Here is a 144,179-nt window from a genome sequence, read left to right as displayed (position 1 = left end):
CTGACAGCGGGTGGGTGGACTCTGGGAGAAGACAGTGGACCCCCAGCAGCAGGAGGCCCTTCCTGCTCTCACTCCCTCATCACGCCTCAATTTCCTCCCTTGATGATTACTCCGCTCTCTCAAAACCAGAGTGTCACTCTTAACTGTGGGCAAAGCCGCAGACTTCTACATGATGGAGAGAAAGGATGACAAAGAACAGCAAGCTTTGGAAACAAATGGATTTCATTCAATTCCAGCTACAGTTATTTGTAGCTCTAAGGTCTTGGGTAAACTACTGGAGTATTTCTTGTTCTTATGACCCACAAGCCTTTATGTCTTTCAAAGACTAAACCCAGCTACTTCCAGCCAACTTTGTATTCTCACACTACGGAGTATAACGGGAGGATGGAGGGTCCGTTTGGAGTCCCTTTTCACCGTGCTGCCGGGTGTGTGGCATCCTTATGCACAGAGGGTCAGGGTAGGTGGTCCTGAGCACGTCCTGTGTGTCCACTAGGAGCCAAGCAGTTCCCAGAGCTTCAGAGGCAGGCTTCTACTTTGGTGTGGAAGAAAGTCACTGTTTTCAGAGTTGGGTTTTCAGGGCAGTGCTAGATGAAAAAATCAAGCACCAGGGCTAGTTGCTGGGGACCCTGGGGGAGAGCGGTGACAGAAAGACCTGCAGACCCCACCGTCATCCAGGAGAAGGGTGTCACCTTTGACTGCATTTAATTAAACCTCACTCCACATTCAGCTTCAAAACTGTGACATTTAAATTTTTAAGCAAATGTAAAAAAAATCTTCATTTTGTCATAAAAATGCGTCAAGCTTTATAAGAAATAGAAACATGTCCCCCACCGCCAACCCTACCCCCCCAACACACAAAGAAATCTGTAACTGTCCCTTTAATTAGGCGCTCATTAATAAATCTATCTTGTTCTCAAATCCCCACGCACTTGGTACAGGAGTTCATTAGCACAGGAAGAGGCAATTCAGATTTCCTCAGATAAGAGCATCTGTCACTAATCAAATTAAGGCAGGATGTGCAAGCGGCTCTAATGCTGGACAAGGCCGTGTGGGCTGAGGTGAGGGGAGGCTCATGGCGGCAAAGATCATCTTCAAAACCACAGCCTCCCCTCCTCCACGTATGAGGCAGTCCCCATGTCAAGGACCTGGCCTCGTTTTCCCTACGAAAACATTTTTATTGATCAGAACATCCATGTTGATTGATACAGGGCTTGTCAGATCTTGTCACTATACCTAAAAGCAATGGAAAGTCACTACCAACAGAGTCTCTGGGATCCACATATCCATTTATTTATACAGTTAATACTGATGGAGCTCCCATTCTGTTACCTTGTGTCTTGGGGATGTGGAGGGAGAAGAGAGACACAGGGAAGGCATTGTGAATCCTGGGTCCCTCAACGTGAAGGCAGGTGGGACCATACACAGGCCCACCCCTGAATGCCACCACAGCCAACACACCACACACATGCTCGTTGACTCATTCATTCATTCACTGAGCAAGTGCTGTTCATCAGGACCATTGTGGTCGCTGGAGATACAGCCGTGAGCAAACCAAGGTCCCGCCCTCAGGGAACTTACATTCTAGGCGAGGGGGGAGACCTGCTACACACTGTAAGGTAGTAAAGATGCTATGAAGGCAATAAGGCAGAGTGATGAGACAGATACAGATAGTTGTGGAGCAGGGAGGGTGCTGATCTCTTGAGGGTGATCAGGAAAGGTCTGAGAAAGTCACTTTTGAGCAGAGACCGTAATCAAGTGAAAGAATGAGCCACAAGATCTGAGAGCCATGCAAAGATCTGCAGAAAGATCCTCAAACCTCTAAGTAAGAGGCAGAGCAAAGGTGGCCTGGCTTTAGTAAGACTACCCTTGCCATTTGCACGTGTGGACTTGGAGGGTATTACACTAAGTGAAATGAGTCAGACAGAGAAAGACAAATACCATATGATCTCACTTATATGTGGAATCTAAAAATATATATATCTCATAGATACAGAGTAAGTGATGAGTAGCAACAGTCTGGTGGTTGCCAGAGATGGGAGCTGGGGCGGGGTAGGCAAATGGATGAAGGGGGTCAAAAGGTAACACTTCCAATTATAAAATAAGTAAATCATGGGGATGTAATGTACAGCATGATGACTATCATTAATAATACTGCATTTTATATTTGAAAGTTGCTAAGAGAGTCATCTTAAAAGATCTTAGAAGTCCTCAACACAAGAAAAAAAATGTGTAACCATGTCGAGACATATTGTGCTGATTATTTCACAAAATTCACAAATACTGAATCACTGCGTTGTACTCCTGAACCTGATACCATGTTACCTGTCAATTACATCTCAACGGAAAAAGAAGCGATGCCAAGTGGCGTTATTCCCGCGACCCCTAGGCAGCTTCCAGGAAACCAAAGTCTTTGGGTTCTGGGGGGCGCATGGTTGCAAAGCTGAAACTTAAAGAACCCAGGAGCCATGCTGAGGTCAGAGGGAAACCAGGCGAACGCAGTGACTTAGAGCCCCCGGGAAGACAGTCATTCCAGACAGAAGGGGTGAGGAAATGTGTCACGTGCTGCCGAATCTTCAGTCACATGAACAGAGAGAAGGATCTGTTGCTGACTCTGGCAAGAGTGTTTCCATGGGTAGTGAAGACAAAAATCTGATTGTTGTGAATTGGAGAGAAACCGTGAGACAAAGAAGTGGGGACAGCAGATACAGACAATGTCATTGAGGAGTTGGGCTATGGAAGGGAGCAGGGATATGGGGCAGTAGCTGAAGGAGAAGGCAGGACCTAGGGAGAGTGTTTTTTAAGAGCTTTGGCAGTATCTTTAAAGGTGATGGTAATGGCTTTGGAAAGGGAGAAAATCAGTGCTGAAGAGGACGTGATCATTGCAGGAGGGGAGTGTGTTTAGGTGGTCATATGCTTGTCATTTCTAAGCAGCTCCCAGGTGGTGAAGATGCTGCTAAGCCTGGACCACACTTTGAGTAGCACTGGTTCAGGAGGGATGATGGGAAGAAAAAGACGAATCAGAAACACAGGTGATGAGAGGACACCTAAAGAAGAGAGATAGGCTGAACATAACTGTCAGGGGCTTCACAGTTTGCGAAGCTGTTCTTTGTGGGAAGGTAGCCATCCATTCAGAACTCAAGGTAACGTTGGACTGTGAAGGCCTGCTATACCATGGTGTTTAGTTTGGACTGCTTCCTCTAGGCAGTAATTTTTGAGAGTGGAAATGATGGCAGAATGATAATAATGTCGTAGCAATGTTATTTTGGCAGGAAAGGCTTTTGGAGTTATCACAAGGGATATTAGAAGGTTATTCCTCACTAAGAAATGGGAGGATTATAAAAAGACATGGAGCAGAGAGAGGACAAGGGAAACAGGAAAGTAAGTTTGCATGTGGGAAATGATTAAAAAAAAAAAAGATCAATAGAACCAAGTGACAAATTTCCTGTAAAGAAAGAAGTGATGGACAAGCTTACGATGACTCTGAGGCTTTCTGACCTAATTTTTTTTTTTAATCTTTGGGACAGTCTTAGAGAAAAACCACCAGGAATATTTCTTTTTCTATTTGGATATGGACTCAGAGACAAGCATGAATAAGTTAATTTGCAAAGAACATCTGGATTCTCAGATAAACATAACAGTTATTTAGAGTTAAACTCCACAAAATTACTAATTTTACCATTAGTCCATTCACAGTGGAAAAGGGTTTTCAGATACGATCAGTCATAACCACAAACATGACATATCCTTAGACCTCTGAAATGTAAAAGTCAGAAATAAGCTTGTTTCATTGTGAGTCTGGAACATACAGGAAACACTCAAGGACGACCTTGATAATTTTGGTTCTCTTGTGTTGCAAAGGGTGCTGGTTGGATTTTCATTGCTTTGGTTTTGTTTTCTAATGCGGGGACTTGAAGTGCATGACGATACCTCGCACCAGGGCAGGAGGTGTCTGCCTTGCTTGTTCCTTTCCTACGTTCTTGTTCTGAGGAAAGAGTGAAGTTGAGTGGGAAGAGTGCTGGGCTGGGAGTCAGGAGACCTCATTTGGGGACGTGGTGAGTCACTAACTATGTAGCTCAGGTCCCTCTTGACAAGGGAATTGGCTTCACAGGCTCCCAGGTAGCGTCCAGAGCTGACAATAAACCCTGTCTGTAGCGCTGGGATTCTAGCACCGTCAATGATATCTTGGTAGGTCTTCCCTTCCAAACACATCCTCTTTCTCCAGAGCATGTCAACCTCACCATGAACTATTTTACCCTCTTCCCTTCCCCTCCCTTCATTTCTCTCCATCTCTGTGCTGTTCTCTTTCTCTCTTTCCTCTACTAGAGATACACTCTAAGGCTCTCTCTCTTGCTCTCCCCTTCTGCACAGGAATAACAGAAATTACCCATGTGTTCCCCCCTCCCATTTTCCTATATCTAAAATTTTCCTCGATACATCTGCTACCAGTAGGTGAAATGCCAACGTTTGAGATCTGCTCTTTTGCATAGAGACACTCTCTACAGAAGCCCTTTATGAAAATGTGAGTCATTCCCCAAACAGTTATGGCACCCCAGCATTTGCTGATTCATCAGATGTCCATCAGTCATTTCAGGGCGCACTAAAGCATTGGAAAGCAGGTGAGAGAAGAGGTGTTTCTGAACTGAGCTGGGTTCAGTGGGGCAGGTGGTGCAGGACCATGGCTAGTCCCAGCCATGAAGAGATCCCACCCCGTCTTCTGGGGAAAGGAGACAAGCTCTAAGCCCATCTCCATCTTATTGTGGAACCAAAAGTCACCGTCTTCTGAGTTCTTAGCTCCCTTAATTATAAAACCAGACATGGGAGACGGTTTCCATCAAGCTCCAGAGTGATGGCTTTCTGAGCACGAGGCAGAGGGGAACGGAAGCAAAAGGAAAGGGAAAAATGGAAGAAAATCTCCTTCATAGTTTTGCTCACAGCCAGTCAAGTGGGAGTGCAAGTTGCTCACTGTTAGAAAGTAAACTGAGACAGTCCAGGCTTATGCCTGAGACTCCAACTTAATTATTAGTAATGTCCCCTTCAGTTTCAAAAGTGTCATACACAGATCAAAAATTATATGCTCATCATTCATAGTGCATGTTTCCCAAGGACTCAGAAGACCAGCACACACCTGCCTCTACCATGCAGGCTTTCACAATCTTTAATTTTTGTTTTTCTGTCTTAGCTGAAGCCAGTCAAATCCAGCCCACTTCATCTGACTAAGATATACACATACAAAGCATCTAGGCAGCTACATAGGGCTGTAGCAGCCATTACCCCAAATCAAATACCCCAATGCAAATATTCTTGCATTCAGATCCTCATATTTAGAGAGCTGACCCTGACCTCTCGCTTTTGGCCTCGGGGTACCACCTATGCTAAAACATTTAAAGCAAAAAACCTTTATGCTTTGAGACCAAAATGGATGACATCAGCTTAGGACAGAAATGCTTAAAACAGAAAGTGACATAAAGGTTTCAACGTCAGGTATTGCTGCGGAAAAGCCTTATGAATGTTTGGGGATTTCTTAACCCAGGCACTTGTGACCAATCTGCAATAATGGCTGTCACACGTAAGCTTGCAAGTGGGAGGCACCGATTCCCTCCCCTGCAGTAGCAGCCGTGACATTCAGTCCTGTCATTGGTCAGTGAGTAGGCTTCCTCCCTCCTCTTTCTCACTCTGAAGAATTCTTTTCCCCAACAGGACAATAATTTTCTCATCTCGGCTCTGCAAGACCTCCATTTTATGAGATCCTGGAGGCTCAAAGCAGCTATCTACCATCCAAAACAGCCTCCGCTTCCATCTTCAGCAGAGGGTCTCCAGCTCCTTTGCAAACAAGCATTATTACAACCATTTTATAAAACCCAGACAGAGAGAGCTCCCTGGTGCCTCTTTGGAGTGGTCTAGTGTGGCAGTTTTCTCAGCAGTCCACACACAGGAACCTCTCCTTTCCCCCTCCCCCCTCCACTCCCGCTCATGGAAGGAGCCAAGAGGGCAAGAAACCTAGATCCTGAAAGACACAAGACAAAGGAAGGGTAGTCAGAAGACAGCCCAAAAGTGCAAGGTGCCAGGCGAAAACATGGCCCCCAAAGATAGGTCCATGTCCTAATCCTCAGGACCCACAGGTGTCTTCTTATATGGCAAAAGAATCTTTGAAGATGTGAGTATGCTAAGGATCCTGAAATGGAGAAACTATCTTGGATTATCTGGGTGGGCTGAAAATGCAGTCGTATGTATCCTTGTAAGAGGGAAGCAGAGGGAGATTTCACACACATACACACACACACACACACACACACACACACACACACACACACACACACACATGAGGAGAAGGCAAAGTGACCACAAAGACAGAAACTGGAATGATGAGGCCACAAGCCAAGGAATTCTGGCAGCCAGAAGTGGGAGTGGGCAAGGAATGGACCCTTCTTCTAGAGCCTCCGCTGGGAGCATGGCTCTGATGATACCTTGATTCAGATATCTCTTGGGGAATAGAGTGTGTGTTGCCTATTTCCTGCTTCTGAGCAGAGGGAAGAAAATTCCCACTGCACAGAGACAGCAAGTTGGGACAGGAATTTGGGACAAGAAGAGGCCATAAGACACAGATGTGAAGCACCTCCTGAATCCCAGAGATTTTTTGCAAGAGGATTGTTGTGATTTTCCTTCTAAAGAGCAAAGTGGTAAGTCGTGGCCAGAAGACTTAAGGACGCCACCCGTTGTAGGAAAGAAGGGGCTACATTCTTTCTAACATCATAGCTCCAAACCACAGAGCACAGGACAGTGAGCTGAGTGGTGCCGACTCCACCACACCCCTCCTGGGCTGCCCCTCGGTGATTTAAAAGCCACAGTGCTGCCAGCTTGGCTTTGCCCAGATCCCCGCCAGCTTTCCTCCCTCAGGGGTAATGCCTTGCTCACAAAGGGGCGTGTGCCACCCCGTGACCTTCCTGGAAATCCTCCCACAAGGCTCGTGTGCCCGGTACCTGACCTTGGCCGTGCCTGGGAGAACCTGACATCAAAGGAAGGAAAAGTGCTCCTTTCTGGTACTTCAATCAGGAAGAGAAGCAATTAAAATATGAATTAATCTAAGTGAGATGAAAATGCAGATGTAGAACAAGAGCATCTCCATCACCTTGAACCTGTGCTGCACACCGTTTAGCTCCTGTGATTAAAGGCATTTTCACGCCATTAAAAAACCTTCTCTTCTAATGTTACAAATGCTATGTCAGTCAAAGGCCCGGAGCAGCCTTGGTGAGGACTGCCCTCTCCTCAGCTGCTTCCCTTGATCCTTTCAGAGGGCTGTTTCAGGGAGGGGGTGGGGAGGGACGTGGAGGGCTTGGGGAATGATGGGAGGGCAGGAGTGTGAGCTGAATGGAAAGAGCTGTCGCAGGCGTCTTCTCTCAAATAGATCCTTTCTAGTTCCTTGACTCTATTGTGCAGCCTGAGTCCTGGCTGCCAGACGGCACGAGGAAGACAGAACTGGGAAACCACAGAAGGGGCACCTTCCCACCACTCCACAATCCTGTCTTCCCATCTAGTTTGCTGCCTGGTTCTTTGAAATGAGTGGTAACAGTAGTATTCACTTTCACTTGCTTCTGCTTCTCTAAAGACTTAAGGATACTCTGTTGACCCTCCGAAGGGCAGAGGTAAGGCTGAGATCCCAGAGGAAGGGATGTATGCAAACAAGTGTCTATTGATAATTCTTTAAGCCATTGGACCTTCCAAGCCAGCCATTCACACTCCCGTCTTGGATTTGCTTCCTCCTATGCGTACCCTAGATCTGACCTGGGCTTTTCCTCCTCTTTCTGGCTGCACATGCTCACCTTGCTGTGGTCAACAGCAGCTGTCAGTCTCAGGATCTGAGGCTCGGAACTTGAGAGAACTTACCCCGAGCCTCCCTTTGTCACTCTCCAAAGCGAGTGCTCCATCCAGCCCTGGGGAACAGCTGACCCATCCTGGGCTGGATCTGAGATGGTTTCTCTCTCTTTCCTTCTTGGACTCTCCTTAAAGAACTACCAACTGGATTGGTCCTGGTGGAAATCAGAACGTGTAGTATGCCCTGCTCTAAGCCTGCTCTAAGAATAAGTCAGGGAAGAGCACTATGGAGGCTGTGTGGTGCGCTCTGGGCTGGGTGGTGGCCCTCTGGCAGTTGGCATCCTGGGTTTGACAGCTAACTCCACCTCTGCTCTGCTCTTTGTGTCTCCAGAAGCTCCTGTGTAGGCCATGCAAGAACCAGGTCCCAAGGACACCTAAGATTTAGTGAATAAGTGTCTCTTATCCTAGGGCCTTTCAAGAGACGTCCAGAAGCTTCACATTCATGCACACCTAAAAAATGATGGGCTGCACTTAAACTACAAGATTTGTCATGCAAACAGTGTGAAGAGCTCCAGCGTTCTGAAAAGTCACGGTGAATTTTTCACAGCATTCTGACTTAGACAAATGCAAGGCAAGGTGCTCTCCACGTTTCATCTCCACCTCCCATACCTTCCGAGAAACAGACAGTGCCCTGCTGTGCTATGACACCACTCTTCTTTGGGCCTGTCTGCTGGCTGCTGCACCCCATAGACTCTCACTCAAATTCATCCTCCTCGTGGGTCTCCGGGGAGAAAGAAGTCTTCTGGGCAGAAGGTACTACCGGCCCCTGAAAGGGGTCTACAAGAGAGCCTCCTCTTTAATCTGAAGTCTCAAGTAGAGCCTCCCAAACTCCTGAGTTGTTCCAACCTGAGGAGGGAGGAGGGAGGAGGGCTTGTGGGCTTTCTTTCTCACCATTGTGCACCCTCTTCTTCTTCCACTCCTCAGTTCGGCAATACCTTAGCAGGTGGGAGGAGGAGAGGACCTCAGCTTAGTCCTCTGCTTCCTGCCACCGGGTCATATGTCCTTCCAATCCTCCCAAGCTTGGCTGTTATTTTTCATGTGGTGTCTTTGAAGACTACCATGTATAATAATGATTAAGAAAACAAGCATCAATTGACTGGATAAAGAAGTTGTGGTATAGGCATACAGTGAAATACTACTCAGCCATAAAAGAGAATAAAGTAATGCCATTTGCATCAACATGGATGGACATAGAGATTATCATACTACATGAAGTAAGTCAGACAGAGAAAGACAAATATCATATGATATCACTTATATGTAGAATCAAAAAAAAATGACACAATGAACTTATTTACAAAAGAGAAAGAGACTCACAGACACAGAAAACAAACTCATTGTTACCAGGAGGGAAAGGAGGGGGCAGGGATAAATTAAGAGTTTGGGGCAGCAGATACAAATTATTATGTAAAAAATAGATAAACAACAAGTCCTACTCTATAGCACAGGGAACTACCTTCAATAGCTTGTAATAAACTATAATACAAAATATAAAAAAGAATATATATGGTATAACTGAATCTCTGTGCTGTACACCAGAAACTAACACAGCATTGTGAATCAACTATATTTCAATTAAAAACAAACCAACTTCATTAGTTGCATGTGGCCTTGGCTTGAGGATTATAATTGTGCCTACCTCAAAGGATGTTTTGTGAAAATTAAATGAGATAATACATCTATAAAGTGCTTAGAAAACTCCTGACACATAGTAGGTATTTGATAAATGTCAGTTGTTGTTATTGTCATTGTATTATCACTATCATTATTACAACTTCTGCCATGGCCAGGTCCCCCTCTTTGGAACTGATGTCTCATATTAGTGTGGGGCCCTATGTCTTTGTGTTTGGGCTTCCATGCAAAGTGCCCCCTGATACTTCACCCTCTGCCAATAGCTCTGTCCACCTTGGCTGTTAGGTCTTCAGGTCAGTCGCTGGTCTCCCTCTCCCAGACCCGCCCACTGCTGATCACAAACACCTTGGGATCTGTACTGCAGGACTCACTTGGCTGGAGTCAGGCAGTCTTGCAAGAGTTTCCTCATCCATTTGCTTTGTGTTCTGATCCTCTCAACCCCTCATCATAATTAGGTACCAGGTGGACACAGCAAATCACTACATGAGGAGACTTGCTTCTCTCTTCAGCACATGGGGCGATAGGTGAGTTAGTAGTTTGCCTTTGATACTGGGACCAGAGCTTTATTACACCCACTTGGCCTCCTACCCATGTAGCTGGAGGGTAATAGAAACAGAGGGACCTGGAATGGAGAGCAGTTTTCTCTCTTTCCACTTACTGCAAATAGCAAGCTGAAACCTGGGCAGTGGCTGGCAGGTAAGAACACAGCATTCTAGAAACATTGTACAATGTGCTAAAATTACTGCAATTGATAACTTGCTTATCATTAGTCAATAAGCCATATTTAATCTGCATCGAATTTCTGCAACATGAGACTCCAGCCACTTCACCCCTAAATGTGTGTGTGTGTGTGTGTGTGTGTGTGTGTGTGTGTGTGTGTGTGTGCACACCTGTGCCCATGCTCCATCCACAACTGAGAACACCCCTGTCATCGGTGAGATGGATTGGGCCGTAATTGATTTTCCATAGACAAATGCTTTAAATTTTGGTAAACCCTTTGTAACATCTTAGTCAAATTAAACAGCCCTTTCAAGTCAGATTTATAGTCCATAGGATTCCACTTAACTGAGACAAGCAATGCAATTTCAGGGCAATTTAAAGGGTATTTCATTTAGAGACAGAACCAATCCTTGTCAAGGCCCTGAAGGTAACAAGAAATCTTCCTCCTTTCATTCGCTTGGAAGCAGCAGCAGCCCAGTCCATCAGGGCAAGCGGCCCGTGGAGAGCCGAGAGTGGCTCAGAGCAGTTTTATTTCCTGACCCAGGTTCATTGATGAGGAGGTGACCAACGGGAGAGGATGGAAAAGAAGGCAGGACATACCTACAGTATTGAGAGCCTTTCTCAGACTTAGGAAAAGGTGTCCAGTCTGGGAGCACATAGACTATGAGGCTCAGCCCGGCTGCAGCCTCTGTCAGGGTACAAGGCTCAGGATCTGAGTCCTGGCTGGAATTCTGCCCTCATCTGCCCCCTGGACTGGCACCCTTGAGCAAGAAACAACCTGCGCAACTGTCCCCAGCGGCCCTGGGGGGAGGACCTCAGGAATTTCACACACACACATTACCTTCCTTCACGTTCATCACACTAGGAGGTTTTGATTACTGTCCTGATTTTACAAATATGGATGGCGGGGGTAGATTCAACACTGGGTTCATGTAAATGTAGGTTCAGCTGGGGTTCTAGCCCAAGTCTGTCTGATTCTAAAATCCAAGCTCTCTCTTAACTCACCGTGAACTCAGTGAGTTCAGCTGGAGGCCTGGTAGGAGGAAGACCTGGCAGGTCTGAGACTCACCTCCTTGAAGGTGCTGCCAGAAAGGGGAGCAGATCTTTTCAGGTGGCCATCCAGCTTCTGCCACGAGGCCCCTGTGGTGGGGAGACAAACAATTTTTGTCTGTTGACAAAGTTCTGTCTTACATCAAGCTGAAACTTCTCTCCCATTGCCCCAGAAGAATGACAGGACCAGTGTCTGAGCCAATGATTGCAGGTCCCTGTTCTACAGGACCTGACGGCCACTTTACCCTCGAGTCTGTGCTCCAGAGAAATGCAACTAAAGGTCCTGCCCATCCTGTTACAGGGTTCTGATAATCAAGAGATGAAGCAAAAAAAAAAAAAAAAAAAAAAAAGAATCTCCACATACTGGAATTTGACACAACATTGTAAAATGATTATAAATCAATAAAAAATGTTAAAAAAAATGATTTTTAAGCATTCTACTTAAAAAAAAAGAGATTAAGCAAATGGACTACAACAACTTTGCAAGTGAGATGAGGAAATAAAGAAAACATACTGAGTTTTTAATTTTATAAATTTATATTCTTACATATTGTTATATATTCTGTAATATATTGTTACCTATTTATATATGTTTGAATTTTAATGCATTGAGTTTTTACTGTATTAGTTTTTAAGCAAAATTTATATCATTTAAAAGGCTGTCTTTTATGCTGATTAAACCTCTTTTACTGTTTTTTTAAAATACACTTTATTAAATCTAAGAAGGTAATCCATAGTTGTGTGTGTGTATGTTTGTGCACAGCTTTACTGAGGCTTATTTGTGTTTCATAAATCCTTTGCCTTGGACAAAATTTAAAATTTGGCAAGTCTGTCATTATCATGAACATGTGCAGGTGTTTTTATGTGTGTGTAAACGTATGTGTGTGTAAACACGTGTATGTGCATGTATGTGTGTCTGGTTTACATTTACAGGTCCAGGGTCTCAACATTATAAGAATCACTGCCTTAGCTGCAGAGAACGAACATTTACTGAGGGCCAGTTCTTTCTTTTAACACTCATGACAATCCTGCACAGTAAATTCAAGATAGTGCTGTTTCTCAAAGAATTTCTGTATCCCATCCAATCTTTCACAGTTCGATACCTGAAGATTCAAACCCAAGTCCCTCTGATGCCAAAATACCAGGAATTTGTATTGGTTTTAGTAATTTTTTATTTTTAACTTCACCACATTATTCAATAGCTTCCTTTCATTCCTGTATTTCCACAGTGGGGTCCTTAGAGGAAATTTGCTGGCTTCCAATATAATCAGTAAATTTCATTAGTTCTTTCCCTTGGTGTCCACACTGTCAAATGCACATGGCTGCGGAAAACATGTTCGACCCAATAGGATAGATGTTTGGAGTCTATAATTCAACGCAACCAAAAGAGAGCTATTGGCAAATTTAAACACAGTCCATTTGCTTCTTGGTTTCCTTGGATCAGTGATTCTTAGGAGTTTTTAGGTCCACTAGAAATTAAATTCCATAAAGGCAGGGCATTTTGTCCTGTTTTATTCATTGCAGTATTTTCTACACATAGAACATCATGAACACTCCAAAAATGTTTGCTGAATGAGTGAATGAATGAAAGAAAAGAGACTCGTTTGAGCATCTGATAAGACCCATGGACTATCTTCCCAGAAAACGCAGAGAGGCACGGGGACTGCGCTGTGGATGACATTTTCAGGTTCAATGACCCCTGGAAGATTATCCACAATGCACAAAAGCTTCGCTCATTTTCTCATGAAGAAAGAGCCTTTGGCAGTTTCCTTGATGGGAGGAACAGGCTCTCGGGCTCAGGCCTCTGTCTTCCACCTGCCTGGGCACCTGGATAATGTGAGGTCATCAACACGTTGGATCCTCCATTGTTTCACCTATCTGATTTGAATGTCTGGGGGCTTTCTGGAACTGAGAGGTAAAGAGAGCAATAACAGCCACCATTCAGTGAGGTTCTAGAGTCTGTCAGGCCCGATGTGAAGCATTCTATGTGTAATTACTCTAATCCTCATGTTAACCTTACCAAGTATGGACTGTTATGCCTAGTTTTCATTTTTTTTAATTTTATTTTTCAATTGAAAAAATATTTATTTTTGAATTTTAATTTGCATATAACATATTAGTTTCCAGGGTACAATATGATGATTCTATATTTATATACATTGAGAAATGATCACCAAAATAAGTCTAGTTAACAGCTGTCACTACACAGTTACATTTTTTCCCCTTTTCTTGCAATGAGGACTTTTAAGGTCTAATCTCTTAGCAACTTACAAATATATAGTATAGAATTATTAACAATAGTCACCATTACATCCTCATGACTTATTTTATAACTGGAAGTTTGTACCTTTTGACCCCTGTTACCCATGTTGTCCCCTGCTCTCTGCAGCCGCCAATCACCAATTTGATAGCCAGACTTTGAAAATCCAGAACCAGTTGTTTCCATGGCTTGACAAAATAATGAAAGCTTAAGAACACCAGGATCTTGCACACTTTGTGAAATGGGCGCTCCTAACTGCCATTCTTTCATTAAAAACCCAACGAACAAACAATAGAGACACAAAGCAAGTGCCCAGATCTGAGTTCAAATCTGCGTTGATGTGACTGCAGACTTAAAGAGTCTTCATTTTTATTATGGAAAATTTCAAACGCAACACACAAGCAGAGAAACTAGTACAATGGAGCACCATGTTGCCTTAGCAACCATCCGTTTCTGCCAATCTTATTTTATCTACCCCGCTGTACTTTTATCATAATTTTTTAAACCAGCTTTTTCTTGATGCCCTCATTTGCATCCCAAGGAAGACATCCCACTAGAGACCACCTGACTCACGTTTAAGTTAGCCATCATTTTGTAGAGTTTAAAGAGCAAGGAATTTGCGGACCATGCAATCTGCTTACTAAATCTAAACCAGAATGCAGTTTTAAGTTACGCATAGGTGTAAGTAAAGGAGAGAAGAACCGGCACCAGCACACCAAGTACACTGAAACAGGTTTCCTTTCAATCTGGCGATGCAGATTCCCAGGGGTCTGCTGAGTCAAGCGCTATTCCCCGAAGAACTTGGGTCTTCTGTATTAGTTTCACTAGGGTAGTTCTGGGTCTTTACTGGTAGCAGAGCTTGGTAAATGAGAGGCCACCTGAGAAGCAATTAAACTAAACCAGAAAATCCTTCCTGTTCATTTCATCTTGTCCTTAAATAGTTTACACATCAATTGAACTGGGAAGAGCTCATGGTGGTTTATGATGATTGCTCCAGTAGGGGTCAGCGCCTAATGAGTTGGGTACTTATCTGTGACCCCAACAAGCTGACTGTAAATGAACGGATAAGAGGGCCAATGGGACGAGTTCTCAAAGCTGCCCAGAGAAATCAAGATAACAGAAGTCAGTGGAGTGAGCTCTTCAGTATTCTACTGAGCAGTAGAAGCTGGTGGAGTCAGGTAGATTGAAACACCTAGGGTTTATCAATTAGAAAAATAAGGTGCTTATCTTAGCTCTTGACAAATTACAAGATGCCTATTCAACCCACTATTTCTGGGGGGTTCCATGCTTCCTCTTTTTTCTTCACGACATCTGGTGAGCTTGTGGTTCCCATCCTACGATGCCACTGAGGTGGGTATCTTCACTTATTACAGAAGATGTGTGACAGCATCGGTCTAGCGGAGTGGCACAATGAAGCTTACTTGCGTGCACCACCACAGAAACATACTGAAAATGGCAAAACAAAACTAACTTACTAAAAGCTTCTGTGGATGCTAATGACCTTTTTGGCCCTGTTTTTCCAGAGCACAGCTCTCCAACTGGAACTGCATGAGAGCAGGACCCTTGGAGGCTTGGGGCATGCAGACCCTGCGGAGGAGATGATGGGCTGGTGGGGTAAGGCAGACAGTCAAGGAAAGAGACGTGCTAAAAAGAAAGAAAATAGGCTCCATAATTTTGCTTTAGCCTCACTTTTCACGCTGTAAACTTACACTCTTTGGGAAGGTTTAAAATTGAGAAAAGCAGGTGGGCTGGATTTTTTGCATCATCAGCCAGGTGTTTCTGAAGAAGGAGCTTAATTTATTCAGTCCTCAGTTTCTCCATTTACAAACAATAACATTTAATTGTCTGAGAGGTACTCAGAGATCCTTGGAAGAAAGGCATTCCATAAAAACAAACAGTTCTCAGGATCCTTTGGGGTCTTTGGTCCCAGCACTCAGGCAGCCTGTGCTGTCGATATGAGAGATGGATGTGGCCTGAGAGGGCAGTTAAAAGAAGGACATGGGGAAACAATCTGAGCTGCTGGGGAGCAGAGAGAGAGCAGAATGGCAATGTTTGGCTGGTTGCTCAGAGAGCCCCTCTCTCCAAAGGAAAAGTTGGCAGAAAGCTGTGTGTCCTATGCGCAGAGTCCCCAGACAATGAGAGATGAGAAATTGGTCTAAGTGGGGCTTCACTTGGGGGAAGCTTCAGCGGAGAAGCAGGGGTACCATCTGCTACCTCCCGCCCAGTACCTGGCTGAGAGGGCTCCCCACAGCACACGGCCTGTTCTGGAACTCAAATCGTGAAAAGCAGCTGTGCTACACCTCCTTAGGCAACCAGTCAGCAACTGTCCCCTGCCCCTGGAAATTGTGTCACTGGCCTTGTGCAGTGATAGCCTCCAGTGTGTTGAGGGGGGTGAGGGTGCTGAGCTGCTAAGGGCTTGGAAAGTCTACCTCCAAAAAGTATCTGGGTCCGTGGGCATAAAGCAAACATCAATGAAGAGCTGGAGTCCAAAGACTGGCACACACATGCACGCACATTCTGGCACGAGTGCCTAACCAAACACAAACACACGTATATACACGGACCAAGAATGCATTCCCGGACAGAGCTGCAGAAGGTTGTCTACTCCAGAAAAGGAGAGTGAAATTACAGAGCTGTTTCATTATTTGCAAGGTATAGTGTTATTCAGCCTAAGAAGTTGAGAAATGGAAAATATATTTAAACAGACCTTTTCAAATCAATGCCCCATACAATGCACTCTGCACATAGTTGAAAGTCAATATTGATTGTATGGGATAAATGGGGGCAAGGAAGGAAGAGTGGGGGCTGGGGAGATGGTGGAAGCCTGGCTAATTTCAAAGCAGAAAAGATTCAAGATGAAGTGAGGATGCCCAATCTCTCTTCTTTTATCCTGATTAACCACGAAGAAGTAAGTCTCCTTCTAAAGAAATACTGAAGAGGGAGACGGGTGATTCAGGGTCCAGGGTAGCTTGCACCCGATATTTTCCCCATATCCTATTCTATTCTAGGATGTTTTCCTTCTCGTTGGGAGGGGAGGGGCAGATAGCAGAGTTAAAAATCTTTCTTCTATGCCTTTGCTTCAAGAGGTGGCCGAGTACCCAGCTCCTTTGTGATGGAATCAGGGCAGGTTCAGAGACGGAGGAAAACTGACCCCAGGAGGTAAAAAGAGCCCGGGGAAGGGAAGGACCCTGCACAGCAGGACCAGAACTTGGGGACCGAGTGTCACCCTCTGGCTAGGGGTTCTGGACTGTTTTTATGCCTCTGTTACTTTGCTGTTGTTGCTACTGTTTTTTATTTTATTTTATTTTATTTTCCTTGCTATTTGGGTAGGTTCTTTGTTTATTTTTAACATTTCAGCATCTCTCAGCTGTGCTAAGGAAAATAAGAGAACGTTATTTCTGTCCACACTAATACACACACAACAGATAAAAGGGGATGCAACTCTGTCAAGGAGGAAGTGTGGTGACAGCAGTGGGAATCCAACTAGAACCCCTTGACCTGAAGGGAAGGCAAACCTCCAGGGAACAGAGCTATTCTGTGAGCTACTGTTCCCTTCCCTGAGTGCTGGAGCCTTGAAGAGTCTGGCCTTCTTTTAAATAACGGCGGTAGTGCTCCTATGAGAAGTCCCAGAAAATAATGGGATGTTTTCAAGGAGCTGCAAGAAAACACAAGGCTAGATAAAGAAAATCAATCTCGAAGAGTCAGCAGCATTCCTAACCTGGCCCACCAGCACCACTGCAAAGACACAGATCCAAGCCAGAAGGTACCCTCCTGCCCACCGCCACAAAGCAGAGGTGAGAATCAGGGTGGGGGCCCAGCAACATGTGCTCTTTTGATAAACGTTACTTGGGAATAACAAGCACAGGGGAAAGTGAACAATTATTTTCCGGGAGCTGAGAAGCCAAGTCCCTGCCAGCATTTTTCTGGTCCTGAGGGACACCTGTTTCCACAGCAACCACGACTTGGGGAGAAGGCTGCCTTCCAGTTATCCATCCCAGAAAGACGTTCAGTCAGGGCTGTCAATTCTGGATGGGCAGAGAGAGCAGAGAATATGAGTCACGAACCTCACTGGGGCTTAGCGGGTCTGAAGAAATCGGTCTGAGGTTCATCCATCCAGGCAGCTGTCAGAACCAATCCTGAACTCCACCCTCCTGATGTCTTGCTGAGTTCCTGCAGCTCCTGTCCCCCCCATGAGCCTGGGTCCTCATGCTGACAACCTCCACCTGATGATGACAATGACAATGACGATATGATGACAATAACAAGGATGACAAATGATGGTGGTGATAATGCCACTGATGACAGCATGATGACATCATGATGACCATGCTGATGATAACAGGGGGTTGACAATATTGAATGATGATAAAAATAACAGTCATAATTACAGAAATGGACACTGATGGCTGAGTGCTTCACATGCACTTTCCTATGCTGTCTCACAAAAGCCCAGTGACATAAATGCTATTCCTGACCTGCTTCACTAGTGAGGCAACAGCAGCTCAGAGAGGTTAGATAACCTGTCCAGAGGCACACAGCCAGCAAGAAGGACCTGCTGTATGAACCCAGCTCTGTGTAACACCAGAGTCATTTCTCTCAGGAGCAGGATAGCTTGAGAGCCCACATTCCACAACAGACGACCTCAGCACCATCCTGGTTAGACATCTATCAGCTGTGGGATTTGATGAGTCACTTCCTCCCTCTGTGCCTAAATGTTGTTGTCTGCGAAACACGAATAACAATAGTGGCTCCCTCCTTGTTTTTTCACAATTGAAAGAGCTAACACGTATAAAGCAGTACTTTTCAAACTTTGACCTGCAGGTAAATGACCTGGTGATCCTGTCAAACTACAGCTTCCATTTGGTAGGTCTGGGATGAGACCTGAGAATGTGTATTTCTGATGGTCTTCCAGGCGCTGCAGGTCTGCAAACCTCACCTTAGTTAGCAAAGCAGTAAAACACTTGCAATTACATATGAGAAGCAATAAAGAATTGCTGGCTGTCACTATTATTACTTTAGCTCCCCCTGGCTACAGCCCCCTCTCAGACCTCATGACGTGTTTTGAGGGTTTTATCCTGATAGCCAGTTCACCCCACCAAGAACAGTTAGCTTATTTTTAGTACGCAGACATAAAGATAGACAAGCCTCCAATCTGGAGTAGGCATGAATGGTTTACCCCTGTGAAAAGCCTCCTTCTTCTGCTGTCCATGTGAATAAATTAACTGAACGCATGGAGGCTTAACCTCTGCTGGAAACTTCACAAAAATGTCTTTGTCCTCAAGAGCAAAGCAAGGGGACATACCCAGATTCTCCACCCTCTGACCCAAGCAAGAAGTCAAGGAGGAACAGAGTGATTGTGCTACTGACCAGGGCTCCTTAATCAACAGAAATTGATGGACCAGATAAGAAATTCAGGCAAGGCTTTATTGGGACTTCTGCTGCAGTGGGAGGGAGCGAAAACAAATAACAGGTTCCCTTGCTTGCTCCCTGAGTGGGGGCGAGCTGGTCCTTTAAATAGGGGAGGGCATGGGCGGGTCCAGAGGCCACAGGGTGGCTTAGGTGGTGGCCCATCCCCTTGGTGGTGCTGTGTGCAGGGATCATGCGCAGTACCCTGCGTTTTCTCCCCAGAAGTGGTAGTCGGGTTTTTGGTCTTTTTGTATTGTCGTTTATAATTTACCCCAACTACACATGTATGCAGTTATTTTTTAATCCCTTACAGTTTCTTTGTATTCTGATGCTTAACCAGATGTTTGTCGAGGAACAGGCACTGCCACAAAGGGTCCCGGGTCCCCAGGTCCCAGCCTGTCTCAAATGTGTCCACAAGCTGACTTGTGTGAATACCAGGATACAATGCCCAAATCCCCTATAAGGAAGTGAGACAGGAGGGAAGGGGGCAGGACACAGCCATTAAAAGAATGACACAGCAATCAGTACCAAGATGGTGGAAAAGTCAATTCCCAGTAGACCCTAAGGCCCAAGATAGCAGGAGATTCGACCTCCAGGGGACCTTGAGCTACATTATACAGACTGTAATGTCCTAGCATGGTGACCACATTGTAATGTCCTAGCATAGACCTGCAGGCACCATGACAGCTCCAAAGCTAAGCATGAAAGTTCAAAGAAAGGGCGGTGGCTCAATTCCTAGGAACCCCCACACCTTCCCCAAAGTAGTTGGAATAATCTTCTCACTTGTTAGCATATAAAAACTAGCAACACTGCACCTTGTGGTCTAGCTCTCTCTCTTGCCTTCCAAGATGGCCTGCACTCTGTCTATGGAGTGTGTGTCCACTTTTACTTTAACCTTTACTGTAACCACCACCCTCTACCCCGTGTGCATGTCTCTAAATAAATCTACTTTTACTCAACTACGGCTCCCTCTTGAATTCTTTCCTGTGTGAAGCCAAGGACCCTCACTTGGCAGGGCGCATGCCAGGGACTCAACCGAGACCTGGGACACAGCCATCCTCTCGCGCTCCCCCGCTCTTTTTCTTACATCAGAAGAATCTGTATCCCCAGAAGCTGGGGGCTGTTAACAAGTAACTCTCGGTGGTCAGCCACTTCCTGGTTGCCTCTGCAGCAGCAATGATGGGTAGAGACGGTGAAACCAAGCAGGACCCTGCGGGACCCTCCCAAGTACACAAGCTTTTCTGTGTCCCCCATTACTTGTTTGTAGTATAAAGGTTTCAGCCTCCTAGGCCTTCCCAGAGTTCTAAAGGGCAGACTCAAACAGTCACTATTAGGGGAGTGAAGGGAATGCAGAAAGAAACAATAGTGCAGCCTGGGGCCTGGGCCCGGTTCCACCTCGGGGAATGAGCATCACACTCTGATACAGATCTCTAAGTTCTTCTACAGGAAATAAGCCCCCCACCCAGGTGGAGGATGGTAACTTCAGACTGAGCACAAGCACGTGGACCCCAGACTGGTTGGAACCAGAAGGCTGATGACTGAGTTTTCTGGAACACCACCCTGTTACCTCACCACCAACCAGTAAGAGGAGAGTCACACACCCTGCTGTCCTCCCGAACTTCATCCATAAAATCTTCCCTGAAACCCATCAGGGAGTTTGAGTCTTTTGAGCATGAGCCGCTCCATTCTCCTTGCATGGTCCCTGCAGTAAGTAAGGCTTTCTCTGCTCCAAATTCCCATGTCTTGGTTTGTTTGGCCTCACTGCATTGGGCACGTGAACTTGGCTTTGACAACAGCAGGGGCGTGAAGGCCTGGCCATCTCAGCCCAACCACAGGCACCTCTGCAGGGCTCCCTGTCTCTCGAGCTCCCTGGGCCATTGGTCAGGAATGCTCTTGAGCCTTTAGCATCACTGCTGGCCTTGTCTCTCTCCCCACGCCTGCTTCCTCTCACTCCCAAAGGTGCTGTGTTGGCTGCAACCAATTACCACAAACTCAGTGGCTTCATACAACAAAATGTATTCTCTCACAGGTCTGGAGGTCATAAGTTCCACTGGGCTAAACTAGCATGTTGGCAAGTCTGTGTTCTTTCTGAAGGCTCGAAGGAAGAATTTATTTCTTTGCTTTTTCCAGTTTCTTGAGACTGGCTTCTTCTTTGGCTCACAGCCCCTTCCTGCATCTTCAAAGCCAGCAGTGCAAGCATCTTCAAACCTCCTCTAAACCCTATGCTTCTGTTGTCACATCTTTACCCAGACCCTCCTGACTTCTGATCCTCCCCACAGTCCAAACTCTTGAGATTGTGTTGGACTCATCCAGATAATCCAGGATAATCTCCCCATCTCAAGATCCTTAACTTATTCACATCTTCAAGTCCCTTTTACCATGTAAGGTAACATAGTCACAGGTTCCAGGGATTAAGAGATGGACATTTGGGGGCATAATCTTCTGCCTCCCACAGGTATTTCTTAATAAATGTGGTGCACACATGACTCCATCTCAGAGACTGTTTTCCAGGGAACCCAACCTGCAACACTACTACCTAGAAACACTGTTTCCAGTCTGTCTTATTTCAGCTGTAGATTCTTGCTAACAAGGGGCGAGAAAGAGGAATAGTCGTGTAGAATACCTAAAGCATGTAAGAATCCAAATGAGCAATCTTCATACACTATGACATCCTGCAAAGTTGGCTTTAGAAAATCCAAGTATGTCTGTTTGTGTATTAAGGAAATACCTTTACCCTAAGACAGGTCAGGTCTTTGACCTTGACTCTTAGGAGGTGATCTCTAAGCTCTTGGAATGACCTGCCTGATCAGAAATGTCTTTGTTTACCTGGGGACCTTGGGCCATGGCTTACAGTTTAGGTGATTTGTGGTGGGGGCCTTGGGCCAGGTGGTATAAGCTAAAACTTCGGAGGAGCTCAAGACAGAGGTCAGCCACGTGGGTGGTCAAGTATGTCTACATGATGAAACCCCAATGAACACTCTGGACACCAAGGCCTGGATGAGCTTCCCTGGTTGGCAGCACTCCTTGAGCACCGTCACACATTCTTGCCAAGGAAGACAGTGCTGTCCATGACTCCAGTGGGAGGGGACCACAGAAGCTCTACATGTGAAACCCTCCTGGCTTCTGCCCCATCTGTCTTTCCCCTTGGCTAATTTTAATTGGTATTGTTCTGCCATAATAAACTGTAACATTACATCTAATGTCTTTCAGTAAGTCCATGAGTCCTTCTAGTAAGTGACCAAACCTGAGGGTGGTCTTGAGGACCCTGAGCTTACAGTCAGTGTCATAAGTGGTCTTGGGGACTTCCAAACCCTGCTTTAGCTTATGCACAGTATTTAGAGGGAATTTCCTCCCCCAAACTTTTCCCAGCAGGAACCCATTTCTTCTGCATTTTTTTTTTTCATTCGGATTGTCTCATCAGTGATTCTCTGTACCCACCTTCAAACTAGAGATGGGTCTTTTCCTCTATGGCTACTGTAAAGCTCCAACCCAGGGCAATGCTGGGTCACTTTGGAATCTTCTTGGCACCTACGAGGGCAGAGAAATGTCTTGCCTCAACAGCTGAGACTCAAAGTACATTAAATGCCAGAAACTGCTCAGTTGAACCCTTTTTACCATGCCATTCTCATAAATGGGAAATATAAAGATGAGTGGGGCACACTCTAGAGAGGCAGTGCACCAAGAAGACACAGACCAAGACCGCAATGTGATAAATCATGTGCCCCCTCCAGGTGCTGATTACAAACAGAGACAGGTGAGGTGTCAACAGGGGTCTTCCTGTGCTCTACCTGCCAGTAAGTTCGGGGGAAGAAACTCACATCACTGCCAACGATGTTTACCTATGTAGTCAGCAAAGCTTTGTTTTCCCTTTTCTTTTTGACCCTGCATTTCCATTTATATCTTTATTTTAATAAATTTAGCATGAGTTTGCTGTTTATCTTTATATCTGGACCTCAGTTGTACAGAACTCATCACAATTCTGACTCACGACACACCTCGATCATTACTCCCTGCAGGATACAGTGCTTGTTTGTTTGCTTGTGTCCTGATCTATGTACTGTTAACAATGTAATAAGCAACCAAGAACCCACTCCCAAAGCAAAAACCAGATCCACAACAATAACTTCTATTGTGTACTTATTCCTTATTTCAAAACACCTAAAAGAATTTGTACTTTCTTTTTTTTTTTTTTGAGAGTAAACTTAATAACCTGCTATATAGAAAATTTTCCAAATAATGGCTAACATAAAGAGAGAAATATTAGCTAGAATCCACTCCCTCTTGCCCACTCACCTCATCAATAGTAGTTAATATTCTATTCTGGCACATTTATGTTTAAATATTTTCCAATGGACAGAAAGTTTCACATCCTGTTTTTTTTTTTTCCCAACCACTTGCCATTATGTATTAAACACTTCATTTAACATCATGTATTACATCATTTCTTATTATTTTTGACACTGAACATTACAAGCCATGTTTGGAAAGCACCATAACTGATTTAGTCATTGGCTTATTGTTGGACATTAGGCTGTGGTTTTTTGAGGGGGATATGATAGATAATATTACCAAATAATATTGTATATGTAAGTATTCTTTCACTTTTTTGTTGAGTTTTTTGTATAGAGCTCTAATTCTCAGAGACTGGATGCCTGGGGCTTAGTTTCTAGGAAACAAAGACACACTGTCCAATTGTTTCTCAGGAAGAGAATACCTGTTATTACTGACCTTGGTGAGAAGCATCCCTAGTCTGGTCCCACACTGTCCTGGGCCCCTCTCTGGCCCTCCTTGGGCCATGGCACTTCCTATGGGTCTAGCAGATAACCCACTGGGAGCCCATGATCCCTGACTTTCTAGATCTTGCTCCAAGTGCCTGGGATCCTGGAATTGCCTGCCTCACCTGACTCCAGGGCTTCAGAGTCTCTTCCCTGGAGCTGTCTTCTCAAGAGCAGACCTTAACTGCAGTGTGCACGCCCTGGCCTGGGTGGGGTGGGTGGGCACTTGGAAAGATCTCGGATGTGCAGAGGGGTGTTCACACGCACGTGTACAAAGTCTCTCACAGTACAGATGGAGCTGGGGGAGGGAAGAGGAGTGGGACAGGCCAGGGGCCAAGAGCCACCAAGTCCTACCAAAGAACTCCTGAGAATCCAAGAATTATAAACTCATCCAAGTCAGTAGGAAGGTGTATCTGTCAAGGTAGAGAGACTGAAAATACTTAAGAGTTTGTTATCCTTGTAACTTTTAAATATGTAGACACATGGTGTGTGGGCCTCCAGGCATACTCCTGTCCTGGGCCCCGAGCATGTTGGGTGGGTTGGGGGGATTTGATACCCATTTCTGCTCCTACCAGCACCTTCAAAAGTGCCTGCTCACCAACGTTACAAATTATGATCCTCCTTTGTTAATTTGGTAGATGAAAAACAGTATCTCGTGCTTGTTTTAAAAGGTATTTTAAACATACTTGGCCATTCATACTTTTATTTTGTGAATGATTTATGTCCTTATTTATCTACTGTAGCCTCAAGGTTTTCTTATAAGTTTGTAAAGACTCTCTTTACATTAAGGATAGTAAACTCTGTATGTGTAACCGCCAACCTAGAGTTGGTAGGTGGTGTCTGTCCAATCCCTACCTCGCCTCCAAAAAAAAAACAAAAACTGCCTGTGATTAGTAGGATTCTGAGGCGGGAAGCCCCATAAAAGGACCAGCAGGACCCCCAGGCAGGGCCACTACTCTTGTGCCAGCACCATCCGGTTCCCTGGCCCAGAGGCTCTATCTCATTTTGCCTCCAAAACAGCTTACTTACCCCTAAAATTCTGTTGGTTCCCTGAGCTCACTCCTGATTGGTTATTTCCCTCACTCCTGGTTGGTTATTTCTCTCCCTCCTGATTGGTCCATTTCCCTCACTCCTGATTGGTTATTTCTCTCCCTCCTGATTGGTCTGTTTCTGCAAAGCTTGTTCCTAATTAGTCAACTTTTGTTATGCCTTATTTGCATATGATGTTGCAAAGTGTAAACTGGCAGCCTATAAAAGCCTGTGTAAACCTATAGACTAGGTCCAGAGCTTGGAGTGTTAACTCCTTTGGGCCTGCTGGCGTAATAAACCTGAATTCTCCAGCTCTCCAAGTGATGCTTGGTCTCTCTCCTGGATCCAGGTTGTTGTCACAGCTGAGCTATAACACCGAGCTGTAACACATTTTTCCGCAACAATACTAAGTGGGACCAGTGAGTAAGGAGCAAGTAAAATCTGAGAGAGCTGGAGTGAGGAATCACTAAACCAGCCAACCAGGAAGATGAGGGCAAGGAAAAGACCAAAGGAGGGCACTCTAAGGCAATTCTGAGCGTGCGGACTGTCTCCTGTGACTGGTTCACCACTTGTCAATTCCTGACTGGTGAGCAGGAGATTTCATGTAAAGGTTCTGCCACTGGGAATGCAGCGTGGTATTTAATGAATGCCCGAAGAGTCGAATTCTTGAACTTAGCTGTAATCGACCTAAACTGAATGTCCAAAAGCAGAGTCAGTTCTTCCTCTTAAATGATCTCTAATCAACAGGGGGCTGATCTTGTTGAACCACAAACAACCAAGTCACCACCTCAGGGGCCTTCATCCCATTTTCTTCTTCAAACAGCTAAGCAGAGCCTCTTCCCTTCTTTCGGCTAGTTGGCCAGTGAACGCTTTAATTACAAGTTGAAAGGAATAGAACAGAATCATCTGGTGGAATGGTTTTAATTAGAATTTAGAGAGCCGGGTGAGCAATTAGCGCATCTAAGGACGGGGACTGTACACATATTTGTCTCTGTTGGGCCTCACTGACTTCAACGAACACATGACTCAGATTCCTCAAAGTTAAATAAAGGCCATCTAATAATAATGCAGCCAGAGCCAACAGAAGATGATCAAAGCCATCACTTACTCCATGACTTCCAGGTCCCACGGCAGGATTTCACGGCAGTGCCACCACAGACTTAGTTTTAGGACAAGCCGTGACATTCTTAAGATTCTAGCTTCATTGTAAATCCAAGCACAGGGAGTAGAGGGCACAGTGAAGGAAGAGAAAGGGAACGATCGTGTTTCAGCACCTGCTATATGCCAACTGAACACCATCTCCTTTCCCCCCTGCACCAGCCTGTGCAGAGGGTGTTAGTAGAGATGCAGTTAAAAAGCAAAAAACAAGCAAAAAACCCCTGAAGCCCAGAGGGATGAAGTCATTCTCAAGTGTGGGCGGCAGTAAGGGCAGAACCCTGGATGGTCCAAAACCACAGTCTTTGCTCCTTCTAAGGGACTGAGACTCCCTTAGAGAGAAGGGGGTTATTTTAACACCAAGAAGAGTTCTTCTTGGAACAGGCTGACTGCTACATCTCAGGTGTGATCTCACGCTCCAGAGGGGAGGTGAGAGGTACAGGCATGAAGAGCAAGGCTGATGCTTCCTGCAGGTCCAGCGGGGGCCACACCACTGGTTCTCAGTCTTGAAATCACTGGGGAGCTTCCCAAAATAGTGATGGAGGGCTCCCACCCCTGGCGGCCTTGAGTCCACTGGGATGGCGCACAGCCTGGATGGGAGCACTCTGTGAATCTCCTCCAGTGACGCTCACAGGCAGCCAAGGTTGAGGACCACGGGGCTCTATGCACAGTGTGCACTGAGGGGAGGGTGTGGAGGTCTCATTTAAGAGTGGAGGTGACGCTCCCCGGAGCTTCATGAGCGTGGGCCCGTGATGCTGCCCTCAGCTCTAGTCTAGTCCCTGCAGGAGACCTGGCAGACAGGCACCAAGTGACAGAGAGCAAGACCCCAGGTGGGAGCCAGGTTCAGTGTCTAACGGGTCCTGCGATTTTGGCTGAGCAAGTTCACCTGCATCTTAGCTATCTACAAAATGAAGATGAGAATTACTGGACTGGACTAGAGTAAAGATGTAAAAAATCGCATTCCTGCCATGCCTAGCAGATGACAACTGCCAGTAACTCATGACTCTTTGTTTCAATCGTGCGGTCCTTGAAGGAGGACGTGGACCATACTTGTATGGTTTTCTATCCACAGCACCTGCAGTAATACAGGCCCTTTGTGTGGTAATTGATGCTCCTGCCCCTGAACTTTCCCACTCCAGAGCCACTGCATGAAAGGCGTTTACGCGGTGTACCTCTTAAAATGCAATAAGCAACATTATCACTCATTTAACATCTCGGTCCAGTGTTTCCTTGTTAATAGGTGTTCCTGAAAATGGAAGCAAATAGGTTTGGGATACATCACATGCTAGAGTCTCCCTTTTGGAGAATCACAAGGCATATCAGCAACTTCAATCCTTTAAAAAAAAACAATTTTTCAGTGACACAATCTGTCTAACATTGAGTATACCAATTCCAAAACATTTTTTTCCTAAGTAAATTTAATGGACCACTTTTTAGTATCTAATGGAACTAACATTCTATGGGACTCTGTCTGGGGAACCTCATCCTAGTTTAAATTATTTTAAATGGTGTTCACAGGAAAGAGGCCAGGGAAATGGCCAGTCACCTGGGCAAGACTTAGGAAGCTGCCTGCCTTTTGGGAGAGTTTGGCAACAAGCTTTCAGGCTGTGACAGTTGATTTTATCAAGTCCACCACACGTTTGCTTTTACTAGGAAAAAAAGGTTCACAAATACAGAAAGCAAAAGAAATTGAATTAAGGCATAAAAACACATTGGATTTTGATGAAGTCAATCAAGTCCTCCTAGCTTTAGAAACCTCATTTGTAAAATGAGAAAAATATGGCAACCCTGTGGGCTAGGCATTAAGAAACTGTGAAAGCCTCTGTTGCTTTTTGGCAAGTATCTCCCACTCTCTGCCTTCTGGGCACAAGGCAGGATTCTGCCCTGGCTCCCTTGGAGCAGGGTGGGGCCGTGTGACTACCCTGTAATGAGTCGTGAATGGAACTGAGCATATGTCACTGGGGGCAGGAGACCTTTACTGCTGGTGTGTGTTCTCCAGAGCTACCTTTCTATGGAGAATGGCCACCAGTGCCACTGAGATGAAGGCTCTTCCCCCAGCCTGGGTCCCACAAGAAGCAGAGCCCACCTGCAACGGACATGTAATGTGAGCAAGAAATAAACACAACGTTCAAGCCCCTGAGGTTTAAAAGTTGCTACTGCAGCACAACTTAGCTTAACCTGTGTGATTCAAGAGTCTGATGAGAGAATACACAGCAAATATCTATCACAGTTCTGGTACGTACTAGGTGTTCCATAGATGTTAATTCTTCCTTTTCTAAAATTGGGAGTAGGGATACACTGTCGACTCACAGCACACATCTGAACACCGGTCACTCCATCCTGACGAGTAGGTGCAGCCAGGAAAACAAATTACACATCAGAAAGTATGTGCAGAGCATTTTATGCAAACTTGTTAGAAAGATTTTTGTTTTGGGGTTTCCTCGTTTGACTGTTCCTCCCTCCCTCCATCCCTTCCTTCCTTCCTCTCTTCTTTCTTTCTCTTTCTTTGCATAATAAGCTCCTAGAAAATGGTGGATAAACTGAATTGAATTCCATAACTTGGACATCAGCTAATCCTGCTGTTTCTCAGAACGATGTGAAAAGGGAGCACACACCAGATTTCAAAGGCTCCAAGCAGCAGAGAGGACCCTGACTCCCGATGCTCCCCCCTCCTCACGCCTTCCTCTCTTCCTTTCTTCCCTCTCAAGTGGTTCTGGATTTAGCACTTCACCCCCTTTTACATAATTAGCTGCATTTTTACCTCTGCCTTGGGATAACAGCCCAGTCCTCATTCGCACATGCTTATGAACACAAACTAGAGATGTTTCTCATTCGTGTCCCCTAGGGAGGCTGAGCAAGGTGAGCTGGAGGGGGCTCAGGAGCGCGGTGGGCTCACTTGTGCAGACACCTGACCCGTATTCTTTTCCCACCAGGGAGTGAAAGTGAGCCTCTGTTATCCTAACATGAAGGCCAGGCAGCTTCCCCAGGAGCCGGGCTGCTTCCCTGCCTCCCAGCCCTCCTCTCCCTGCAGCTGGAGCCTCAGACATCCACCTGCAGATCCCGTCCACCTGCAGTTACCCCCTGCATTCAGGAAGGCCCGGGAACAGGGAGACTGTGGGAACTCTGGCTCCAAAGTCAAGTCCTGCCCTCAAGCCCCTGACATGTGGGCTTTGGCAGAGAGTTCCATCCTCATTTCCTGCCTTGGCTTCAGTTCTAGAAACAGAGCTCAACCCTCTTTCTGTGCTACCCCACCCTCCCCGACCTGGCGCGTGTCCCAGCGCCCAGTCATTGTGCCCGTGCTCTGCTCTGGTCAGCGCCTCCCAGGGACCAAAACCCCACATTCAAGGTCACCACTGAGGGTGTCAATTGATGCAGGTTACTTCCTTTTCCCTGTGGGCTCCCCACAGAATCCAAGCTTTGTCAAAGCTTTGTCCCTCCTTCATTTATCCTTCAGTGCTGTCTGCTGCCTTCTCCGTGCTTCATCTCGGATTATGAGACACTGCAGCCTGTCCAGACCACGATTCAGGGCTTTTCTTGATGAACTCTACTTCCTACCTGGGTCAGCATAACTCAGGTGGGATGGGACCTGGTCCAGGGCCCAGCTACTCTCAGGCTGCATGGCTCTGCTGTGTTTAACTAAACAAAACCTGGGCAAGATGAACAAATTGATTCAAAGATAAGTAAACAATAAAAAAATATATACAGTGCGTGGGTAGGAATCATAAAGATGATTCTCAAAGAACCAAATTTTAGGAAAGAGTATTTGATGGGACGATGTAATCCACATTTCTTGTGCACTAAGGCAATGAACTTCTCTCTCTTCTCTATAATGGGGCTAAGATCACCTACCTGGAGAGGTTATTGGAAGGGTCAGAAAAAAGGTATGTGCAACACTCGCTCAGTACCTGGTATAGACATTTTATCTGGCATTACGGTGTTGTTATCTTTGTGGTTGTGGTTGCATAGGCCCAAATCAGGGCTGCACCCCTGCCTTTCTATTTCCTGCACAGCCTGGAGCCTTCACAGCTGCACACAAGGAACGCAGGAAAGATGCTCTTGACTGGCATCCCTGCTCAGGCCATCCTTTGGTTCAATGATCCCACAAAGGGGCAAGAGGCAGAGTCTGCAGAGGCTGCTTCTGGGAGATTAGTATCTCCTCCCAGGCCTGACCCACCACTCCACCTTTTTCCGAACACTGTTTAGCGTCTGTGCTCCACAAGGGCTCAGGATGAAATCCTCTCCAATAGGATAAAGGATTCCTAAGGCAGGTAATTCTGTAGACTTTCCCTGTGAGGTCAAAGCTCCCAGCAGCCAGGTGTACCCTCTGCTTCAAGTGAGATTATGCCTGGGCTTCACCGGACGAGGATGCAAAGTGCAGGAACCTGTGTGGTGCTTTATAATCCTGGTCGCTTCTGCAGCAATCATTGTCTGAGTTAGCTAATGGCAGGGTACGAGGACCTCCCACAGAGATTCCATTACCTTGTAATTTCCAGCTTGTTCACTGTTGCAATAAAGCCCCACTTTCTTATAATTCCCCAGCATTCGCATCTCATCTTCTCAAGAACTGAAGTATATAAGATGCTTTCTGCTGAGGATTCATTGAGATAAGTTACTGAAGTCAAGCAGAGAGGCAGGCTTCCAGCACTTGGCTGTTCATCTCAAAATTTATGGTCATGCTTCCTTTGGAAGGTCTAATGTAATCACAAAACAATGTGCTTTCTATATATTTAAAAATTCATGAGTTTCCTGTACAACAGTGGTAGAGGGGTGAGGACCCCCACACTTGGGGCTCATTAGCAAAAGGAGGCTGGGAAGAGCTGACTCATTTTTGATGTGATTTCTAGGGGGCTGAGATGCTGCAGCTTCTTCCTTCGAAGCCGTTCAGTGAGGAGGAGTAAGGATGTGTATACGTACTCATTAACCTTGCCCAGGAGTCCGGCCGTGGGACTGATCTACCCAATGATCGTTCTTGAAAACAGCCACCCACTCCTGTATTTTGCTCTTTGTATTTGGAGATACGATCCTTCTCCACTCTCTGTACATAGGCCCCACCTCAGTCCTGAGCCTTTGTGTGGTCTTCTCATCAGTCTCCCTGCCCGAGGTGGCCCCTCTCCATCCCACCCAGCTGGCTGCCATCCTTCCAGTCCTCCCAGAACAGTGTTCTTCTCAAAGCTGCCACTGCAGAAGCCTAATCACCAAGGAAGGAATCAAATAGAAATGTCTCAGGGTGGAATTGGAGGCCCAAACACTGTGTCTTTCCTTGAAACCCAGCAGCACAGGCTGTGAAAGCTGCAGAGAGGTCTCAAGGGGGCTCCGAGAAGGGAAAAGAGAGAGTCACAAGGGGCCTCGGGCTGATGCTTGTCAATCCACTGCTTTCTCCACCAGCCAGCTTTCTGACAAAAGACTTGTGGAGTGTGACTTAAGGGAGTGGAAGTTCTAAAGCACAAATTATTCTAACACACGGATTATCTGACACTCCTCCTATTGAGAGGTGGGGTCCATGCCCTCACACACTGAACGTAGGACACCTCCATGACTGCTTTGACTGAGTGTTGGCAAAAGTGACCTTATGTGTCTTTGGAGGCCTTGACTTTCTCTTGGAACTCCTAGACCCCACGCGAGAAGTCCGACCACCATGAGGCTATCATGTTGTAAGGAAGCCTAAGCCACAAGGAAAGGCCACATGCAGGTGCTCTGGTCTCAGCTGAGCTCAGCCTCTGAGACATCATCCTATCCCAGGCACCAGACTTGTGAGTCCAGAAACCTCCAGGTAAGTCCAGCCTTCAGCCATGGACTCACCCTCAGGCATTTAAACATTCCTCAGCCAAGGTCCTGGATGTCATGGAGCAGAAACAAACCATCCTCACTGTATCTGTCCAGATTTCTGCCCCATGGAACCTGTAAGCATCGTTAAAGCTTGTGATTTTAGGCCGCTGAATTTGGGGTGGTCAGCTGCACAGCAGTAGCTAGCAGGAATAGAGGGAGATGGTGAAATTCATCCCCCATCCTTCTCCAAACAGATCTTCTATCCATCTTGTGGGTGCCTGAAAACATTCTGCCTGCCTCCCCCAAGGATTCAACAGGAGAAAAGCCCTAGGATCTTACTGGTCAGCCTGTTTTCTCGTTTGGCAGGGGAGGAGAAGTCGTGGGACTCAGGGCAGGTACATTTCAATGAGGGGCAGGGCAGAGAGGAGGCTTGCAGCCCAGGGCAGCCCCCAGGTGTGGAGACAGTGTGGAGCGTCGCAGTGGAGGGCCCTGACAGCTGATGTTGTAGCACAAGGCCTGGGCACGAGCTGTGGGTGCAGAGGGACAAGGCTGGGCTGGTGATCGGAGGTTCATGCCATACTACCAAGGTCAAGATCATCACCCAAGTACATCTGGCTCCAATCCGCTTCTGGGTATAAAATATCCAAATCTTCTAGAGATCCTGATTTCCCCTCAGCTCAATTCACCTAACAAGTACCCAGCATCTATTAAACAGGAGCCAGGTGTGGGAGGGAAGTAGACAGATGGAAAAGATGCTGCAATTTTAAGTCCAAGGGAAATCTTTCTCCGTCCTGGGTACATGGTCTCCCTGGAAAATTACTAAGCTACTTAGGATTTTATATATATATATAAATTTATATATATAATCTTATACATATAAAATTTTATACATATATATATAATATATATAAGCCCTTCCAGAAAATACAGCCACAGGAAGGCCAAGGCACCTCCTGCTTTACATTTCTGCCAACGGCAAAGGAATCTTGTTACTTTGGAGGGGAGGGTAAGGCTGTCCCCTCCCTGTGCATCAGCTCAGAGGAGAGAGGAAGGGCTCAAGCATGAATGTGGTCCTCAGAAAAGGAGCTCGGCAACACCCTCCGGCTGGTCCCACTGCTCTGCCAGCTGGCTGCAGAGGAGAGCCTGCAAAAGCCTCCTTAAACCGCACAAAGCCAGCCTAAGAAGCGACAAAGTGGGTTGCAGCTGCCTGGTGAGCTGGCTGCGCCTGATTGCCTGTGATCCCCACTCAGCCTGCGGCCCACACGCCTGCTGACACAGCCTGTTGTGTTGGAGACCTTGTTATTGCAAACTCCCTCCCCACCCCACAGATTCCGTGGAAACTGCAAACATGTCTGTCTTAGGCCAGCCTGCCTGGAAAGCCTTCCACAGCCTCTGAGGCCCCACTGCCATTTCACTCCTTTGCACACATACAAATCTCACAAGCACGAAGTCAAAACAGTCACTTGCTGCTGCTTAATACTGTCCAGACCAGGGCCAGACCCTATGCAGAGGCAGGCAAGGCTTGGTCACCACAAAGCAGCAGTTCTCAAATATCCCCAGGGATTCTAATTTCATTGATCTGGCGTGAACCCCTGGAAGCTGGATTTTTAAAAGCTCCCCAGTTGAGACAATGTTCAGAACTACGGCTGTGAGTAGCAGGGCTAAGATTTATTGGGCACTAATTATATGCCAGGCCCTATGGGCTACAAACTTTCTCTTTTCATTTGTAAAACAGCTATTAGTGAGAGCTTTCCTTTTCGGAGGGGTGAAGAAATTAAGATTTTGGGAAATTAGAAGTAATTTGTTCATGCCACTCCAAACCCACTAGGATGGCTTAAAAGGAAAGACAGTCATAATATTAAGTATTGGAGAGAAGGCAAAGCAAATGGAACTTTTCACTCACTGCTGGTGAAAATGCAAAATGGTCAGCCACTCTGGAAAACATTTTGGTTGTTTCTTATAGAGTGAAACATAGACTTTTATGTGACCCAGAATTCCACTCCTGGATATCCACCCAAAAGAAATAAAATAATATCCACGCAAAGATTTCTACTCAAATATTCATAGCAGCTTTATAGCCATAAATCAATTTACATAGCCATTACAAGTGAATAAATAAACCAATTGTGGTTTATCGGTCCAATAGAATGCTACTCAGTAATAATAAAAACAGTATGGTGGGGAGGGTATAGCTCAGTGGTAGAGTGCATGCTCAGCATGCACAAGGTCCTGGGTTCAATCCCCAGTACCTCCTCTAAAAATAAATAAGTAAACCTAATTACCTCCCCCCATCAAAACAAAAACAAAAAGAAAGAACAAGAGTACTGATGCATGCAAAATGTAGATGAATTTTAAAAACGTATGTTGGGAAAAAAAAAGAGGGAAAAAGCCAGAAACAAAATAATCTATACTGAGTGATTCCATTTGTATCAAGCTCTAGAACAGAAAACTCAAATATAGTGACAGAGGTGGATCAGTACTGGCCTGGGGTCTGGTGATGAGGAGTATGGGTGACTGTGAAGATCATGAGAATATTTTTGGGGTCACGTGGAAACATTCTCCAAGACTGTGGTGGTGGTTACCCATGTTCAAAACTCATGGAACTAGCCTTCATATGGCTGCATTTTGTTCTTTATAAATTGCACCTTAATAAATTTGATCCAAAAAATAATTTGGGAGGATGAAGCTGACATGGGATTTCAGTAAAAGTCGGTCTGATTCCAAAGCTACCTCCCCTAGAAGGGCCTGATCTGGGGATAGCATCTCCCAGAAGGGCGGTCCATGAACTACTTAGTCAGGTTGGAATTAGAAGCAAACAGGGGCTGGGCTCTGGGGAGAAGGGAGAAGGGCCACCAGACAGCTGAGAGGGCACTCAGGAAAAGTGTTCCTGACCTCTCAACCCTGACGAGCACTCTGAATGTGTCCACTTGTCATTGTGTCTCTGAGCATCCCTTTCCTCTCACAGGGAAGAGAAAAAGGGTTTCCACCCCGGAAGCTGAAATAGTTTCCAAATTGGATCCCCCAGGGGAGCTTGTTAAAAATAATGATTCCCTGACCTCACTTCCAATCCACCAAAACAGATCCACAGAAACGAGGTTTAGCCATCTGCATCCTGGCAAAGCTTCCAGGAAATTCTGATAGTGTGGGGACCACTCTAATACCAAGTTTCCTCCCAGCTCAGCTGAATTTCCCACAGAGATGCGTTGCCTTAAAGATATTCTCAATTTTCTCAACTGCAGTAACATTTGAGCCTGGGGAGTTTTCTATGACCAGCTTCTAAACAGGTCCCAGGATTGAGCCATCCCTCAAGTCTTTCTCTGAGCCATCACCCCACTCCCCATCGTATGAAAACTAGCCCCTGTGGTCAAAAAGACTGGAGATCAAGACTCAGCACAGTTTGTTTCCAGACAGAAGGAATATTTCTCCCAGGGAGACAGCCAAGGTAACAGTCTCTGCTATGTCTCTCTTTCCTTTTAAGAAAGAAAACAAAAATTACAAGTAGATTATATCAGGAAAAGTACTTGAAATATAAATCATAGATTGTAATACCTTTTAAGTATTACGAGGAAGAAGTTGTATGTTCTTTGAGCCTTCACCGATTTCTGGGAGAATCCGATTAGCACACGTGAAATGACAGAGCTGGAGGATCACTGTTGAAGTTCCAAGTTCAGGTTCATGAAGTCGTTTTATGAAGGGTACAGTGTGATAATTCTTGGATTGTGCAAGGCTGTATTTCCCCAAGGTTTCCTGCACATGAAGCAGCAGGAGGAATGTAGCAACCAGCAAAGGGAGGGGCATGAACATCTCAGCCCTGCTGTTGTCGCCCGCCCGTGACCTGGTACTCACCAGCAGACTTACAAACCGCCCTTGGATTCTATATCCTTAAGAAAGCATTGCAAGCAAAACCACTCAGATGTCTCTAAAGACCTGGGAAAAGAAAGGGAGACACCAAGACTAAAGGGATCTAACCTCCATCTAGCAAGGCAACTTTCAAAGGAAACATGATTTAAGTATATGCTCACGTATATTGTTATGACTCTTAGGGTAAAAAAACAGATTCCTTTCCATATGTCTCCAGCCTCATCTCATAGTCTCATTTTCTCCCTCTCCTCCTCATGCAGGTGGCCCTGTTAACCTCTCCTGCCACAGGGCCTTTGCCTAAGCTCTTTCTGGCTCCTGGGCTATTCCTCTTTTCCTTCTTCACTTAGTTAATTTCAACTGCTCCTTGAGATATCCATTTAAGCATCCCTTCATCTAGAGCTGCTCCCCCTGACCTCTCTGTGCCCAAACCACTATTATAATGGTCCACACACTATGTCATCCCCTTTGTAGCAATAATCGTAATTGTGACATTATAATGGTTTGGGTGGTTATTTGATGAAGCTCCCTAAGGGTAGAAACTTCTGTCATATCCTGCTTACCTCTAGAACCTCAGTATCTAGCACAACCCCATACATACACAAAAATATTTCTTAAAGGAAAAAAAATGAATAAATGAATGAATGATCATCTAGTGCAAATTCTTCATCTTGAAGACAAAGTGACATAAGTGACATGCTTTGGGGAGCCTGCTGCAAGTTAGTGACTGAGCTGAGACCAGGACTAAGGGTCTTGCAACTCTAATCCTGAAACTCTTTCTCTGATGCCACTATTTCTACCAAAGAAAATGATGACTCAGTGGGGAAAAAAAAAGAAAAGAAGCCAAAAGAAAATCAGAGAAAGAGTTTTCCACTCAATGGATGATTTTTTTGTGCTCAAAAGAGAAAGGATGGTACACAAAAGAAATCATGAAAAGAGGCAGGGGATATTATAAGCAAAGTACTTGATATGAATAATAATGAACAAAAACATTCCTGCTTATTGTTTATCTAATTTTGAATTTTAATGAATAGCAGGGATGGTAATTACTCAATTCGTATGTTTATAGAAAACCAACACATGAAACCTCACAGTTCGATATTTAAGAAGTGTCAGGTTCCTTTAAATCCTCAGCTTGGCAATTAGAAGGGGAGCTATTCATTAACATTTTAAACTAGATAAATAAAGAATAGGGTTGTTATTTATTCATTAAAATTTTAAAAACTGGAAATTACACACTAATCTTTTGGGTGTATCCATATCATTTAATTAACCGTGAGTCAAAATGTTACCAAGAAGCATGTGTCTACATACCTAGAAATAGATGTAGTGCCTATTAACAAATGGAATGATTTAATCAGATTAACAATTCAGATTCATCTTTCATTTGTACCAAGAACCCAACATCAGATGCCTGATGATTTATAAAGAGCACTGGCTTTAGAGTCAGGTGGAGCTGGGTGTAAATTACTCTTCTTCGGAGTGACCTTCGGCCACTTGCCCATTCTGCAATCAATCCTTTATCCATAAAATGGGATTATAATCTTATTTTACAGAATTGTTGGGAGGCATTAAAGGGTGTGAAGTATGGTGATTGGTTCAGGGAAGGTAGCTTATGAGTCATGATATATAGAATATTGCTCTGGCCCCAGCTCTGGCCCAGCTGTTTTTATAAGCAACTGGCTTTCTACAGGTGATGGTCCTAGGACATTAAGAGTAGTCACCTGCAAGTTGGTGGTATCTGAGGATGCTAGGAGGCTCTCTGCCTGAGGGTTAAAGCCCAGGGCTCTGTAGTGAAAGCGTTCTAAGCACCAGATGGGGACCGTGTGTGTCTGCCTCATTACTATATAGATGTTTATGAATGAAGAGTGAACAACTGCATGACCACCACTATGGCATCAACACCTCCAGATGCTTCCTGTGATGCTCAGGCTGCCTCTTTTGCACAGGCCACATGTGTTCCCCAGCTCTCTCCATCGTCCCAGGTTATTGGCACCCAGAGGAATCCTGCCTCAGGACATTATCAGCAGAGGCCTTTCCCTGACAGCTCCATGCCCCAGGGGTGAGGGACTCTATCTTGCTCCATACTTCCTTTGTCTAATTTTCAGTTGGGTTTGAGAGCTGACAGTGTCAAACAGTTCATGCACTGCTCCTGCTTTGCCCTTATCGGGAAGTGCAGTCCTCTTAAATCTCAACACAGTGTCTGGGTCCTGGGAGTTCAGTATTTGCCATGCCTACACCAAGACTGGGGGTGGGATTGCTCCAACCCCTTGTCATGCTTGCTATCTGCCCATTTCCTTGCCCTCTGTCCAGCTTTAACTCTGATTTCATTGCTCCATGTCTCTGCTAGCTTCAGAGCTTCTCAAAGGGAAGCTTTGTCCCTCTTCCCTTCCAGCCAGTACATACGACCATGTGGCAGTGTCCAGAAACCAAATGTGGGGCTCCCCAGAAATGGGAATTGAGCAAGGGTAGACAGTCCTCCTTCTGAAGAGTGACCTGACCTCCTCCCAGACCTTTGACAGAATCTAATATTTCCTACTTGGCGAACAAAGTAGGACAGATCAATCACAGGTTAACTGCCTGCCGCCCCTGCTCTCTGGACACAGGGTCTCCATCTACTGGGGAGAAAGTGGGTAGAGGTATCTCAGTCCAGTCTAGGGCGCCAACCAATAGTTCTTGGAATGGGACAACCATGGGTGCTATCATAGTATACATGCCTTTTCATTCTGATATTTAGTCTCTGGAGCCTTATCAACCCTGGGAAGACTGCCACTCCCAGGACTAGGCAATTCTTGGAGTGATGACTGTCCTACAAGTGCATGTTTTACAAGCAAACCAACCAATCCAAAGCCCACACCCAGCCTCTCCTCTACTGAGCTCTTAAGTTACAAGCCAATATTCCCCTCCTCTGATCAACCAGGACCAGGCACCAGACAACTTAGGACAGTCCCTACACCCCAAACCCTGCTGAAAATTATTAAAACCAGCCAATCCTAAGCCTCTTCACCCATCTATTCCTACTCACAGAAACCACAATAAAGGCTCTTGCCCAGATTTTCCCCTTGTTCCCTCTCCCCCCCGACTGACCCTGTGCCTCCCCATTTGGCCCTACATACTGTGGCATGACCCCTTCTCTTGGGAACTGTGAGTAACAAGATATCTTTCCACTGGCAGCTGTCTCCTGACCTCTTGGCCTCACCATACCTGAATTATAATGAAACTTACATTTTTTAAAAGCCACTCATATTGTCCTCTGATCCAAGCCCTAGTAAATCTATTCTGACCTTCCTGAAAACAGTGAACTCTGAGAGATGAGTTGGATAATGAGCTAGAGCATTAGATGCTCTACAAGGAAACAGAGTGAGAAAACATTTTCTGGGTGCACGTGGGAGGCTTCTATGGCTGGGGGACAGCAATCTCCCTCCAAAGCAACATGTAAAAGGGACATTATGATAAAGAATAGGAGTGAAATGAGGGGAATGCTATGGGATACCCAGTGGCACTAAGATCACCCCATATGGGCACCTTCATGGTGGAGCCTGGGTGTGGTTGTAGCAACTGCAAGCAGAAGCCCCCTCCTCCCCAAGGTGTGATGAAGAAATAAACCAAAGCTGAAGAATGCTATTGGCCACCATGAAGCATGTGGAGCCTTGCTGAATGTTTTTGATTGATTGCACTCTTGTTTCTAACAGAGGTGCTGGAATGGGCTGAATAGTAAAATTCATACGTTGAAGTCCTCCAGTGCCTCAGAATGTGACTATATCTGAGACAGTCTTTAATGAATTATGTTAGAATGAGGTCACTGGGGTGCATTTTAATCCAATATGACTGGCGTCCTTATAAGAAGAGAAAATTTGGACATGGACACACACAGAGGGAAGACCATGTGAAGACACAGGGGAAGACAGCTGTCTACAAGTCCAAGAGACAAGCCTCAGAAGAAACAAGAAACCAGCCCCTCCAGCAGCCTGATTCTGAACTTCTAGCCTCCAGAACTGTGAGAAAACAAATATCTGTTGTTCACGCCACCTGGTCCATGGAACTTTGTTATGTTAGCGCTAACAGACTCATTCAGGCTCTGTTCTCTACCACCTAGGTATGACTGAGAAAGGGAAGAAAGAGCTCTTTAGCACCATAGAATGTATTTTCTTCTTCTTCTTCTTTTTTTTTTCACCCAGGCTGCCAGTACACTCTCTTGGAGCCCAAAATTAGATGTAGATGGCAGCGGCAGTGAAGTTACCACATCAAAACATGGGAATGGACTTGGCTGTTTGAGCTCCAGCCCACAGAAACTCTTATCTCTCCCAGTGCCCACATCCCTTGCCCACAATGCTGCCATCATCAAAGATGCTTTTGAAACTTGGAAACCCTGAATCATCCATAAATTCAAAACTTGAATCAACTGTGTCATGCTGTGGCTGTGTTGGGTGATCAAGAAGAGTCTAAAGGGTGAGCCACAGCTTTTTAGGTACATGCAAATAAGGCTGTCAGACTTGCAGAACTTTGGGATTTCTTTAAAATGTGGTATCAGAATAAGAAAAAGCTGATACTCTCACCCTTTCTGAAGACTGCAAAGTTATTAGGGAAAGAAGCTCTGTAGGTGAGTCTGGTTGGAAGTGTGGCATACCTAGCCCAGGTTAAAGACAGATGCTTTGGTATCTACTTAGAGAATAAAGAGTAATAGCCAGCTTTCAAATCCAAGATGGTAATTCTTTAATGGCTACAAAGCACAGATGAATAGGAATACTGGCAAGCTGCCTAGTGAAGGAAGAGCACTGGTCTTGAAATCAGAAAACCTGATTATTAATCCAAGTCATTTACTCCCCACAGACATCTGTTTCTTGATCTAAAAAAATTACCATCACTCCATATCCATCACTCACATAATTAAAAGGGTCAAACAGGAAAGTCATCGTGAAAACACAAGGAAAGTGCCAGACAAAGGTAGGGACTCCTTACTCTTTAAAAGGAGATCATGACTTCACCCTCAGGACAGAAGCAACTTAAGCACTTAGAATCATGCAGAAAAATTGCCAGCATGACCTTCCTGCTGTAATTTAGCTTTGACTTTTTATTCTAAGATAACGTTAGACTTAGGGAACAGTTCCAGGATAGCCTTCTTGCAGTGACCCCCAAGGTTAACATTTTGCATAACCATAGTAAAATGGTCAAAACTAAGAAATTAACATTAGTGCAATATACTAACTACAGATTTTATTCAGAGTTCCCCAGTTGTTGCACTAACGTCCTTTTTCTGGTCCAGGATCTAGTCCAGGATCCCACATGGCATTTAGTTGTCATGTGACCTTTCCTGACCTTGAGACTCTTACTTTGTAGACTGTTCCTCATTTTGAATTTGTCTGATCTTTCCCATGATTGTTTCAGGAAGGATATTAGCTGACCTTGATCACTTGTTTAAGGTGGTATCTGAGTTACTTCTCCACTGTAAAGTTACTATTTTTCCTTTTTAATTCATAAGTATTACTTTTGGGGGAGATACTTAGAGTCTTTGCAAATATCATGTTTCTCCTTAAACTTTTACCTGCTGATTCATCCTGAAGGAATTTTTTTTTAATTGAGGTAAAATTGACAAATAACATTATATTAGTTTTAGGTGTACAGTATAATGACTTGATATCTATATGTGCTAAGAAATAACTACAACAATAAGTTTAGTTAATATCCATCACCACACATAGGTCACAGGGTTTTTTGTGTTTTGTTTTGCTTATGAGAGAACATTTAAAATCTACTGTCTTAGCAGCTTTCAAATATACAACCCAGTATTGTTAACTAAAGTCATCATGTTGTTTATTACATCCCCAGAACTTATTTATCTTGTAACTTGAAGTTTGTACTTTTTGACTACCTTCACCCATTTTGTCCACCCCTCATCCTCCACCTCTGGCAACTGCCAATCTATTCTCTGTATCTATGAGCTTACATTTTTTTTTGGTGTGGGGGGGTTGTTTGTATTTTCAGATTCCACATGTAAGTGAAATCATACAGTATTTGTCTTTCTCTGTCTGACTTATTTCACTTTGCATAATCCCTTCTCCCTTCAAAGCTGTTGTGGATGGCAGGATTCCCTTCTTTATGACTGAATACTCTTCCACTGTATATGTATATCACTTTTTCTTTATCCATTCATCCACTGATGGGCACTTACATTGTTTCCATGTCTTGACTATTGTAAATAATGTTGCTACGAATATGGGGTATTTTTGTTATTGCTGTTATATTGGTATATTGCATATGTATTGATATAAGTATATTGCATATGTATTGATATAATCAGATGAAAAATAGTGCAAATACAACGACTACAATTCTTCATGACCTTGCCTGCAGCAGCTATCACTGTGATGTTCTTATCATTTTTTATTTCTCTCATTCTATTTCCTTCTACATTCTACATTTATTATTTGGAATTATTCTGCAGTGAAGAATCCTCTCTCTTTCTCTGTCTGTCTCTCTCTCTCTCTCTCCTTCCCCTTCCTCCCTCCTTTCCTGTCTCCTTTATTTCCTTCTTGCTTCCACTATGCATTTATATCAGCACAAAATGATAGATACTTATTTTATACTTTGGCTTTTAATTCAAAACTAGCTTTGGCCACTAAGAACTCCTTCCACACTGGTCTCTATGCCTTTCAACATGCCCCAACTTTGTTTCTTGGTTGGCTGGTTGACTGGCCAATTGACTGATTTGGTTGGGGTCATCTTGCATTTTGCCTGCCCTAGACCTATAATCAGCTACTTCCCCACATGCTCTACATTTTATCAAGGAACACTAAAACGTCAAAACCACATAGCAAAAAAATTTTAAAAAGTAATTCATGTTGTGAAAGATGGAATGTGAGTTTATTTTCTAGTTTTCTACCAGGTTCCCTCACCATCATCACCTCCTCCCATATAAAAAGGACCAGGTGTTCTCAGGAAGCAGTTGCTGGATGCCCAGTATGTGGTAGGCACTGGGTCTACCAAGATGAGTGTCCTCTAATGCCATTCCCTGCACTCAGGGAGTTCTCAGTCTATCAAGGAGATGACTTTAGCACCTATGCTGCCGATAAGCGGTTTGTAATACCCAGTAATAAAAAATAAACCAAACATTTATACTTAACTCTATTCAGCCCATGGAGAACATCAGCTTGATTTTAGATTCTGTGCTCTGAGACAATGACTTGACATATGTGATAGACTGAATAATTGTCCCTAAAATGTCCCTAGCCATTGAGTAGGACCATTGTAGTTTGTAGTGGGGGTGGGGAGGGTGGGTTATATATCTGTACACACATGCATCATGTTAACTGCCAGGCCCCTGTAGGGGTCCCATAAATGATCATCCCTGGAACCCATAAATATGTTACCTCACATTGTAAAAGGAACTTTGCAGATGTGATTAAGTTAAGGATCTTGAGATGGGGAGTTTTTCTTGGATTATCTCAGTAGTGAGCCCAATATAATCACAAGGATCCTTGTAAGAGGAAGGCAGGAGGGTCAGAGTCAGAGAAGGAGATAGGACAATGGAGACAGTGATGCAAGGCCACAGCCAAGAACATGGGTCCCTTATAGAAGCTGGGAAAAGTAAGGAAACAGATTCTCCCCTAGAGCCCTGCTGACCCATTCTAAGTATCTGACCTTCAGAAAGGTAAGAGAAGAAATCTTTATGGCAGTAAGCCATGAAGTTTGTGATAATTTGTTTACAGCAGCAGTAGGAACCAAATGCAGCTGATGAGCGCCATGAGTGCTGATGGCCACAATTTTATGGTTTCCTGTCATTATCTGTGAGTCATCAGACAGATTTAGAATTGTGATTTTGGTGATTTTGTGTGAGTGGGAGACAACTACTGTGATGTTAGCATGAGGAAGGCAGCTCCGTTCACAATGTTGTCCAGAGGAAAGGGGCCAGGAAATTTCAAAGTAGGGTGGGGTCACATCCAGGAGAATATCTAAGTGTTTGAATGGAGGATGCCTTGTGCTGCTCATGACACATCGTTCCCAGTAACTTGCCCAGCCACAGCACACCCAGGGCCCGTATACAGCCTCCAAAGAGGGACTTGTTGTTAAATGCCAGCCAAGAATGGAAAGTGAAATATCTATTCTATTTCTTCCTTATTACCACAGCGGCTTCTTTTAACCCTTTGCAGATGTGGCTAAGCAAACAGAGGTAGGCTTTAGAGGGTTCCAATCCTTTCACCCATCCTCCTAACAGGCATTCAATGATTTGGCAGGAAGGGAAAAGGAAAAAGACCTTTCGACACCCTTCTGATGTCCAGACTTCTATGAAATGCCAGCTCGCCTCATTGGATGCCTGCTGCCTCTTGAGCTCTGTGGGTTTCTTTGGTTAAAGATCTGTTTTTCTGTAGAGGGATATATAAATTCCCAAAGGTTCAAGCCTACCTCATCAAAAAATATGTAAGTAAACCTAAGGAGACGGCTCATCGAGGATCCCTCTGCCGAATCTACAGGCAAGAAATTCTTCAAAGAATGGAACCGGCTTGCCTTCATTTTTGTCTTCATGTTACAGAATTTCTTCTGCCTTGAAAAAGACTGGGGGCTGCTCACTGTTAAAGATCAGATTATCGGTTTGATGTGGTTCAACAGTGCGCATGTCATCCAGGCTGATACTCTTTGCCTGTTTCAAAGACAGACTGTGAGTAGCTCTAATTCCCATTCGCACACCGAGAGATCAAATATGAATACTTTCCGAGGAAATGAGAATAAAATAGGCAGCCCAGAGATGCTTCTGTGCCCCAATTATATTCCATTTTCAGGTTGTGTTCTACTTCTTAAAATGATAGAAAATTGTAGAGTGTTTCTAATCTTTGCAGCTTGGATTGAATTTATCTTCCCTGAATTGTTTCAAAGTGGGCTTGCATTAAAAAGGGCTTTCAAAATAGACAAGCAGCTGATCTAGATGGTTTGAGACTTGGTCAACTGGAAAATGTTTTGTTTCACCAAAAATGTCACCAAATCAAGTCAAAAGCTAAATGTATCAATTTCGAGTTCTACAGATTTATTTGTTTTTTCCTTTCAAATGAGGCAGGGAAGAGGCATTTATTAAACATCTAAAGCATTCCATGCACTGTGTTGATATTTTACATATTTTATCTCACAAGTGCAAGACAGGTCTGCTCTTTTAAGAGAACAGAGATGCACTTTTTTTTTTTTTAAAGAAACTATTAGTGTTCTGGATAACTAGGACGTAAGTTCAGGTGTGACTAAGAAGCAGTGTGTTGTGATGAAAACAACAGGTGTTTTGGAACTGGATTAGAATGTTTACACAACCATTAGCTCTGTGGCTTGGGCAAATGCCTTTCTGAACTGTTCGTTTATAAAACGGAGATAACAATATATAACTTGCAGAGCCATCATATTGTGTGTGCATGTGTATATCCATACACAGGTGTATATTAAGTACAAGGCCCTAGAGGTGTTTCATAAATGACAATATTAATCAGTCAATGAGAACTTATTGGCCACCTCTTAATTGGCAGGATCTACGTCAGGCACCGGTACTCCACGGCACAGGATGGCTGCCGTTTCTAACTGTGTTTTCTTACCTAAAGCAATACAATGGGTTCTCGTACAACAGTATTTGCAGAGAAACTCCCAGGAGCAAAGTCACTGTTTCAGGCATCACAGGAGACTTAAGGGTAGCATTGCTAAAGCATAAACAAAACAGTCATGATCCCATAATCATCCTGTTCTATTGGTGCATCAGACACTCCCAGGAAAACAGTCTGCAGATCGCTGGTGAGCCTTTGAAGTGCAGGGGATGCTGAAGACACCACAGGTATTCAGCATACGTAGCTCCAGAAAACCAGTTTCCAAATTCTCATCTTGCAACTGTATTCTTTGCTTAAACTATTGAAAACTCACCTCCGGTTGAAGTGACTTGGATTCTCAGTCCCCATTTTCCTTTAAATAATCACCATTCTCACATTTTACAAAAGACAGACAAATTTCTTGTCCATCCCCACTCACACTATTAAAGAAACAAGAACAAAACAAAATAGAAAAACTGCTGAGGTGTTGAACTAAGGAGAATTTTAAGTGTTGGTCTTGGGGTTAGGGAAATATATCTCTAATAGCTGCAAAACAGGTCCTTTTGCAAGTCAAGGAATATCTGATTCTTTGCTTTCAACTTGAGGACTCAATTACAATATAAACTGACAGATGATTAAAATTAGGCTTTGTTCATATATCAAAACGAGCGTTTTGTAGATAACCTGAAAAACTGTCATTTTTTAAAAATTATTTTTCCATCTACTCATTTTAAAATGTTTCTTAGCAGTTAAATAAAAATTCACAGTGGGAATAAAATTGATACCAACTATTTTCACTTAGAGAATAAGTAACATTTATTCATAGATGAACGACCTAAAGGAAAACTGTCCTTCTACCTCATCGAGAGATGTGGTTTCTAATAAATTATTATGTTTAGTAATAATCACACTGTGTTATATACTTCTCTTGTTCTGGTAAATTGGATATAATAATGGTTATGCTGTTTGTAGCTCATTCCACATTTAAAAAAATAAATCTCAGACCATAAAAAATTAAAGTTAATTTCAATTTATATAACAAGAAAGAGACAAGCAGCTTCTGACACCTAGGAGCTGGCCTGAGGCTCACTGCCAGGCCAGAGTGCTCTCATGCCGGGTACCTACAATCTCACCAACACCAGCATCAAACTCGGGGGTGATGCTCTGCTCTCTGTGACTACAATACATAGAGTCTGTGACCATGGTATGTTGTGAGACAAAACAAAAATAAGGAAAGAAAACAATTTCAGAATCTTTTATAAGCACAGACAAAAACAAAAACTGTCTGAGCTCAGGCTGCTATAACAAAAATACCACAGTCCAGGTGGCTTTACACAGCCAGCATTTACTTCTCACAGTTCTGGGGTCGGGGATGTCCAACATCAGTTTGCTGGGAGATCCAGTGTCTGATGAGGACCCACTTCCTGGTTCCTAGACGGCATTTTCTGGTTGTGTCCTCATCTGGCAGAGGGGCCAGGGAGGCCCCTTGGGTCTCTTTCATAAAGGCACACATCTCATTAATGAGGGGTCCACCCTCATGACCTAATCACCCCCGAAGGCCCACCTTCTAATACCAACACATTGGGTTTTCAGAATTTCGGGGGACACAGTTATTGTGGAAACCACAACAGTGCCAAACGTCACCATCTCCCAGTTAACATGAGTGACTGTTCTTTACCAATTACAGCTTTAACCATACTCTCCTCTTCTCTCCTTCCAGATAAGATTTATTAAGACATCCAATCATAGACTTGCTGCCACTTCCTGACGGCATTCAATCCACAGTAAGTTCTACTTAGTGTAGCCGTCCCCAGTTACCTAACCAAAGTCCAAATCCTATGATCTGTCCTTTCCGGCATCCTTTTCCTGAAATGTCCAGCACTTCCCCATGGTGTACCTCCTCCCGTGCTGCAGAGAGCAGTAAGGCCAACTGGTTCTGTTACAGCTGTGCTTCTATGGTGTTCAGCTGGAAGGCACTGGCGGGAAGAGATGTGCCACCAAGAGTCAGCTGATGACTTCATGGCCCTGGACAGACACCCTGGACCCAGTGCTCATGCTCACACCTGAGACCCTCTGTGTTTCTACCTGTATGAGGTGCTCTCTGCTCATGGCTGAAAAGATAAATCTGTGCTACACTGAGCTCCAATATTTTGTTAAATACTTCAGTACTGGGCTTGTTTCCCCGGGAATATGTTCCCTTCTAACATTTTTGTTTCTCTGATCAGATCTACAGTGTTCTTTGGTGAAATTGCTTTCTAATCTTCTAACACCTGCTCCTGTGATCTGTCTGCTTGTCTAGGGTCTTGAGTGTTCTTTGTCTATAATAGGAAACGTCGAAAAGGGAGATGTATCCATGAGGATGCAACCAGAGAAACAGAACCAGTAGGCGCTATCTATATTAAGAGGTGTCTTTCAATGAATTGGCTTATGCAATTATGGGGCTGGCTCCACAAAATCCAGAGTGCAAGCCATCAGGAAGGCTGGAACTCTCGTGCTAAAGCTATCCACAGGCAGAATTTCTTCCTCAGGCAAGCCTCATCTCTGCTTTTGAGATCTTTCAGCTGCCTGAATCAAGCCCACATAGATTATTTAGGATAATCACTTTTATTTAAAACAACTGACTGTGGACTTAACCATGTCTACAAAACATCCTCACAACAATATCTAGCGTGGCGTTTGAATAACTGGGGGGACTGGATTATAGCCTAGCCAAGCTGATACGCAACATGGACCAGGCAGGCAGAATATGGGGCTAGGTCTGATAAACGTGTCCTCAAGCCAAGCCCGGGGGCTGAAAAGTTCAGTGTCTCCTGAAACTGGTCTCTTTCTCTTGGACAAACTTTGACTTGGGTCAGCACTTTGAAACCTTATAAGGATGTTTCCTGAGTCTTGTCTTGGTGTTCCCGAGAAATTTGTTTATCTTTGTCTGCCCAGAATCAGTTAGTTTTGTCTGCTCCCTGATGATGGCTGGGTGATGACTGGTGTTTGGCTGGGACCCAGAGCCATGAAGGGACACAAGCACTTCCTGAAGAGCTCTCCCAGGCTCTCCGTCTACACTGCAGCTCTCCTCCGTCTACACTAGGGCTCTCCCAGGCCAAACTCTCCTGCCCTCTTGCTTTCTCACCATCATGCTTACTCACCATCATGCTTACTTGTGTGCTGATCTCATTAACTGGCACAATTTCACCAAGAACAATTCAAAAATGCAGTGGCCACTTTGGGAAGCTTTCAACAGGAATGAGAGTAAATCATCTGAAAGTTAGCTTTGAATAAAAAGGCGAAGACATCCTCAAGAGGAGATTACCTATCTTGTTTGTCTATGAGTGAGAGCACTTTGTTTAACCCTGGAGTTGTCCCCTCCTTCGTTTCAGTATTTGGGAGTTAATCACTGCCAACTGACTTTTCAATTGTTTGGGCTGATAAAACTGTCAAGTGCATACAAGTTCTATCAAAACCAGCTGCATGGCACACTCTTGTAAGCATATATGTCAAAATCTGCTCTCCTACATTGAAACTTTCCATCCTCTCTTTGTAAAGAAAACATAATTAGCCTTTTAGAGTGATGAGTTCATATTTGCCTAGAGCCAGCTGCCTCTCATCTCATTCTTTCTCCCTCTCCTGGGGAAAGAAAGGTTAAAGAGTTAAAGATTTTTAAAAAATCGTTTAGTTTTTAATGTGAGAACTCTATGAACATCTAGCCCAAACAGGCACTCAACAATGTCTGGAAAAAAAAAAAAGACAAAATTTAAAGTAGCGCTTCTTTTTGTGGACCCCGCAAAGTATATTTATGTGGCAGACTTTGCTACTACAGCTATGAGGTAAGAAAAAAAACAGCTTTAGCACCAAGATAAAACAAGCATTTGGGGCATGAGTCAGTCTTTAGAGCTTAGAACACAATTTTCTTTGTGCAAGTACAGGATAAAATGTCTCATATGTAAACTTCCTAAACTTCCTCCACTGGTGATGAAGTACCTAAGTTACCGCTGTCTCCATAGCTTGTTTAAAATTAAAAATTTATACGTATAAAATTATATTCACCTAAATGAAATGACAATAATGGACACATCTTTAAAGGATTTAGTTTTATGAAATTCTTACAATGCTACAAATCATAGAGATTTAATGTGTTAGCCAAATTGTAATTTTCAGAACCATAACCAACTTTTAAGACCTTAGCAAATGTTTTAATTAATGAATAAATGATCTTGGATGCCTGGACAGTTTCTAAATAGAAAGATACAAAAAAAAAAAAAAAACAACTGATTGCTAAACATAATTTATCCTTACTTCTTAAAACGACAACAGATTAACAAATTGTGCAACTGTTTTTAGATATTATATATTTACCTTTGTTGATTGATTTATCCTCATCAAAGTTATTTAAATGATTATGATATGAGTGTTCATAGAAAAAAAGTGCTAAGCAATTCTTGGTTTTCTATAATCTAGTTTTCTCTTTTGTCTGGAGAAAATAAACCTCTTTAGGGAACTATCTGTGCCATTTTCACACTTTCTATGGACCTCTTTTGATATCCCTGATTTAATTCTATTTATTGATGGCTCATTAAAAAAAATTTTTTTTAATGGAGGTACTGGGGATTGAATCCGGGACCTTGTACATGCTAAGCACACACTCTACCACTGAGCTATTACCTTCCCCATCTTGAGGGTTCATATGTCAAAAAGAAAAACTAAAATTGACAAAAGTCTCTGCTATACAGAGCTGAATTTATTCTCAAAATTTAGGCTTCAGAAATTAAATCAGTTTAGTAGCCGAAATGGATTGCTCTTTGCCAAAATCTATGAATTCATGAGTGACAAAAGAACAAACATGTATACTGTAAGAGTTAAAGGGTTGGATGTTAATCCATGACTTTTAAATGATTTTAAAACAAAAAAGAAAACTGTAATGTGAAAAGACACATGCACCCCAATGTTCACAGCAGAACTATTTACAATAGGCAAGACATGAAAACAACCTAAATGTCTATCAACAGATGACTGGATAAAGATGTGGTGTGTGTGTGTGTGTGTGTGTGTGTGTGTGTGTGTGTGTGTGTGTGTGTGTGTGTAATGGAATATTACTCAGCCATAAAAAAGAATGAAATAATACCATTTGCAGCAATATGGATGCACCTAGAGATTATCATATTAAGTGAAGTCAGACAAAGACAAATATCTTATGATGTCACTTATATGTGGAATCTAAAAAAAAAGATACAAATTTTATTTACCAACCAGAAATAGACTCATGGACATAGAAAACAAACTGTGGTTACCAGTGGCAAAGTCGGAGAGGAATAGATTAGGAGTTTGGATTTTGCAGATACTAACTACTATATATAAAATAGATAAACAAAAAGGACCTACTGTATAGCTCAGGAAACTATACTCAGTTTCTTGTAATGAACTGTAATGGAAAAGAATCCAAAAAAAATATATGTATGTATATGTATAACTGAATCACTTTGCTGTACCCCTGAAACTAACACTGTAAATCAACTACACTTCAATAAAAAATAAAAATTAAAAAAAAGATTTTCTAAGCACTACAAGAACCCCTATAAAATGGACAGAAAACTGGCTCACTCCTGTTATGACAAAAGACACTTATATTCCCCGTAGAGCCCATGCTTCACCAAGATTCTACTTCTTACGTGATTATCAGGCTTATACCTGCCTGCGTCACACTAACTGATCCTGTGTGTTTGGGAGTAATTATTAGAGACTACACTAGATATTTTAAACTACCTCACCTCCCAGGAAGCTCTGGAATGAGTCAAGCTCAGGGTCCTCCAGGAGGGTTTACTGACATCCTCCTCATTCAAACTCTCAGTTTCAGTTCCCACAGGGATCCAAACCTTGTCATGGACCCTAGCAGATGTCATAAATAATACAACACCTTGCTCCAGAAGCCCAGTAAACGAGTCTAAATTCATTAGCCAGAGTTGCCATGGACAATCATATAGTGCTTGATTTCCTCTAAGCTTGCGGCCCCTAGGTAAATACTACAGGGCATGTAAAAAAAAAAGATCCCAAGACTCCTGGGTCTGTAAAACAAGTCCTGCTGGATGCTGGGGTATGTTTTCATTGCCTGGGTTTTATAATTTAGGTCTCTCGCTTTGAGACCTGTTACAAGGACCGAAAATCATGTGGTTTCTGGTAACTGCCTGTGTTACAGTTGGCGGAGGTATTCAGTCCAGAGTCTTAAATACTTCTGTGCAGCCATTGTCAAGTCAGATGATTCAACAACTCATTCTGTAACAGAAGTCGAAGGAAGGACTGACCCTAGCCTGACTACAGTCTGTGTTCTGGGGACACCCTCCTGATCTTAATCAGCCAAATCTCAGCAATCTAGACATTATGAATTAATATCCTGGGGTCTGACTTTATCTTGCCTAAAAGGGGGGCCAAGAAAGAGAAAAGCACCCCCTGATGTTCAAGGACAAGCCTGCCACTTACACCCAAGCCTTGGAGTTGTTAGGTACTGACTCATGCTTACATCTAGACCGTGGTGTTCCCCTCTGGCTATCAACAATCTCACAAAGCATCAATATCAGACAGTGCTATCTGCAATCCTGATCAAGATCACATCATAATCTGTCCAAGCATAAAAAAAATCACTGTGCAAACCACAAAAGTACAACCACCCCTCCAGCTAATATGAGTGACTGCTGGTGCCCTACCGTCACAGCTTTCACCTTGCTCTTGTCTTTAATCCTTCCACATAAGAGTGACTATGGTAACCCATTATAAAATTGCCCCCACTTCCTGACAGCATCCAACCCAGAGTAAAGCCAAGCTTCCATAAACTTTCCTCCAAATTATTTAATCAAAGCCCTCATCATATAATACCCCCTTTCTAACACCCTCTTGCTCAGATGCCCAGTGGCTCCCCAGTGGTGCGTGTTCTGCCTTGTTTCAATAAGCAATACACCCAACTTGTTTCACTACAGGTCTGTTTTGTTTGGGCTTTAGCTGGAGGGCCAAGAGTTACAGTACAATTTTTTGCTGCAGAGAAAAAATAGTAAGAGAATTAATAAAAGTCTTCCTGTGTATATGTGGGTTATTTTCCCCCTTAGAGGAAAACCTACCTGAAATTGAATCAACATATAACAAAGTCCAGCTGAGATTTGCAGTGAGGGAAATACTTGTGAGCATGTGATTCCAGGTCTCAAACCAAGTCTAGCCCTAGACTTTTCTACTCTGAGAACCACAGATGCTTTTTTACTCAGATCACTTTGAGTTGGTTTTTGTCCGTTTCAACAGAACAAAATCCTGGCCGCACTGCCCATTAGGGACGATGTAGAATGACACGATGCCATACCTATAAAGCAAGCCGCATGTGCTAGCTACAGTGATAGAACTCCTTTGCACATCAGCACAAATATGCGGAAATTAAGTCAAAACTATTCTCACTGGATACAATCAGGAGGCAGCAGGAACAGAACCTTCCTTGAATTTTAACTAACCATCTCCACATACTGCCAGCCCCACTGTTTCACAGGATGACAAGGGAGACCTTAATTACCTTCAATACTGAGCAAAGAATTTGGGGTGTAAATACCACAAAATAGAGAGAGGGCCTCTTTTACTGCAGTGAGCTTCCCAGAAGATAGTGCAGAAGAGCAACTCCTAAGTGGGTCTATGTTTAAGAAAGGCTAAAACATACCTGCAAATGTGAGCGAAATGCTTTAAAATATATGCCTTGGGGATTAATTTATATCTTGAAGGTAATAGTTTACTCATTGGACCTAGCAAAGGGGACGAGATTAAACATTTTATCCATACAATTATTTATCAACCCACCTTGTAAGAGTTAGACCATCTTGGCAGACAGCAGCTAAGGCAGGGAATTCATGCAGGACATACAGGAACTACAGTTATACTTGGAATGCTCTTGCTAAAGTTATTCGTTAAGACAGTCCTTAAATCTTAACACAAGTACTTAGTTAATTAAAATATGTCCAGCTATCACAAGAATTGATATTTCTCAGAATTACTCCCCGCAAACAGAAGTCCATGTTCCAACCACTTTCATCAAGAAAGTTGCGTTTAAGTAGCTGGCATCAAAAGACGACAAAAAAACACAACTTAAATATTTACCCCATTCTTTATTCAGTAGAACCACACCATCAGGTTCACCGTAGGCAAAAATGGATGTCAGTCTTCTCTATTCCCCTCTACCAGGGCTTATTGAGCTGTACTGACCCCCAAGCCATGCAGTTAACATGATGCATATACATAGACCGGGTAACCAATGATCACAGACCAATCATAGACTTGTTAATAGAGGGGGCATGGAGACATTTTTGGATTTTGGATTTTGAAGAATCCAGTCATGACTCTTATCTGGAAGATAAAGAGCTGTAAAAGGAATACATGGAGGTGGGGCAGAGGCAGTAGGGGCTATGAAAATGTGGAGAATTGATGAAGTCGTTGTTAGGAGCTGCCCTGCTAACATGGATGAAAAACTGCTCAGAAAAAGATACCACCGGAAGCCTGGGAAGCTCAAAGTTTCTCCCAAGTGTAATTATAAACATGTTAATAGGCAAGGTTAGGTGCCAGGGAGCTAGGGCATCATGCCTCCTCACAAAGTGAAATGAATTTTGCCACGTTTAAAGCCCAGCCAAGGACGGCTGCGGTGGCACCTTCCCTGGCCCGTGTAGACCCCCATAATTAAAAGGTTGAATTAGTCATGTAAACAAATTATCCTCAACAAAGGGGTTTACAAATGCTGGCTAATTAGTTTAAATTCCCTAAAGCTCTCCACTGTTTTTAATTCAATAACACAGTGTAAATTCTCCAGTTAGGAAAAGTCTAATAGGAATTGGCAGAAAACTAAATAATTGATATTGTCAGCAATTGCAGAAGTGAGCACCCCAGTGTTATTGTTTGCTGGTGAGCAGGATGGCAGTGATTTCCAGAGAGGATGAAGCACGAAGTTTAATGAATTAACAATAGAAACCGTTGACAGCTGGTGCTCAACAGCCTCTCCATCAGCCCAGCCTCTAGCTGAGAAGAACTTTAAAGTGCATATAAATAGACATACCTGGCTTGGATTATAATAAAGCACCATAGCGACCAGTGCTGTGATGACCAGTTTGGAAACAATCATGAACTAGCTGGGAGACATAGCCAATCACTGACCATTCACAAGCCTCGTTTTCATGATCAGTACAAACAATGGCAATGGAATCAACGCTGGGGTCTTACTGGCCACACATGGAATCATTAATAGAGGGGACGTGAAGATATCTTAGCACTGGAGAAGGGTCTGAGAGGGCACGAGTGGTGTTCTCTAGCTATTGCCAGGGTTTCAAAAATTCTAATGGAAACTGAATACTTACCCATCATGAGAGAGCCTTAGCCAAAGCTTCTTAAACTGGGATACGTAGACACCAAGCCTATCTGGTCATGTGCCTGGGAGGAGGAGGAAGGTGCAGAATGAATATGGCAAGTGCTCCTGGAGCAGCAGTTTTACCTGAAAATCTAGACACACACTCATTTACTACTATTCATTGTAAGTTTTTTTTTTTTTTAATGTTCTAAAGTATTAAGTAAAACGTGGTCTTAAAAGTCAGACAAAACTAGAAGTGTTAAAAACAGCAGAGCCCTACCCCCAAGTTCCCCTCTCCCATTCCATGGAAGCAACTACTTTCTAGCACTTTAAGCAATTTTTTTGTTGTTGTTGTTAATTTCATTTTGTTTTCTAAATGAGGTATAGCTACTACTCTCTGGTAATTTATTTTAAAACTTAATGTAGTAAGTTCTGATTATGACAGATGAGGGTTTGGTTCTCCTCCCCCTCATTTTATCTTTCTAATACACTTACGTTACAAGTTTTATTAAACCCACATTCTGTTTTTATTATTATGGCTATAATCATCACTGCTGAGCTGACAAGACCTCTTTTTTTTCCCCCTTGTAACAACCTCCTGCCCTCTGTATTTAATAATTGTTTTTCCATTGGCTTGGTTTTCCTTCAGGCTAAAGCCCAGTCTTTCCACACTCTACCATGACTCTGAGATATGTCTCTCAAGACAAGTTTTTACAACCTTCTGATACTCGCGGTTTCATTTGTTTTCTGGGATACCCTCTCTGGAGCCGCCCCTAGCTCCAGTCTGAAATGATTTCTCTTTGGACCTTCTCTGTACCACTGTCATTGTGGACTTAACCTTGTCTGTCCTCCTGGAAGTCCTTTATTGCTCTCTTGTGTTGAATACTCTGTTACCCGCAGTTGAATAATAATAATAATTTGGCTACATATAAAATTCCAGGTTAGATATAATTTTCTCTCCAGTTTCTTAAGGCATACTTCCACTGTCTTTTAATTTCCAAAGTTCCATTTGATAAGTCTGATGCATTATTAGTATTAGTAGTAGTAGTTCTTTGATTTGCTTTCTGAAAACTTTAAAAAATATTTCTCTTAATCCTTTTTTTCTGAATTTTCATGATGATTGTCTTACATGTCCTCTCATTCTGGAGATTTTTTCTGCATGTTTTCTTTGATCATTTCCTCTGGTTTCTTTGTTCTAATGGATTCTCTCACTTTCTTTAACTTTGTTTCCTATTCTCCATTACCTTATCTGTCTTTTCTCCTTTCTGGAATTCTCTAGATTGTATTGTCCAACTTTTTTTCTGCATTGTCAAGTGTTTATATTTTTAGTTTCCAAGACCTCATTCTTGGTTCTCTAATTATTCCTTTTTAGATCATCTTTGTATTTCAAGGATACCATATCTTATCTCATTGATGATATTAAGTCCTCTTAAAGATAGTTTCTACTCCCTGCATTTTTTTCTAATTTTTCTTTTCCCTCAGTATGGTCTTTTGCATATAGGAAATCTTCCCTAAAAGCCTATTGATCCTTGACCATCTGTTCTAATATAAGGCCTAGACATTGAAAAGCAGATTGGAAGTTCTGCAAGCATGGATGAAGCTTTTCAACTGACTGACTTCACTACTGAGAGGCCAGCTGATACTTCTGTTGGAAACCTCCCCCACCCTCATACTGGTGTTTGTATAGCTCTTCTCTGAGGAAATTCAATTTCTCTGGTGAAAGAGCTTCTCTTCTTCTGTTTGGGGGCTATATGCCTGACTGCTAGCATCCTGAAGTTTGCTGAGAGGTGATGACTGGATTTACTTAGAGAGGTTTACTTAATTCTCCAGATGCTCTCCTTTGTAACAGATGCTTCCAATCCTGCAGCATCTGTAGTTCTGTTTCTCCGGAGAATATGGTTCTCCTGTCCTGTGGGGGCGGGGAGCTGATTCAGCACAGCGGGTGGGTGGAGCTCTTGAGGCATCTGTGACTTCAAATTCCAAATCTTGGTGGGGTTCATCAGAAAGAACTGGCTCGCTTTCACAAGCCTCGCGTCTTGATCCTCACAGGTGTTCCCTTCTGCAAGAACATGGTTTAACGTTCCTCCATGCTGCTAGTCACCATTCCTCCCTCTGTTTTCACATCTTTATGTCTTATGATCAAAGAACCATGTAACTTTATGCCCTCTCTAGCATTTTTTTCCCCATCCATAGACACAGTTACTTGTGTAGAGACAAATAATTTAAGTATTTGGCTGAGAGATTAGCTAAACTGATTAAACAAAACTGAGATTTGAGATAAGAAAAGGAATGTAAGTTTGTAGACATCTTGCAAAGATGCATGTCTGCACATTTTAATAAATTTGGGTACATTAATCATTTATCATTAAACCCTATCTGAAATATTGAGAAAATAAATCTAAGTTTGGAATTTCTCCCAATGTTTGTGCCACTCTTTTTTCTATCGGAGAAAAGTTAAAAGAAGCAATGGCTTGCTACTAAACTTATAAGTATTATGATATAAGATATCCACGGAATGTATGAAAGGATAGGTGGGTTATGCAGTCCTCTGGGTCTATTTTCCTTGTCTTTAGGACAACACCTGGACCATCTTTAAGGGCACCTTCATCAGTGTACTGTGTCTACAGAACCAGATAGAAAAGGGCTGTGGTCAGTTGATGGGTCAACAGAATGGAAACCTTCCCCTGATGAACAAGCTGATGATCAGTTTGTCTGAATTCAATCAGTGGTTTTTCAGAGAGTGGGCAGGTTGATAGTTAAATTACCTCACCTTCAGTTCTCTCTCTCCAAAGACTCAGGCAAGAAATGGCACATCTGTGTTTTACAGGGGGGAAAATTAAGAAGAAAGAGTTAAAGGAAGCCTCAGTGTTGAAACACTCATTTCAGCTGAAATGTCTAATTAAGATTGTGGCGTCTTGATGATTTAACAGATCCAAAAGCAATGTTTTCTTACTGCAACTGATCATAGTTCAAGGCCTGCTAGCCAAGCATGAAGTTTTGTTAATGAGAAATATAAGCACAGAGTCAGGCCTCTGGATACTGCTATTAAAATGTACCTAATCACATTCTTTAAGCAGAATTGGATAATCATGATGAACTGACTTTTTCACTCGGATGATGAACCCTTCCATTTGATAGATTGGCTCATAAGTAATTTAACTCAGAGCTAATTGATACAAAACATCATTGTCGCTAAAATTTACAATAAAAAATAAACTGTAAGCATTAAATATTTTTCTTTGGAATTGACTCTGCAAGAATGGAAGGGTTTTCCCATTCCGTAGTAGACTTTTATAGCCTCTGAAGCATTAAATGTATAATCTTCCTGTGAAACGTTGCCGAGGCTGGTCTGGCTTACAGAGTTGACCTGATTATCTGACACCTTGTTCCTCCTTCCAGGCTACCCCAGTTTCCATAGGAGAGGCCACGTGGCTCCTACTTTACCGGCATAGACTCCCAACCCTTCAGCAGGATGAGAGCCTACAGGGATCTGAAAGAATGACCCCACCTATAAATGAGAGTCAAGACACAGGGACACAGTAGAGTGGGGAGGATAGTCTTTTGGGTTTTGCCCTCAGAATCGCTAGCTGGGATTCTATTCAGAATGCTCTGTAATTTACAGGGTGTTTGCTGACGCGTAATAAGCAAAGTGGGATCATATATGATGTCTAATGAGATAGAGGTTAGGAATATAGGTATGAGCAATACTGATTATCGATCAGAACTGTGTCATGATTGGGGGCGGCGGATAAGTATACAAAACTTACTAATAGAGTATATTTCACTCTATTGGGAAAGAGTAAAATTTTGTTTAAGGCCCCTTTCCTAAATGATCTGTGGTTTCACTGACCCATTTCGCAAGCATTTACCGAAAATCTCTCCATGCCAGTCAACTCTGTGCAGACTGGAAATGCCAAGACACAGAAGATATAGTCCCTGCCTTAAAGAAATTACAGTCTGAACCATTATGCTGTGCACCAGAAACTGACACAACACTGTAAACTGGCTATCCTTCAATGAAAAAGGAAAAGAAATTACAGTCTGAGAGGCAGCAAAGCAAATCCGGGCCTAGAGTACATCGTGTCAAGCATTATAATATTAGCCCGTGTTCGCTATAGCACTCGCTTTCTATCAGGTGCATGTTCTCAGCACTTTAAATACACACCTCATTTAACCCTCACCGTGGTTCCAGAGGGAAGGCATTTGTATTATTTCCATTCTACAAATGGAAAAAACCAAGCCCTCTCCCCCTCCCAGAAAAAGGAGGTAGAGTAGCTTGTTCAAAGTTGCATATCCTGGGCAGTATTTGAACCCAAGCCACTTGGCTCCAGAGTTCATTCTCTTAATCACCACACTCAACGGTTAGGAACATGGTGTGCTTGGGAGCTGTAGGAGTTCAGAAGTGGAGCATCTAAATAATTCGAGCAGGGAGGTCACAATGAATGTGACGGGGGAAAACCAGCAGGTGTTAGCTGAAACAAAGAACTCTGGTAATAACTCAGTACCTCTCTGTACAGTTCAGAAGACAGAGTAAAGACACACACTGAGAAACATACATATATATACATGCATACATATATACACACATGTATGTGTGTGTTTTAAAGAGTCAGTTGGAAGTTAGGAAGAGAAGGGAGGGCAGAGCACACATCTGCAGTGTAGCTGGTGAGAGAGAGGAGAAACCAAGCACATTACACCTGAGCCTTGGTCCCACCTGGACAGCTTTCCTAGTTGAGGAAGGGGAGTTCAAGAGGGGCTTGTATGGCTAAACCACCGGAGTTCTAGCATTTTCCACCTATTTCAGAAGAATCTCATCAGGAGAGAGCTAAGAATCAATAAGCCCACAGGTTAGGAGGGGCGGTGATTGGAGACCAACCCCTGGGCACTTCTGGGAAGCCTCTTTCAATGACCCACACTCAAATCGAAGTGTAAATGTTGACGCTGGATTCCCACCTATGGTGTCCACATCAGAAAGCTTCTCAGAGACCACAGTTACCCTCCAAGGGCACCAGGACCTACAGACCTTCCAAGAATGACTGCAGTGCCAGGAGCTGTGGCTCACCAGGGGTTAAGTACCTACAATCCTGGAGGGAACTGCATGCCTTCCGGAGGGCAGGGGGTGGGGGGTCAGGCTGCCCCGGGCGGTTCTTGTTGGACATGGAGAAGGAGGAAATGATTAAGGAAGAACTGTGGATAACCAAGATTTGCAGCTTGAATATGTATGAGCAAGTAAGGTCATTCTGGGGAGTGTCTGCTTTAGTCATTTCACTCTGTGAACCCCTTGCCTGGAAGCCAGAAAAGGATTTAGGTCCACACAGCCTGGACTCACATCCCTTAGCAGCTGAATCAAATGTTCCTGCTTCTGTTCTGGGGTTGGACCTTGTCCTGTTTCTATTCATTAGGAGGGACATGAGTCCCTTAAAGGCTTAAATATTTAATTTCAGTAACAAGGTAAAATGAAAGAAGGGGACCTCTTTCTACCTATGAAAGACCATTAAACTCAGGTTTCAAATTATCTGATGCTAAATAAAGTGTTTTAATTTTCAACCAGAGTGTATTGGGTATGAGTCTTGAATTATCCTCCTGGCCTCTGGGGCCCTGCTTCCTTCCAGTTTTAGTGTCATGATCCAGTCACCAGCCCTCAGAGGAGAAGACACTTTGCTATCAAGCCTCAGAGATTTCTTCTGTTTGGTTTTAGGTCACCCTGTATAAGTTTGGGCTTTTTCTCCAGAGAAATCTAAAGGCCTGGGAGCCAGAAATCCTATACTTAACCTGGACCCACTTCTTCTATCCCTATTTATTTCTTCTGATTCATATTCACTCAAGCACCATCAAAGTGAGTTCCACTCCTTCATAAAGTTAGTAAATTTATTTGTTGTTTTAGTCCAGAGGTCTCTGAGGTGAGTGCATACTCCTCACTGTAGGGCATACAAGACGTTCCATCGGGGTATTCTAATAAAATATTAAATTTTGTATTTATTTTATTTTTGTGTCATTCTTTCTTAATCTATGTGTTGCAAAATGTACATAAGATATTAACACACGTGTGTATGCATATATATAATATATATTATGTTTGGGTGTGTATCAAGTACTTGCTCAATTACTTAGAAGGGGTGTACAGTCCAAAGCATTTGTAGATTACTGTCACAGCCTAAAAGATGTCACCTCACACCTTTTGCTCATCCATTCACTCATATATCCGATCATTCTTTCACTTATTCATTTACTCTGCAAATATTTAGTGAGTACCTTGTATGCGGCAAGCCCTTGCTGGGTGCTAAGGAGATGTAGATAAACAGAGAATTGTATCAGCCCTTGGATAGCTTACTGTCTGGGGGGAGAGGCAGAACTTCAAACATAAGTACAGGACAAAATGATACATGCTAAAAACAAGGGTCTGTACATGGCGCTTTCTGAGGAAAGAAGAAGGAACAGCTAACGCTGAATTGAACAAGATCAGGAAAGCAGTTATTACAGTGACATCTCAAGGATGAAGTTCTTTCAAGCAGAAGGAGCCAGGATAAAGGCACAGATGCCTGAGAGCACATGACACGATGGGATAACAGCACATCAGCACAAGCCATTTGAAGTGTGTACGAATTATGTACGAATTACAATGCACCTGGGGTGGTGGGTGGCGTGGGTGGGGGCCAGAATGGCGGGCGGTAAGTGGTAGGAGCTGGAAGTGGACCCGGATCACCTGAATCCCTATACACAAATATGCTCCAGTATGGATTTCACCTTCTAGGTCTCGCTACAAATAAGTGTGACCCACGGGCCAACACTGTCAACACCATCCAGAAGCTTATTAGAAATGCTGAATCTCAGCGCGCACACACACACACACACACACATACACACACACACACACATGGATCTACATTTTAACAAACACCAAAATCAAAATCTTCACTTTAACAAGATCCCCAGGTAACTCGTCTTCATATTAAGTTTGAGCAGCAAAATGCAGATACAGTGAATGGCAGGCAGGGGCTCAGGAGTCCAGGTATCTGGGTTTGCACTGGCACCATCGCCTGTGTGAGTGGAGGCAAGTGTATTAACTCTTTGTGCCTCACTTTCTTCATTTATAAAATCACCAATAGAATTTTCTACTTTCTAGCATCAACGTAGTGATTAAGTGAGTAATCCATTTAAAAACAAACAAGAAACCTTGGTAAGGTACCTGGCCCATAGCAAATAATCAGTGAGTATGAAATACATATTATTATTTTTCCATTGCTCACATATTCAGAGCTCTTCTGTCTGCTTTGTGCTTGAGGAATCCCACCGCGCTGTGCCCATTCAAAGAGCAAAGATGCTCTTTGAATGACAGATTCTGAGCTTAATAAACAATCAAGCCAGTGCTGATGATCACCCTGCCCACTTTCAGAGAACGAAATACTTATCCCTAAAAACAATTTGCAATTTTTGAGCACCTGTGATGAGATGAGGTGTTAATGGAATTTACAAACATTTTGATCTTAACAATGGAAGTATTGTCCCCATTTTCCTGATGAGGAAATTGAGTCTCTAGAAGTTAAATAAACTGCCTATGGTCATGCAGTTAAATCTGGGATTCCTCCAGGTGTGTCTCACCCCAAAGGCCATCATCTTTTCAACAAACTCATCTGTCTTAGAACAGAAAATTACTCCCACCATAAACCTAGTATAGTAGCTAATGACTTATAGTATCATCATAGGACATGTGTTTTTAATTAAAAAATAATTTGAAGCTTACAGAAAAGTTATAAGAATAGTAGAATGAATACCTGTGTACCTTTCACCTAGATTCACCAACTGTTAACACGTTGCCACCTTGGCTTTACTTCTCCCTCTCCCTCTCTCTCATTTGAAATAAACTGCAGGACATCATGTCCTTTTATTCCTAAATACAACTAGTGTGCATATTTTCTAAGAACAAGGATATTTGCTTACATAACCAACACACAGTAATCAAAATCAGGACATTTCACACTGATGCAATACTATTATACAATCCATAGGTATTATTCAAACACTGCCTATTGTCCCATTAATATCTCTTTTAACAATTATTTTCAGCATTCACAACTGAATTAACTGTTATATATCATACTTATCTCACTGTAGAAATTATATATGCCTTTTGTAGAATTCTTGGAAATTACAAAAATAATTAAAAAATAAAATAGCAATTGCAATCACATAATTTCTTCTAGAATTTTGTATGTGCATGGATGGGTGTATGTATTTGTAGACTTGAAATCATATTATATAAAACTTTATCTTTCTCAATTAACATTATATCCCAAATATTGCAGTCCCAAGTATCCCAAATATTTTCCTGAGGCTAAAATCTCTTTGTAAATAAATGTTTAATAAATGCATATTTCATCATATTTACCTCATCTTTCCTCTATTGTATGCATTGAGTTTCTATTCAATTTTTTTCTTATACTTAGCACTGTAGTGAACACTTGTACACATTATATACTAACAATTAGAATAAATATAATGAGTCTCAGAAATTTTTAAAAGAGAGCCACTCTTTTGTTTTAGATCCTTTAAGTAAAAATTTTTTTCATGTCTTAAAGCTTAGGCTTTACACAAAACCTACTGAAATAAAAATATACAACCACTTAAGTTTTAAATAAAAATATCTAAGAGGATTACATAACTAATTTGACATTTTTCCTTCTCCTCCAGCCATTTGTTCCAGGAGTTCAGGAGTAAAACTACTACAGAAGGACTGGGGTTCCAAATCCAACCCAACATGTAACCTTCCATTGGCACAATCTATAAGAAGCCTCCGGTTCATACCAATAAAAAGTTCTGTTTCCTCCTGACTTTATACTTGATGCAGCCTTAATAACACAGACTTGGAATTGCCTAATTCTTTACCAAGCTTCTCAGTTACAAACAGCAGAAACCAACGCTGGATAACTTCAGTAGGAAAAGATATGATGGGGCATCAAACTCAGAAAACAAGAGGTGAGAACATGCATTGTCAAGGTCACGGCACAAAACAGCAGTTCCATTCGAATGGTGCTGGTGTCTCCATTTCTGGACACCTACCACAACAGCTTTACTCTGGCCTGCCACTGGCATGAGGAAAACTCTGTCTTTTTCCTAAGTGTTTATTCACATCAGTCCTTCAAAGTTTAAAGCACTGCGTTATAGCATCTGACTGTTCTAGCACTGGATATATGACATGCCCTAGCTTCTGGTAAGAGAAGAGGAAATATCTACCTCCTTTAATTTTCAGAGTGATACTCTGGTTTCTCATCAGATCATATAAATCTTTCATCTTTTTAATTTCCAGAGTGATGAAAAACTTAAAAGAAGGAACTTTGAAGCTGAATAGCCAGAAATACCACTGGAGGCTGCTGCCTTGTTTATATGTAATACCTGCATAGTGTTTATCATTCTTCTGATTATTATACATCCATTAAAAATTGTTCTGCTTAATAATTGTAACTATCTCTCATGCATTCAGAATACATCTAAATTTGCTCTGTAACATCCAGCTTTGTTGTGGAAGATCTGAAGTCAAACTCCCCTTTATTGGCAAAGCCATCACTGTAATACTCAGGATTTTAATCACTTTTGGAAAAACAAATGAAATTGGAAAGTCATAATTTTCTTTGGGTGGATCTAAAGCCTCATTCCTTGGTGTCCTTGGTGACCCTGCCCAGAGAGAGAGATGCAGTAGACTCACTGGTATGAAGAACACACAAGGATTTATCCATTTTCTTCCCTGTCCCCAGCAACAGTCCTATTTCTCCTGGATAATTAGGTTCAAGCACCTTATTATTGCAAGGAGTTGTCTCCCAGAGAGTGCGACAACTGAATCTTCCAAAGGCTATTCCACTGTACCACATGGCTTGCTACTTCAGAGTATGTGATAAGACCGATGGACACCATGGGTACCAGACCATTACCTTGCTTATTTCCTTGTACAGTGAGTCACTTGCTCAGGAACAAATGTTGATTGAGCAGCAATGTCAGTGCATAAGACATTGAGGAAGCCCACAGATGCTATTAATGGCAACAGCATGACGGACAAGGAGAAAAAAACTAAATCTAAAAATTTCCATTTAGTGAAGAGAGACTGTATGCCACTCTAGTATGAAAATAAGTCTAGTAAAATCAACAAATGAGCATTATCAGCGACTGTCCATCACTAGGTATGTTGTCATAACTGGGACTCAGTGCTGGTCATGATTAACTGGGTAGTGGCAGAAGCCAAATCAAATCTGAAGAGGTTAAGTCCAAGTTCTTGAGTAATGCATAAACTATGTTGCTGCCTCTGTAGACATTTTGCTCTTGAGCTCATTAAGCAAGAACTGAGAAAGGAGGTGACTGATACATTCCTAATTACTGAGAGCTTTGCATTGAAAGCCTTTTGTGGGCTTTCGCATGGGCCACAGATACTCTTTATATTCTGGGCCCATTCTAGGAAATCCACTCACACAACTTCCCCAAAATTCCTTGACATGAATATTCTAATCTTGTTTTCATCATGTCCTAAATCACCCTGACAAGTCATTTTCCAAATTGGATCGTAAGAAATACTGTTTGATGTTGTACTCTCTAGGGAGATTTCCCTTCTCCAAGGGAAGTGGTGGGAGGGCCCACTGACTTATACATTGGTTGAGGTCATGGGATCTTGTGAGTCCTAATGAAGTCAGTCACTTGGATGGCAAATAACAAAGCTAAAGCCATATGATACTAGAGAATCTTCTAAAAAAATTTATAGAATATTTAAAAGTTACTTTCCATTTACAGTTATTACAAAATATTAGCTATATTCCCCATGTTGTACAATGCATCCTTGAGCCTATCTTACATCTAATAGTTTGTGCCTCCAACTCCCCTACCCCTATATTGCCTGTCTTACCCATCTCAGATGAAAGTAGTTCTCTGCTCTGAAAGTCACGGGTTTTCCTCTAGAATTCTAAGGGTCTATGCTGACACTTCCTTTTAGGTCTTTCCAAAGACTCATTACAGGATCCTTATTCATCCCAGGTATCTCCAACACCCCTGGATCCATTGGATCAAATTAGTCAAGTAGTATGTCAGCTTGGACAGCTATCCTGAACTTCTTGTGTGTCCCACTCAAAACAGTGTTTTAGTTTACATGATACATGGGTTAGAACATGATTCACAAGTGTGTTATATGCTGCCTCTGAAATCCCAAGGCCCAGCAAGCACTGGGCCTCATTCTCAATGACAGGATAAAGAAGGTGCAGCAGCTTGTCCTTCATCTTAGAAATGATCTGTGCTCTAAAGTACTGAACATCTCCAGCTACACCAGTGTTATGGACACCTTAATCTTCATGCGGATACCTTCTTCACTCTGGCATGCATATGCCTTGTTAGGATATCCTAGGATTGGCCACTAACTACTAACTGAGTTAACAATATGATGTCAAAAATATAGTGGACCAGTGTGATATCTTATGGATATCAAGATAATTCGAATTTCCAGAGATTGTATTATGACAGAATACAGAAAGGCTTTTATAGGCCTGAGGTACACAGGAGAAGGTGTACTGCTGTCCCTGTGATGTAAATGCACTTCTTTTCATCCTCTTACTAATGCGTATCCAGAAGAATGCATCCACAGCCGCATACTGAGGTCGAGAGGCTGTGTTGGCCTATTCAGTAAACATACCACATCTGACACACCAGCTGTATTGGAGGTTATCATCTTGTTAAATTTAAAGAGCCCATTACCATCTGTCAAGATCCATCTGGTTTTTCACTGGCAAGAAAGGCTTGTTGAAAGGGAACATAAAAAGGACCACCACCCCTGCACCATTCAAGTATTTGATGTTGGCACTGATTTCTGAATTTCCTCTGGGAATTATTAGCTCTGAACATGTCATGGGGGCTCCATTTGGCCCTTCCTAAATAATGACCCTTAATTCAGAAGTAAGAAAATAAAATTGAGACTTCTACCAGTTGCTAACTATATCAATTGCAGTTATGTATTTAAGAACTGATGAAATAACTATATGTAGATCTGAAGCCCTAATGAACTTAGTCTGATTTGTGCCCAAACTCCATTTATCACTTTATCTCCATAAGCTCCTACTCTACCTATGGGACTCAGATAGCTTATCAGATCCCCTGGTATCAAATTTACTTTTTGTTTAATAGACCCCGCAAAATCTAGTCATTTTCCTTTTTTCTCTGTAAGGTTACCTTGGCAAAGATATAAAGATTCATTTCAGGAAGGATTTGAGGAAATAGGTAAATATATATCTATATGCATCTATCTATGTATCTGTGTATCTATCTCTCTATCCATCTATCTATCTATTGATCTTCTGTCTAGTGATGTTGTAGATCCTTTGTTTGATTTTATTTCTTTATGGGCACCCAGACTCCTTTTCAATCAGGGGGCTCTGGTTCTATAAATTGACTCAGGCCTGGAAAATTTTGTGAGTCTTCTTCTATTCACCAAAGCTAGTTTTTACTGATTATATAGATCATGCAACAACTTAGCCAGCTGTCTGTTTCAACCTTAGGAACACCATGACTAATCACCATAATAGAAACCTGCAGATCAAGGCATCCTTACTTTCTACTTCAGCCTTCCTGCCCATACAGCAATGATACAGACCTTGCCTCTGATGGTTAAATGCAGCCACCTCTTTCTGCTTTCCCATAATCCCATCATCCCTGTTCATGCTGGGGGTTCAGCAACTCTTGGCCATCAGAGGACAGTCCCAATCAAGCCTCTCAAAGACCCCCTCCAATGAGATCTTTACTGCCTTAGTAAATACAATGTTCTTGTCCTCAGTTTTTTCAACTTTAACTCATCAAAGTTGTGAAACAATTTGTAAGATAATTAATGTCCCTGAAGAATAACTTGTGTAGCACAGACTGAGATAGATGATTTAAACTTGAGGTAAGATTATGAAGATGTACTGATAACTCTAGTAGGAGGAAGAAAAGTAGTTGTGATGTTCTTAATGAGATAGATGAAACAAACATTTGCCAGACACACATAGCCAACCCACTAAGTAAACTACATCAGGATTGGCAACTGCAATTGGAATGACCATCTGATTCAACTTACAATAATCTATTGCCATTCTTTCAAGCCCATCCATCTCTGACATATGCCAAGCCTCTGCTGTTTCATGTCATTGATAGCAGCACTATTCTTCTTGATCTTTCAGAAACGATTTGCTAGTTGGTTAAATAAAAGGAACTTCATGGACATCTGTTCAGCCCATTTTTATAATTGCCAAAGATAATTATTTCGACTCATATAGATAATTATTCCAACACATAAGAATTGGGGAAAAAAAGAACCTTAGTAAAGTTTTAAAAGCCCAGTGAGCATTTGTAAGATGGACTTGAGTTAAAACTAGACTCGAACTGCTGGAAAGCAATGACGTCCTATGTCCCCAGGATTAGTACAAACTCAGAGCCATTGTTTAATAATACCCAGACAGCCAGCACATTTATCCTGGTAAAGTTACAGGTCCCTTTGTGGAAGGCTGGAGGAAAGATTTCTCTTGCTTTTGATATTGTTAGGGAATTAGTTGGAAGCCATATGATAAATTCACTGCAAAATTCCTATGCCCTGAAGTCCTTTACATTATATCAAGCAGTTTCTCACATCTAAACCTCACTCAGAGTGGGCAAATACTGAGTCCACATTTCAATCAACCAACAACAACAAGAACAAAAAATCAGAACTAGGGCCAGTTTTTGAAGTAATAAATTGAATCCAGGATCTCAGATGAGTTTACTCATGTCAGAGAATTCAGGTTGATCTAATATTGCAGGATACCTTCTCATGTCAAGCTTGTTTAGAATCCATTTGCACATATTTCCCTCAATTCCATACTCTTTTATAAAGCACAGATTCCTGTCATTCTTCTGTTATATAATCATTCTCCTCATAGTTCTGACGTTGTAATTGGTACCTTAGGGCATGGTGGGTTCTGACTCAATAGCTCTGAAAACTGATAGTTGAAGGAATTACATGGTCACCAATAAAGGGATAAAGAGCCTCTTCAAACCTAGGGGAAGGGACCGTTTTGGCTGGCCGAGGACAAGAAGCATGGGTTTGGAGTTTGTATATCCTCAGAGTACTCTGAATCCTACTATAAACCCATGTCCTTGTGTCTGGCATGCCGATCTGTCTTGAGCAATGCCTCAACTTTCATGTAGGAAACCAAGTGAGACTATACATTCAAACATCACTGACATTAAGCAACCAAAGAATTAATTTCTTTATCTATTTTTTGGCTATCTCAGGTTTGCTGCAGGAGTTAAGATGCGTTCTGTTTGGTTTTTGTTTGTTTTTTTTTTCTTTAACCCAGTCAACGTGGAACCTTTGTTTAGTCTGTCTTTGAATAAAGAATTTAGGCCTCCTGGAGGAAAATATAGGCAAAACATTATCTGACATACATCTCAAAAATTTTCTCCTAGAAGAAATAAAAGCAAGAATAAACAAATGGGACCTAATGAAACTTACAAGCTTCTGCACAGCAAAGGAAACCATAAGTAAAACAAAAAGACAACCTACAGAATGGGAGAAAATTTTTGCAAATGAATCCGACAAAGGCTTGATCTCCAGAAAATATAAGCAGCTCATATGACTTAATAAGAAACAATCAAACAACCCAATCCAAAAATGGGCAAAAGACCTAAACAAGCAATTCTCCAAGGAAGACATACAAATGATCAATAAGCACATGAAAAAATGCTCAGTATCACTAATTATCAGAGAAATGCAAATCAAAACTACAATGAGGTATCACCTCACACCACTCAGAATGGCCATCATTCAAAAGTCCACAAATGACAAATGCTGGAGAGGCTGTGGAGAAAAGGAAACCCTCCTACACTGCTGGTGGGAATGCAGTTTGGTGCAGCCACTATGGAAAACAGTGTGGAGATTCCTCAAAAGACTAGGAATAGACTTACCATATGACCCAGGAATCCCGCTCCTGGGCTTATATCCAGAAGGAATCCTACTTCAGGATGACACCTGCACCCCAATGTTCATAGCAGCACTATTTACAATAGCCAAGACATAGAAACAGCCTAAATGTCCATCAACAGATGACTGGTTAAAGAAGATGTGGTATACTTATACAATGGAATACTACTCAGCCATAAAAACTGACAACATAACACCATTTGCAGCAACATGGATGTTCCTGGAAAATGTCATTCTAAGTGAAGTAAGCCAGAAAGAGAAAGAAAAATACCATATGAGATCGCTCATATGTGGAATCTAAAAAACAAAAATAAAAACAAAAAAACAAAGTATAAATACAAAACAGAAGCAGACTCATAGACATAGAATACAAACTTGTGGTTGCCAAGGGGGCAGAGGGTGGGAAGGGATAGATGGGATTTCAGAATTGTAGAATAGATAAACGAGATTATACTGTATAGTACAGGGAAATACACACAAGATCTTATGGTAGCTCACAGAGAAAAAAATGTGACAATGAATATATATATGTTCATGTATAACTGAAAAATTGTGCTTTACACTGGAATTTGACACAACATTGTAAAATGATTATAAATCAATAAAAAATGTTAAAAAAAAAAACCAAACAACAACAAAAAAAGAATTTAGGGACTTGAGCTTGTCATCCTCTTTCAAGAACAAGCTGTTGTTAGAAGCAGCCATCCCTCCCCAAAGACACTGAATTTCTAAAGTTCTTCCTACTGATTTGTTGTAGCAGTCACCTGGTCATCCAAAGATCCTGGGTTAGTTGACCACAAGTGATAAATGCATCTTCCCATTGCATGTCACAAATAGCCTGAATACTAATCGATACCATCTCACTCAGGATTCTTGACTGCAAAGTATAGAAACTGACTCTGGATAACCCAAGAAGAAAGAAAATTTCTAAACAGGTGTTGGATAGCTCAGAGAATTATGAGAAGCCTGGAGAACTAGGCTTGGGGAAATTAGCAAAGATAAAGGAAGGCCAGCAGTCTTGAGTTCAGCCAAGTTCTCCTAAGATCCTGTTGGAAAGGATGCAGCCATCTCCACTGTGCCAATGGACACTCACTCCCACCACTGCTGGTATCACCACCACCAGCCACTAGCCACAGCCGACAAAGCTGTCTCAGTTCTGCTCTCATTCTCTGTGAACAATATCTACTGTCTCTGTGTCTTTGTGCGGCTTTCTCAGGATTCACAGTTCCAGGCTGGGCAAAATCTCTATCTTCTTCTCTGATCATTTGAGATCCTCTCATAGGCAAGGGTTTTGCCTTATATACACATAAACTCACAATTCCTGAATCAATTCAATTAACCCACCTTCAGTGGTGTTATGCTAGCAAGAATGTGGAACCATTTCTTGTTTTCCAGCCAGAAGACTGATGATCCAGCCATTGAAGTTCCCCAGCCAGACCTAATCACTTTAAAATTTGCCCCCCAGCTCAGCCAAGTGCCCTGAGCCAAGCATAAAAGGATTTTTCCCAGGCCTACCTCTTTGAGGGGAGTTCTCCACTCTGTGAAGTGGAACTTCTTTCTGTGGTCCTAAACTTCCCACACTGACATTTCAAAGGCATGTCCCTTGCTCCTGTGTGTTCTGAGTCATGTTTGCGGGGCTGTGGCAAGCACAGTGGGGATACAGCTCATTGAACACTGCAATGTAGGAGTGACCCAGAGGTCAGACTAAATGCTGTGACAGTCCCAAAAGGGCTGTGCAAGGGACTGGGACTTAGTAAAGCCTTTTTTCATCCAATCTTTCCCATGGGATGTAGATTTAAATTACATTTTTTCTCAACTTTTATTCTCTTCCCAACTTCTCTGTTTGTTTACCATAAATTAACAAAACATCCCCGAGGAAATGGTCTTCAGGCTGTCTAGTGCTATTGAAGACTTTTTGTAAAACATTAGCCATGGTACTCTCTTTCTGAAAGAACCTATATAACTGGGAAGAAGTTTCAGCAGGAACTTTCAAACTCTAAAGGGCCACGTCATTCCTAACTCACAGCTGGAAAATGAGGCAACTCTGACATGTCATCCCCTCACAAGAAACTGAGTCTTACTCAGCTGCAAAGAATATGGATATGATTAGAAGATTAGCTGGAAAAGAGGTCTGTTATTAAAAACCGAGTCTTTATCTGAATCATTGCAACATTAGAAATTTAGTTGGCACACTGATTTGATATGGAACATTACACTTTGGCTATTTCAAATTCAAATGTAAAATGCCAATAAAAGAGGGGAAGAATTTTACTCTAAGTTATATACTCAGGAGGAGGAAACATACCTTGGCCTCATTAATAATCATATTTATTCACCTTCTATGAAAGAGCAACTACTGTTCTCTGGGAATGCGGCATCTATTCCTTTCAAAAATCGAGCAAAAAAAAAAAAAAGAATCCAAGCAGATGTTCTTCCTATAAAATGTTGGTTGAGGAAGATCTGTGTTAACATTTTAATCATTCCACACTTTTACACAATATTAAAGTGGATTGAGTGTCCACAGAAGAGAGGACGCTGAATCACATTTCAGAATCACAGCAAGGACAGAACTGGACGTGTGCCTCTCCAAGAGCCACGTCACCAATCTTTCTGGTGAACCCTCTCCCCAGCTATTTTTCCAAGGCAGCAAAGCAGGGTGGAGGAGACAGAAAAATATTAGGTATGCTTAATATGAGCTGAAGTGCAGCCAAATAGCATCCTTCCAGGGTATATTCTCGCACACTGGCACTCTGAAAGATGCAATTTCTCCATTTCCAAAACTCAACAATTTTTCAGCTGCACAGCGTCATTCCAATAAAACACTGGTATTTTATTCATCTCTTCCTGAAGTACCATGCTTTTATTTTCTAGGTGTCTCTAAATCACATCAATTCACAAAAGATCAATTTCTTGCTGCTCTAGTCAAATCAGATGTTACATGCACATACACACACACCACGGTTTTTTTTTTCTTTCTCGTGCCTGTTAGTCGTAGATTAGAAATTTGTAGTCTGAATCACAAAGCTCCCTAGAGCAGGGAACACAGCTAATAAATGCATGGGATGTAACCAGTATCCCTCGTCCTCTCCAGGCTCAGGTTGCTTCCCTTCACCCTACCTCCCAGCTCCCGGCTCAAACTGTCTCTATCCCAGGGGATTCTGCCTTTGTTAGAGAACCCTTTTATATCTCATCTTAGAAATTATTATTTGTCAGAGTTTACACCAGTGTGAGGGTGCTGATAATCATCAAAATGAATCTCAAATGTAACTATCTTTTGTATTTCATGTTAAGTCTTAGAACTGAAGGAACCTCAGGGATTTTGTAGTTCAACCAGCTCATTTTACATGTGGGGAAACCGAGGCTACAACAACCAATCAGGACACACAGATCCCAGGGCTCATGCTATGAACTGCATTCTCTTTCCTCCGCTTCAGGGGTAAGCAAACTTTCTCTTTTAAGGGCCAGACAACAAATAATTTAGGCATTGCAGGCCATATTCAATGTCTGTCACTTTTTTTTTAATACCATTTAAAATTACAAAAACCTATTCTAGGTTTTAGAGCCTTACCAAACCAGACAGCAGACTGGATTTGGTTCAGGGGCTACAGTTTGCCAAGTCTTATTCTATTTCACAAGACACATATCAGCTGTCAAAAATACGAGGAATGTTTTCATGCTCATGGGCCTGTGGAGTGGTCGGGGTGATTTTGCTCCATGTGGCTCATTTTAGGGGCCCTAACCAGAGGGACAATGACTTCTTGGGACATGTTCTCATCCTGAAGGTCAGAAGATCCCAAGGTGGGTGACAAAAAATGTGCAATGTTAAACTGCCTTAATTGTGAACTTAGACTCAGAATTGCCAAATTGTGCCCTTACCCTGTGCTGTCAAAGCACACGGTACACGCCCCAGCCCCATATCAACAGACCAGGAAAGTACACTTATCTGTTGGAGTCTGTGAGACAGGAGTGACTTTCTGCGGAATGATCATCTAAAACCAAGGACAGGATTCCAGGAAGATGGCGGTGATGGTGACATAGTTTTTAATCTCCCTGAACACCGCCCCCCCCATAAAAACAGACAGATCAACTAAGATGGAAAATAAAAGACCTGCAGACAAGGTACTCCCATATACCCCCAAATGTGGCAACCATCAGACTTATGTAATTTAAGCCCCGTTTGTGGAACAAAGCAGAAGTAGGGCTATAAAGCTTCCAATGATTCCAAGAAAAGGAGAAACTCAAAGTATCAAACAGCTACTTATTGAAGAGTACCACAGACTACTCCCAGAGCATCACCTGTGACTGGAAAGAGTTCTATAGGATCCAATTCATGAAAGAAGCTTATAATGAGGTCTACAGCTACTATGGAGCAACTTGGGCCCCATAAACTCTTAAAATGAATCCCTTTCCTGGGCAAAACTGTTGATTGATGATAAATTTCTGGGAGTAGAACCCAATTTTTGAGCAGCACAGGGATAACAGGAGCAAGGAAAAAGAAGGTCCAGATAAAATTGGGGAACAGCAGAGAGCTGTTCTCAAAAAAAAAAAAGATCTCTTTTTAAAATTCATTTGTGTAAATAATGAACATTTGTATAAACAATTTCTTTTTTTAATTTTTAATTAATTTGGGGGTAGGCAATTAGATTTGTTTATTTATTTATGTTTAGAGGGAGTACTGGGGATTGAGCCCAGAACCTTGTGCATGCTAAGCATGTGCTCTACCACTTGAGCTATACCCTCCTCCTGAACATTTGTGTAAACAATTTCAACTCTAGTTCTGCTTTCTGGAAGGACCCACCACCCATTCCTTTCCTTGGGCTGCTGTAATAAACTAGCACAGACTTAGTGGCTTAAGGCAACAGAAATTTACTCTCTTCTTGTTCTGCAAGCTAGAAGTCTGAAATCAAGGCTGTGCTCCCTCTGAAGGCTTAGGGACGCATCCTTCCTTGCCCTTTCCTAGCACCTGGTGGCTCCCAGAACTCCTTGTTCCTTAGCTTGTGGCACCATCACCTAATCTCTCCCCCCATCTTAACATGTTCTTCTCTCTCAGTGTCTCCTCTGTGTCTGTGTCTCTGTGTGTCCTCTCTTCTTATAAAAATACCAGTCACTGGATTCAGGGCATAATCACCTTATCTTAACTACATCTGCAAAGACCCACTTCCACAGAAGGTCACATTCAGGAGGTACCAGTGGTTACAACCTGGATATATATTTTGGGGGGACCAAGTCAACCCGCTATACCCTTGACTGTGCTTCCCCTAGTTTTTTCCTCTGGATCTTTTTTGTCTCTTACCTTCTGAGGCTTCAGTGGAAGTGGGTATTGAGAGTATGTATTGTTGAACGAGGCCTCAGACAGTGAAGAAAATTCCCTTAGGAGCCTACTCCTAAGGCAACTCCTTTTATAAAATGTTTTGTGAACACACACTGTGGAACAGACCCTGGAACACTGCTGCTTCTTTAGTAGGAGGATATGTTCATGACTCTAGCTAGGCAAAGATTTGTATGATTATAAAAAAAATAGAAAAATTGATATATTACAGTCCATTAGAATAAAAAATTTAAGCTCATCAAAAAACATTAAGAAAATTTTAAAAGTCACAAGACTAGAAGAAAATATTTGAAATACATATATCCGACAAACTACTCATTTCCAGAATGCAAATCAACAAAACAGAACAACAACCCAATTAAAGATGGGCTAAAGACTTGAACAGATACTTTAAAAAGGAAGATACGTGAACAACCAGTAAACCCATCAATCATCAGGGAAATGAAAAACACAAAGAGCTACCTTATATGTGTCAGAGTGGTTAAAATTAAAAAAGGATGAACCACATCATTGTTGGTGAGGATACCGACCAACTGGAAGTGTTAGTTGGAACTGTCATAAAACAGTAGAACCACTTTGAGAAACGTTTGGATGCTTCTTATGTAAAAGTTAAATATTCGTCTGCTATGACTCAGCAATTCTACTCCTAGGGATTTGCCCAAGAGAAATGAAAACATAGGAGCACAAAAAGGACTTATACTAGAATGTTCTTAGCAGCCTTATTCATTATTCATAATATCTCCAAACTGAGGGGGGAAAAAAACAAGTGTCTACCCATAGCAGAGCTACTTAGCAATAAGCGATGAACAACAGATACGAGCGATGACCTGGATAAATCTCAACATCATGCTACGATCATACTGTGTGATTCTGTTTCCGTGGAGTCCAGCAACAGGGAAAGGAAATCTGTTGATGAGAGTCAGCAGATGGGGAAGGGCATGGTAAGAGGTAAGCAACAAACTAGAATGGGGGTCAAGGGAACTTTCTGGCAGGATGAAAATGTTATGCATCTTGTTTGGGATGGCATACAATGGTCAAAACTTACTACGCTGAACATTTAAGACCTGCACACTGTATTTTAGGTAAATCTTACCTTCACTAAAAAAATCAAGCCCAAGTTTCTTCAGGTGGCTTGGAATGCTTGCTAATACCTAACTTTTATTTCTCTCTCTGACTTCATCTTTCATTTAAACTCTGGGCACAGATTCAGGGCTAGTCTCAGACATCGATATTTGCTCTACAAATCTCCATAGTTTGATCCTCAGATCAAATCCAAGTTCTAATTCTGCTCTCTTGTTTCCTTCCTTCCTTTTTACTTTCATTGATTCATTCAATCAATACTATTCTAGGCACTGAATACACAGTGGTAAACAAGCTAAAAAGAAAAGATCCCTGCTTTCCAGGAACACATAGTCTAGGTGGAGAAACAGATAAGAAACAAGTATAACACTTCTGGAGACTAATGAGTGATATCAAATGAGCAAAGCGGTCTTATAACGACTAACTGGTTGCCAGGGAAAGTATTATTTAAGGTGTTGAGGGAGGACGTTAGGGAGGGGAACTTAGAGATGGTGTTGATCAGGGGTTGGCAAGGCAGAAATCTAGGGGAAGAGTATTTCAGGAAGAGGGACTAGGAAGGGTGCAAGTCCCAAGAGAGGAATCAGGTCTGAGTGTGTGAGGAAAGGACATGGGAAATAGAGAGCCAACCAAGGGAGCAACAGGAGAGAGAGGTGGAGACCAAATTACGCAGGAGTTTGGATTTCATCCACTCATTATAGGTTTAAAGCGGAGAAGAAGCAGGATATGCTTTCTATATTAAATGATTATTTTGGCAGTTGTGTGGCAAACATACTTTTAAGAGGAAGCAATTAGGTTAGTAAGAGGCTCTTGTGGAAATCCAGAGAGATGATGATGGTTTGGACCATGACATGGCACTAGAGATGGGGGCTCGTGGACGCAGTAACCAGATTGAGAGAATCTTGTTCAGGCCTACAGATAAGGCTGTTCACAGACTTTGGACACGACTTCTAGACCTATTCTGATCACTTCCTTACTTTCTCTGAAATTCCCCATTCTATCAGTTAAGCAGGGTACATCTTAGTCCTCTGGGCCTGCTGTAGCAAAGTGCCATAGAATGGGTGACTTCTAAACAACAAACACATATTTCTCACAGTTCTGGAGGCTGGGAAGACTAAGATGAAGGCAACAGCAGATGTGGTGTCTGGTGAGAGCCTGCTTCCTGGTTCCCAGATAGCTGCCTTCTCACTGTGTTCTCATGTGGCGGAAAAGCCAAGGGAAGTCCCTGGGGTCTCTTTTATAAGGGCACAAATTCCATCCATGAGATGGTTCTACCCTCACGACCTAATCACCTCCCAAAGGCCCCACTTCCAAATACCATCACAGTGGGGACTAGGATGTAATATATGAATTTGGGGGAGACACAAGTAGTCTAGAACAGGTCACAATGGTACCATGTAACCAACTATGCCAAAACACAGTGACTTAAAACAACCACCACTAATTCTCGTTAGTCTGTGGGACATCTGGGGATTGGCTCATGACAGACTGACCCTTCTGTGCATCTGTGGCTCAGCAGGGGAAAGGGGGCAGCTAATCTAGCTGAGCTCCAGTTGAGCGGCTTGCCTCTGCTCCCATGACTCCCACCTTCCCCTCGGAACCAGCACAGGCATGATAGAAGTGTCCTAGTCCAAGCGCAATCACACAGGCACTTTAATAAAGCCTCCTCTAGTGTCACGTATCACCCTATTGGCCAGAGAAAAGCTCAAAAGCCTAAACAAGGAATCAAGGGGCCGGGAATGTATTTTGCCACTTTATAGGAGGAACTAGAAAGTTACAGGGCAGAGGGCATGGATATAGGGACAAGTGAAGGTGTTCTATGAAGGCATCTGCCACGCTCATATTCAGGTTCCCACCTTGGGCTACAAGAATGGCTGGTCAAAGGCAGTGGCTCTTTCAGTGCGGCTGCCCCCTCCCCATTTCTATGTGGATAGCTCAAGGCATGAGTGTTATTGAGGCTGGGTTTGAAGCAGCCACTGCTGCCCAGTAAGGAGGACGATGCTGCTGCTGCAGCTGCCTCAGTCCCCAAGAATAGGTTCTAAACATGGTAGTTTATTAATATTAAAGATGGCACCTATGACAAGAAAAACAGATACAGCATTCAGTAGTAAAATTGAGTGTGCTTCCTAGAGACTGTCGCACTGCAGACAAATGCAAACCGGGAATACGAATGGGGCTTCCTGAAACAACTCTATAAAGTTAATATAGTAAGCAACGCTGTCAACTTCAAATATTGAGTGCGCGTGAGCCACCATGTCTACAAGCTAAATGACACCTGCAGCTCATCTGTCCCCAAGTAGGTAAGACTAAAGCTTCAAACTGAGGTTCCACCAATTGCCCAGGTGTGACAAAGAGCCTGAGCCTTGTACTTGGCAGATAATCTCTATCCGGGGAAGGACATGACCTCACCCCAGGTGAGGGTCAGACTGACATTGAGAGGATACTTTGGACACTGCCTGCGTAGGTAGGAAGAAGTGAAGAAAGTTGGTTCTCTCCTTTGGGGAATAAGCTGTTCCAGCTCTTATTTGTTTTGATAGCAAAGTTACGCATAAAATAATGTGTAAAATGGGTGCTACATAAACAAATCTTCACAGCGGCACTAAGCTTACCAAGCGTAAGGCACTTGGTTGAAGTAGCCAAGCGGCACACGCGTCTCCTGTAGAGCTTAACCAAATGGAGGAAGAATCCTCGCAACTGGCTTTTGTGTACGTGTGTGAGTGTTTAACATGCATTCCACAAACATTTGTTATTATATACTTGTTCTTTAGGAAACATTCTGCAAGAGCTGGAACTGGAAAGAAAGAAAAAAAAGGAGTGGTTCTGCTCTCGTGGGCAAGTGCTTTCTTCCAAATGAGGAAGAAAAATGTGTAAACAGGTCATTTGGATGCTGGGTATTATCCTGTGCTATGTTTGTTAGTCTGTGTGCACCTCTGTGTTCATCTGAGCAGCATCCTGCCTTATAAGCATGGTTGTGACTCCTCTTGGTTCCAAAGCCACCCAAAAACCCAATCAGTAAACTTCAATGGGCATCCCAGGGGTCATGAGCAGGCAAGCCAGGATTCTTGTTCTGGCTTGAGAGTTCATGAGAGGCTAAGGTGGGGAAGATTCTCCAGGCTCCCTCTACTTATCTTGCCTTCCTTCTTGAGGAAGGTCAGAGCTCTAGATGAGGAGGAGGGGTAGGGAGTGGAGAAGACTAAGAATTTAAAGGAACAAAGGAGACTCGTGCTTTCCCTAGCAAAAAAAAAAAAAAAAAAAAAAAAAAAACAAAAAAAAGAAAAGAAAAGAAAAAAAAAAAAAAAGCCCCTAAGCTCATTTAGCCATACGGGAGCACATTAGGTCAATGCCTGAGGTAAAGAACCTATAAAGACCTAGGGGTGGCCTCTAGCCTAACACAGTTAAGGGAAACTTTCAACATTCCTAGTCACTGCAACGTAGCTCTAAGAGGAGGCTCTGCTCAGCGAAGAGTGAAGACTCTGCTTGTGCTAAGGTATTCACGCCCTTCTCCCAGGGACTGAGCTCTGTTTTCATTTGTCCATTCCCTGACCCTAGCTACAACGGATTGCTACCGGTGCCCTCGGCCCAGTGCCTTGGGCAAGTTTTTCTTGCTCTGCCCTGATACAGATGAAGACTTTAGTTCCTTAGAGAAGGTGAGGTAGACAGGTCTGGGTCAACAGTGGCTGTTGCTTCCTCCCTCAGCTGGCACCATGGGGGAGGAATTCTCAGCAGCCTCCCGATTTCCCCTATGAGTGCCTGGTAGAGTTCTTGGAGAAAACCCTGCAAGCCGGGGTAAACATCCCTACATCTTCAGTTCCCAAGGATGTCCCATTAGCAATCTAGTCTGCATTAACAAATTTTAGCAATTTGCGAACAATTTCTAACTGCATCTTCTTACCCACTTACGTGACATCAAGGGACATGTGCCCAGGTAAGCAAAAGCTTAGACCCTATTTTATCCATCTCTTCAGATGTTGGTTAGTTATTTGCCCTGCTACCTCAGTTTTCTGATGAGTTCAAGTAAAGCAATTAATTTTCAATGTGTCTGGATTTTTTATTTTGTAAGAGTGGGAGCAATGCTCTTCCCAGCTCTCTACATCTCCAACCTTAGCTACTGGTATATTTGATCAGAGACTTCCTTCAATGTCTCTCTATCTGTGTCCAGAGATCTGGTTTACTAACAAGTGATTCTGTGTTCCACATTTCTCTTTTGCCAAAACTTCTGTTGGAATTTCCACCTGCCTCCCTCACATAGCTAACCCCATGTGATGGCAGAGTTTTACAGGATGCTACATGCTGTGAATATATCATACACAGTGCTGGGTCAGAAAAGTAACACATTACCAGTTTTCTCTGAGAATCTGAAATCAGCTCTTAAAATTTCAAACATCCCTTTGGTGCCCTGCTGCTCCCATGTGGAACATTATAATTTTCCTACGAGGGAGGTAGAGGACATAAAATTTACCCATGTAAGTCAGTGAGATACTTACTAAATGCCTACTATGCACCTAGGGTGGTTTTAAGCTCTGTGGAGGGCTATGAAACATGACCCTTGTTTTTAAATTTTTGGACAAGAAAGGGCAATAACCCAGATCTCTAGTTACATGAATTCAAGTGCTCATAATGTTTGGGTGTTAAGAGGGTACGTAAAACTGTCAAACTTCCGATTAGGAAGACTCTTACTCCTATAAATACAGTCCAAGCCAGAGCCCCAGTATTTACCAGTAGTAGACAGGCTGCCCCTCATTTGCTTCTGATATATCTCCTGCCTTCCCAGTTACTGATCCTATTTTACAGCTATGACTACTTGGCCTTTAGACATAGCTTTGCCCCTTAATTCACTCTCTATCAACTAAGACGGAAATTAATACCTGCACTTCTCCAGTGATGATCTCCATACATCCAGCTTCATTTTTGCTCTAACCTCTGTGTCTGTTTCATGCTTTTCCTAGTTGCATCATCCCAGTGTAGCTGGCTGTCATAAAGTAGCCTTCTAGCATCTCTCAGCGATACATAGGTGCTTGGCACCACTAAAGCCCAAGACACCCTTTTCTTGCATCCCTCTCCCCCAGGTCGGTCACTGGGTGACATCTGGAGGCCTGGGAAGCAAAGCAAGTGGAAGTGGTGAGGATGGAGCCAGGGGTATGGGTGACATAGAAATGAAATGCTATTTTGTGGGTTAGGAAAGATAATCTATGGGAACCTGGGCTTCTATGTTGATACCCTATTATATGAAAACAAAGCCAGAACAGGAAGAGAAACAGGCACTTAGAGGCATGAGATTTGGAGTCATACTAATGTGGGTTCCCACCTAGGCTCCACAGGTGAGTCTACTGAGTGACCTTGAGCAAAAAACTCAATACCTCCATGTCTCAGTCTCACAGACTCCTATGAGGATTATATGATGTTTTACACAAAGCACTTGGCACATCATCCGGCCCATAAAACATACTCAATAAATTCGAACGACTGTCATAACAGATGCTGTAAGTGGACGTTGGCCACAAAGTGACAGGAAGGAGCCCAGTTCCTAACACAGTGAAGCCACAGTTGGAGAAATAAGGAAAACACGGTTAGATTCCTGCCCAGCTGAGTGTCAAACAGAGACTCTGGCTGTAACTAGATGTAGCCAAGGTGAGGCATTTCAATAATCTGATGATGTCTATTTCTGGTCCACATCCTTTTGTCAATGCAGAAGGAAGAGGAGATACTACTCTTCCCTGAAACTTCCTATACACTAGTCACCATGCTAAGTACTTACTATTTTCATTCTGCTTAGTTTATCAACTGCCTTTCACTCTACCTATCCCAACGTTCACAGCAGTCCATGGAGGGTTAGGGGCACTGGTGTCATAAACTCCTTTCCAAATACTCAGTTCTAAAAGCAGTCAGTACCACTCCCTGAGCATGTATTAATGTGGGGACCCTGCCACGTGCATGTAGACATTCCCTTTCCGAGGGTTCCGGTAAGTCAGCTCCTGGGACATTCTGCCTTAAGGCATTGCTATTGTGGTCACATTCCAGCATGATAAATAATCTGAACAAGCTTTCTCAGGTGCAGTATTTATGGTTCAGTTTGAAGCAAAGAACAGTCAGAGGCAAAGGGTAAAAATTAATTTACGGTAACGTCACCAAGGATATATAGCAAATAGCTGTAAACAAGTATGTACAATATAATTAAAAATATGATAACATTATAAAATAGGATGATGGCTAGTTAGAGAGGAAGATCTATCAAGTAGGAATATGTGTATATCACTTGAAATATTGCCTCAATTATTTGAAGTCATCAGCTCAGGCACTTCACCTCAAAAAACAATCCTTACAAATGCAAGCTTCAAATGACAAACGCTGTTTATTTCCACACTTGGTTTCCTTTCATCCCATCTGCCCACAGGAATTTCCCTTCAGTGTCTGTTGCACAAAGAGCTGCAGGACAAGGATAATACTCAAATTTTTGAACTAACCAGTCTCATTCCTAACTCCTCAATGGATCTTAGCATGAGAGTCGAGTTAGAGACAGCATCCTTAACTCTCTCAGAGTAAAACACTCAAGAATACCCATGAACGAGAGCAAATGGGAAACATAAAAGCAAATGGAATGGTTCACTAAGAAACATAATGAACTTTTACTGATACTATTCCAAACGGGTGAACCAATTCTCTGGATGCAAAGGAGCTCAGACAATCACCAGGTAGTGTGAAAACCTGTAGCTTCCTCAGGATCCCACAAGAGAGAGAAAGTGGACTCCTACTGGCTGTGCTGTGTAGTTTCCAGCCCTTCACCTTTCTCAGCAAGGCTGTGTCAACCTTTACAAAATTGATCGTAAGTCATTAACAACAACAACGACAACTCGACATTTATCTCTAGTTCTGAGCCGTTCTCCTCAAGCTACTTCTCATGTTTGACTTCTGGTTCCTTCCAGCTACGAAACTTCCTCTTTTCCCACTTCCATCCTAGCCTCAGCACTTAGCACTAAGTCCCCTTTTCCTGGCTATGATCAGGATTCTTCTCACTCACTTACTGTTTTTCATTATCTGAAGCAGCTTGAAGAACCAGTCCTACCTGATTAATTCAACATCTAGAACTTTCTATGATTCACTTTTTTTTCACGTGCAACTTCCCAAACGGTTTGCCTTGCCCTGGTGCACAAGTGAAGACCAAGTTCCCACTGAGAACCTGGCTTGTGTGGTTTCAGAAGTTTCCTATAGTATGCCCTGGTCCACCCAGAGTCAACACAGTGCCCCACTAGTGTCCTTACTATCTGCATATTCTGAATTAATACAGTAAGTGTTTTCACTGTCCTCGCCATAAATTACCTGGAACCTTTTTTTCTCTTCACTTTTACTTATTCAAATGTTACTCGCACTCCGTATTCCAATTCAAATTTACCACTTCCATGAAGCTGCCCTCACTTTTCTCTCCTCAGTCATGCTCTTGATTTAGTTATTGTAAGGAGCAACAGGATCTAAAATAATGATTTATAATTGCTTTATATCTCCCACAAGATTTGGAATTCCTTGAGAAGAGGGATTACATCTTATTAACATTTATCTTTCTTAGTGCTATTAAAAAAACAAGACAACAGACCCTAAATGGAGTCACTTATGGTAAGCCCCACATCACCAAACTGATACTTTATTACAGTTTCAGATCTCCCAGACATGGACTCTTAAACCAGTCAGTCAGGAATCACCTGATCAGCATAGTTAGGTAATCTGTCTGACAGACCCCTGCATCCCCTAAAGGAAAGTGATTTTGCAAAAACCAGCCTACTTTTTTGACCAGTATTAATTCCCTTGTTCTTGCTCCCTTCTGGCCATTAAAGTCTTCGCTTTTGCACAGCTCCTTGGAGGGAGGTCCTTGCTATCTGCTAGGTTGGACGCTGCCTGATTCAAATCAATTTTTGCTCAAATAAACTCTTAAAAAGTTTTTAATATGCCTCAGTTTAACAGTTCTGGTGTCAGAAGTGGGAACTGAAGGAGACTCTCCACAGCCCCCCAGAAGCAACAAGGATCAGGCAAAAATACCTGTTTGAGCCCCTAGAGCTTGCTGTTTCCTTGCTGTCTCTGGATGTCACGGGTCAGTCCCTTTCAGATTCCACCTCCACAGCTTTTGTGCTATGAACTCTCAGACTTCATTTGAGCATTTCTTTTTCTAGACTAGGTCCAGAAATCAATTGGAGTTGATCTGAGTCTGACTTGGAAACTGGACTGGGTCTGGGGTCAGACTGGGGCTGATTTAAGCTGGTCTGCATCCAGTGTCAGGGCTCAAGGAAATAAAATTTTGTTTTAAGGCTGCACAAGCAGGTTAACCTTACCAAAGATAATTCTGAATTACAGTGGCACAGTGGAGAACTTTTAACCTGGATGAGCTTATCTATTTATGAGGTGTCCTAGAGAGAAAAGGGTTTCAGCCAAGCATTCACCATAAAGGGTAGAGGGAAATGTATTTTTCCTCCTCTAGAGTTTCTGGTGACCAGGATGAGATGCTCTGGGACACCCCACTCACTCCAGAACCTGAAGAGGGGATCCTAGGAAAACTGGTAGCAGCCACCAAAGGGTGAGAATTCTTACCAAAGTCAGCTCTCCTAGATCTCTATCTGTAGTGCCTGGTTGAGGGGGGAAAGTAAGATTTCATGTTGTCCCTTTCTTTCCAAATCCAGATTGGCAGACAAAAACTATTTCTAAGAATAAGATCATTGAATCATGACACATGAATTTGCTTTTGGGTAACCACTAGTTGTTGATCCTTTCCCTCCCAGGGTTGGCTATTGTCTTCCTGTTTGTCTTATTTTGTGTTCTGAAAACTTGGCTTGGTAACTGTCTGGTTGGGGGGCCCTAAAATATGACTGGAGAGTAATGTGGGTTGCACCTCCCTTGCAGCTAGATATGGCTAAACAGAAAAGTGGGTTCCATCCATGGTTAGATCTTACCACTGTTGCCAGCTCTCAGAGAACTCTCTAAGTCTTTCTTTGGATTATCTTTTGGAGTGGCTCTGGACCTTGTGAGCATAATATCTTCTGTCTTCACTTTGAGGACACATTTTGCATCCAAGGGGGGCTGTTCAATACTGCCAGGAATATTTGCTGTTTGCCCCAGCGGAAACTTGACAAGGTACTTGATTTTTTTAAATAGTTCTATAGTCAGAAGTTAGACAAATTGGAAGCTGATATTTGGAGCCTGATAGAAACTTTTTTTAAAAGAGTTTATTCCCTAAGCTAAAATGAAACTGTACTCAAAAAGAAAAAAAATAAATTCTGAGGCCTTTTGTCGAAGGATTTACTGAAACATTCCAAGACACACAGCTCTAAATCTAGAACCTAGGAATCTTCTGATTTCCATCTTAGATGAAGATCTTCTCCCTGATATAAAGAAGCAAACATAATATAGTTGGATAGGTGTGTCGGCCTCTGTATCATTCGGGTTACAATCCAATTCTCTGAGGATGCAAAAACAACTATACTCGCCTTACACATTTAGTCTTTACAAGAACAGAAATGTGGCTCTAGAAACAATTTAAAGCCCATATACCCTTTTTACTAGTCCCAAAATCTCCCCTACTCATCCCAAAAGCCTGACAGATACTGTAAAAGACCTGAACTTGGGGGAAAAAAAGTTCATCTTCACAGATCATGCATTCTTTCTCTGTGGCTGGACTTTTCTAGGAATCAAGGTAATTCTTATCAAAAAAAAAAAGGCTGTTGTGAAAATTAGGCCTGTGAAAAATCTTAGAAGTCTCTTCCACAAATATTAGTGAAAAGCTTAAGCCACCTGCCATCTGAACAGATAAACTTATTCCCTCTGCCAGAAATACAATTTGGATCCAACTGTTCTTTTATAAACTAGTGAGTTTTATATTATCATACCTAGCTCATAGCTAAAATTTTCAAATGAAACCTGTAATATCTCTGTTTACATCTGTCTCTGTGTTTATGTATGTACGTTATAAATGTGTGGCATTTTTCTACATTCAGATGGTATTGCCAAAGTTAATTTGTAGAAAAAGCTCTATTTAATTGGCTTAAAGAAAAATAAATGCTTATCAAAGTTAAGTATTCTCTCATAAAATAGAAACTAACCCAAAAGTATTTCAAATTTACATGATCTAGGATAATCTTCAGTAAATAAAAGCTAGTGGAAGTTTATTGGTTTAATTAAAATAGGCATGTCTTCAGGGTCATCAGCATTCAGTTTAGTACAGACATGCAACCTTTATTCTACCTGGTTTTACTAGTCAAATAAGTACCTCAGTTACAAAATTTCTCAGCAAGAAAAATAACTTCTAAGATGACGGTTAGATGTTTAATGTCTTGTGAAATATGCATAAGTAATCTAAACTTAATTGTTATGAACAAGTAAATTAAACAGATGTAAGAAGAATAAAAGTTTATAAACTTTTCAACAGTGATGAGGTTGTATAAAATACATTTACTTAAAAATAGTTTCTAAAATCCTTTGGTAACTTGAAACCTTGGAGTTTTGCTGAGTTAAGTTAAATGGTAGAAACTAATTGACTATCTAGATCATTTCCAGATAAGGTAAAATACTGAAACACTAATTAATCAACATAAATTTCTACCTCTGGCTCCTCATTATAGAAAAAAAAAACTAAAGATTTTAGGGTCTCTCAGTAAACATGTTTTGCACCACATTAAAAAATTTACCGTAAGGAAGAATGAATTAGAAATTATGAAATCGATAAATTTGCCAATCCACAGAATGCCAGGGTAATAGAGAGTCCATAATTGATTATTTCTTAGTCTTCACTATAGGAATTAAGATTCCAAGGGTTAAGAATTCTAATCGTTACATGTAATTAAAACTAATTAGACATAATAAGTGTGGAAAGAAACAACTGTATAAGAAGGAGGCAAGGAAGGCAAAATGATTGCTTTTATTCTAGAATCAGAAAGAGGGGGAAAAAGGACAAAATCTAAATGAATGTTGAAAAGTTGCAGAAAGTTTGTGAAAAGGAATTGTGGGAAAGAACTTTTATGTGTGGTCAAATTGGCTAAGTTTGGAATGGATTTTTTTAAATTTTTAAGTGAGTTTAATATCAAAGGTACACTAATACAAAATTAGAGTTTGGTTTTCTCTGTTAAAAGGATGAAAATTTTTTGAGGTATTGGTCTGTTCCTGTTAGGAGATTTGAAAGGACTTTCTTTTACCTCTTAAGTAATCTCTTTAGAAAGCAAAGGTTTTGTGTTTTACTTTGCTTCATGATGTCTTTATCAAGCCTTTGATTACTCAAGAAAATGGAGTCTTCTCAATATTAAAAGAGCTAAGTTTTGCTCACAACTATGCAACCTTCTGTATATGTCTTTAAAATCTTTTATTATCACTTTGGTTTAAGAAAGTGACTCCTTCAAAAGGGTCTTTTTTTTCTTTTTTCCTTTTTTTTTTTTTACTTAGTTGATTCTGACTGGTTTGATTCTTGGGGATGGATATTGGGGACCATTGCTCCAAACTGCACTCCAGACATTAATATCCTGCTTATAATAATCACCATAGTCTCCCTGGTGCTCTGTATTCTCTCAAAAGCTTTAAATCCATGTTTGCAGGCACTACCTACCAAGCAAATGATCTACATAAGGACAGAACATTGCAAAAGGAGCAAAGAGAATAATGGACTTAAAGAATGTGAACACCACACAGAGATTCAGCAAAGCGGTGAGTGCTCCAGAGTGGTGATGGGCAGTGACACTAATAGCTCAAATTTTTTATCAAGTCTCAGTTAAGCTGAGAGTCTGGTAAAGAGGAGGAAACAGTTAAAAAAAAAAAAAAAAAAAGAGAGACACAGACAACAAGCCCATAATGGAGTCACTTATGCTAAGCCCTGTGTCACCAAACAGAGATTTACTTAATTATAGTTTTAGCTCTCTAAGAAATGGAATCTTAAGCCAATCAATCAGGAATCTCCTGATCAGCACTAGTTGGGTAATCTGCCTGATAAACCCCTGATATCTCTTAAAGAAAAGTAACTTGCAGTAATCAACTTGGTTTTTTTGCCTGGCAAAACTATCTTGTTTCTCTTCCCTTCTGGCTATAAAAGTCTTTTGTTGTGTACAGCCCCCTCAGAGCTCCTTTCTATCTGCTATGTTGGATGCTGCCCAATTTGAATCAATTTTTGCTCAAATAAACTCTTAACATTTTTAATATCCCACAGGTTATCTTTTACCAGTGCCTAGTAAAATTGTTGGCCCATAGTAGACACTCCATAAATTATTTTGATGGATTGAACAGGGAAGAATGTTTGGCAATTATAGGACGGACATTTGGGGGCCATGTAAAAGAAATATGGCAATCTAGCAATATTATTGGGGAAATCCAGCAGTAAATATTGGAGGAAAAGAATTAATCTATCTCAATTAGAGTCTAGCCAAGGGGCCACCAAGAATGGACATTCTGTTAACTAACCCCTAGCTTTGGACTGAAGTCTGAAGTGTCTAACACTGGTAGGAGAGGAAATGATAGATACAGAAGTCAAGCAGAATAGATAAAAAAGAATAAGAGCTTATGTATGTATATGTGTGAGTGGGACACTGTGCTGTACACCAGAGATTGAGACATTATAACTGACTATACTTCAATAAAAAAAAAATTAAAAAAAAAAAAGAATAAGAGCTGACCTGCAGTGCAAAAGACATGACAAGCACAGTTCAGGACACTTTACATGTATTACATATTTAATCTTCACAAGCTTCTGAGGGTTATTATTCTACTTTTTAGAAGAGGAAACTGAGACACTGAGAGGTGAGACAACTTGCCTAAGTTCATGTAGCCATTAAGCAGCTACAGCATTTCTCAGTATAAATATAATCAGTGCCCTAGAAAAGAGAACTGAACAAAAGAACATAAAATATATTTAAAGAAATAATTCAAGAAAAAAACCTGAGAAACAAAAGATTTGAACTTACGTATTGAAAGAATACACAGTGTCCCTGGAAAAACATGATATAGAGTCAACGTTACAAAGATAATAGTTACTAGGCTTCAAAGATAAAGAAAGGAGGTAAAAGTGAAGCCAAGAAAAAAGTACCAAATTTCTCTTACGAAGAGGAAAAGAATCATCTAGCCTCCCATCACTCTGTACCAATGTTCATCACTAGAAAATACTCGAGCAATAGCAACAGAGTCTAATTTAAGAATTTCATATCCAACAAAAATGTCACTCAAGCGTAAGAACACAAACACTTTTGTTCCTACAAGAGCTTAGGTAATGTGTTCCCTATAAGCCTTTGTTGAATAATCTTTTTTTTTTTTTTTTTTTAATCCCTTCCCACCCTCCACCCCCCTGGTAACCACAAGTCTGTATTCTCTGTCTGTGAGTCTATTTCTGTCCTTTATTTACGCTTTGTTTTTGTTTGTTTTTGTTTTTGTTTTTTAGATTCCACATATGAACGATCTCATATGGTATTTTTCTTTCTCTTTCTGGCTTACTTCACTTAGAATGACATTCTCCAGGAGCATCCATGTTGCTGCAAATGGCATTATGTTGTCAGTTTTTATGGCTGAGTAGTATTCCATTGTATAAATATACCACATCTTCTTTATCCAGTCACCTGTTGATGGACATTTAGGCTGTTTCCATGTTTTGGCTATTGTAAATAGTGCTGCTATGAACATTGGGGTGCAGGTGTCATCCTGAAGTAGATTTCCTTCTGGATACAAGCCCAGGAGTGGGATTCCTGGGTCATATGGTAAGTCTATTCCTAGTCTTTTGAGGAATCTCCACACTGTTTTCCATAGTGGCTGCACCAAACTGCATTCCCACCAGCAGTGCAGGAGGGTTCCCCTTTCTCCACAGCCTCTCCAGCATTTGTCATTTGTGGATTTTTGAATGACGGCCATTCTGACTGGTGTGAGGTGATACCTCATTGTAGTTTTGATTTGCATTTCTCTGATAATTAGTGATATTGAGCATTTTTTCATGTGCTTTTTGATCATTTGTATGTCTTCCTTGGAGAATTGCTTGTTTAGGTCTTCTGCCCATTTTTGGATTGGGTTGTTTATTTTTTTCTCATTGAGTCGTATGAGCTGCTTATATATTCTGGAGATCAAGCCTTTGTCGGTTTCACTTGCAAAAAATTTTCTCCCATTCCGTAGGTTTTCTTCTTGTTTTATTTCTGGTTTCCTTTGCTGTGCAGCAGCTTGTAAGTTTCATTAGGTCCCATTTGTTTATTCTTGCTTTTATTTCTTCTAGGAGAAAATTTTTTAAATGTATGTCAGATAATGTTTTGCCTATGTTTTCCTCTAGGAGGTTTATTGTATCCTGTCTTATGTTTAAGTCTTTAATCCATTTTGAGTTGATTTTTGTATATGGTGTAAGGGAGTGTTCCAGCTTCATTGTTTTACATGCTGCTGTCCATGTAAATGGATAATGAATAATCTTCTGAAGAATGAACTTCAGCCAAGAAGTGAATAATGATGCAATGCTGGCAAAAACACTAGAGTTGAATCCAATTTACCACAGGACTAAGTATAAAATAATTGAACCTGTGATAAATAATGACAATGGGTATTTGGGGATATTTCACATAAAGGAAATATTGCAATCTAGAAATTATATAATTAACCAGAAATCAGAAATTATATAATTAACCAGAATAAAAGTAAAAAAGGAGAAATAAGTGGAAAGGTAGTATTGATACCCTAGTTTCCTCATCTTTTATGATTGAGGATCAAAAGATGTTCTTTAAAACTGATCAATTAAGAATGCTTTAATTTAAAACAAATAACAAAGTCAGGGGGAGAAAAAAAATCCCAAATTACATACTCGCCCTTTTAGTCTGGTTTAATGAGGTTTCATTTAGTGCTTTCCTGTTGGGATAAGGGAAGATGTATTTAGATAAAGTACAAATGAAAGGGAATATGTCTGCGTATGTGATGCAGGAGATAAATGCAGAGATGAGCTTCACCGTGTATTCCAGTGGAGTTCTGAGAATACTTCTTACTGATTCTGACTGAAGCTGGAGGGCAGAAATAGAAATCCCCTCATATTTAAAGCTCTGGGTGGGCGAGGTGAGGTGTGGGAGTCAAGGTGTAGGTCTCAAATAAAGGTTAAAAAAAAAGATTGCAGTTGACAAAGATGGAGGTGTAGCAAACTAATGAATGGATGAGAGATTCAGGCACATTTAAATAGAATATGAGCAACTGAAATAGCTTTATACACAATTTAAGCAGCAATTTAAAGTTAAAAAAAAAAACAAAACTTTGCACCAGCACTCAGAACTTTCCCTTCAGTGCTGTCTAATCACCTTCCAACAATACGCCACTTGTACCTCGTGGTCCAGTTTAATCCTGTCCCCTCTGGGAAGCCTTGACCAGCTTCACTACAAAGAGCTCTGTGCTGCATCTCTATCCTTATGGCTGCGCTTCTGTCTCTGTCCTGCCCAAACTCAAGGGGCCATTTATTTAAGGGATCACCTAATCCCTCAACCCTACATTCATGCACTCCAGCAGCCTGCACATGTTTCTGAAGAGAGAGGTACAGATGTTGAGTCCCTGCTGTGGGGAAGGAGACAGGTAGCTGAACAGACATTGAGAAAGATGTGGAATGACAGTTACACCTCAGCTGAGGTTAAAGGCAATATATTTTTAGACATTACCAGGGGGTCTGTGGGTAGCAGAGGTCCACACTCAGATCTAACAGGCTTTAGTATCCCACCTACCTGGTTTTGAATTCTGGTTCTTCACTTCCTTGCTCAGTGGACATCTGACCAAGTCATTCCATCTCCCAATGACTGTGTTCATCACTAAAATGGGGATCATAACACAAAGGCTAAAGTCCTTTTATTCTGAGATACAAATTCTCCTTTGACCTTGAGTCCCTCTCTAGCTACAGTCCAATATCGCTCCTTCTTTCTCCACAGTCCAGTCTTTGAAATAGCACTTTTCACTTTCCGCTTTCCTTTATCTCTCCTTCACTTCATAAACAGCTACAACCTAAGGTCACTAGCAGTCTGCTCAAATGCCACCTTTTCACCAAGACGTTCCCTAATCTCTCAATTTATAACACTAACCTGCTTCAATTTAAAATAGCAAACTGCTTCACCTCTGGGTACTCTCCTCCCCCTTTCCTGCTTTGTCTCCACAGCACTTACCAAAGTCTAACATACCATGCAATTTATTTACCTTTTTTGCCTGTCATCTGCATCCACAAGGAGAATGTGAGTTGCATGAATGCTGGGATGTTTGGCTGTTTTGGTCAGTCCCAACACCACTGACGTTAATAAATATTTTTCAGGTGAATGAATGAACATGTGCTATTCGGTCCTGCACCTACTGAACCTGTTTTTGCTTCCTTTATCTTTTTATTGCCCTCTTGTCCCTAAGTCTCTCCCAGGTTTTCATCATCACTTTCAAGGACATTTGCTCCCAGTGTAAGTTGCCCCTTCCTTCACCCACATCTTAAGGGTCAAGATGCTCCCAGGGTTCCGTATTTGTTCTTTTTCTCTTCTCTCTCTTTCCCCAAGTTTGATGATATGTGAGACACTGTTCTAGCAATTTTCTGTGTATGTACTCACATAATCCTCAACCTGAAAAGTGAGTGTTTACCATCAATAGCTCATTTTATAGATGAGAACACTGAGGCACAAAGAGGTTGCTGTCTTACCCAAGGCTGTGAAGTGAGTAAGTGGTAGAGCAAGGATCACTCCCAGGCAGTCTGGGTTCACAGACCTTGCAGCTCTTAACCATTTGGTAACAATGGCCCTCCAGATATATTATGAATACTCCCATATCTTTATCTCCCAGGCTGGACCACTCCTCTGACCCCCAGACTACTGACTGAGCTCCAGAAATATCTGGAACTCAATGTAGTAAATTCTGAACTTCCCCAAACCAGTTCCTATGTTTCATCTTCATCAACAGCAACCCCAACCAGGCAGTTGAGCATTGAAACCATAATTCAGAAAATGAATCTTGAGACTCTCCATTTCCTCATACCCATCCAACCTCATGACCATATAGGTTAAGTCTGCCTTTTGACCATTCTAGAATCGGACCTCTTCTCACTGAGAAGCACATCCCTTGATCAAGTCCTCTAACTCTTCACCACCTTCAGTCTTGCACTCCTGTAAACACAGATGCCAAAGTGAGCTTTCCAAGATGCATGCAAGGTCACCCTCTTCCAACTGCCCTCCTTTATCAAACTCCTTAGCCCAGCTCTCAAGACCTTCTATGATCTGCCTCTTGTCTACCACAACCCCCACAAAGGGCTGCATGAACCACACCTCTGAGGACAAGCTCTCTCCCTGTAGTTGGACATATTTGGAGTTGAATTCATCTTCTCCGCCTCTACGTCCCTAGGAACTACCACGTGTCTGGCACACAGATATTGGTTCAATAAATGAATGGCTTCCTCTGCAAGCACTGCTCTGCTTCCTGTTCCACTCACTCCTATACGTCATCTACCTGGTGGGTCTGCATTTATCTTTCACAGCTTAGTTACCCTCTCCAGGAAGTCTTCCCTAACCCTCTTCCATCCCAGCCCAAGCTAGATACCTGTTTGTGCTCCCATAGCCTTCAGCATAATTTTATTACAGAGCTTACCACTGGAGTGGTAACTGCTAGCTTGCTTTCCTTTCATCCACTCACACTCCTACTCCCCAAATCAGCTGTAATGAATTTTACTCCGTGTAAAATTGGTGGGTCTAAGAGAGCTTTACAATTGACACAATGAAGAGTTTCTTAACAACATTAGAAAATCTGCTCTTAAGGAGTTATATTTTTTTGAGCAGGGATAGCTTCACAAGGATCCTTTGGAGACATGTCTTTCTTTTACTGGTCTCAGGAATGACTTAGATGTTGCAGTGCAACATGTTAATGAACCCAGTGAAGGATGAACCTGATCAGACTATCCCTCCCCATGGCTGCCTAGAAAACTGAGAGCCCACTGTAGCTCATGTGCACAGCTCTATGGTTTGCTTTTATTGTTATAATGGCCATCATTTGCTCAAGTTTATTGAACAGTTACTTTAATGTTAATAATAACAGCGAATATTTGTAGAGTTTACTATGCATCAGGTTCTGTGTTAAGTTACTCAGGCTTGCGTGATACTTAAAATAACTTACAGAGCTAGTGTTGTAGCAGCAACAAGTTGCAGGTCACAAACTCAGTTGTGCACAAGACAAAACATTGCTTATTACTATGTCTTCTCTGCTTCCCCAGAGCTGTGTCTGTGTTATAAAGGGCCTTGCTTGGTACCAAGGTATCAACAGACAACCTGGGCTGGGAGTGAGGCCTCTGCTCCTGGGTGATTCCATCTGTCCTCACTGGCATCCCATTAAAGAGTCTTTGTTTCTATGTGATCTGTCACCATTCCACACACAAGGCTGTGTCAGGCCAGTCTGCCTAAGCCCTCATTCTCTCAAGTCTACCCTGAGTCCTGGCACCTCCTCAGGGTCTACCAAAGGTGGTCCAGGTCCCTTTGTTCCCAGATCCCCTTTTATTGTACATGTTTCCTCATTGCCTGCCACCAAGGGCTCGACGCGAGGGAGAGAAGGACATAGAGATGAATCTCAGCGTCTCTACTCTCAGTGTCCACTCTTCCCTTCCATCCTCCTTTTCATTCTTCTTGGGAATACGGTTAAGTCTTGGTTTGGAGGGGAGAGAGGGGCTGATTGGGAGTGCTTATCATTCAATGCATCTGATCCTCTTAGCCTAAGCTTTTGAGACTCAAAAGCCAATAATGATTGATATTCGCTGTGCCATCCCTTCTTAGAGCAAGTAAGAATATTTTAGCTGACTCTGTGTGTTGGGTGAGGGGTCCCCAAGACCACTTCTAGACTCAGTGATTTGCTAGGAGCACTGGTAGGAATCTTCAATATACTCATGCTCATGGCTATGACTCGTAAGAATAAAAGGATGCATACAAAGCAAAAGGTGCACGGGGCCAAGTCCAAGGAAATCAGATGCAAGCTTCCAAGAGTTCTTTTTGGGTGGAATCACACAGGGCATGCCTAGTCCCCCAACAAGGAGCCGTGCACACACATGCGAAGTGTTGTCTACCAGGGAAGCTCCCTAGAGAGTCAATGTCCAAGGTTTTCATTGGGGGCTGGACACGTAGGCACATTCTGCCTCACATGTTCCCAAATCCCAGACTCCCAGAAGGAAAGCAGGGGTTCGGCATAAACCCCATTGTTCACCCAAACAGTTTAGGCCCAGTGAGGGCACTCCTTCCAATGAAAGTGGTGGGAACCTCCCAAAATCCAAGTTACCAGATGATGGCCAAGGGCCAACCTTGTGAGCAGGCTGGAAAGAAGGCCAGGGGATAAGACTGAGTTTGTATTTTCAAACAGTATCCTGCCACACATCTGTTACTCCCAGTTTATGGATGAGCAAACAGAAGCCAGAAGACATGGAGGATCTGCTAAAAAAATTTTGTTTTAAGGCAGTAAAGCTTAGGTTTAAATCTTGCCCTGTCTGATTCCAAAGTCTATATTCCTAATGGCTCACCATTCCTAGCTGTATTTCATGTCTCTCATCTTGTTTTTACCCTTATGTCCCACCCTGCATCAACTTTATTATCTTGTACTTTAATCATTCTTTTAAATCACCTTCAATCTTTTTTGTAGAAAATGCTCTAAATCAGTCGACAATTTAGCCTTCTTCCTCTTCCTCCACCACCCACCACGAGCTCCTTGAAGGTAGAAGCTGTGTCCTCTTGCTCATTCTCACAAACTAAGTAAACGAATAATAGCGTTTGTGAAAGGGAGGAAACTCAAGATCAGGAGCACAGCACGCCTGAAAGTACAGACAACATGGAAGAGCGTCCCTGGATGTCTCCAAGGCCTGGTGACAGCTGGCGATGCCACTTTCTCCACCTGACCCTGCTCCCAATTTAGTTCCTTCAACCCCAGTCCATCTTCTCATATGTGGGGCTCAGCAAGACTGTCTGTATGTCACTCATTTATTGGAGAGAGCTGTTCTCCTTAAATGAGAGAACCATCTCAAACGTATGTGCACCAGCAGCTGGCTGCCTCCCGACAGGGCCTAAGGAGAGGAGAACCAGAGGTTGAAGGAAGAGTTATTAAAAGGCTCCTATAAATAGTGAGCTGTGAGTGATTGTTCCCTTGGCTTGACCTGGCGGCCACTGCCCTCTGGCATCCTGTCTATACATCCATCACCTGTCTGTACATCTGAACCTGTGTCACACGTCTGCATACGAGTAACATGCAGGTGCTCTGACTTCTCAGCAAAGAGAAACTGGGGGCAAAGGTTTACCTTCACAAATGGTAGGCAGTCACACCCAGTGACAAGTGACTTGAGGAATATGTAATCAGTAGATTTAAAGGAAACATCAGTAATGTACGTGGTATGCACCCAGGAGAGGGAGCAAATTGTTGGCTGGAGAATTTTGTTTTTAATTAAACAGGTAATGTATGCCTGCACTTAGTCCTATAAATGAAAATATATTCACCACAGAGGCATGAATGCTATTAGGCCCTCCTGTACATAAACTGTACGGGTGATTACCACTGATTACTGTACTATTAGAGGCTTGTGCATGGAGTGGCTTGATTGTAGCGTGCCTGGCTCCTGAAAGGGCTCCCATGTGCTTTGCCTGAATTGTGGGGAAGCAGCAGGGCTTCCGACTGCCTGGCAATTCAATTGTGGGTTTGAGTAGCTGCGGGTGGGGGACACAGATACACGTGGTCGAAAGCAATGCATGCTTTCTTCACATGGGCCAGGGAAAGGGAAGAGAGGTCCACATGGGAGAAGGTGGCGTCCAGGAAGTCTCACGAGCCTCTTACCCTGAGCGCAGAGCCTGGGTGCAGATGCCCGGGGAAGGTACCTGCCCCGATCGCTGAATGATGCCATCGCAGAGGACTCAGAGACCATAGTCACTTTTATTCTGTATCATCCAGAAAAATCATGCCTGCAGCCTAGGATGTTCCCTCTAGATACTTGTTTCTCTTTTTGGAAATCACAAATGGAGGTAGACCAGTGAAGCAAGCTAAGTTCGCCTGGGCTTTGCCCGCCACACGTCTCCTTCCTGACCTGCAGACGGGCTCTGCAGGCTGCCTCTGACCACATTTTGTCCTTCCAACTCATTCACTCCCTCTTTGCTCTTCCTCTACTGTGGACTCTGGTTCTTCATTGTTTACATTTCACTTCCATCAAAAACACATGTGTGTGCTACCCAAAAAGGTCACATATTTCAATGAAATAATCAGAATATGCAATTGCATCTTGTCTTAGCTCAGCCTACTCTAACAGAACACCCTAGACTAGGTGGCTTTAAAACCAAACATATTTCTCACAGTTACGGGGGCTGGGAAATCCGAGACAAGGTGCCAGCAAATTCTGTGTCTGATGAGAACCCATCTCCTAACTTGTGGATAGCTAGCTACCCTCTATGTCCTCGCACGGCCAAGAGATGGGAGAGCTCTTATCTCTTTCCTTTCTTATAAGGACACTAATTCCAGCACAAGGGCCCCACCTCTGTGACCACATCTAAACCTAATTATGTCCTCCTAATGGCATCCCACTGAGGGTTAGGGTTTCAATGTATGAGTTTTAGGAGGACACACACACACACAATTCATAACATGCAGAGACAGAAAGCAAATTCGTTGTTGCTAGGGACTGGGGGAAGGATTAGAGACTCCTTTGGGTAAAAAGTTTCCCTCCAGGGTAATGAAAATGTTCTGGAACTAGTTATACAACAAAGGTGGTATAACTTTGTGACAGCACTTAATGCTGCTGAATCGTATGCTTTAAAATGGTAAATTTTGTTATGTGTTTTACCACCACCATAACAAAAACACTTGACCTAATATGTGATTAATTTACATGATTTAAAAAAATTGGATTTAGCTGTGAATGGTTGATAATCCCTTGCTTTTAATCAAATTTGTGAAAGCCTGAAGCCAAAGGAACAACTAGTGGTAGGAATTTCACAGACTGTAAAAGGCATTAGAGAGTCCAGAGTATCTCTTGTCTTCGACCATCAATTACACCATTACACTGGTCACTATACACCGCGATGGGAATTTGTGTGTAAATAGTGTAAGAAGGTCCTCTCTCTCCCTCACATATTTCTGTTGGAAGGAAGTGCATTTTTATGGGCAATTGTTGCTGGTTAATTCAACAAACTCAGTCTCAACTGGCCCTGTCCTGTCTCTCTGAATTACTAAATCAAGGGTCTGTCTCCAGCCAACCAGCGACACCCTCCCTGCTTCCCTTTGAGTGAAACTCACCTCTTTATACACAAACGCCCACTCCCTTCTTTCTCTCCCCAGAGTCTCATTCCTACCCAACTTGCCCCATCCCTACCTCTGCCCTCCTTCCAAACCGATTAGAGCGTAAATCTCAAATGATTACCAACCCAATTTTCATACAAATAGATATGAATGAATGAATACATGTCAGAGTTTTATTCAATTCTTTACTGAGGAAACCAGCAGGATGACAGGACTGATTTGACAGAATATGAGAACTTATACAATCCAGGGGGAAGAGAAGGCTGAAGTAAGACTGCCAAGTGAGGTACAAAATCAGTTAATGCCCTGCAGGGTAATAACACATTTGGGGTTATCTTCTTCTTGTCCAAGCAGAAAAAAAGAAACCCATCACGCCTCACCAGTTTTCTACAGACTGCTCTCTAATTGTACAGGACTGTGAAATGTCTGGGCCTCCATCAGTTTTTCATCAAATCCAGTTACAATCCCAAGAGAGTCAGATGACCCTCTTCTGGACATATTAGAAAAAGCTCTAATATGGCATTAAAAGGTCCAATCATCATTTTGGCCTTATTTCCAACTTTTGCATTTTTTTTGCAAAAAAGCTTTTAGAGATGTGATTATTTTTCTGATATGTCAGCCTGACTCAGCCAGTCCCCAGCTACAATCAAATACTCATCTAGGTGTTGATAATCAGTTGACTTTAAGTAAGGGAAATTATTTTGGATAATTTGGGTGAGCCTGATCTATTCAATTGCAAGGCCTAAAAGGCAGGGCTGGGGCTTCCCCAGGAAGAAGAAATTCCTCCAGGGAACTACAGCTTCAGCCTGTCCATGATTCTCCCTCCCTGATGGCATGCATGCCCAATAGATTTTTGTATTAACCAGCCCCCAAAATCACATAATCTAACTTCTTGTAATAAATTAATTAATATAAATCCTCCCTACTGGTTATGTTTCTCTGGTTGAATCCTGACTGACACACACTTTTTATGACATAAACCCATTGCTCTTCTAAGAGTAAACTCCCATCTTCACAAAGTAGAATGAGGTATCTTTCAAAAAGTAGGTACCCTGTAAATGTCTGTTGGCTCACACCATCCAGGAAATAATCTCTACTACCAAGTCTCAAGAGATGGGTCAGCTGGTTCTTAATGAATAAAAGACAAACAAACAGGAATGGATTTATATTGTCCAGAGGAAAGAATAATGATTCTCCCTTCCCTGATTAAGAAGATGGATTAACAGTCTCCCTCGACCAAAATTTCATCAGGGTCCCTTAAGCTTGCTTTTTGGGTCCCTGCCTGCTGAACCCACTTTTAGCAAAGAATCCTGCTATAAGTCAGTTTTTCTGAGAATCTCCTACCCTTGATATCCAATCAAGTTACTCTCCCAAAACCCTCGATACCTAACCAAGTTCCTCTCAGTAATTTTCCTTGCACTCCCTCACCCAGTGCATTGACTATACACCCCTATTGTCTCTGTTGCGTTTGGAATTGAGTTCAGTCTCTCTCCCCCATTGCAATAGTTTTGAATAAAGTCCTCCTTTTTCTATTTTAAACAAGTGTCAGAATGACTTTTCTGTAACAGTACTAAAAAAATGTCTCCATGAGTTTCACTTTATGTCTCCATCAGAACAAGAGGTATGATTTTCTTAGCCATCACTTCCAGACTGGGAGAAGAGGGCACGTTCTCAATAATGACAACACAGCATGTATTGAATGTTCACTTTCGCCAGGATCTGCCCTAAGTACTTTACAAGGATTATCTCCTTGTCCCAGACCTCTGCCCAAACCTTTAGTAGTCCCTGCCTGCAACTTACACCATGAGCTCAATATCCTCATTTGGTTTGTCTGTTGATCTTGATACTCATGGAACTCACCACACTTTCTTGCTGGCATCATCAGCAAAGAAAATATCCATGCCCCTGGTGTCTTAGTACCTGGACTTTCTCAGCTTGAAGTGGGTCAAATTTGTCTTTGGTCCCTTCAGTCATACCAGCAGGCCCCTGTCCCTCATTCTAAGCATCATTCTTCCCAGGAATCTCAAGCCCTCAGGATCTTACTACTTGTTAAACTCTAATTAATGGATCTATTCTATAACTGCATGAGTGTGAATCTCAACTCCAGAGTTTGGCGTTTGAAATCACCTCTCTGAGGGTGTTTCAAGGCTTGGTTTTCTTCTTTAGGAATTCCAGGCACCTGAGGTTTCAGGGAGGCATTGTTTTAAAGGTAGGAGAGGAAGACTTTGTCAGTATACACAAAAGCCCATTCTGTACAATTAACCCCATCTGCACATGCTGACATCCGTGAAGAGCATAGAAGTCATAGATGGACAAGTGAATATGTGAACACATTCGGGAAAAGGAAGAATTACTAAGTTCTGTGCAAAAATGGTTAGGTATAAACTAGAGTTGACTTATGTTAAACCTTTACCCCTATAACTATTTTGATGCCATGGCCTTGGTCCTTGACCCATCAGCCTGAGCCCAGCTGACCTGTAAAAAGAAATAGACCCTGACATGCAAGAACCTTTCTGTCTCTTTCCTAAAATCTGAAGGTCTGTGGGGAAAGGACCATGGAGACACTCGAAGTCCTGACAATGATAACTGCAGCTGGGCGCTAAAAGGGGACCCCAAACCCCAGAAACCAACACCTGGCAGAGGCCATCTGTAAACCAAGCGTAAGATCAAACAGGAAATATCACTTAAACTCACACCCATAAGTACCAACAACCACAGCAGTGCCTCTTGCTCATCAGACAGAGCCCCCCATCCCGGACTAAAGAGCTCAGTTAAAAAAATCCAAGGTGAACAAGCACTCGCCAGCAGGTCCTCCTGGAAAGCTTTTCTTCGTGGGGCTGGAATGGCTCCCAGCAGCACAACTCTAGCTGCACAGCCTGCTTTCTGACAAAGCCTTCCGAGAAGGAGAGTGAGCCAGGTGGGCCTGTCCAACCCACTTAGCCCAGGTGGGACAGGCACCGGGCATGTCAAGGTTCTGTAATTAACCATTCACTGCTGCCTTCCACAAACTAAAGCTGTAATTTCCCAAGACTATCCAAGGTGACACAGGCTCCTCTTCTAAAGGCATTAATTAGGAACATCTCATTCCCTGTGGCAGGGGTGGAGAAGATCTTTCCAACTGGAGTGTGTGTTTATTTAGAGCTATTACCACATAATATTTACAAGATACTTAACATGCATTAATTACCCTGTAATGAACTCTATGACTATAATATCAATGTTCTGTCAGGACTGTAAAAATGCCCCCTTCCCCATCACTACACACACACTTTTTTTTTAATCACCTTGAGGGGAGAAGAAAGGAAAAATTAAAATTAATTGCATGCCCATTAAATGCTTATTTTTAATAGAAAACTTGCAAATGATATGAAAATGCAAAACAGGGTACCCAGTAAATCAAAAGCAGATAACACAAACTTCTAGACATACTCTACTGTTTTTATGAGCATGTTTTACAATCCATTCATTATGCTGTCTGTCCTTTTGAAAGCTGGTTATTACATAGCTCATACAAAGAAACATGTGAATGGCTGTGCAACAAGCCATGAAAATCAGGACAAAACTGAACATTTCTGCTGCTATTTGAATCTGCCTCCCTCAAATCTCTGCCTGGAGAATTCTTACAGAGGCACATCCTTATAGTACCCTCTCAAAGCTTTGGATCGAGGAGATAGGGGGAAGACTTGCCATAGCAGCTCATGATTCAAGATGGTGGTTAACCAAAAAATGTCCAGCCACTACCCTAAGTCTTTACGTGGTGGTATTTTCTCTAGAGGCCAAGAGATGAAGTAAGGAGGGCAGGCTTGTACAGAATGATCTCTCATAGAATCCCAGTCACCTATATATTTCTCCCCCAAGGTGAGTCATCTTTGTATCACCTGGGGCAAATCACCCTCCAGGCTATCTTTCGATCATGGGAGCACCTTAACTCACCAAGCAGAGTTGAAATGACTTGGTTTGCAGGAAAATCTCCCTAATTTAAGCCAAAATCTTGTTTCTCTATAAATTTGACTCATTTGTTCTAATGTTGACCTCTGGGCCCAAAGATAGTCATAAAAGACTTTTCTCCCTCTTTTACTTGACCAAGTTTTTAGTATGTGGTAACAAGCATATATTGCCTGAGAGTGTTCAACTTTTTGGTGGTGTGAAGAATGTCTCTACCTTGTTAGAGGTCAAGCATAAAACAGGTGTGTTTATTTGGAAATTTATCTATGGACAAATACAGAAACCATAGGTTCTTGACCTGGGTGTTCACATGGTAGTTCATAGTGGCCCTGCTTTGCTGGGATCCTCATTACCCACCCATAAGATGGGGGTGTCTGTCTCCCTTTCAGATTCTTGTTTTATTTCTTCAGTGGTAGTCACCTACCTGGAGTCTATCCCAGTGCATTTGTTCATTTCCTAATTACAGCTTCCAGTTTTATGATAAATGCAGGGAGCTTCTTTTATAGAGCTTACAACTCATGACAAGCATGCAATAAAATATGAAATGAACATCTTATTCCAAGAGGAGGATTACAGACAAGAGGACTAGTTGACACGAATACAAGCTGGAAGTGATCCAGACAAGAGGAAAATTGAATACATTTCCTAGGTAATGCTCAAACATTGTTTATTTTATGCTGCTGAAAAAATGTGAAAATTATATATTGAATTGTTTCTTACTCACACAAAGAAATACGGTGGTGCAGTATTGACATCCCTTTGGGTTGTATTTCTTGGAGCATGAAATTGAGAGCATGCATTCAACAAACATATATCGACATCCATTTTGTGCCAGATACTGTGCTAGATGCTGGGGACAGGACAGCCGTGGACACTGCCCTAGAGGTATTCATGAAGGACAGACATACAACAATGATTATAATCTGTTGTGTGCTGTCATCAAGACACTTCTGCTTTGCCAAGAAACCACAGAAGGGAGAGCAACGAACTCACCCTGGCACAGCTGAGGAATCCTTTGCAGAGGCAATGATAAGCCAGCTGTGTATGGAAGGGCAAATCAGATTTATGGAGCCGATGAGGGTAGGAAAGACATTCCATGCAGGAAAAGCAACTAGTCAAGACTAGCAGAGTGAAAGAACAGGGCAAATTCACCAACAATGTTAGTTCATTATGACTGAAACGAGGGGCAGGTGAGCAAGAAGAGGAAGAGGAGGCTGATAAAGTGGTTTGGGTTTATGTCATGCAAGGCATTAGATGCCTTGCTAAATAAAGACCTTGGGGTAAATTATGAAGGAGATATGGAACAATTTGAATTTTTTGAGCTGGAAAAGTTAAAATTAGGTTTTTGTTTTAGGAACAGATGTTATTTGGCAGTTGTGGGAGACAGAGTGGCAGGCTGACTCAGGAAGCTAAGAGGTTATCTCAGTCATCTAGGAAGGTAACGACAAGGGCCTGGCTGACAGGTTTGCCTGTGGACATGGAGAAAAGGAGACAGAGGCAAGAGATGGTCAGGCTGTAGAGTTGTCAGGGTCTGGAGAATTGGTTGATGGGGCAGAAAAAAAGAGACGGGGGAATCGTGAGGATGCCTAGGGTTTTTGCTTGGGTGATTTGGTGGATGAAGGCATTAACTGAGATGCATTATTGGCTCATTTTGGGTTCAACATTCTTTAAGATTGAATATGTTGAATTTTTTGGTACCTAAAGAATATACATTGAAGAATTCAGAAAAGGCAGTTCTAAAGTTTGAGAGGTTACCTTTGGTGATAACTGAAAACATGAAAGAACAAGATGACACAAAGAGACTAATAGTTTAAAACATGGAAACACCTATTTAGGGGATAGATAGAAAAGAATGAACCCCAAAACAAGATGGAGAAGTGTCATCCCAGGTATAGTAGAAGGAGCAACCAGAATACATGGATTACAAGGATGGTGGTGGTACCCAACAAGGAAGGCCAAATGCCCGTGGCCCTGCTGAGTTCTACACCTAACCACTTGCCACATCTCACCCCTGATAGCAGTTTAGATCTCCAGGTTTTCCTTTACTGAAGTCCAACTTCACTTACCTTGGGCCAGAATTGGCCTGACATCTTTTAGTTCTGTTACTTCTCGTTTGAGCTTTGGTCCTCTGTTCAATCCTTAGTAAAGAAGTCTTCAGACTCTTCCACAAAAAAGACATTACCTCCCAAGGTGTACCGATCTTCCTATTTCACATCTAGGCACTCAACCAGCAGTTATGGGACTGTAAGCTAGTGGTTCTCAAAGTGTGGTTCCACAACCAGCAGCTGCTGTACCTCTTCTTGGAAATACAAATTCTTGGATTCCATGCCAGATCCACTGAATCAGAAACTCTGGGCGTGGGGAGCAGCAATCTGTACTGTAATAAGTCGCCTGGGTCATGCTCATGCCCATTCAAATTTGAGATTCTTTTTTTTTTAAGCTGATGGTTGTAGCCTTCTAAATATCACAGATTCCCTGAAAAATTGTGCTAAGACTCCTGCCTTTGATAATGGATAGATGGAGCCTGAAATGGAGAGTCTAATGTTTTCTGTTTAAATTACATTATGTTTCAATCATAGGTGATATCTGGAGTCTAATCTACACAACGAATATTTCCAATCCGTTTCCTGGATCTTTATTATTAGCTAAATGGGGGGAAATGGACAGAAGGTAAGGTGACTGGCTATTCAGTGATCAAGCATTGCTAAAGGAACAGTAACTAAATGCCAAACGCATGGAACAGGCATCTTTTTCTTCATCTTTCAGCAAGATGATGGGTACAATAGGCTTTACTATTTGTATATTTCACACTAAGGCATATAATGTGTCTTTCTTTGAAATAATTGGACAAATGATATGTTTTGTGTTTATATATTAGTCTACAAGTCTGTTCTGCAAGGTAGTTGGAGCAGCATAAATGGAATCCATATTAAAATAGTAAACTAAAATGTAATATTCAGATAAGATGCTAGTCTTAGCCCAGAAGGGGGCCCTGGGAGTTTCCTCCTGTGCCAGATTTAATCTTTTCAGCTGCTAGAAGTAGGGCAACTGGTGGTGATCTGGGGTGGGGGACCACAGTAACAGAAAGGCACTCAGCAGGGGCAGTGATTATCAATCCCATGAGCTGACTGTCATCTTACCTGAAAGAAACATTAAAATTACCACAATAGGATATTTGTAACTCATTAAAAGTGAGATTATTCCTGTTGCACCATTTGTAGGTGCCTGATCAACCCCACAGTGCCATCCCCTTCCTGTCCTCTGTCCTGAAAACTTCATGCCTGAACAAAACCAGCTGGACTGAAGAACTTGAACATCTCCCTCCAGTTTGTACTCTGTCATTTTACCAAGTATGGATTATTTATTTATATATCTCCGCATTCATTTTTCAATTCCAGTTTTTTCCAGTCTCACAAATCACTCTCCACATCCTCGCAGCTGGTACATAATATACAGCAGTAAACGTTTTACTGAGAGAATGGAAGCATGGCAAGGTGCGAAGGTACTGGAATAGAAAATAGACTGATCCGGGTTGTGGTCTGGACAACTGCATGAACAGGTTTTTCTTAACGATACTTCTTTCCCCTAAACCTCAATTTCCTCACCTCTGAAATGAAAATATACAAAAGCTTCATTCTTCTCTGCCTTTACCTGCATGGGTTAAATAAGAAAAGAGAGGCAGAAAACTAACGATCTGTCTGGAAATTTCACCATCCCATCCAAAAACGTCTGCTAGGCTCTTCAGGTGGGGGCTCCATTTCGAGTGAGGAGGAGTTGATTTATGATTTGGTCCAAGGGCCATGAGAAACTCAAGGGTCTAAATTGCTGTTTCCTTGAAATTATTCCATTCCAGTGAACTCAGATGAAATGAGGCAAGAGCAGGCTCTCATGGAAATCCCAGTGAAGCAAAACTGCTGATTCTCATGAGCCTCCAATACGCCCCTGATAAATCTGCTGACACGACCTAAACCAGAGTCTCTCACAAGGTTAGCAGGAGCCCATCAACAGGGACGAAGACGTAAAAGTGTCTCCTGACCTACGTTCCAGGAGCTAACCCAGGCCGTTTTCCTATCAGTCTCTGAAAACAGACCTCACCTGATGCCACATCCTTGTGTCAACCTCCCTACAGTGACAGCTGAAGATTCAGTGATTAGAATGCAAGTTTTAGTCTTTTAGAGCATTTCAGATGAACAGGCAAGGGTATTTTAAGGCCTCCAGAGAATGGGTGGGGGTGTCATTAGGGAGCAATTAATACTAACCAGGATTTCTTGAGAACTAAATGCCATGCAATGGCTGTACTTTACATTTGACATCTCATTTAAATCCACATGCAAAGTAACTAGTTTACAGTCGAGAAAATGGAGGCTTTAGAGAGAGCTCAAAATGTATATCTTCTGAGAGATTCTTAATTGACTTAACTCAACCAAGAGCAGCTGATGTCATCCAGAAAGGAAAGTGTAGATCATTTTGGAATCTGATTTAAAACACCAGCAAAGTTTATGTCTGCTCTTTCTTTTCTGCTGGGTAAGATCACATTTTGCAAACTCTTCTGCCGAGGTTAGCACCATTTCAGGAGTGTTTGTTAAAGATCTCTCACGTTATTCAGAAGAAATAAAGAAAGGAGCCTGTGGGTTTCTGATGTAGTGTGAACTCTTATGAGAGATGGGAAACAGGAAGCAGGAAGTGGACTTTCAGGAAAGAGGAAGTGCAGCTGCGAAATTATCACAAGCAGGAGTGTCATGGTAAAAACTGTAAAATCGTTAAGAAACAAGTATAAAATGGACACGACTTTGGAAACCTCAACTTTTAGAAAAGTCCTGAGTCTTTTGAAAACCAAACCATATGCGGGAAAGAACTGAAGGAAAATAACTAGTGGTGTAATATTAAGGTCAGGATGTTTTCACCTACAAAATGGATGTCAGAGAAGTTGCCCTTCACCTACTGAGAATGACTTATAAGAGGGGTGTGGTGACTTTGTGGGGGGCCCCACCATCCTCCCTGATAAGCTGCATGTTCCCGGTCCATGAGATAGGGCAGGGGCTTCCAGAAGGTGTGGGAGAAGTGACGTGCTTCATGCTGGGGAGTGGAGACCCTCCTCTCTTCTTGCAAGACTGAGTCAACCTGGAAAGGAGGAGTCTGAGCTGCTCAGGATGTACCCTTGGGTAGAGCTACCAAGATAAACACACCTCCTTGATTCCCTGGGTTTTCTCAAAGGGACCTTAGCTGTGACAAGTGGAGGCAGCTTTATGGAAGCTCAGTGAGAGTTTTGTGAGCTGCCAATACTACTTTCAGACCCAAAGAAGGAGAAGGAGCTGGGGAGAAGAAAGGGGAGGAGAGGGAGGGGGAGGAGGAGGAACAGGAGGAGAAGAAGAGGGCAGTTAGGTTAACTTTGCCAAATCAGCACGATGAGACTACCAAAAGTTGAAACCAGGGGGTGAGCAGAAGAACATGGACAAGAGATCAAAATCAGGTTTCTGCAGGAGGAGAGGGAGCAGGGGTACAGCCAGGGTCATGAATGCAGCTGGCCAGATGAGGGGCACCAAGTCAGAGCGCAGTGTGTGTGCAAGCCCAGTTCTGGCGACCGAACCCAAAGTCAAAGGGAAATTGACACTTTGCCTTCAACCCTTTAAATAGAACCATTTCCACCCCCCCAGGAAAGTTTATTATTAGAGTCAGTAAATATCCAGATTTTGCCTCTAACACTGATCCAGACAACTGCCCGTTCACTCATAATAACCACCCTCCCCTTACTCTCATGTTACTGGTGATCTATTGCCGCATCATGACCAATGCCAAAACCCAGGCCTGCCCAGATTCAAGAGGAGAGAACAGAGAGACCTCACCTCTCCACAGGAGGGTACAGAGGAATTTGTGGCCGTGTTTTAATGCTGCCACTCTCCTCTTTTTGGGCATCTCTCACCAGCCCTGCCTCTTCACGCTGGAGTTTTGACTCTTCTCTGGCCTCCTCGTTCTCCTTGACATATCTGGATATGCACTTCCTGCATTTGTCCTCAGACGTAGTTTTGGTTATTTCATTTCCAAAAACTATGGGCAAAGTGTCCCCAGGTTTGTACGATTTGGGCTGGCCTCACGCTGATCTATGCTAAGTTTACTGATGCTAAGTTCTGTGCGCGCATCATCTTATTGAATCCTTATCATAACTCCTTGCTGAAGGTATAATTATTTCCCCTTTTAAAAACAGAGGAATCTGACGCTTGGGGAGATTAAACAATTGTCCAAGTTTCCACAACTAAGTAAGCGGGAGAACTACAATTTAAACCCACAGCCTTGATGGCCATGCAATTCGCTTCTCTTGCCAACGCTGCTCAGTGAATTCTCCCAGCTCTTTGCACTTGGGCATGCAGGATATGGCTGTGTTTTCTGTCACCCCTGCATTATGCTTGGTTGGGGGCCATGAAATCAGTACCAGTCAACACATTGCAAACAGAGGTAATAAGTGTCATTTCTGGGGCAAGCACTTAACTGCTGGTGAAAGACCCTCCTCTGGAGCTTTCTTGTTTTTCCAGCACTGAGACTGGTGTTATTTGAGATGGTGGCTGCTCAGTCAGCCTGAGTCCCTGGGTGACTGCCCTGAGCAGAGGCCCCTGCCAACACACTGGGACCTGTAGCACGAGTAAGAAATCTTTGTGGTTTTAAGCCATTGAGTATTGAGTTATTGCACAGCATAATCTGGACTGAATTATCTACCTGACTGACTATATCATCTCTGATCTTCAGTTACCCTGACTATAAAATGGGATAACAGTGACTACCTAGAGGGACTATTGGAGCTACTGGAAATAGTATATGTGTTTAAAATATCTAGTTCAGTGTTTAAGCTAAAATAGGGCCTCGTAATGCAGAATGTTGTCACTGCTCCATACAAGGAGAGCACACAGCACTGAGGGGAGCAGGGACTAGGCTGGTTCAGCCTTACTTATGTGGACAGTCCAAAGGCTCACCCCATTGAAGACCCCCTTATTAGCACCCTGGCTGGCACCTACCAGATGCCAGCAGGGTAGCTCCTGGCTGAGGGACATCAGAGAGAAAAAAAAATGGCAGAGAATGGAGAGAAGCAGAGTTATGACTTATTATGAGTGTGATGTTTGCCAGGATCAGAAATTGATGGTAGATAAGACTGCAGCCAGTAGGTGAAATACAGAGAATGGAACCAACCACTTCTCTGCTACTCTCCCCTAATTTTGGTCACAAGAATAACTTTATGGAACTGAGGTTCCCAAAATAGGTTTCTTTCATAACCAAGTAACAATCAGGTAGGAAAAACATGCTCTGAAAGCTGAGTTTCATTTCCTTCTAGATGAGAAATTTTAAAAACGTCCCCTAGTAGGAACCAAAGAAGTGCCTCTTATTCAAGTAGATGCCAGTCTATGATTGTCCAATTATTCGCTGCATTCTGCCTTTGATGGCCCAGATGTTCTCAATTTCTTGTAATAAATTCTTTCATCTGAAAAGTCGTTCTACTCAGAAATGCAAAATCCTCTCTAGTTTGCCAGCTTTTTTTGGTTTTTTTTTTTTTGATGAGCTGGTATAATTAGCCTTCAATTTGCTTATTGTTTTGCAATAGAAAGCCCAAGTTTAATTTCATTTCTGTAAACCTGTAGACAAGAGCCGACCATTCCACCATTTAAGTCATTTTCCTCATTACAATCCACTTTGGCTCTGCCCACCCCCATCTCCATCATCAAGATGAAATTGTGGGAAAAAAGTTTTTTTCCTCCTTATTTTTCTGCTTAAAAAAAAATGAAAGAATTCTCCCCTTGTGAAATATTTAAATTTGATTCAATCATAATACATCTTCTGTACTCTCCTATTCTTGAAAAAAGCAAATGTACTTATTGGTATATGTCATGACTAATCAATTGATTAACATCTTTAGTCACCAATCAAACCATACCAACCAATTTTTACTGAGCTTCTTACATGATCCCATACACCATGTAAAACCTTGTGGCAGATACAGATATGTATAAGGTAAGTTCCTGACCCACAGGTCTATTTGTGGAAGTTAGGCACATTTATAATAAAAATATAAAAATGACCAATAATAGATGAATTTAGCCTTGTATGAGGGGTTCATGTTGGGACATTGGTCTTCTGCCTTCAGACTCAGACTGAGACAGAAACTATTCAATCAGCTTTCCCAGGTCTCCAGCTTGCCAAACATAGATTTGGGGATTTCTCTGTTGTTATGAGCCAATTCCTTATAATACACAAGGTTTCATTTCTCTGAAGAACCCCAAAGAATACACTATCTATAAATTTAGGATAATAGGACCTAAATCATTAAATGGTATAATAGAGAGAGAGTACTTAGAACAGTGTCTAGCACAAGTTAATGCTTCTAAAGATTCACTGTTACTAATCTCTAAGCTATGGTATGTGAAGCTTTCAGACCATTTATATCTCAGAATTGCCTCTCCAGCGCTGATGCCCTCATCTTAGGCGGCACCCCCCGAAGACAAAATTGATGCATCTTTGAAGCACTTGGCTGATGTATTCATCTTCTCCTTTTGTCATCTCACTCAAAATCATATCATCTCCACTCAGTGGAAAAAGATTCTGTTGGGTCACACACAGATTCAAACAGAGAAACTAGAAATAATCAGAAATTACTTATACCAGTGGAAGGTCAGGTGGGTCCTCATGGGCCATTCTTCCAAGAACATTTTTGGTAATTCTGAGGATGAAAGAGATTTGTGAAGGTTTTGTGAGCCTTTCTTTTTTCCTTCCCCTTCTTCTTCCAGATGAGAAAAGTCCTCCACAGACCTTTGTCGAAGAATAAATTTCCAAGGCTACCAATTTGTATCTCAAAAGCCCAGATTCAAAGAAACCCTCCGTTCATGAGAAGGCACCGCTATCTGAAATAAATGCCTGAATGAGTATAAGCTAAGGTACACAGAGAGCAGATGGGAAATAGATAGCTAGCTACGTTACAGATTGCTCTGTGAATTCAAGAGGACTTTGTCTGAGGACAATAGCAATAAGAGCAAATATTCAGGTTTTTAGTTATGGGCCAGCTGGAGGATCAAGCAAGAAATCAAATTAAATCTAACTGACTCAGCAATGCCAGTACTGTTAGTACAGGAAGCTAGCGCCACAAGGCACCCTTCCCCAGGTCTCCTGGCTCAACTCCTGGAAATGGGGCTGGATTATACCCAATCTAATACTTCCAGGTATCCTCTGGTTAAGTACAGTGAGGTTTTTATTCTTTTTAATTTAAGAGGGTTGATTTGCAGCCATGAAATGGTTCCCCTGTGCCTTTCACCAAATGAGAATCTTCTTAGGGCTCTAAACATGTTTCAATAGAAAACGTTCTCCATTAGTTATTTGAGTGTTACTAAATTTAAGCTCTGTTAGCAGGATGACTGGGAAAATAATCATCTCTCACCCATAACTGTGCTTTCCCATCAATGTGAACAATTTAACGGTCAGGTTTGGTTTTACCCACAACTGCTGCTGGCTGCATTTTACTCAATGAGAGAAAAGAAAGAAAGAGAGAGAGAGAGAGAAAGAGAAAGAGAGAAAGAGAGAAAGGAAGGAAGGAAGGAAGATAGATCTATCTGTATCTGTGTATCTTTTTGCTCCGATCTGCTCTCTACTCATATGTCTTATTTCAGTTGAAGGCATCGACATTCACCTAACCCATCATCCTTGGCACCTCCCTCACATCCATGTCCGATCAATCACAAATCCTGATAATTCCATCACCCACATCGCTTTCTTATTCATCCCTTCCTCTCCTTCACTTGGCCATTTCTCCTGTTTAAGCAAGAACTGTCATGGGTGGGTAGCTCTAGCCAAAAGGCACTCTAGAGCTCCAAGTGGAGAGGGAAGAATCAGTTGAGGGCAAGGGGGTGCTAGCTTTGGAAACTGATTTAAGTGAGAAGAATGAAACTTGCCAGAGATGGGCTAGCAGGTTAAGCCACAAAATGTCACAGATGTAAGATAACTAAATCCAAACCAGAGTGTTTATCTGAGTGGTCTGATTCAAAGGGACTGGGTCAAAAAAGAAGGTATGACCCTGGAAAGTAGTCATATCAACATTAAGTGGAAGTTAAAACCATGGCTTCAGAGGTCCCTATTTTGGTTCAAGTAAGACTAACTATGTAAAGCAGGATCAATCATTTTTAAAGCAAACAAGTAAAAGAGCTAAAGGTCAAACTCAGATCTAACAGCCTCTTCTCCAAGAACACACCATTTAAAATAGTTTATACACACATTAGCGCCTGGTAAAGATCTCAGTGGCCACTGTTCCCCTAGAGAGAAGCAATCAACAAATGTATGAATGATCTTTCTGCTTTTATTTCTCAATTGATTCAAGCAAGGCAATAGGCCTCAGTTTGGGCAATTATTGATTATGTGTAACTGGAATTATATTTAAATTTTTCATCTCACAGTTATTCTCAGAAAAGAATTCTCCTACCACTCTCAAGGGCTGATAGCTATAATCAAGCTATCAAGCTATCGTAATAACAAGAATTACAATAATGATAATAACAAGATACTTGTATCACACTTTACAGTTTATAAAATGCATTCCAAGATGCTTTCACATATATTATCTCACACATCAAAGGGCATTTTCTGACATTAACAGAAATGGGTCTTGAGAGTATAAAGGATAAACAAAGTGAATGATCTTTTGAGAATTAGTACTTTATCGTCTCGTGGCAGAGCCTGTCTGCTCATCCTAGGTCCTCTCAGATTTCATTCCCATTCCTGTGTATACCAGTCTAAGAGCCAGCATCTGTATTTTTCTAGAGGGCTGGTCTTGGGCTTGCAGAAACCACTCAGCCCATATATCAGATGGGATGGAAGTGACAGGGAGTTAACATCTTCCCAGGATGTTCACATCTCTTAACCAATGATTGAAGAGTGTGGGAGTATAAATACCCCAACTCCTTGACCCCTTGGTTAGGGTAATTCTGAAGTATGTGTTTTACAGGATTTCTTGAAGTTTTCCTACAGGCTTAAGTGTAGTTGTCCACAGTAGTAGCAGGGGTTTTGGATGGGTTCCCCTCCTACTCCTATTACCTTCCTATTACCCAATCATGTACTTCAACCCTCCTCTCAGAAACTGCTTCTTGGGTGACCCTATTCAGACAGTGTCAAAATAACCATAAATATTCTGTATCAACGGACAGCATGTGACATACAAAAGATAAAACTCATGCTAAACGGAACACCCTGCATATCCATCTGAACATCCATTTAATTCTTTAAAAACTCTCTCACTTGTCCATAATAAGGTAGTAACTGCTATGATCATGCATTTGTCAATACAGCTCAAGAACTGAGCCTTGAGTAGACAATATGCTAGACACTATGAATAAAAATGAAATCATTGACCTTGACATTCCAGAGTTCATGGTCTAGAGACTGGAGACAGAGACCAAAACAAAGTTTTGACACATAGTGGAACAGTGACCATGAGCTGAGGTTATGAAGAGGAAGGAGTGGCTGACTAGTGGTCTCCTTAAGGTATAAACAGACTCTGATACACACAAAATCAGCAGAGCCAGAGAACTAGCCACTTCTGATTGCTTACTGTTTGTGAGCTGAATTCATCATCAGAAGAATGGGTGTCAGTAAGACATCATCTCACAATCTAAAACAAAAGGACAAAACCAGAAGTACTGATCTTAGCAAATCCTCAGCAATCTCATCATTTGTCACAAACCTTGCTTGTCCTATCAGAAAAATTGATGCCTTGCAACAAGCTCTTGTATGACCTGTTTCAGAAGACAGAGTGGAAATAGACAGATCAAGTTACAATCATGTTCTGCTGGGAGAAAACAAACGCTTTCCACAACAATGCATCAGAGAACAAAGAGCAGGGTGCTTCCTCCAATCTCTGTATCTCTGCTTCACAGAATGAGAGCTGAGATGTTCACTTATGTGTAAAATCAGCTATCCCCATCTCTTCTTTCCATTTTCAAACATGAGCAAGATAATTTTAGGACAAAAAATACAGCATTTCTTTATACAGTTGATAAGAAACAGATGCAACATGTTTCTCTAAGAAGCTGTACAGAACAAATATATTAAAACTTTTCAAAAGGATTGTGATAAATTTGATGGTAGACTCAACACTGATTGCTGATAGGTTTGTCCGGGATCAGTCAACTACATAGGACGAGAGCAGAAATTTAAATAGAAGGCTGCTATTAGAGAGCTATCTCCTTGCTTTCCAGACAGCCACATTCTGCAAGTTTCCTTTTATGTAGTACGATTTATCTTAGTCCTCAGAGTGGTTTCTATTACAGATAGACAGGCAGCAAGACCTCAGAGAAGGAACAGCTGCAAGATCTTTCTAGGCAGCCAGGGGCTTAGGGAGTCCCAGAAAATTTCCTTGGACCTGATAGAATGATGTCCATGTGCCCAGGTGTGACCCAGGACAGAGAGAGAAGCAGGCCCCCAAGGGTTGTGCTCACAACTGCACAGCTCTCTCCCTAAAATCAGCCCCTAGAAGTCGAACACACTCTATAACTCCAATTCCTCACCTCTAGTTCTCTCTCTATACATATTCCATTCAGCCTTTCCCATCTTTTATTCTGCAGAAATCGCTCTTGTCAAAAGCATTAACAACCTCCACTGCTAAATCCAATGGTCCACCCTCGGTCTACAAAACACTTCATGAGTCAAAAGCATTTATCACAGTTATTCGCTTCCTCCTCATCAGTTCACCTTCCTCACTTGGCTTCCAAGACCCCAGACTCTCCAAGTTTCCTCACACATTGCCTTTCAATTTCCCTTGATGGATTCCTCTTCTTCCCAAACTCTTAAGATTAGAGCACCTAGGTCTTAATCCTCCCTCTCTATGTTTTTTCCCCAAACTCAGAGCTTCAAATAAAATTTATATACCAACAACTCTAAAATCCATACCTCTAGCCTAAACATTCCTCCAGAACTTCATGCTTGTACATACAACTGTTAAACATTACAAGTTGGACATATTCATACGTTTAGTCCAGACTTCTGAATCTCCCACCTCTGCCTATCTACATAAAGTCTTCTCCATGTCAGTTGATAAAAATCTTAAAGACATATTTAAGTTTTCTCCCATCCCATTCAATCCATCTGCAAATTGCTTCGGATCTACCTCTTCATTGTGCCCCAAATCTGACCTATTCTCATCATCCGGTCTGAGCCATCATCATCTCTGCCTTGTAACTGGTCCTCCAGTTTCTACCCTTGCTCCTTCATTTTATTTCCCAAACAGAGCTAGAATTGTTCTTTTAAAATGTATGTCATATTATGTTCATACTTTGATTCAAACTCTCCAATGGCTTCCATTTCATCAGAAGAGAAACCAAAGTCCTTTCCGTGTCTGCTGGACCCTTGAGTCACCACCATCTCTCTGCTCTCTCTTCTGTTACTCTCTCATCCCTGAGTCCAATCTGCCCACACAGGCTTCCTTTGTTTCTTGAACATCCTGGCATCTTCCTGCCTGAAAGCTACTAAACTTGCCTTTGCTTGGCCTTTGTCTGTCTAAAATTTTATTCCCCTTGATTTTTGTTTAGCTCATTACCCTCCCACCTCCTTCAAGCCTTTACTCTAATGTTACCTTTTCAATGAGGCCTATATTAACCACCCTAGTTAGGAATGCAACTCATAAAAGGAAATCCTTCTACACGGTTGGTGGGAATGTAAATTGGTGCAGCCACTATGGAAAACAGTATGGAGATTCCTTAAAAAACTAAAAATGAAGTTGCCATATAATCCAGCAATCCCACTCCTGGCCATATATACAGAGAAAACTCTAATTAGAAAAGATACACTCACCTCAATATTCATAGCAGCACTATTTACAATAGCCAAGACATGGAAGCAACCTACTGTCCATCAACAGATGAATGGAATATGGAATACTATTCAGCCATTAAAAATGAAATAACACCTTATGCAGCAACATGGATAGACCTAGAGACTATCATACTAAGTGAAGTTAAGTCAGAAAGAGAAAGACAAATATGATATGATATCACTTATGTGTAGAATCTAAAAAAATGACACAAATGAACTTATTTACAAAACAGAAACAGATTCACAGACATAGAAAACAAACTTATGATTACCAAAGGGAAAAGGCAGTGGGGGAGGGATAAATTAGGCATTTGGGACTAGCAGATACTGACTACTATATATAAAATAGATTAACAACAAGGACCTACTATAAAACACAGGGGACTATATTCAATATCTTGTAATAACCTATAATGGAAAAGAATCTGAAGAGAATATATATATATATATATATATATATATATATATATATATATATATATATATAGTGATTTATAGAATATAGAGGGTATATATAAAACTGAATCACTTTGCTGTACACCAAAAACTAACACAACATTGTAAATCAACTATACTTCAATAAAAATAAATAAATAAAAGAAGAAATGCAACTCAATACCCTACTTTGGCATCCCCTCCATCTCTCTCCCTGCACCTTACTTCCCCATATCCCCTCCTGGTATGATGTACAATGTAGTTATTTATGATGTTTGTTGCTACTGTCTTTCTCCTTCTGCTAAAATATAAGCCACAAAAAGACAGGGATTTTTGTCTTTTCCATTCACAGATCTATCTAATGCCAGCATCTACAAGAATGGCCAGCACATGCCAGGAACTCAACAGATATTAGCTGACTTAATTACACAAGTAAATGGAAAATTTACATGAGTACACAGAAAAAGTGGGAGACAAAGTGGGAAACAAAGAAACCAAGGGAATGCGGTGGATGTGAAGGGGAGATGGTGGTCCAGAGTGACCCCTATTCCTGCCCTTCCCTGAATCCATATCCTGTCAATAAACCTCTTATTCTTCAGCGTTTGAGTGAACCCCATCGCCTACCACCTAAACATCCATAATGAGAATGAGCATCCAATTTCTCCCCTGCATGGGAGTCCACAGACCCTGCTCTTATGATACGTTAGATCAAGGTGAAAGACAGCATCCAGATTCAAGGTTCTGTCCATGTGCGTGAATCTCTCAGCTATCTAAATCCTATTCAACCTTCAAGGGTTGTATCTTTTAAGACAATTTTCCTGAGACTAATAGAACACTCACTTGCTCCACCAGACATGTTGAGATTTGATTGTATTAGGTTTTTCAGTTGATGTATTTGTGTTCTTCCTTCATTGTGAAATTGTGTCTCTCTACAATAAATGTGTAAGCAACTTGAGAGGACGCACAGTAACAATGGTTGCTATTTATTGAAATCTTTTTTGGTGCTGTGTGCTGTTCTAAACACTTACACGTATTGTGTCTTTAAGCATTGCAACAACCTCCACAGGAGAGATGTACTATTACCTTTATGTACTGATGAAGATACAGAGGCCCAGGGAGTTATGCCAGCTTGTCCAATGCTATAAAGCTAGTTAATGGATGAGCTAGGATTTATACTTAATGCAATCAAGCCCCATATCCCATAATCATAAGCACTAAGCTATTTCAGGACTTTCCCATTGATGTCTTACAGTACATTCTAAGGTGGTATTCAAAATATCTTCCTTTAACTTGAAGTGTGGTCCACAGACCACCAGCATCAGTATCACCAGAAACTTAGTAAAAATGCACAATCTGCTCTCCATTCATTCCTTAATGCCCCAATCAGAACCTGCATTTTAACAAGATTCCACGTGATTAGTATGCACATCAAAGTTCAGAGGCACTGAGAGATTTAACAATTTAAATTGTATTAGTAAAAATCATGCAGGAGGAAGGTGAGGAGGTGTCTCAGGGAAGAACCGGAAAGTCAGAGTAGGGGTGGAATGTTGGGTGTATAATATCATGGCTTTTTATTATCCACTGAATTATTTATTTCAGTATTTCAACAACAGTATTAGTTGTAAGAACCTACCAACTGAAGATTAGTCTCTGGGTGTACTGATGTGCTTATGAATGGGTTAAAAGTGTGTTGTGTGTTGACCTCAACCTCTTAGCCATCTTAAAACCCAAAAAAAAAAGTTGGAGTCACCAGAGACCCAAATTCCAAGTACAGAAGTATGAATAGCTTAATCTAGGGTTCCTAAGAAGATGGGCCGAGCAGAGGTGGCTCTAATAATGAATCCTCATAACTCAGCAGGCTTAATGAGTGACACACAACACCTGTTGCTTGCCATAATTCTGAGCTGCCAACGAGTTTCACTATATCTTGGACAGCTACATTGCAGCTAGCAGTATGGTGTACCCCAATCCACCACAAACAAGGGGTCTATAAACATGCCAGTGTAGTCTGTGTTCCAAAAACCTAAGCAGTTGGGTGCATAGGCAAAGGAACAGGAGTTGGAGATGAAGAGGCTGAGGTATCAGCAGGTGTTCCTGGCAGAGTAGCTCCAGGGGGCCCTGAGTCTCTGCCTTCACACATATTAGATGCTTTTGTAGCTAATATGCCCTTTTAGTGGCATCCAGGCTAGGTGCAGGGTGACTGTCTTAACAATGCATGTGTTTTCTACTAATTAGAGCATCATCATTATTTTGAAATACTTGATATGAAAACATTCTGTTGGATTTGAATCCCATTTGCATTATCACAAGAAATTTCAACATTACATTTGTCAGTGCAAAAAAAAAAAGAGAAACTGTTAGCTCCTTTAAATACATTTTTAACTATTGCAAATTTTTAACAGTTGTGAAAATGGTTTTAAATTTTTTATCACCTACCAGTATGAATACATTTTCATGCCAATGAAATCAAAGTTTGAAAAGATCATCACTAAAAGGTCATTATCAGGAATTGAGTATAGCCTTGTCAAGCACAAACCTGATGCAAAAAATTATGTTAATGGAGGATAATGGCTGAGTAAAAGCCAATCAGACCAGCCCACCTGCAGATAATAACTGTAAACTGTGGCTATCATACAAAACAAATAGCCACCTGACGGTGCTGGAGAGTGTACAGAAGCCAGTATTTTCCACTGTAGAGTCCATGCCCACAGGAGAGTTGTATGGAGTTATTTGTTATTTTCAAAACACTTAGCCTGAGGCCAAACATGGTTGACATGAAGAATAGGGGGATGGGGGTACCAATGAAAAAATCACAGCTTTCTGTCCAGGTGAACCACTGAATCTGGGTCAACAGTGGCCACTGGAGAGAGAGGCAAAATACCAGAGATAAATCCCCAAATTCTATCTTCCCATAACTCTGGATAACTCATAAACCAGGCATGCATGGAAAAGAATCAAAGCAACTTGATTAAATACTACAGATCTGAACTGAGATCAGAACTAACAACCAAGAAATAAAGATTATGGTTCAAGTTCAATCAAGTTAATTGCCCAACAAAACAAAACCAACAAACACTCATTAGGGAAAAAGAAAAGAATCCAAAATCTCCACAACTGAATATTCATAATATTAAGAATGCAATAAGAAATTATCTGAAATATGAAGAAACAGGAAAATGGAACACATTCACAAGAGCAAAAATTGACCTCTAGTCAACTTCAGTACACCCCAAGTATTAGAATTAGCAAAATGCATTTTAAAACAGCTATTATAACTAACCTCAATGAAGTAAAGGAAACCATGCTAGAGAGGAACAAAAAGACAGGAGGTGACCACAGGCAAATAGAAATAGTAAAAAAGAACCATATGGAAAGTCTATAAATAAAAAAAAATCCAACATCTGAAATTTTTAAATTCACTGGAAAGATTTAAAAGAATGGCAATGACACAGGAAAGAGTATGTGAACTTGAGGAAAATTTAATCAAAATTACCCAATGTTAAGAACAAAGACAAAAGACTGGGAAAAAAAATGAGCAGAGCTGCAGTAACCTAGTAAGTAATAAAAATCAGCCTAACATATGTGTAATTGGAGTCTCAAAAGGAGAGCAGACAATGGGGTATAAAAATTTTTTTAATAAAGTATAGTTGATTTACAGTGTTTTCTTAGTTTCTCGTATACAGCAAAGTGATTTTATTATACATATTTTTATATTCTTTTTGCTATAGTTAATTATAAAATATTTAATATCATTCTCTGTGCTATACAGTAGGAACTTGTTGTTCATAGTGGGTAGAAAAAAATTTTGAAGAAATGATCAATATTCCAAATTTGATGAAAGACATACAGCTTTATATGGAAAGCTGTAAATTAAATTGCAACTTCTATTTACAAAAAAAAAAAAATCTTCCAGCATAATAATGTAAAAGAAGACACACTGCTCTCCAAATCCATATGCTCTATTTTTATTCTCAGAGGCACAACATATAATTGCCATTTTAACGACAGTGTCAATAATTATTTAATGCAAGTAGAATACATGTCTTCACTGGGAAGCCAGCAGTGAGCAGTCCCTGGACACTACAAACAACACAAGCCACATGGGTGCAGTTATACAGCCGATTGACTGCACTGTAGATACAGAACACACACTACTCACCAGTGGCAGACAAGTGAAATATAGTGGAACTTAATGTCTGTCACTTGTGCAGTGTGTTTGTAAATAGAGCCTTGATGGGGATCGATTAAAAGGTGGCAAACTCAGAAAGAAGAGAGGGAGTGGGTGCTGTAGGAAGGAAGAAAATAAGGGAGAATTTGTGAAGATGTCATGTGCTTTTTTTATCTCAGAAATACCAGAAATTCTCTTTGGCAGATGGATATATCTTAGATGAATAAAAATGAGAAAATAAATTACCTAATACATTACTTAGATATACTATGCTTAGTAGATAAAAATTTTCAAGGTAAGATTTCCACAGCAGGAATAACAAAACAGCATTCTTGATGACGATTTCTACAGCAAAAGTGACAAAGCAGCATTCTTGATGGCATGCAAGATGGGGGACCACGGGTGCAAATCTCTGTGCTCACTTTTAATGCCAGGACCATAAATCAGAAAACTCACTTTTTCAGAAAGGTTTCTGGTAGTCTTGTCTTGCTTTGTTAGGGTTCCATTCTTCTTGTTCACCTCTAACTTATTTCTAAGTGTCCAAAATGTCCTGGTCTCCAATGGTCAAGGAAGTCCCTTGAAGTATGTCCCACCTGATTGTTCTCCATTATATATACATTTTTCTTTTCAATACTTACCATTCCAAGGTGCTATATCCTTAGTGTCCTGTACTCAGCTAATTATCTTCATAAACACAATGAGGATATTGGGAGAATGCAATAAAATTCAATCACTCTCTCATATCAGATGTCCTTACTAAACAATTCTTACTCTAAATATGCCTGAACTATGGGAAACCTGAAAATAAAATAAAGGCATCATCTCATGAGGAAGGATTAGTAAATGTGGAATTGATGAGAACTGCTGCTGCAACTGAGCAGTGACTGTGTTGCAGGGTAAGGACGGGTGCTTTGTCATTTAACCTCTCCCACAGTACCATGAAAGAAGATGCCCATTCAGCTGAGGATGAAACTGAGACTCTGAGAGATTAAGCAACTGGGGCAAGATGAGACAGAATAAATAAGAAAGATTAGAACTCAGTTTCAAATTACTAATTTTAAAGCATATGTTTTTCCACTACACTTCCTCTCTTACAAAAGGTGAATTTTCGCTGCAGGAAACTCAAATACCTGAGTAAGTGGCTTGTTTGCGAACTGACAGGCATGGGCATGTGATCAAATTGTAGATGGAAGTCATGACCTTGCCTGAAAAATATTTTCTCCAAAATGTGTTTGTTTCCATTTGGATCCAGGAGCATGACTGGCATCATTTTAATATTTAACCCTTCCTAATTAATAGTAATAGTAACAATACCTTACATGTGAACATCTTTTCAATACTTTCAAAGTACACTTGTGACATCACTTGAAGTACCTAAGACTCTTCTCAGTCAGGAAGGGAAAACATTACCCTGCCCATGTTGCTGATAAGTCAACTAGTGCCCCGGGCACACAGTGACCTCAAGAGACAGAATTAAAACAGGTTTTCCATCTGGTGGCACAGTGCTTTTAAAGCTAAACCACGTGCTCCTTGAGGAAAGGAAATGCTTAATGAAAACACAGTATTAAATAGAACAGTAGAATGGCTCTGTTAGAACTGAAGTAGGACACTGAAGTGATGTCACTGATTCCCACTCTGCTTTCAAACAATTCCTCTGCACTTTCAAAATAATAGTTCACTCACATATTAAACAAAGAAAACAATGGTCGAACTTGGGTAAAAAATAATATATGTGCAATCTAAAAGAGGAGGTGTTTCTTCTAACAATGATTAATGATAAGAAATTGAAAATATACTTTATTTATTCATTTATTTTTAAAATGTCAGTGACTGAGATTAGATTAGAGGCCATACACTGTGTGAGGAATAGATTTAACTTAAATAGTCCAGCAAAGACAATAAATAAACAAATAAACAAACAAATGAAGGACAAAACTAACAAGCCCTGGAGAGGGAATGGGAATATCAGTATCTAAAGCTGCTACAATACATTATCTAAAATTCCCAGTTTTCAACAACAAAAAAATGAGGTATACAAAGAAAGAGGAAAGTGTGACTCACACACAGAGAAAAAAAGCAGGTAAGAAAATCAGCCTTTGACAGGTCCCAGATGTTGGATTAGCAGACAAAGATTCAAAGCAACCGTTATAAACATGTCCCAAGAACCAAAGAAAACCAAGCTTAAAGGAGTAAAGTAAGACAAAATGACAATATCTCGTCAGATTAAAAATATCAATAAAGAAATAGAAAAATACTCAAATAATAGATGAGAACTTCCAAAATCTGAAGAAAAACATTAATCTACACATTGAAGAAACTTAATAAATTCCAAGTAGGATAACTGCAAAGTGATCCATACCCAGAAATATCATAGAAAAAATGTGGAAAGACAAAAACAAAGAAAATTTTGAGAGTAGCAAGAGAAAAATGAATAATCACACACAAGGGAATCCCCCCAAAATTCACAGCTGACTTCTCACCAGAAACAATGGAAGTCAAAAAGCATTTAGATGACAAAATCAAAGTACAGAGAAGAAAAAAAAAAGTGTCAAACAAGAATCATATCAACCAAACTATCTTTCTAAAAGGAAGACTAAATAAAGTAATTTCACACACACACACACACACACACACACACACACACACAGAGGTGAGCAAGTGCGTGCAGAGACACAGACACACACCAGAGAGCACTGGTAAAGGTAATCATGTGAGTAATTCTAAAATTTCTATATTTCTTCTCTTTTCTTTTCTTACTTGATTTTAAAAGCAACTGTATTAAAAATATGTATGTAATTGTATTGTTGGATCTGTAACATATAAAAATGTAACATATTTACCAACAAAAGTACAAAAGTGGTGAGTGGGAACAAAACTGGACTGGAGAGAAAAAATGACACTAGATAGTAACTAAAATCTATAAGACATATGAAGAGAACCAAAATTGTAAATATGAAGATTAATATAACAAACTATGTAAATATACATATATATGCTTGTGTTTTTACTTCTCTCATCATCTTAAGATTTTTTGTATCTTTAAGATAAAAGATTATATAAAGTAATAATTATAACAATGCATTCTTGGTCTTATAACACATATAAATGCAACATACATACATAACTTATAATACAGAAGAGGGAATAGAGCTATTTAGTAGTAATATTCCTGAATAGCACTGGAATTGCTAGTGTAAAACTGAAGTAGAGTCTGACAAGTTAAAATGCATACTGTTAGACTTAGAACAACCACTGAACAGTATGTCATTTAAAAGTCATTGAAGGAATTATAATGTTACACTAAAAATATCCACTTAATGGAATTGAAAGCACTAATGAAGGAAAAAGAGGAATGAAGAAGAGATATGAGATATATAGGAAATAAAACTATAATGGCAGATGTAAACCAAACTGCATCAATAACATTAAATATGACTGGACTGAACAATCCAACATAAAGGCAGAGATTGTCAGACAGAATAAACAAATAACATCCAATAATACGCTGCCTATATACGACACACTTTAGATTCAAAGATACAAAAAGGTTGAAAGTAAAAGGATGGGGAAAAAATAATATCATTCAAATAATCATAGACAGCTGGAGTAGCTATTCTTTTTTTTTTTAACATTCTTTATTGAGTTACAGTCATTTTACAACTTTGTGTCAAATTCCAGTGTAGAGCACAATTTTTCAATTATACATGAACGTGCATATATTCATTGTCACATTTTTTTTCACTGTCAGCTACCACAAGATCTTGTATATATTTCCCTGTGCTATACAGTATAATTTTGTTTATCTATTCTGCATATGCCTGTCAGTATCTACACATTTTGAAATCCCAGTCTGTCCCTTCCCACCCACCGCCCCCTTGGCAACCACAAGTTTTTATTCTATGTCTGTAAGTCTCTTTCTGTTTTGTATTTATGTTCATTTTAAAATTTTTTTAGATTCCACATATGAGAGATCTCACATGGTATATTTCTTTCTCTTTCTGGCTTACTTCACTTAGAATGACATTCTCCAGGAGCATCCATGTTGCTGCAAATGGTGTTATGTTGTCAGTTTTTATGACTGAATAGTATTCCACTGTGTAAATATACCACATCTTCTTTATCCAGTCATCTGTTGATGGACATTTAGGCTGCTTCCATGTCTTGGCTATTGTAAATAGTGCTGCTATGAACACTGGGGTGCAGGTGTCATTCTGAAGTAGGGTTCCTTCCAGATATATGCCCAGGAGTGGGATTACTGGATCATATGGTAGGTCTATTCCTAGTCTTTTGAGTAATCTCCATACTGTTTTCCACAGTGGCTGCACCAAACTGCATTCCTACCAGCAGTGTAGGAGGGTTCCCTTTCCTCCACAGCCTCTCCAGCATTTGTCATTTGTGGACTTTTGAATGATGGCCATTCTGGAGTAGGTATTCTTATCTCAGACAAAAGCCAATGCATCAGGAAGATATAACAATTATAAATACATATGCACCTAACAACTGAGCCCCAAAATACATGAAGCAAAAACTGACAGAACTGAAGGAAGAGACAGACCATTCAACAATAATAGTTGGAAACATCAATATTCCCATTTTCAGTATTGGTTAGAACAACTAGACAGAAGATCAACAAGGAAGTAAAAAGATTTGAGCAACACTATAAACCAACTAAACATAACAGACTTTACAGAACATTCTACCTACAAACTGCAGATACATATTCTTCTAAATGGCACAAGGAACATGCTCCAAGACAGACCATATGCTTGGTCATAAATCGATTTATCAATTTATGAGGATTAAAATTATATAGAATGTATTCTCTAATCACAATTGAATTAGAAATTAATAATCTAGGGAAATTTGAGAAGTATTTAAGTATATGGATATTAAACAACACTCTTTTAAATAACCAGTGGATCCAAGAAGATAACACAAGGGAAATTACAGAATACTTTGAGATGAAATGACAATAAAGACACAGCGTACCAAAATTTATTGGATGGAGCCAAAGCTAAGCATGGAGGAAAATGTGTGGCTATACATGTGTACGTTACCAAAGAATAAAAATTTCAAAACAGTAAGCTGATCTACCTTAGGACACTGGACAAAAAAAGAATAAACTAAATGTAAAACAAGCAGAAGAAATGAAATAATGATTTCATTTTCCCAAAGGTGACTATGGGAACAGAGAAGTAATATTTTGGAAAGAAAATGGAGCTGAATGGGGATTATGTCACCAGGCAGAGTAGAGTACAACCTTCCACAAGTAAAGGTTTCTAGTAAATGGTAACAAAGACAAAACTGAAGCTCCTCGATGTCTCTCTCGTGCCTAGACGAGAATCTGACATAGAACAGAGGCTCAAGAAGGAATTGATCAATTAATTAATCTTTTTTGTTAGGAAAAGATGGCAGGGGTACTGGGATATGTGAAAACTCAAGAGAGGCTGGAGGAATAAACTCTTGTCATAAAGTCACCCAGCAAGGAAGGGTCACCACATGTTTTGTGGAGACACTGTAGTTGCTTCTGTAGCCCAGAGGGATAATGTGGTTCTCTAGAAGTGAGAGCACTGGGAACTACTGTTGATTGATTTGGTGTTATTTTGAGGCTTTGATCCTTTCCATCCCACCCACTCCCACCTACTCCCCCACAAAAAGCCTTCTAGCATTCAAAAATGTGTTTAAAAGACAGAAAACTTGAGATTTAACATGGTGTGTGGCTTGTAATTAGAATAATCATAATCCTCCATTGATCATTCCTGTATTCAGTGTGTGGTACACTAAGGGCCACCCGCTTTCCACAAGGCAAATATTTCTTTCCTAGGGAAAATGCAGTCCTAAAGTGATCACATGAACTCCCAGTGTTCTCCTATTATTTTAGTTACATGGCCTTGAGCTCCCAAAACAAACTAAATTTTCATCACACTGGATTAAAAAAAAAAAAGTATCAGCCAGGCTGATCTATTAGGAAAAAGGTAGGTTACACAAAATCAAATGGAAATATATTGCAGCTGCTCTAAAAAAGAATTGCTACTCTAGAGAATTCTCTCTTCCTAAATGGCTATAAAGCCCCCACGCTCCAGAAAAGCCAGGAGAAAAATTACCTCCCAGCTTGTGCGTTTATTTTTATGGCTTCAGTTGATTGTTCCCTCCCACTCCTGCCTACAACACACCCCGGTGCCTATCAATTCCCAGACCTAATCCTACACCAGTTTCCAAAGTCCCAACTGGGCCCGTTTACTGAAATGACACGACACGGTCGGTTTTTGCCAGGCATCCACGTCAAGCATTATAAAGTGAATGAGTCTATCTGTCTTTATAAGTGCATTGTGAACTTTATAGTTTAATATTAAACTTGCATCATAAAAAATGGCTCATAAATGGCTAATAAAAGCCTAGTTTACAGCTTATAAAGTGTATCAGTACTTCACACGAGTTTGCTTAGGAAGATTTATGTGCAAGCTTTCTGTCTCCTGGTTAAAGATTATCCATCCCCCCCCAAAAAAAACATTAAAAATAACTATTGGAAAAGGGCCCGCTGGTTGAATTCTGTGTGGCACCAAACTTGAGGCATCCATGAAATTCAAACCAAATGTGCTGGTGGTAATTAACGTCACAGGAAATGCCTGGGGTTCCAGAGAGGCCCAGGGTGGGTGGCTCCTTGCGGTCTCCTTGGGAGGTACAGCAAGTTCAGACAAATTGACAGTAACCTTGACCTCAAGTAACATCTGCACAACCTTGAGTATGAAATTGGGTGTTAGTCCCAAGTCTGAGGGCACAGAGAGCCTCATGAAAACAGCAGAAAAGCCAACATGCTAAGCTTTAAACCAGAGAGTCAGCGGGCTCCTGCCAAGAGCACTTGGAAAATCCTTTAATGACTTCTGCGAGATGGCCCGCATGCTCCTCCTGCCTCCCTTACTGTCTCCTCTGCTTAATGCACTGGTGATATATGTGCCTGCAGTCCACTCACCCCCTCCACCCTATTTCACTTTTTATTACCCATTGCACTGCTTTATCCAGGTTTATATACTTCATCATGTTCTCTGCTGTCACTTCTCTTATTTCATCTTTGATTTTTATTTGAACTCAGTGGCTGGCAGCTGTGTTGCACCGCTGTCTCCCCTCCTGTGCCCCTCCGTGCTGCCAGAGAACAAGCTCTCTTATTACATACGGACTTCTAACTCTTGAGACACGGGCCGGGAGGCAGCATTCTGTGGTACAATGCCCTGGACACGGGGGTAGGAACCTGGGTTTCTGCATTGGTTTTGGTCACCAGGTAGCTGCGATGCTCTGGGGCATTTCGCTCACTTTTGAGAAGGTCAAATGTAAAAGGGAAGTGACAGAACTAAGTGATCACTGAGGTGCCCCATCAATTCTCAGAGGCTGCTTTGTCTGAAAAAATGTGGAAAAGAATCCTCTGCCTCCCACCCAGGCTGTTATTAGGACAAAACAAGATTATGGCTGTCCAAGATCTTGGAATAATCTAGTGCTCTTTGCAAACCTACAAGATTATATTAATCATTAAAGGGTGATTTCAGCACCTTTCTTGTCTGTATACTGTTTTTTGTTTATTTGTTTTTTATCTCAAAATCAAGCAATCAAGAATTGTGTCCCTCCTGTCTTCCTTAGGGGAGTAGACCCATGTTTTCTCAAGAGAGACATTCAATCCTCCTTGCATTTACGAAACTAGGTGCCAGAGAGAGAAAGTCAAAGAAATAAAGATCAAACAGTCCGCCCTCACTTAGTCTTCTAAACAAGACAGAAATCCCAAGCTATTTCATAAGAAATAGCACACATGAGGGGAAGAGAACTGTTTGGGGTCCTTCCTGAAGGAGGAAAGACTTAAGCTACCTCTTGGAAGCAGCAGTGGTTCTCCATTAGCCTAAAATGTCATCAAATGTGTCTTAATTTTAGAGATTTGGAAAGTAAGGAGCTTCTCTTTAATTAAGTGCTTCATCTCTGCCAAATACTGGTGATGAGAGCTGTCTGGGCTCACTAGGGAGCAACAGGCATTCAGGTCCTTCTGAATCTCCATCTCAGCACAGCAAAGGAAAGGCAAATCTTTTCATCAATTGTGGCAAACTACAAAATGAGGGTACTCCATGGGCTTTCTTCTTTGTCCCCTTTGATTTGAGGAACTTCTCCTTCCTCCCAAAAAAAGGTGTGGCTCGAATAAAAGTTTCATGACTCCACCTCCCCTCAGATAAAGATCAAAGGGGGAGGATACCTGGCCCAAGGTCAGTTCTTTCCTATGGTTCACTTACTGAATCTGAGATGAGATGGAGCTTTTCTGTGATGATCACAAAGCTGGGAAGATGGTGTGAGATGGAGAGAGGTCTTTGGTAGCCTGGAGGCTCAGCCTCCAGGTATCTCAGTTACTTTCCCGTCACTCTAGACTATAGGAGAAAATGATGTCTCCATCGCACTTCAGCCAGGTGCACTGGGCTCCTGGCATGTGTGACCCAAAGCATCCTCACCAATGTATCCAGGCATCACAGGTCTTCAGAATCAAGCCTCAGGCAACTCTTCCCAACTCATTTCTGACCAGTTGCTCACCTGGTGCCTAAACCCTCATCGTGGAGAATCACTTGTGGTTTCTCCACACCCACCATGCCTGTTCACAACCCCATAGCTTTGCACATCCTTTTTCCTCTGTCTGGAACATTCTTCCCTGACCTATCTGTCTGGAAACCTTCCATTCTTCTCTCAAGGCTCTTCTCAAGCACAATGATGCCTCTAAAACCTCCAACTGTGCTGGAATCCATAGTTCTGTTTGCACTGAAGACACAATTGTTGAAGCATCTAAAGAATGCTCTCAAACCCAGAGGGGACTGCCAAGACCCATAGGACTGACAGACACTCCTTCTTCCACCAAAGAGTTAATCGTCTAGTTGAGGAGTAAGATTCATTCCATGAAACAATATCAGAGAATACACAATCAAGCCCCAATTTGGGCAGCACAGATTTTAAATGCCAAAGGAGTGGAGAGGAGAAAATCCATCACAGCTGATTCTGCAAAAACCCCAACCCATAACTCACATGCATATAGCAGCTAAAAATAGGATACTCTCACCAATTGTACTGCCACCAGCAAATTACTGAAATTTTCTCCCACTCAGGGTAAGGGATTTAAAAAAAAAAAAAAAAAGGTAGGGAGGAAGAAGAAAGCACAGGATGATAAACACTCTTATCTAGGAGGGGAAACACAGTAGAAATGCAAATGAGGTTGTCAAAATTTGCCTCACTTCTCTCCCCAAGCAATTCTACTTCTGGGTGTTTATCCTAGAGAAATATTCTGAATGCACAAAGAGTCAGTGTTGTTAGTAATGGAGAAAAATTGCAAACGAGCCCATCAGTAGGAGATGGGTTGAACACATTTTGTTACAGCTGTACTCTGGAATCCTACTGCCGCCATTAAAAGAGAATGGTGTGTTTCTTTATGTACTGTCATGGAAAGACCATCAAAATCTATTATTACACAGAAAAAAAATAGTAAGTTGGAGAAACACTGCTATGGTACGATGGAGTTCATGTAAAACACGGAGGCAGAAAATACCATATCTCCGCAGTCATTCATTCAGTCAGCCAGCCCGTCAACAATTACCTATTGGCTCCTATTATGTGCCAGGCAATGTCCCGAGTGTTAGTGAATCCACAGTAAACCAAATAGCAAAAACACTTATCCTCCTGGAGTTTCCATTATAGTAGGAAGAGACATGCAGGAAGCAAATAAGCAAGTAAGATACGCCATGTATCAGATGATGGTGAGAAGTCTGGAGTAAAACCAGGCAGTTAGGTGGGGGAGGGGACATTGCTACTTGAACAGAGTGACACAGAGAGCAGAGATCTGAAGGTGGTGAGGGTGGTGAGGCTGTGTCAGGGGTGGGGGCGGCATTCCCAGCAAAGGGACTAGCCAGTGCCAAGGGATGGGGCAGTGTGAGTGACGAGGGGAGCAGAAGGACGTGGGACAGAGAGGTTTTGAGGCCACTTCATGCAGAGCTTCAGAGGCCATTCTGGAGACTCCAGCTTTTAACCTGCATGAGACAGCAAGCCACTCGAGTGCTGGGCAAAGCATGACGTCATCTGAGTTCTGTCTCATCTGGGCCACTCTGGCTGCTGTGTTGAGAACAGATTATTGGGGAGCAGGACTGTACACCAGGAGACCATTAGGAGGCTAACAAAATGAGTCAGCAAGAAACTCTGGTGACTTGGACCAGGATGATGGCAGGGGAACTGGGGATAAGTGGCTGAATTCCAGATTCATGTTAAAGGTAAAGCCAACAGGATTTAGCGATGGAATGAGTGCAGGGTATGAAAAAAGAGGTTGCTTTCTTTTCTCCAAAGCACTTGAAAGAATGAAATGGCCATTAACTGAGGTGGGGAAAACTAGGGGAGGAGCAGGTTTAGGGGATGATGTGTATACATAAAATGAGAACAGAAATGTGTGGATAATTTATGTGTTTTCCCTATATCCCCTCACATATTTTTTGCTTTCTATCCAAACTGGTAGCTAAGCTCTGGAATTCCCAGAGCCAGGGAATTGAGTAGGGCAGAAACAGAAGTAACTTGCAGTCCAAGGATCATTCTCATGGGGTAAAAGACATATTAAACCTCATTGAGGAAATCCTGTGGCGTCTTTGAGCAGGGGACCAAAAAAAGTCTCTCAAAGGTAGAGAGCTGGAGAAAGGGCACTTCCCCCAGTTGTGTAGGAAGAGAGAAGTCAGAGGGGTCCTGCTAAGGATCAGCAGAAACTTGGAGAGGAAGCAGGAAGGACTGGTCCCTAGGCTCTGGTTCTGGCCCCTTTGCAGAATTTCCAGCCCCTGAGCAGAATAAGGGCATCAGAGAGAGCCATAACTGAGGAAGACCATGAGAGCAGGGACAAGGACATCTGAGAAGTAACCTGTGGGGACTGATGACCAAAAAAAAAAAAAAAAAAACCCATGGGTACCTGCCATTCCTTAGAACTACACAAAAACCCAGTTGGCCCAATGCAAGAGAAGAACACCAAACTCTGCAATTAAATGTTCTGCCAGCTTGCCAGAGCAAGGGGTTGGAATAGGATATTACCCTAAGTTACAGAAAGTGAAAAACGTTATTTCTTCAGTATCTGAAATTGTGTGGTTAGATTTATGTCCACCTGAAGGGAGAACACAAATCAACTTGTCTAAAAGAGGACAGACCAAACAGCTTTATTCTCTGAGCTCTGTGTTGTTTGATTATCTCCCCAACCAAAAAAAAAAAGTGTGTGTATGTGTGTGTGTGTGTGTGTGTGTGTGTGTGTGTGTGTATATCTGTGGCATCCTTGTGTAATTAGTACTGTTTTCATTCTTACCTCATTTCAAAGCCCAGCTGTTGAGAAATCCTGGTAAAGATCCCTTTTTGTCCAGCACTAATCCTTTTGTCACCGTGTTTTGCTACACAGATGGATTTTTATTCCATGCAATAATAAAAGGTTTCTCAAGGAAAGGAATATAAATTCATTTTTCTTGTAAATGAAACTGTATTTTAAATATGCCAGGTAAAATAACTCAATAAAGAAATTCCACGAGAGCCACTTATCAAGTGAGCATCATTCTGTGCACAGACACCCCTGCCCCCTCAACAAATCTGATTTGAAAGATCCCTCTTCTTGGTAGAGCTGATTGCATTTAAGTACACCATGCTTTCAGACATACAGATCTGTCTCCACAATAGCTCTCTTGTCACATCATCTTGTTCTGAGACTAAGAATCTTGAACAGGAGGGAAAGACGTATAGTTTGACTGCAGATCATTGCTGTAGGAGCAAGATCAATGGTTGACAAGTCACTTCAGGGAAGGAGGGACTGCCTCCCAGTAGCTGCCTTGTTGAGGAAAGGCGGGAATCTGTCATCTCCAGGGGCTACTCAAACAGGGAGTGATCAATAAACTCAGCCTTGCAGAGTCTTCATATGTGATGACTCAATAGTCCTCAACAAGCCCAATGGGCCCAGGGCGTCCTCCCAGGCTAACAGACCCAGGTGCAATAGGAATTTGGAGAATGATGGGCTGCAATGTGCCAAGACTCCTAGAGTCCCCATCAGCATCCTTGAACCTTACTCGTGTCCAACCTCTCTTGGCTCCTGTGATAAATCTTAGACCTGCAACCTCCAGGTTCAAGAAATCATGGGAGCCCTAATTTGGGAACATGCTTGGTGCCTGAGTTGACCTTAATCGAGTCTTCCTAAGAGAGATCTGCCAAGTTGCTCCAAAGGACATAGGACCAAGGATTGTAAACACCTGGCTGTCCTAGTGGCTGAAGAATCTGCCCCCTTCCGCGTTTTCCACAAGCCCCTTCCAGGAGGAACTCTGATCCCCTAAGCCTCAGCTCCAAGGAGATTAAGTCTTTTGTAAGAGAACAGTAAGGCTGGTGTTCCCCACTATGGTGACGAAGGCATGCCTTCCACTGTGGATTCCAAAGCATCCTTCCTCTTCATGCCCAGCCCACCAACAAATCCTGTCCCTGTGCTTAGGTAATAGCAGGGAGAGGTCAGGAAATTCAGCCTCATCAGGTCTTCACATCACACCTACCCCTGGATTGGCTACATTATTTGTGGGGCCCAGTGCAAAATGAAAATGTGGGGGCCCTTTTTCAAAAATTAATGAGAATTTAATACCAATCAGAAATTGTTAAGAATTTCAAGACAGCATTAGGTGAGCATTACACTGAGTGGAAACCCTTTTCTGGGCCTTGTGAGACAGCACGTGTTGCATGCTACCCCATCTACTCAAGGCCCAAGGCCCAACTTTGTTCAGCAGTAGGACAGCAATGCTTTTCTGGGGTCTCCCCCCCTCAAGTAGTGGGCCCTGGGCTAGACCAGAGGCGGACAACATAGACCTGCCTAGATTGCAAGGGATAATGAGCTGGACCAACAGGGTTGTCCTGGAGTCAGGCTGGGTATAGGGAGGGAAGAAAACAGACTGCTAGGATGGGAACTTTTCAGGTTATAATAGGCAGAAAAAATCATTTGGGGAGTCATTTTAGGAGGTTAAGGAGGTAAGAGAGGGAAGGGAATTTCTGAGTATCTAGAGTAGGCATTGGCCTTACTGAAACTTTCCAACTGGAGGAAGCATCCTTCTTATTATACAGTTGAGAAAACTGAGGCTCAAACAGTAAGACATTTGCTTAAAGTTATGCAGGTAGCAAGTCATGAAGAGGTGTTACTGTGTCTTTGTCTTAAGGAAACCACTTTGAGACATTTTTGGATATCTTTACTAACAGCCTTAAATCTTTGAATTTCACCAGTGAAGGAATAATGACATGAACTCAATACATTTAAACTATTATTATGTACCAGACACAGAGCTGAAGGCTTTTGCATGTGTTTTACATTTAAATCTCCCCCAAACACTAAAGTGTGGGCACTATTCTTTCCTTATTTTGCAGTGACTGAAAGATTAAGAAAACCATCTATAGCTCCCCTGTCTAGGAAGGGGCCAGCCATGCTTTGAATCTAGAAGTAGCTGTCTCCAAGACCATTAACTGTGTCCTTCTGCTTTCTTAAACTGAGGCAAACATTTTCAGCACCAGGTCGGAATGTGAGAGAAGGTACATGGAGATGCAGACAAGCCTTCTTTAAGCTTGTGCCTCTCAAAGACTATGAAGAATCGGTCTGCCAACACAACAGGCAGTTACAAAATATGGTGTTCCAAATGCACAGAACTTCTAAAGATCATTTCCACAGAGAGTTTGGATCTGCAATAATAGCAAACACCACCAGAATGTAAACACAGTAGAAGTTAAAACTTTGTTAAAAGAGTCAGCAATCGGGAAGTCTAAAAAAGGCAGGAAAACTGGTTATTGGTCCAGGAACCATCACTGACCAGTGAGTGTCACTGGGTCTCTGGGGTTTGTTACTTCCATTGGTTAAAATGAGCTTAACTGGAAGATGTAACTTCTCAAGGCCTAATTAAGCTCTATGATTTTTAGAATTTCTGTTACCCACAAAACTTGCAATAGTGCTTATTCCTTTCTTTGTCTGTTTGTTTGTTCATTTATTAGGTTGCTTGAATTCAAAGGTTTCTGGGCTTACCTTCCTGAGGAAATCTCTATGATCAACTGCTAATAGCAGATAAAGGCATCTACCAGCAGAAACACTAGACAACAGGTAACATACACTGTATCTTATGATTGCTCTGGATAAGCCAAACTGCAAAGTCCTGGAAGTCTCCTTTCTATCCTGAACGCTATCACTATGATGCCACTGCACCTAGCAAGCACGTTGAAACCAGGCAGACCTGTCCTCAGGGCCAGGGCTCGGAAGAGAGCGGGGGCCACCCCAGCAGGCTGTTGCCTGACATCTGCCCTCAGGCAGCAGCATTCTTCCATGGCTCCCTGCATCTTCCCCCTTCCTGTCCTCTGTCTGCATTTTGACCTTTCTTGGCTCAGTAATCCTTCCCCAGGCCCTCACTTGCCATTGGTCCTGAGCACACATTAGGTCTGTGTATTTCTGACCCTCAGAACTATTTTTTGCACACAATTTCCACTTGTCTTCCTGGCTTCATCTGCTTCTGGTTGCTCCAAGGAGCCACCCACCCACTCAAGCTTAATCCCCTAGGATACTACTTGCCGGGACCTCAGAGACTTTGACCTGGTCCATTACAAGAGAGGTGTGGATTACTGGACATCAGGAGGGCTTGGCCTCATTTCTTAACTTTGCTTTAGTTTCCTCCCAGAGAACTGAGGCTCATAATACACCATGTTAGTTTGTGTTAAAGATCAGAACTCAAAATTTTGCAACTCAGGATTAAAAGTCCAGTGATTGAAAGTGATAAAGAGGAGGAAGGGAGGTGAGAATAAAGAAGGAGAGAACTCTAGCGGTAAACCTGAGAATTTGCATCCAGAAAGTTACCGTTACCACGGGTACCAAACGAAACAGCTGAGATCAATTAAATTCACTGAAATTTGAGATCAGTCATTTTACAGAAAATGATTTTGATGAAATTAATTCAATCTGCAATTCTGTTTTTTAAGCAGCAATAATGATTCCCTTGGCTAAAATACCGGGCTTTTAGGAGGGGAGGGAAACTTTATGATTACCAAGTGGGGTATCCCCCAAGAGTTCTGGCTTAGATCTGTAGCTGAGCCAAGACATCTGGCGATTTCAAAAATTGAACTTGATCTTTAGCAAATATAGACACAAATGTGAAGAACATAAAATCACTCTTTAGAATGAGCCTTAATGGGCTGCGTTGCCTTTCAGAAACATTTTCTAATGAGCATTCGGACACGAAGTGATTCCAATTTGTGATGCATTCGAGGCAAAACCAAGAGGAGAAATTGCATTTGCTTTTCCCCACTGGGTTGTTCTGGGCCCCAGACTGACGAGCCTGCAACACTCAGCCATGGGCAATGCTCTTCGCGCACAATCACCTCGCTTGCTGGGGCTGGCCCAGGTGGAGCCCTACAGAACTGAACTGCAACAGACCCACAGTCCACACGCAGCCCAGGCAGCAGACAGCAAGGGAGGCCCCGTCTGTGCCAGGCACTGTGCTAGGCTCCGGCTGGACAAAGAAGAGGAGCAAAGGATACAAAGATTGGAGACACATATAACCCAGCCTTCTAAAGTCCTGATCTCCATCCTCCCAAGTTCTTCGGATGATTGGCCTTTGAGAAGCCTCAGCCTCCCTCTGACACCCTCGCAGATGCTGACTATCAATATGTATCCCAGTTATTTCCCGAGCTTCTCAGGGAGACCCGTCCCCTGACATGGGACAGACTGTGCATTGATTCATGCTTTGCTGATGCCCCTGGTTGGTGCTGAAATCTCAATGGTTCCCTCCTTCTATATCTTGGCATCAATTTCACCTGGACAAAACAGACTCTAAGCTCACTGTGTGGGCCTTTTCCACAGGTACCAAAACTCAGAGAGACCCAACGTATGATGGAGAGATTTTAAAATTCCAGGCAAATGGTTAGTCTCTTTCCCTTGAGCTCTCCTGTTACTTCAGCAGCTCTAGGGAGGCGCCCATCATTGGCCCCAGGCCAGGCATTGAAGCAACAATTAGAGATGGATTCAGCCTAAGAGCCAAAATCAAGGGGAGAGAATTCCTAGGCCTTGGAATCTTTGTGAGTTCCAGGCAAATACCCACAGTCTATGTGGTATATCTGAGCTGGTGGCTAGTCCTCAAAAATTCCATTATGCAAATTAGAGGAAGTGCCCCCTTGGCACAGGTACAGCTTCAAGGGCCCACCGCTTAGGGAGCCTCTCATTCTTTGGACTCCCTTAGGACAGACATGTACACACACCACGTCTTAGCAAGCCGAGCTGGACTGGACATCAGCCCCACGCACCTCTCGGTCACTGTCCTTACACTGGTCACAACCTGTTCCACTGCAAGTGGTGGCTCTGTGTCAGGGAACGGTTGCCCTACTTGGCTCCTTCCCAGACTCTTTCCTGTGCATTTGTTCCTGAAAAGTCCATTGACAGGATGCCTCTGGCCTCCAAAATGACCCGGGGCAACTGCTCATCAGTAACCCATTGCTTGCCTTAGGGCATTACCTGGGCTTCTCTGGAGAACACCATCACCCTTGGCAACCACACCAGGTGCCCTGCTCCTAGTCCCCTGAGATGCAAACATTCAGGATCCTGGAAAGACTTTATAACTGTCCACAACCAACAAAGTGGAGAAGCCAAGAACCTTGCTCTGCAGCCAGGTTGTCTACCTTGCCATTCACACTCCATCCTTTCTTAGCCATCTAAGCTTGAGCAGGTTTCTTAAGCCATTTGTGCCTCGGTTACCTCCCTTATGAAATGAGGATAATAGTATTATAATAATATTAGCCTCACAGAATTTTGGGGAGGATTAAGTGAGTTAGCACACAAAGAGCACTAAGAGCAGTATGTGCTCCAAGCAATATTTAGCACATAACTCTTAGCATTATGTGCATCTAATCTTTTATTAGAGCAAATACTTACAGCCCAAACTGTTCTACCATATGCCCTCAATATTCCTGTACGGTTGAAAATTATTCAAAATAAAGTTCTGAGGAGCCACAGAGTAATTCTAAGTGAGAGATATGGGTCAGCCTTTTGTTTGCTTTAGTGCTGGGAGTCAGGTCTTGCACAAGCAGGACTGTATCACACAGGTGCATAGCAATATACGTGTTATGGGTACGTAAATAGGGCTGCATTTCATGTGCAACAGAAAGCCCCTCTGAAACTCTGTGAGCCTCGTTCCCCAGATCTGTGAAATGAACAATCATCACACGAGACAACACATTCAGTGTGTTCACCAGTTCCTCCCTCTTATTTCTCGGTCTCTACACAAACTCCTGTTCTTCTGTCACCCTTACCATCTTGCTTCCCTTCTCTCTGCCCATCTCTCTGCCAAAGCATCAGAGCAAAGGTAGAAGGGAAAAAAATTCAAGCATGATCCACCTCCCCGAGAGGGCCCATAAACCTGTTGTGCTGTGTTCTTTTTGAGCACGGTAGGGCTGTCCCCTCTAGGCCCTGGTTTTGCGCCCTATGCAGTGAAGATAAGGAAGAACGGGAACCCCACCTTGGAGGGGTTGTAAATTATAAGTGAGTCTTACATGAAATTATGCAGATTTAAGTGCCTGGCATTGCATTCAATACGCGTTGGTTCTTCTTTCTACCTAGGGTGCTGCTTGGAAGGCGGATCCAGATCAATTATAATTTTCCTAAAACTCAGCACACACTGGCCTGTGTATAAACCTTCTCTGTTCAGGGTGGTTTTTCTGCCTGGCATCGCTCCTCTGTCCTTTCTCTACCACCCTGTGTTTCGCTGATGGCAAATCAATGGCACATTTTTCTTAAACAGCCTGCACTTGGTATTTTACAACCGACCACGAGGGCCCCCGCCTTTTAATTACTCCTGCTGAGCCCGGCACTATATATAACACTAATGTTTCTGGGACTGCCAGCAATTAAAACCAAAAATAAATAACACATTACAAGCTGCAAACCCAGCTAGGCCCGGGGATCGCTAAGGATGGATAGAAGGCTTTTGTTTTTAATTGCTCACATTTCTCCCAGGCCCTGCAGAATGTAAACACCTGACAAAGAGCTGCCGGCCAGGGGCCGGAGCAGAGGAGGCCTGGACTTCAGTCTCCTTCCTGAGGCTCTTTCCCTTACTCTGGGCCCCCCAAGGAACCAACTGACATTCTTCTGCCTCAGTGTTTCACTCTGTGAAAGGGAGGTGTTGGTGAACACAGCCGAATGTATGCACACACCTTGATGAACATGCTGTTCTGGGGCAAAAACAAGCTATACTGACTTTTGCTTTTATTTTTGTCTTTCCAGTTTGAGTAGAACGCCAAATGGGCAGTTTTGATGAATGCTTACCTTATTTCATCTATCGAATGTGCAAGTTTCATACCAGAGTTTGTCCACAACCAGGAAGAGCAACTATATCATCAGATGGTTAAAGCTCTCTTTGAAGCACAACTTGGACAAATAATTATTTTTATTTTTAGCTGCAGGGAGTTCTCGTGCAGTACCCACATCCAAGGGTTGGCTGTGCTGCCAACAGCTCCCAGCTGGGGGATGCAAGAGGTCAGATTCACCCAGAAGGACACTGAGTGTCACGCAGCCAGTGCCTCTCGCCACACCTTCCAAGGAGCTCTGACTTTTTTCTACCTCAAAGACATAAGATTAAAGGATCAAGGGGTCCTGACATTGTAAATGCATCTGACACACTGGGCAAAATTGCTCTTAGAAAGACTGCACCTGTAAAACCTTTGTTTCACACGATCAGGAACGATTCTCCCTGTTGGTGCTGCTGCTTGCCTCCTTAATGTTTCCTCCCAGAACCAAGAACCTGTGGACTCCAGACCAGTTTCTTCCCTGCCTCACCTCTGAGCAGCCTTCTTGGTGTGGCTGAGACAGAGCAGGAAGACACACGCTGCTGCTAATCCAGGCAGGGCTCAGCACCCGCCTCGCCAGCAGATGGCTGCGTTGTGGCTGAGCCCCCCCCTCCCCAGTCTTACTGCCTTGACTGCCAAGAAATGCAAGATGTGAAACTCAAACACACCGGGGCAAATCCACATGCATTTCCTTTACCCGTGGGTGTTGGCGGCTTTGCTGCAGGCAAAGCATCTCTCTTAAAAGCAACAAATAATCAGCTTTGACAGCAGCAGTGCTGCACTAACGCTGACTCATGAATGTCATCATTGTTCTTTCCTGCTATGGGCATTAGTCCATGTTCAGCCCTAAGCCAGAATGTCTGCATAGAGAACAAAGCTGATAACGGCAAGGATGGCTTTATTGGAGGCTTGCTGCTAATGCAGGTAAACAAGTGCAAGGCTGGGGGAAGAAACAACCAAAGACAAGAAGACAAGAGGGCCCATGATTATAGTGTCCATTTGTTCCTTCCTCTTGATGTCCTTTCAAAAGGAGGGAGCCTGTGAGTGGCGGTTGGTTCCATGAGATGTGCCAGCCTGCCTTATTCATTAAGCTCGAGAATCATCATGTGTTGACTGCCAACAAGCCAAAAAAAGTACCAGCTCTCTCCTCCAACTCCAGCATTGCTTGTCCCTCTCCTGCACCTGTGAAAGCTCAGGGCACCAACCTCCCAGCCCTGAGGGAGGACTGAGGAAGAGGGCAAGGGACAAGCTGTCAGCCGCCTGGCTGTCTGGCACAGCCCAGCTGGAAGTTCAGGCTCATTGCCTCTCCATGTCTTTTCAAGTCACATCCATCAACATCCTTTTTTCACCCTTGTCAGGTTCCTGGCCCCCACCTCCACCCTCAGCCCACCCTCGGATTGGCCTGCTTTCCTCGAACAAATGTTTTATTTCTCGCGTTGATGGATATCTTGGCACTGACTGCAGCCCCAGACACACGCTGGATTGAACACCATTCCCATTTAATTTGAGGGGTACTCATTTTTCTCTTGCAAATATGGAGTATAGATGGTTCAGGTTCCTTCCTATCCCTGCTCATGGTGCTGTTAGACATTTTGGTCCATGAGAGAAGTGTTAGAAAGGGCCGGAAGAGAATAGAATTCCTCCCTTAGAGGCCTGTGTGACCCTGGGGAGAAAATGAAGAGCCTTCGTGTTGTATTCCACAGGAGCTGCAAACTCAGACACCTTCAGGGCTGGACAGATTAGACAGATGTGGAAAACCAGCCTTTGTACAGTAACAGGGAGGGTGGGGCATAGGGGAAGTGGCACGCCTTCAAAGGGCTTTCAAATTCAATGTGAGAAAGAATCGCTATTCAGGAAAAACCATCCACAGACCACTTTACAGAGGCTGTGTGTGTGCAGTTCCTGGAGAGCAGCAAGTATCTGGCTTAGAGTGACAGACACCTGGCTGTCCATCCTCAACTCTGCCACTTACTAGCTGCCTGGCTTCACCTTCTAAGAACCCACCTCCCGGTTATGAAAGGGAAATTATATGACTCACAGCACTGTTGGGAGGTTGCAGGAACTTGTCTGTAGGGAGCCTAGGAAGATGCCTGGCTCATAGGGGAGCAAATAAGTGTTGGGTCCCTTTGCTCTGAAGTCTCAAAGAGACTTCACTTTCACTACGCAGACAACAGTAGTGGAGGACCCATTCTCCAACAAGCCAGGCAAATGGACCTGCATCGAGTTGTGACAACAGGTACTCTGGGAATGTCAGTGAAGGAGCCTCACTGGTGTCTAATAATTCTCAGTGAAAAATTCTTTCTCAAGTAAGAAATCTTGGAAATAGATAGGGAGTCAGTATCATTCATTCATTCATTCACAAACTCTTACTAAGCACCGAGCAGGCATAAAACACTGTGACTTATGATTATAAATCAATAAAAAATGTTAAAAAAAAAAGGTAAAAAAAAAGACTTGAATAAATGCAGACATATACTCTGAAAAACAAAACAAAACAAAACAAAACAACATGGTGACTTCTGCTTTGCTGCTTCTGGGTTTTAACTTCCAGCCCCAGAGCTTATTACAAGCAGTTCAGATTGATGCTCTGATTTCACTCAGCTCATGGAAGTACACAAGGAATATCTTTTCCTTACCCAGCCATAAATATTGATCAGATGACTTTTTAAATCATCTAATTGCTAATTGCGCATCTGCTTAGCAATGTCCAATATTCCCTCAAAGCAGCTGCACAGGATCCTGAACTGTAATTTTCCTAACATACCCGCCAACATTCACGCCCCGCTCTAAACCACCTACAGAAACGTTCGAGGCACTTAAAACCACAGCTGGTTTTCAGCACTCACACTGTAATTCGCCAATTACCAAGGCTTAAAAAATCATTCCAGGGTGGACCAGGAATTATGTAAACCACAGATATAACAGTGATTACACCTGGCCCTTCTGGGTGGCTCTCACCTCAGCCACAGGAATCACTCTGCAAATACTAATTAGTTGCATTCATTCGGGGATGCCCCGTGTGGAATGTGACAGTCGCTGGAAACTGAAAGAAGTGAACACAAGGCGGGCCGGTTTTGAGGGTGGTAAAAGAATTTACCAAAGGCCACGAGGAAAGTTTAGGGAAGTTTAATAGATAGGCTGCTACAAACAGCCAGCCATACAGAAGAGGGGTGCTTGTGTGAGCAGCAAGGGTGGCCCTGCAGGGCCTTTTACTGGGGGATGGGGGGGAGGGGCTATGAACACAAGGAGCAGGGAGCAGCATAATCAAATTGTGACCTGATTAGTTGTAAGATCTGCCAGGGGCTTCTCTGAATTAATAGGGTTTGTGACTCTGATAAGGGCAGGATGTGTGGCCTGTCCCCCTAGGGTATGGTGAGCCTGGCTATTTCCTGGGGCAGTTAGTTTTGTTTAAGAGAAGCTGTTTTTCTCTTGTAGAAATACAGGTATGTGGTGGGTACTGCAGTGGGGAGTGGGGGTAGGGGTTTTCTAACTTTAAAGCGGCTTCAGAGAGCTCCAGCCAGCTCCACAAGCATCAACCGCTAACTATTGTTTCAAAGACATTATAAACCCACAGAAATGTTTAAATAGGATACTCATTTTGTATTGCTCACAGCCAGCACCTATTAAACTGCCAAGAACTTATCTGGTGCTCAATAAATACTTGTTCAATTTAATTAGCTGGTTAATCTGAATATTAGCTATAACACATCCAATTCAGAAAACCACAAACATTTAATGAACACAAACTGTAAGCCAAGCTCTTGAGAAATAATGATGAATAAAGCATAGCCCCTGGTCCCAGGGAGCCGACTATGGCATGGGGAAGACAAAAAAACAACAATAATAATTCCATTATAAAATTTAAATTCTATAATGGGATAAAAGCCAAGCACCGTGGGAACCTTAGTGATGATTATGTTTGAATAGCAATGTGTGCGTTGTGGGATTGGAAGGTAAAAATGCAAAGGATGGGATTCACAGAAGAGAAGATATTTCAGCCATACTTCATGGGAGGACTCAGGCAGCACTAGAAGAGCATAAGTAGTTTCAGGCAAAGTAAAACTGTGGTTGGGGGGAGTGGGAGGAGGGCTCTACAAAGGGGAAGCACAGAGTAATTTTAGGGTGATAGGATTATTCTGTATGGAACTGGGATAGATACATTTTTCTGTGCATTTGTAGAAACCTATAGAAACTTCACATCACAAAGAGTGAATTTCAATGTATGCAGATTTAAAAAAAAAAATCAACCAGTAGATGGGGGGATCCCAGGATGAAACACAGACTGTGACAAAATAACCAAAATGTTTTACAGATATGTGAAGGGGTTTGGAGAAAGAATCACTCATCTAAATCACTTTGGAAAATGTAAGGCAAAAGACAACTGGAAGTCTACATAAATATGGTACTCTAGTTAGTAAAGATGTTTCTCACTGGGTTATAGGTCAAAAATTCTGAAACTGTTTCACATGTGTACTGGGATTGAATTAATAAGTAAACAGATGGTGAGTTGTGGGAGCCAGGTTTATCGCTATCAATGAGGGAAATCATAGACAAGCAGGGGGGAAAGGCTTGAATACATGACTAGGTGCTATACTCTGAGACATTAATGTGAATTCCCTTTCAGCTTAATACAGACACAGGCGGGCTGAAATCATTATACATGCATGTGTTAGTATACACACATGTAACTCCTGGCTCTGTCAGCTGGGAGGGCCTAGAAGCAATGATATCCCAGTAGCAATAAGCACATCGTGTACCCATATCTTGGTTCTAACACCATTCCCCAATAACAAGAACCAGGGTTCCTTGGAATATGGCTGATTCTGAGGCCAGGGCAGGGAAGACACAAGATAAGCCCAGAACATCTTGTAGTCCCCAAAAGATAAAGTTCTCAAAAAACAAAAGGATAGGGCCATAAAAAAAATAAATAAAGATTGTAGGAGCCAATTTGAATGACTCTCAGTGGTCACAGCTGTAATAACTTGAGAAAGAAAATAGTGTAGTATTGGATGTTAACCCAAAGTATACAATAAACATTCTTAAGTCCATACTGATATAAATAAATAACCTAATAAATAAATGTGACCTCATAGACAAGTGTTCCTCACAGAAGAATTCCAAGTAACTTATATAGATACTTCCCCTTCCAGGAAAAGGACCTTGACCTCCTACACACACACACACACACACACACACACACAGACAGGTTGAGTGTGTGACTCACTTAGTGACATGCATCTAAAGAAAATAGGGAAAATTTTTTTTTCAAAATTTAAGTAAAAAATTTTTTATAAAGGGGAAAAATCAAAGTAATTTTACAGTGAAGACATTTGGAAAACACTTCCTTAAACAGATGATCCAGGTTAACATCAGTAAGTCATCTTATGAGCATATACCTTTGATGTGATGAAAATGCCACTTCACCTCTGTAGTCTTTCTCCCCGAAACCCATAACATCAGCCTAATCATGAGAAAAACATCAGACA

The sequence above is a fragment of the Camelus ferus genome, chromosome 18 (assembly GCF_009834535.1).
Source record: "Camelus ferus isolate YT-003-E chromosome 18, BCGSAC_Cfer_1.0, whole genome shotgun sequence".
Taxonomy (NCBI): domain Eukaryota; kingdom Metazoa; phylum Chordata; class Mammalia; order Artiodactyla; family Camelidae; genus Camelus; species Camelus ferus.
This window is presented reverse-complemented; position numbering follows the sequence as displayed.